We start from the raw sequence: 140958 nt of genomic DNA, 5'->3' as shown, positions 1-140958 counted from the left end.
TTATCTGGCACAGAAACAGGCAACTAAACAACCACATGTACAGGCCCAAGCCCAAACTCCAACAGAAACCGATCAAGAACTTCAATTGAAGGCATCTCGCGACGTAAGGTGGCAACTGTATCTCACTGGTTCATGTGTTAAAGTGCATTGCATGTTTGGGCTGGCCCAATCTGCAGTGCATAGTAGATGCCAATGGATGTTATTCAATCTATAACATTGTTTGCCTAATATACACAAGCGACAAGTTGCACTTGGCACTGTATTATTGTTTATAATGGTGTGCCCCTTTGCATGATAGTCAATGACTTATAGGAATTGAAACTGAAGCCATACAGAGTTTATGCATTAGCTTTAAATATATCTTTTATCAAGCTCTGGCTTCTTTTAGTTAGGATTTAGTTCACATTTTTGTCTTTGCATATCCGCAGTTTTTTGGCTGATCCAATTCTTTGAAAGACCAATTACTTCCAGAGTCCTGCTTTACTTTTTCTTCTGGACTAATTAGGACACAACATGGGCATAAGAACAGCTTATAAATGGATATCAATATCTTTCTAGGAAGTATCATTTGTACCTCGAGTCTCATCAATCACTCCTAGATGGTGCATTATTAACTGTATATGAATTCACGCTTAGGCAGCACATTCAAGTGAGTAGGAACTAGATAATAAAAAATAACATTTTTTTAATGTGAGAGTTGCAGAACTTCATTTAATAATCAAGCATATCCTAAATTAATAAATCAACCCCCATAGTGAGATCCATGATTGTCTGCTTAATTATGTTACAGGTTGCTATGGCAATGGCTGCCAAGGCAAAGCTTCTTCTTCGAGAGTTGAAAACTGTCAAAGCAGATCTGGCTTTTGCTAAAGAGCGATGTGCTCAGCTGGAGGAACAAAATAAAGTTCTTCTGGAGAGTCGTGAAAGGGGAAACAGTTCAGAAGATGATGATTTGGTAATCCTATTCCCTGATTCTCTACTTTATATTTTTCATCATTTCTTGTTGAGATAATCTGGGTTATGATCTGCTTTATTATTTTCTTTTATTCAACAACTGAAAAACTGAAACCAAAGGTTCTGTTGAAAAGATGTATTCCAAGTCCATATATTAACTGTTCTGCATAGCTGTAATTTGTTGTGTATCTGGGTGAGCAGCAATGAGATATTAATGAATTACAGCTAAGAATACTAGTTAAACACTATTGGTGGGATACCTTATTAGTACTATCAGAAAAAGATACAAAAAGAAAGTTTCCACTCTGGCTTGGGAGTGTACAATTTCTGTTTAAATTGTATTTCAAAAAACTCGTTCTACTTGCATGATAAGATTTCTAGAGGATGAAGCCACATCCAAAGTAGATCTGCTTGCACTTTACACTTTTAAGATAATTTAAAGGACATTTAGAGACCAGAATCCAATTTGTAAATCCAAAATTATAAAAAGTACTATTTTTAAGAGCCATGAATAGATATCGTATAAACTTTCTGTTCTGTAGTTGCAGTAACAGAATCCATCTTTTGATTTAACCATGTCTGCGCTGTGTAATTCACAGACCTAGTTTACATTGTATAATGCAAATTTTAATGTAGCCTTACAATTATCTGTTTCAAATTTATGAGTCAGTTAAGATTGAAGGGTCACCAGTTTTCCATGTCCGATGGACTGGAAAATGATTTGTTTTTTTTTTTTAAACTATAAATCAAACTGATACACATAGCTGATGCCAACATTGGCATGTCAGATTCGGCTTCAACTTGAAACACTTTTGGCTGAGAAGGCTCGATTGGCACATGAGAACTCAGTCTATGCACGTGAGAATCGCTTCCTAAGGGAGGTTGTCGAGTATCACCAGCTTACCATGCAGGATGTTGTATACTTGGATGAGGGCACCGAAGAAGTCACTGAAGTTTACCCCATAAAGGTAGTGTCAAATACACATGCTGCGGTGGCCACACCTCTGTTCCCGCCCTCTCCAGTGCCCCCTGAGGGCTCCATTGATACAAGCTTTCCGATGAGTCGGGATGTTTTGCCTTGCCCTCCTCCATTATCAGAGCAAAGAGCTGCTGCACCAAGCTCCTCCTCTCAATGATAGGAAATGTAGGAAGTCACTCTGTTTGAGTGGTATTTACCTTGTACTGCTCTATTTTGAAATTCCATTAGTCTGAAATTATAACTGCATCTTATATTCCTGCTCTTTGATTTTAGTTTTAATTGTTAGAGGTTAATGTTCCCCTTATTGGGCTATATTGATAATTCATCTTTGATTATGTATAAAAACCCTGTTGATTACTTCTTTTTCAAAGCTAATTTTTTTAATTGAAAACATGATCTCTCATGCTAAGCCCTTTTGATATAAACAATTGTTTAATTGGGGTTTGCATTTTAAATAATTTTAATATATGTATATGTTTTTCGTTTTCAGTAATTAAAATAAGGAGTTTAATTTTGTATTTTTAAAATTACTTGAAGTATGTAGACTCTGTCATGCTGTAATTCAACAAGTCAATCAAAAGCTAAGCTTCTATTAATATAATTACTTGGCCCCTTCAGAGGTAGCAAAGTCTCCTACACCTTTTCAAACGTAGTGAAACTTCTCCAGAAAAATCACTTGCCATCGCAGTGCTGTTCCTTCAAATCAACAGAGTCAAAGGAAGATAGGGATTTCGAGTAATTTCTTTAGATAAAATTTGTCAGCCCATAATATTCTATTCAAATGGGTGTGTTTGTTTCGGATAATTTTTTATTATATAAAATTAAATATTATTATAAAGTTAAATTATTTAAAATATTATTATTATTATTATTATGTAAGGTAAAATTGATATGTATTATAGTCTATGTATTCAGTTGGCTGTTAAATGAATAGTAAGAGATTATTTTAATTAAATTCTCTTAAAAATTAATGAGTATAAATTAATATTGTGTTTAGTTAAACTAACATGTCTTTTGTTAAAATGTTTTGTGTATTTTTTAAACTACTCTCCATGTCAATAATATATTAATATTTTTTATATTGTTAATTTATGAAATTAATTAATTAACTCAAATTTTTCAATTTGTTTTTAAATTGAAAATTAGAATATTTTTATTCTAAAAATTAAATAAATGAAAATAAATTTGTAACAAAATTAATATTATTTTAATAATATTTTAATACTTACGTAAATATGGTAATCAGATTATTTTTTTATATTATCTACTATATCATCTTATTAATATAAGATTATCAAAATTTTTTAAAATTTAACAAATTAAGCAAGACAAGTGAATAAAATATGAATTACTAAGGTAATTAAATATTACCCCGAACTAAAAAAACCCTTTAAAAGTGCGTTTAGTTTGGGTAATTTTTTATTACTATAAATAAAATATTACCACAAAGATAAATTATCTGAAAAATTGCAATGATATATTTGTAACCAAATTAACATTAATTTACTAATCTTCTAATATGTAAGATAAATATGATAATCTAATTACTCTTATAATATTTGTCACATCAACCTTAGTATTAACAAATTATTAAAATATTTTATAACTTATAAATCAAATAATGTAATATAATTATTAAAAGATAGTTTATCAGACAAAAATTGACTGGGTTTATTTTAAAATAATCAAAATCCTTGGATCAATTGAAAGAAACAAACAATTTTTTTGGCAAATTTATTCTATTTCTCTTACCCTTTCTAACACTTCTATAAACAAAATAATAATAATAAAGTAATATTATATATATAATTTTATACATAAATATTGATGTGTCATCATGTGATTAGATAATTAAAAATTAAAAATAAAATAATATTCAATTATATAATAATACATTATTATTTATACTTATAATTATGTGTAAAAATCATACTTATAATCTTATTGATAATAATAATCATAATAAAAATGGCACAGTAGAAATCAAACTCCAACTGCAGGAGAAAATAAAACCTTGACAAACCCTCGAAGAACCTCTTTTCACAGTTCAAAAAAAAATTAAAAATTTTGAACAAAATTTACTTATGACTACAAATAATCTCATATTTTAAATTCTGTCTTTATTATATTCGCACAAACAAAGCAATGATGATTTATGAAATAATTGTGGGCCATTAAGTGTTAGTTCAAAAGTGGGGTTCCAATAGATCTACGCAAAGAAAAAACTTTTCGTAATTGAGTGCAGTTATTGTCACCCCCACTCAAGAAGCCCCATTTCTTACAAAATTTCATTAGTGCTCTCTCTCTCTCTCTCTCTAAAAAAATAAAAAGTGTATCTACTTTAGATTCATAAATATATTTATACATAATATTTTATGATTAAATATTATTTTATATTTAATTTAAAATCAATTAATTATATAATAACATATATAAATATATATATTTATATACTTAAGCCTTGTTTCAAAGACAAACTTTTAAACAATCTAATTGAAAGTCATCGAAACAACCCTACAAAAATTCACAACAAATATTCTCAATAACACAATACAGTTGAACAACACAAAAAATAAGGGGATTAAAACAAGAGTAATTAATTAAATTAACAATTTTAGCAAGGGATTATCCAATCTTAATCCATACTTGAAAGGCTATATGGACATAATCCTTAAAAAAGTTTGAACAATTTTACCAGAGATTTTGCAAGGAACATGACTATACTTCAGCTGTGAATGGGACAAAAACTCGAAAATGTATTAACTACTGATCCTAGCTCAAAGTTTCCTACTGAAAAATGGTTTGAATTGTGATACCATGTGTAACCCAATGACAGACAACAAACAGCATTAAAATAATAAAATTATATAGATTTTTTTATATAATTTAGATACATAAATAATAGATAAATTAAATATTTTTAAATTAATAATAAAATAATATTTAATTAAGTAATAATTTAACATTTATGTGTTTAAACTGTAGATACTATAAAAACTATTGGCTGAACAAAGGTTTGTATCGTAAAACCATGTGTACCTTATGACAACAAACAGTATTAAAATAATAAAATTATGGATATACTTTTTTACATAACTTAAATAAATAATATAATTAAATATTTTTAAATTAATAATAAAAAAATATTCAATTCACTAATAATCCAATATTTGTATGTTTAAATTGTGAACGATACAAAATCTATGGACCGAAAAAAATTAGATTCCAGACATTTTTTTATTTCTTTGGTTAACTTTTAAATCCATCTCTACTCTACTCTTATCCATTTCATTTCAGCTGCTGTCATTGTTCCTCTCTCTCCTCTATAGTGTACGCCAAGGTAAATCCATCTCTTTCTCCATCATCATCATCTGCCTTAATATTTGAACACCCTTTATTGATCTTTCTAATTTAATCTTTAAATTTATAATTTTTGATGTTAAAAGAATGCAAGGTGTCATTAAATCGTTTCTGTCCCGCGGGAGTTTCATCAAGACTGCCGTTTTGCAACGCGTCTGTCTGGTGAATCCGGTGCTGAGGCCATTGGTTTTTTCGAGAAATGAGTCGGTTTCATCGGCTCGTATAGAAGAGCAAGGATTTGAGAGCACGACTATATCAGATATCTTAAAAGCTAAAGGTAAAAGTGCTGATGGGTCTTGGCTTTGGTGCACTACTGATGATACTGTTTATGATGCCGTCAAGTCGGTAAGCTTGATAAAGATTACTTGAAATTTTATATTTGACTCTGATTTTTTTTACTATGTTTATTATACTATTTTTACTATTTTTATACTGTTTTTTTACTGATTGATTTAATTGTGTTTGTAGATGACCCAACACAATGTTGGAGCCTTGGTGGTGGTGAAATGTGGGGAGCAAAAATCAATTGCTGGGATTATTACTGAGAGAGGTACTTTATTTTCCTAATTTATTTCATTTGTAAAGGTAGTGGTTTGTTCAAATACTGTATAAGAATTACCCAAAAAATAAACATGATTTTTTATGTTGATGGAGGGTTCGGTTAGGTTGTTGGTTAAAATTTGTGAGTCTGGAGAACCTCAACTCAACCCCTTTCAGCTTTTTGTAGTTTAATTTTGTTTTGCATGATTTTTATCTTGAAAAAATTGGAGGTGGCCCGGTATAGAAAAGGGAGAGAAATCTTAACCAAGCATGTTTAATAATATATGTGTATAGAATGTTTAAAAGTTTCAGAGAGAATCCTTGTTGAAATTGAGTTTTGGTTCAAATGCATTCAGTTTTGTGGGGCTTGGACGCTTAATAGCGTGATCCTGATGGATCATTAATGTTGACGGTAATGAGTCTTGACTTTTTATTCCATGTTATTGGCCATTGTTTCATAGGTTTTGGGAAAGATGGTATGCACCAGACGTAAAATGTGGAATTTACTTGATATATTCTTTGTTTATTTCTGTATTTCTTGTGTTTTCTAGCTCGCAAACATATCTCTTTGTTGATAGCAAATGCATTTGGTTTGCGTATTTCACCTGTGCTAATAATTGAATATCAGATTATCTCCGGAAGATAATAGTGCAGGGAAGATCATCCAAGTCAACCAAGGTCGGGGACATAATGACCGAAGAGGTATTAACTAACTCTAATGTAGGATTTTGTTTGGTTTGACTTGTCAATTTCAAGCTTTTTGCAGATGAACTTGTGAATTTTTGCATATTCCTATTGGTGCATACTTATGTGCATATGTGGGCTATTTATGATCACATCAACTGGTGGTTACAGAACAAGCTTATCACGGTGACACCGAACACCAAAGTTCTGCTAGCAATGCAATTGATGACAGGTTTAAATACTGCTGCCCTTCCGTGAAATATTTACATTCATTTAGTTTGTTTTCTTCATCTCTAGAAGATGTAAGTTTGAACCAATGATTTGGCAGACAACCGCATTCGGCACATTCCAGTAATCGATGACAGGGGAATGATAGGCATGGTATCAATTGGAGATGTTGTTCATGCTGTGCTGACTGAGCATCGTGAACAGCTGGACCGCATGAACGCGTTTATACATGGAGGTTACTAGATATTGAAGACAATGATAGAATGTTGAGATAAGCTCTTTGAACACTAAAAAACCAGGAGCTTGTGAATATGGTGTGTTGTGTGCATCTCAGTTCATGTTGTCTTTTGTTTTTACAGATGTCAATATGCGGTGACATGAAATACTACCGTGTAGGTTTATATCAAGAGCTCTAAATTTGCTTTCCACTTCTGTGTTTATTTCCTCTGCAAATCATGATGAATTATTTCTTCTGGTTATTGATTTAAGGGGCGATGGGTTGGAGTTATTTTTAATTACTTGGTAATTTATTTTTAAAGAGTAATAAAAAATTTGGATAATATTTTATTGTTAATAATAATACGAAAGTTAATATATAAAAATAATTAATAATAAAAAATCTGATTTATTAAAAAAATATATAAATAATTTTAATTTTTGTTAATATTTTATCTTTACTTATTAAATTTTTAAGATGACAATGCCCATAAGTTTTAATTAAAATAATAAATAATATAAAAAATATTTTTATATCTATTAATATTTTATATAATAAATAAAATAATATATTAAATTTTTTTATTATTTTTAATCCAATATTATAATTATTTATATATTATTTTTATTAAATATAATAATAATTTTATATTTAGTAATTTTTTAATAATTTATATTTGTATAATTTTTTATTTTTAATAATAAAAATTACTTAAGTCAATTTCATTATGTTTGAGGAAACGGAAGTGAAAGCGATTATAGCCTACCTTTCTTTGTTGTAATTAAAAAAGACAAAAACATTTTTGGCTCTTTTAAGCTTAAATATTAATTTAATGAAAATAATATTATATATTTATTTTAAATATATAATTTTTATATATTTATATATTTTATTATATAATTAAATCTTATTTTATTATTATTTAAAATTATCTAATCATATTATTTTATATTATTTAATCAATTTAATTATTTGTATACATCTATAATAATTCCTTCCAATTTTTTCTTTGCCATTGTCCCACTTTTTCCACTGCCGCCACCAATTGTTGTCAACCCATTTCCATGTTTTTGAGGGCAACAAACAGTCAGCGTACAAGCCAGTGGGCTCATGAAGAGACATATACAATCAATCAATACATCACAAATCTTGCCTGTTTTGTATTTTTTCTCAAAAAATAATCCCACTCAATGATGTTCCATCAGTCCACTCAAAACAGTTTGCAAACCTAGTTAAGTCGTCAGCAGTGCGTGTTTATCAGCTCATCTCTCAGCAATTTCACCACACAATGTTCACAACAATGATCAACACTGGAACTTGATTGATCGAGTTCTTTCTCATTACCAACAATAATATGAGAAGTTATCAGCCACCAAGGGAGGATGTTCTCTTCGTTTCTCCTCCATTGTTCACTTCTTACGAAAGAATATTCCTTCAGCTTTAGCGGATTCAAACCATCATTACTTTTCAAACTACCTGACGGTTCAATCAAGGACTTAACGTGTTGACGTAATTTTTTATTATCAAATAATATATACAATTTAGAATTTTGTATATGATAAATTAGAATATATAAAAAAAAACTCATGTAAATGTGTTATGGGCATATATGAATATTTAGTTATGAATTGAAATATATTAAAAATATATATTTAATATTAAAATTTTTGTTTTATTTGACTCGTTGATCTAAATATTTATCTCTATAGTGAACATACTTAGATAATATTAGAAAGGTTAAATAGTAGTTATGAAAATTAAAATACAATTCATTAATTTTCACACACGTGCAAGTAATCAAGTTCAAGCAGCACAAGTAATGAACACTAAGCAAAAATAGAGATAGAAATATTCAAGATTTTAGAATAGTTCGGAGTTTTTCTATCCAAGTCTCTTACATCTAATTTTTCAGGGAAGTTATTTGAAGTTTTATTAGTAAGGAAATACGGTTTAATAATTAGTTCAGAGAGTAAAAATACCTCGACAAGGTTAATTTACAAAGTTTGAGTACAAGTGCTCTTTTAAATATGTGATATAACGTTTAGTGATAAAAGATAGAAGACCTTTCTAAAAAAGAAGAGTATGCGCATAATATTATAAGTTCTCTAACCTTTACCAACACAAAATGACTTGTATTTATTGACTTTTAAGTGTTGAAATAGATGAAATAGTCATTGGACCAAAGAAGGTAGTCATTATCATATGAAAATGGCTTCTTTCACTTAAAATGTGAAGATGCATGAATGTTCATTTTTTTGCATGATTGTAACTGACGTTAAAATCTTCTTTTAAAATAAAGTTAATTTCGATCATACCTATAAACAATTGATTTTTAACTAGTGTAATTCAAGTGTATGGTCGTACTTAGCTTTGTAATGAGTAAAAACTCTAACATCTTGAACAATTTTTATATACAAGAGTATGAACACTTGAAATTTGACTTATGTATGAGCATGTATATTTTTAAATACAGTGCAACGCAAACACACATGGCCATATATGAGTAGTGACTTAGGGAATTTTTAAATAAATTAACTAAATGTGACATATTTTTTTTAACCGAGACTAATATAGGACCATAACCTTTTAATGCATGATTTTGCATTCCCTAAAATGAAAAAAAAAATTCAAAATTTTAATTTATGCAATGAATTAAAATACCACAAAATATGAATATTTAGATATTTTGACTCTTTTTAAGAATATTCACTTTTAACCAAGTTTAGATCGATTTTGAATATAAATTTGAATCGATTTAACTCAGATTGGTTTTAAACAAAGTACAAATTATCATAGACTAATCTAAGAGCATTTAAACAAGCTCATACAATCAATCATTTCATGAAATCATGCAATTGAGCGCATATACCATCTCAAAACATACTTTATAGCAAAGAAATAATTATGTACTTGTGATGTGTCAATCACTCTGAACTCTCTTTGGATAAAGAAAAATCCATTTTTATGAAGAGACTTGATCAAAATATCAACAATTTAATTAATAATGTCAATAAATTCAATTGAATATCTCCTTTGTTGATATAATCACATAAAAAATGATACTTTATGTCTATATGCTTAGTTATAGACTGTAGAATTATAATTTTACAAAGTTGAAAATGCTTGTATTATTACAAAAATATTATAATTTTATTCATTTAAAAATTATAAAATTGTCATCCGATTTTGTTTCTTTGAAAACCATAAAACCAATATATTTCTTAAAAATTGTTAAGTGTCACCTCTACTTTTCCCATCAATCCTACGTCATTTGAAATGACATCCAAAATTGATTAAGTTCAAATAATAAACATTTAAAATACATAAATCAATGGTTGAAATCCCCTTAATATATCTTAAAATTATTTTTACAATATTTAAATACAATTTTTTAAAATTATATTGAAATATTATATATATATATATATATATATATATATATATATATATATATAATTTTATCGATAAACCTGTAGTTTAATATAATTAACAAGTATTATGATTTTATATATTTTAGTGTTGATACATTTACCTCCTCCATCGGTTTAACAATTTGAGTGATGGGATGGATTTTTTTTTTTGCAACACTTATAATAAACCATTTGAGAGGATATTTGACATCCTTCCATTGGTTGAACAAGATGTCCTCTTTGAGTTGCTTAATTTATAGTTGAAACTTCAAATAAGTAAGTCAACTCCCCCATCTTCCTCGTTTTTAATTCCCCGTGAATCATCTTACAAAATCCTCAACTCTAAAATCGGTGCAGTGCTCACGGATATTAAATGAAGCTAGTTGGGGAAATCTCTTTTCGTCATAAAGTCAGGGTAACATGTAATTTAGACAAAAACAAAGGTGTACAAAGTAATTTCAACAGAAGAGTTCACGGGTCCACCCATGAAACCTACGTACAATCATCATAATTTGTCCGAATGGAGAAAGAAGATGACGTGGATTCATTATTTTGTAATTTGAAAACCTCAAAAAAAAAAAATCCAACCATCGTGTCCTTTCATCATTCTATTACAAAAATGGAAGGCAAAGGACTTTTTCCCACCCATACTTTAGTGTTTTATCAAGTTTTTATCTACTAATTTTAAAAATTTTAATATTCATTAAGTAATGAAAATTAATAAAACTAATTAAACTTTAAAAATAAAATTATTATTTATTTAATAATATATTAAAAATAATAAAATATTATTTATTTTCTCTCTAAGTTTAAAAAATTAATAATTTTCTTAAATTAAACTTTAAAAAATTATATTTTCTCTCTTAAGATTTCAATTTTATTCTTCCTTCTCTGATAATCGAACCTCGTGTAGACTACTTTCATCCCTTCTTCTCCCTTTGCCACCATTGACAAAGGCTGACGATGAAGAAACACTAGTGCATAATGTGAAACTAACGAAGTAAAAAAAATTAAAGTGTGTCTTCGTCTTTATAGGTGGACGAAAACTCCATAGAGATGAACCATCTAATGAAAACATATGATGTTGCTTGAAGACCACAACAAAGAGATTGAGAGGGAGAACGTTGATAGTTGGGAAGTCATAGTTCACTGGAGAGAGAAAGATCAAAACCCTAAAAAAAAATTTGTTACTTTTCAAACTTTAGTTAGAAAAATTATTAGATTTTTAAACTTAAGAGTAAATTTTTAATTTTTTTAAATATTTTTGTTAAATAATGATTTTAGTTTTGATAATAACTTTAAAAATTAATAGATAAATGGATGTATAAGATTTTTAAAATTAATGAGTAAAAATTTAAAAGAAAAACTAAACTTTGGAGGGGAGCATGTCCTTTGGCCAAAAAATTAAAAAAAAATCGAATTCCATTCCGCAAAAAATTCCTTTATTTTTATTCAGTGATTTATATTGCAATATTATTTTTGAATTTTAAAATTCACCACTTCCAAGTCCAACAATGGCTTCCAGTTTTACCATCAGTCGTCCCAAACAATTCTTGTGGCTTTCTTCTGTGTTTTGCGGCATCATTATCTGCAAAACTGTAATACTAACAGCATTCTTTATTTTTTAAATAAATAATTACGTTCTATTGGTAGTTCTAGATTATAAGATTGTTTCAATTGACAAAAATTTGTTTTTTTTTGGAGATAATTACTGGTAATGGCTGCTTAATTTTCGTGAAGAAACAGCATCTGAAAATTTCTGTTCAACAAGCTTTATACGTGAAATTTTATGTTCGAATCTTTGCATTGTTTGCTGAAGAATTTTACATTTGTCGTGTCTGTCCAATTTTGGTGGCTTTCGTCTGTGTTTTGTGGCATCATTATCTGCGAAACTGTAAGACTAGCAACAATCTTTTTATATTTTTCAAAATATTACTTACGTTCTATTTTTACTTGCAATTGTTAGATTATTTCAAAGGGAAAGAATTTGTATAATTTGGTAGTGATTGAATTCCTGCTGTAAAAGCTCCAGTTTATGTAATTTTCTTTTTGAATTTTTGCATTGTTTGCTAGGGAGTTTTACAATTTGTAGTAACTGTTAAACAGAAATTGTGTTGGTTTGAAGAAACTAATTTCTGTTTAGCAAGCTTCAGTATGTGGAAGTTTATGTTTGAATCTTTGCATTGTTTGCTTTGAGAGTTTGATGTTTTGTAATAACTGTTCAATTTTGTTCTTGAAGGTTTATAAGTTAACTGGAATGGTTAGCCTAATGTGCTTCAAGGGATATGGGAATCTCAGCATTGCAAAAAAAATTGAGTGGAATAACAGGTGAAATTCATTTTTTTTCATTCTTGTTTATGCTTTAAATTTTTCTTTGTCGATATAAAGAAATATCTAAACAAATATTGTTGTCTTTCGTTTGTACAGAGGCTTTTCAACATTTCATGCTGTTATGGTAGCATTTGCTTCTCTTTACTTGGTATTGTTGTCTGATCTTTTCAGTGAAGGTTATAGTGATGAGTTAATCATCAATCGAACGTCTGCTGTTTCAGAAACAGTACTTGGGGTAAGTCTAAACCATGCTTACTATTTATAGATAATGTTAATTTGTTTTACGAACTTTGGTTATAAAGGCATCTCTTGTGCTACACATTTCATGTGCATAACAGGTTTCTTTGTTATTAGCTTTAGAGTTTGTAGCAAACAAAATATACACTTCAGCTTTCTTGTTTTAAAAGTTTGGTTTGTGAACACAAAATACTTTATGTGTTTTTTTGCGAAGACTAGGTTCTGAATTGTTTCCTGTGCTTGCATATTTCACAAATGTCATAGTCTTTTTCATTTCCTCTGTCGAGAAGTCTTCATCTATGTTGGACTTGCTTAAACGAAATTTAAGTTTAGATGATGAAATTTGTGTTTGGAAGTTGATAGTGGATTATGTCAAATGCTGCATAAGCATAAAACTGGTTTTGAAGGATGTTTTTGCCTCATTTTCTGAGCTAACTCAATGATGTGCCAAGCCTCCTTTGTTGTGATGTTATAATCTTTATCATGGTGGTACTTTACTTTTATGTGGATTTTGGAGTGCTCATTGGAAAAGCACTTTTGCCTGGTTATAGGTATGTCAAAGAAGTATGGCCTCAACCATTGGGGTACTTAAATTTTCCATACATGATGGTATGAAACATTAGAGAAGTAAATAGCTTCAAAATATTCGATTATTTTCCTGTTAAAAATTTTGCAAGAGTATATCATGTTCTACAAGGGAAGCTACTCTCCCTGCTGACAAGGAATAGAAGGGAGGTCCACAATTAGAAGAGAAAAGAAACAGGAATAGGGGTATTAGAGAGACATAGAATAGAGGAATAAAGATATAAAAGATAAAAGAGCAGAGGGTAGAAGTCAGAAGAGAGAAATGAACGGAAAAAGAATTAGGAAAAGAAAAAGAGAGAATATTATAAATATGAAACAGAATAGAGAGAAAGGGAGAAAAAGAAGAGAGATCAAGACCAAGGTTGAATTATTATTGTTATTTTTTATTCATATAATCTTTTAAGATGATAAAACTAAAATTATGAAGCCAACTTAGTAATATCTAATTATATATGTCCTAAGATTATAAAGATTAGACTTCTTGGTTCTGCATGACCCTCTTATTGGCTTTAGGTTAAACCCCAAACATTCACCCTCACTGCAAGTAATAAATATTTGGTGTATCCTCTATGGTTCAAGCCTGATTTGCATGAATTTATAGCTCATTTCAAGCTCCCCTTTTATCACGAGGACACTAAAAAGAGCCAAATTTGAGGTTTGAGTCGTAAACTCACAAATTTCAGTGAGAATGTAATATCTTTTTTGCATTTACTCTGGAGTTTTTGTGTAAATCTTTCAAAGTCTTAATTATTTTTTTTCTTTGTACAGATATCTATTGGCTATTTTCTGTCAGACCTGGCAATGATTCTTTGGACTTTCCCAGCTTTAGGTGGTCTGGAATATGTAAGTACACAAAAGTCACAAGCTCAATGTTTGTTAAATTTAAGTATTACATCAACCATTATGTGAGACCTGCTATTAATAATTATACTTTTTTTTTTTAACATTGTTCTCAATTCTGGATGATGCACTTTGGCTTTTCTTTACAATTTAGCTGTGCATGGCAATTTTTTTCTCTACTTTTTCTTTTTTGACCACACTCCCTACTTTAGTGTGAGTGGTTTTTGTCCACGGTCCCAAATGTGGAAGTTTTGGAGTAAAACTGAGTCTTTGACAGTAAGTTAAGTAATGCATCAGATGGGTTTTATGAAATATTTTGTTTGTTTCCCAATCTTACCTTTCAAGTTAAACTAAGTCTGTCAGAAGTGTCGTTTAGAAGCCCACTTGTACTTACTAACTATTCTCCTGTTGTTGTCTCTTCTAATAGGTTCTACATCATGGGCTATCCATGTTTTCAATCTTTCTTGCTCTTGTAAGTGGTCAAGGACAGATATATATACTCATGGTTCTCTTCTCAGAGATTACAACACCATTTGTAAATCTAAGATGGTAATGTTAACATTTGAATGTTACTGTTATGTTTCATTTTTGGTTGCCAATATTGGTTTAACTATAATTATTTATTCAGGTATTTGGATGTTGCTGGTCAGAAAAGTTCCAACATATACATCTGGAACGGTGTGGCATTGTTCCTGGGGTGGTTGGTACTGTCTAGCATAACTTAAAATCTTGATTTTTTTTCTGCTGGTTGTAATGTAGTGTATCCTGTGTGTATGATATCTGTTCGCCTTATAGGTGACATAATCATGACCATTCATCTATACTGAAACATGTTCTGGTTTATCCACTTTTAAGCAAAGTTGTTTGACTAGCCAAATTAGTTTGAAAAAATTGTCAAATAATTTTTGGTAAACATTATATGCATGCTTAAATTGTGGATAGTGTTGCTTTTCTAGTTTTATCTCCTCCAATCTTCTGTTTCTGGTAGGGTTGATGTTTTCCCGATCACTGCTGCATTTTTAAAACAATATAATAAACGATGATTCCAGATATTGCCTTGTGGTAAAAGCTTTCTAGTATACTCCTTGTTTGGTTTGTCTGAGCTGGTGCCACGGTCTTTTACTTATCACTATGGTTTCCGTATTTCAAAGGGCTTCTATTAAGTATGTTCTTGGAACAGTAATTACTTTTTAAACTTAATATCTTTTTTCTTTGGGTTATGATTTTTTACGTAGCCATTCTGTCATTTTTCCATTTGAAAACTGATTTCTATCTTCTGCTTAGTTTGTTTTCGGATCATCATTCTTTAATACAACAATATTAGATATTTATTATAGATCTTTGTAAACTCTGCACTTCATTTTAACACATTGAACTAATAAGGTTAAAATGACACTGACATGGAGTTACTGTGGCCATCAGGTAGCAAGGATTCTTTTATTCATCTATTTTTTCATCCACATGGCTATCCATTTTGATCAGGTGAGTGGATAATAACTTAAGACAACATAAACTAATATATACAAGATTCTGATTATAATTCTTAGTATACGAAGTCTTCTCCCTAGTCTTTGATTTTAAAAAATATCAATAGTCTAGTTCTCTAGTTTATAAATTTGACTTTCACCTATCTTGTATTGTATGCTAAAACCCTTTTTTCGGTAAAATAGGGTTTAGATTGAGTATTTTTAACACAAATTCTAATTTGGATAACGTTTGAATTAACTTGTTTGCAAATCGAATCATGTTTAGGTTAACCCTTTAGAACCTGAACATGACCCAAATGTTTTATTAAAAAAAAAAATTGTAGTGAAACAATCTCAAAATGTTTTAGAAGTGCTTTCTCCCTATAATTAGTTTATTCGTAATTTTTGTTTCTTGTTGAAATTAATTAGGTGAAGGAAATTTTCCCCTTAGGCTTCTACAGCATGCTGACAGTGCCTCCAGTGTTGGCAATTATGAACGTGATATGGTTTTGGAAAATTTTCAAAGGTTTGATCAAAACTCTTTCGAAAGCAAGGCACAGGCAGTGAGTAAAAATTTCTTCTGTGTTTGGCCATAATAGATTTTTATTCAAAAAAATGGAATGACAAAGTGTAAATCAAATTGTAAATTAGTTTCTTCCCCAGCATCATATTGATATTGACATGCTTTATTGCCTTAATTTGTTTTGTCCTGATTTGACCGACATTGGGTTTTCTTTTTCAATTCATCATGAACTGTAATCACATTTCTTTTATCAATTTAATAATAAATTACTTTTTCTAAGAGTTTTATTGTTTTAATTTATAACATCTTTGGCTTCAAGACAATATAAAGTAGTAATAGAATTAGGATGAAAACATTTTTAAAGCAATAAAATTATGTACATAATTTTGTGAATAAATAATATATATTATTATATAATTAAATATTATATTATTTTAAAATTTTAATTATTTGATTATATAATAATATATTATTATTTATATATTATACAAATAATATTATTCTTTTTTAAAACGAGTAGCCCCGAATAAGAGCTACGCGGACGGGGCTGGTTTGTCGGTAGTTTCAAGGAAAAGCCCAAGTAAAATGCGTGTGCGGAGAATAGCGGGTTTGCCTTTTCCCTTGAATTAATGTTAGGTTTTTTTTTTTTTTTTTCCAATAAATGTAGGCCACATTTTTTTACGTCCTCTCAACTTTATTGCTACTCTGGAGGGCCGAAAGACTAATTCCCACCCAAGGCGTAGCCCATATATTCATTGAAATAGACATTACGTCTGTAATTGTATAAATTTCTATCCAACTTGATGTTGTCATCATTTATCATTAGTATTGCACAACAACATTTTTATACACAGACATTTTCTGTCCAAATGATCAAACACTTATAAGAGAGATAAATGAGTAATTTGAAATTTTAGGGGATGGTCACAGATTGAGAGCAAACCCTAGGGGAAGGCAATAACAACCAGTGCAGCGAGTGTCGGATGGTGGTCCCGACAGAGGAGAAAATTCCAAAAACCCTTGAGTTTTGCAAAACATCTATGCATCTCTGAAAATAGCATTTGCTTTGTTGAAAAAGTCCAACTGTAATTTATTTTAGCAACAGGAGTTGGGTTTTCAATTTGTGGATCAAATAATTATCATTCAAGAAGTAGCCAGAAGAAATGTGGAGGATTTTAAGCGTACTGAAGCAGAGTGTATCAGTAATTGGAAGAACTAAGCCGTTAAATCAAGTTCCATTTCCATTTCAATATGGTTCTTCCAATACTAATGTCAAACCTCCCTTGCCTCATTTTCTTCGGTTTTCGTCGGAAACGGAATCTCAATTACAACCTCAATCTCCGCCCTTGAATTCCAAGGAGATATCATATGCAGAGGCCAAGAGGTTGATGCGATTGGTGAATGTGGAGGAGTTGAAGACGAAGCTCCAGATGCAAGGGAAGGAGGTGATTGCTTACAAAGAGTTGCTTGAAACGTGTGAAAGCATGGGAGTCTCCAAGTCTCTAGAAGAGGCCGCGGCTCTTGCACGTGTGCTTGATGATGCAGGTGTTGTTCTTCTCTTTCGTGACAAGGTGTATCTTCATCCCGATAAGGTAATTTTTTTTCTTCAGTTTGCTTTTTACGAACTGCGGAAAGATTTATGCTAATCTTTTAAGAAATTAAAATTTGAATCTGGATACTTTTTATTGTTGGGATATTGAATATTATTCCTAATGCTTTTGCTTTTGGGGTTTCTGGGTGCAAATGAATCTTTTCTATGATGAAATGAAGAAAAGGGAACATTTTATACCAATCTTGTTTGAGGAATCAAAATATAATGTTCTTTGTTTGACTTAGAAGTGATAAATATATGACTTGTATTTGAAGTTTTTGTGAGAGATGTTGATTTTATCTCGATCATTTGTAAAATTTGGTTTGATCACATGTGGGTGGGCGATCCATTGATCCTCCCCTTGTTTCTAAGAAAAATCAATTGTCTCCGGCTCTCTGCTAAACTAATTCTTTTTTACTTGGGAAAGGCACTTTGAATACTTATTCAAATGGATTTTGTTTGAGGTTTTTCTTTTGGGATTCAGATTTGTTGAACAGAATTAACAATATTTGGTCTATTATATTTTATTAAGCAGCAATTGTCCTTTGAATGATATGAAATGGTATAAATCGCTACCTTTTGTGATGCAATATTAGTTTGTGAAATTAAGTCTACCTAAAAAAAATCCTTACCAGGCTACTTTTATTTCTCAAATTATGCTTTGATTGGCTAGACAAAATATTGACCTGGCTATAATATGCAACTTCTGCTTGTTTTCAACCTTGTCAAACACAGAACACCTTAGAACACTGATGATATTTTCAGTGTTACTAATATTACAATATTCATGCATGCATTTGGTGTTTGTGTGACTACATACTAGATAAATTCTGTCAAATGCATCATACATGTCAGACTGACTGTAACACAAATGATCAATATATGGATAAAAATCTTCAGATTTTGTCAAATTAAATATGTTTGTTTGCCATCCATCCCTTTAGTACTGTGCTCAAATCAATAGGCAACAAGACATAGTGCCTCTGCAATGTTGGTGCCTAGTGGAGGGCTGTCTCTGTTTGGGTCTGACATGCAACAATGGAGGAGAAGTTTTTTTCAAATTAGTAATATAGATTTTTCAAATACCAAAACCGTTGTATCCTAATCAAAATAGTTTCTGAAAGATAACAAGACTTACTGGTTTTGGAACAGAGACTTTGATTAGAAAGTTTTGCTCAACTGTAATACACTGTCTACCTGATGGGAAAATAATTGATGAAATTTTGTTTTGTTTACATCTTGCCTCAAGGTTGGCTGGTTCAACCACAACCTATCATCAAGAAAGTGCATGATCTGTAGTTTTTTAGCATTTTCCTTATTTTTCCTTTAGCAGGTCTTAATTGAAGGCATTAAGACACAAGAATTCTTTCGTAAAAGTTTCTTATGCTTTTCATAATACCCTGGATAATTATTCTCCTTGTCTTGATTTTATTATCTGTTATGCTAATCTTGTTGTTCATGTCCAGGTGGTAGATCTTGTTAGAAGAGCAGTCCCCCTTGCTCTAATCCCGGAAGATGACCCCATGAGGAATGAATTAAAAATGCTGCTGCAGAAGAAGGAAGAAATTGACATGTTAGCTCATAGGCAAGTTCGGCGCATCCTCTGGTGTGGGCTGGGTTTCTCTATTTTACTGATTGGTCTTTTCTTCAGATTAACGTTCTGGGAATTCTCATGGGATGTTATGGAACCCATTGCATTTTTCTCCACAACAGCCGGCATAATCTTAGGCTATGCCTACTTCTTGTTCACTGCAAGAGATCCCACTTACCAAGACCTTATGAAGAGACTCTTTCTCTCCAGGCAGAGAAGATTATTGAAGAGGCGCAATTTTGACATTAACAAATTCAAGGAATTACAATTGAAGTGCAAAACTCCTCATGACGTCTGTACTTCTCTGAAAAATCGCACAGGGCTGGAAATGGACCTTGAGGATGCTTTACACAGGGACTAACTTAACTCTCACTCGTTATTCCGCCTAATATGCATCATCATCCAGGTCTGTTCCCTCAGGTTTTCATGTAGGTAGGGCAAATATTTAAACTCTTTTATTTTTAAACAATGCTATACATACTCACTTTTGGGTATACATATAATATGCTATTATGTGGTTATATACTATTTTATTTTTAATTCAAAATTATCCAATTACTTAATAACATATATTAAGTGTATACCATTTGTGTACCTAAAGTGGATATGCATGATTTTATTGTTTTTAAGTAATGTTATATGTACTTACTTTTAGATATACAAATGAATACATATATGATGTGCCATTATTTAATTAAATGTTACTTTATTCTTAATAATTACCAATCAATTTTTTCACATGAATTCAGTTTTATGCTAATAGTTACCTATCTCTCAGCTACACATACTTGTCAACCTGCCAGTGAGTTTTTTTTGGTAGGTTACAGTGCCTGTGTCAAATATATTGTGTTCTCAACACAGATTATGAAACTGTTTGTACTTGGAATTTACCTGTTTCAAAAGTGTAATACATGGAAAGATGGTTTACCATGTGTGGAATACTTTTGTTTTGCTCCGGAAATGACTGCTTAACTTGCAATAAAAAGTTGCTGTCTGTGTGATTTATAATTAATTCAACCTGACTTACTCTTTGATGCATAACTGTGATCACAGATAAATCCTTTCTATTAGATGTGCCAGATTTGTTTATGGAACAGTGGTTTCTTCCACACTTCTTCCATTATACAAGGTGAAATATATACAAATAATTTAGGACCTAAAATAAATCTTTAGAGTATAAAACAGAAGGAAAACCTAATAAAAAGGAAATCGATATAATCCTGAAAAGGACTCTATTTTATGAAAATAAAAATAAAAGAATTCATATACCATTGCTGATTGCACATTTTATAAAAAGAACAAGCCAAAATGGATGAACCAAGCCACCGGAATTCTTACACTAATACTTCTCTTTTCTTTGTTTGCCAACAACAGCAATTTGAAATGAATTCCATTTATGAACAAAAAGGCCATTGTTGAATATCACAAGTTAGTTGCATTTACCTAGGCAATCTATATTCAGCAATCCAATGCAGCTACAGCATTACAATAGCCTATAAAGATCATTCTTCTTAAATATGATGAATTCACCTTCCAGGCTACTCAGCAGATTGATAACAGCTCCCGCTTCAGATCCATTGAAGTATTCCAAAATATCAGACGGTGAAACCTGCAAATAATATTATCCACATTTAGATGTTACCATAAGCAAATGAGAAGAAGGTGCACACTAGCTTCATCTTATCCACAATGAGGGTGTTCTTTTCACTCACCCCATTGTCAAACTCTTGAAGCAAGTTTAATATGGAACTCTCTGTCACTTCAAATGCACTGGATCTTTCAGCTTCATTCTCAACTCTTTGGCGTTTAATAGAACCAGGTTCATCGTTGTCTTCATCATTGTTATCATGAGCTAGCTCTGGTCCCCTGGCACTTGCGGAAGTAAGAGAGGTTCTTTCTTCTTTATTGTAAGATGAACAATTAGCAACCATTTCCTTCGCCTCTTCAACTTCATGGGGTTCTTCAATGTGGCATGCATCAACAGAATGTTGTTGCAGTGCCTTCATCAGAAATTCATCAGCTTTGGTGTGGCTAGCTGGTATCATTTCCTGCAACTTCCCACACTTTTCCATTGCTAGAAAAAGCTTGATATGTAGGTAACTTATCTAGCATCATTGCACAAATATATTCAGTTTTATTTCAAGTATATGACATGAACAAAAATCCCTACACATATCAAAGAATTGACTAAAACATATCAATCTTACATCATCTGGTAGTTCATTCTTGATGGGTTTCAACTTGTCCGTGGAGCCAACCTTTGAGATTGCACCCTGAATGGCTAACAAAATTTCGTTTTTCAGTTCAACCTCAACACAGAGTCTGGTCCAATCCATCTCAAATCCCTCTTGTGCAGCCTCTAAAAGATACTCAACAACAGTTTGTTCTTTTATAGGAGCTGACCTACCAGGGCAGTTCTACAAAGGAAGATACAAGTTATGCACTTCAAATATGACTATGGTGCAAAAAACCTTTGTTATAAACATCAAAGAAATCATACAGCAACTTTCTGAATTGAAAGACCCTCTTCATGCCACATTTTCCAAGCTTCAAACTTTGCAGGAGCCAACTTTCTTTGGTTGTTGGCTACTGGATAAAGTTTTCTTGTTGAAATAGTCTGAACACCTATTTCCGCATCCAGGGAAAGGTTTAGTGCTTGAGATAGATGCCAAACAGTTTGAAGAAGATGATCCCCGTGGGTCATTACAAGGTGCTGCGACATTGATCAACATTAGAGTGATTGACTTGAGAACTTAATCAAAAGGAAATATATTTTATTTTCTTTACAAATAAAAATTACTTTCTGGAATTTATGAATGAAAAATAAACCCATACAATTTTCTAAGCTCGCTGATAATGTAAACCAGTTTACTAGGTGAATCAGATAAACCCTCAGGTTTGTAATTGATATTTTCCCCATTGTTAAGATGTACCTGGTTGACTCCATCGATGTTTGCCAACCTTGCTTTAGTAGATGGCCTTGTTAATGCAATTTTCTTTATAGTTTGGTCACCACATACAGCATATCTGTGATGAGACAATTATATTTAGCGCACACACAAATGACACATTCCATCTAAATAGACATTTGGTTTTGCTTGTAATACAAGCCCACTGCTTTCATGAAAGCTAGCCTTGCAACATGAGAAAAACTTACGGAGCAGTTCCTGAGAATCTTGCAAGTTTCATTCTCTCCTCTACCAGCATGTGATAAAGTTTTGCCTCAGCCTGAAGTAGAAAAGGATACACATACACAGAAAAATATGGAGTCAAAGATCTTGATTTTAGTGGCACAGATACAAAAGCGCCAAGTGAAAAATAATGTGGGACCAACTTTAATTGATGTGCCCAGATCATTTGTTAGGTTTCATTAGGTAAATCATCTCCCACATGCAATTTAGAAATGGAACTGTACAGTAGTAAGTAAACTAGGTAATGTCAACACAACAACGAAATGAATTCTCAAGATCATGTTGAAGGATATTAGTTTTGAGGAAAAATATTTAGCAGTTTCTGTGCTCATCATTAGATGAAAAATCAAATATATAACAAGAGATATAGGAGATGCACATATTATTTTAAGCATTGGCTAAGCAACAAACTGAAAAAGATTTTATTGGAGAAGCTATAAATATGTTTTTGCAGAGATCTAGTGAATATTATCTGGAACTTGGAGTTCATGCTCACTTGCTTGGTTAAAAATTGAAAGAAAATCTTGCCAGTAGCAGCTCAATCAGAAAGTTAAAACGTCTAGTCCCATTCCATCTGAAGTAGTAAAATTGCCCTTCAACAAAATAATATAAAATGCAGGGATGCAGTATCTTTTGACACATGAAAAAGGCTGCATAGGCATTACTCTGTGAATCTAAGTCTATATCGGTCCAAAGACTCTAGACATGGATAAATGCATGACATTATACTAATTACTAGACAATCCAAATCTATATACAGAGAAAACCTCAGCATTAGTTATTGAAATCTTAGTCCAATCAGGTTACAGATGCCAATTGAGTGGGATCTCTAAAGTCTGACCTTATCCAAAACACTCCTAATTCACTCAATGCAACAATACAATGGTAGAAGCAACCCAGATTGAAATAACAATCAAAGAAAAAAATAACACTTAATTACCAACCTCTGAAAATCCCTCGAGTTCTGATGTCACTGAACTCTTCAATTCTCCATTTTTGCTTGATGTGCTTTCATGTTGATCAATCATTTCATCGGTTAGTGGCAAAACTAAAGGTTGTTGATGATCAGGTGTTGCCAAACTAAGATATTGTTTTCCCATCTGACTGACACTGATGCATTATGATATAAATTTGTTAAATCAATTGCTGGTAGAAAACTGACGAGAAAGGAAAACAGTAGTCTTGATTGGGTGCACAGAAAAAGCAGCCATAAAATAAATTGCATAAGCAATGAAAACTATACAAGAAGAGTTTGAAAATGTGCAAATAATAAAATACAAAAACAGAACATGCCTTACAGTTCTGTAAACACCTTTAACAGTCTCCATCAGATAACCTGCATTAAGTTGCAGCTTTTAATTTAAGACCGACTATAGCTAATTTATTATTCAAACTGTAATGCTGAAAGACAGTGCAATGAGTGTCAAGGTTAGACCAAGCAGTCTATGGATAAAACTCACTGAAAATTTATTATGAGCAAAAGACCACATATCCTGATACATATTATTATGCATTTTAGCTTTAGTACTAGGAGGTTTGTATTTGATATCTAAAAGTTAAGAGAGATACAGGAGTTTGTATGTCTATTCTCCTGCAATACAGCATCAGTTTCCTTTCAAAATAAAAATGAAAAAATTTTAAAATATCCACGTTTGAGTCCTAAAATCTGTAAAGCAAATAATTATCTTACAGGAATTTATAATCATATGGAAAACAAAAACCAGCTTGCACATATGATCTGTCAACTTAACCATAGCTATCAGGTTTTACAATATGAATTATTTAAAACTCGAAAGTAAGCTACAAAATCAGGTCAAAATGTTAAAATCCAATTTTCCCTGCATCAAGCTTGACCATAATCCTGAAGGGAACCAATAATGACTATTGTACTAGTACCAGAAGAGATTAACTGGTAAGCCAGACTCTTCCACCAGTTTGATGAATGATCTCTCCCAAGTCCATGAAATGGAAGCTTGTCAAAGTGAGCATCAAGAACCTTTTTTGACTGTAACCATAATTGAAAAGTAATAATATAAGCATTGATCTAAGAAAACAGCAATTAAAAAAAAAAAAACTGAGCAAACAAAAGAAATTTGTGTCATCAAGACTGCTGTAATACAAATAGGAATACAAGATAATGAAGAAATTAAGAGAATCTGAAATTTTACTTAGAGTAAATTTTTAAATATGATTTTCTTTACAATTTCAGGATTTTTTTTTCTTATTATGCAGGATTTTATGATTTCCGTATCTGAGTCAACAAAATTTGTTTATAGTTAGAACCAGCTACGATCTTTCATAATTTACATACTTTCATCTATTTTCTCTTCACTAAATTCAGAACTTGTTTAAGTGGTTATTTCTTGCAGAATCAAGCCTTAACTTCTAGACAATATCTAGCCTATCACCTCCACTACATGAAAACTCTTGAATAACTACTAAGCACTGAGGGTTGGTGAAAACTTAGTTGGCAGGGCTTATATCAAGGGTGGTGCTGCTATAAAGGTTATCACAAGCGTAGTTTTCAGCCAGTATAGGCATTCATGCATCCTTTTTTTCAGACCTCATTGGTTATTCTTGCATTTGACAAGGCTTATATGATTGGTTGAGAGGAAATAGAAGATTATGGACAAAAAAATAAACCATTTCCTACAATAATGAAAAACCTTATGTTTTTCGTTCTGCTTTTTCAATAAATAATAACCAAAAGTATATTTTACATTAGGTAAAGACCTTACTCGAGACCCATGAAGAACATCTATAGGAATATTGAGGCCCCAATTACCCCCACATGCTTGAATGCAAGCCATTAATATATATGATTCCTTAGACATGTCCTGCTCCCTCTTTAAGATTGTGCAGTTATCACAATTTCCTGAAATCAAAAGGTGAATCATTTACACTAAATCTGAAGCCAATTTACAAAAATTTATGATACAAGGCATCTTGATAGATCTATTATAAAGATAAAACTATGATAGAGTTATCATGTAATTTGTGAAAAGCTCTCTCAAAAAAAGAGTATTGTTATTAGAATCAATGGGTGATAAGATGAGATTGGACCAACAATGATGATAATGTCCAAATGACTGTTGAATATTAAATGTAAGGCCATAAACCTAGTTGTCTTGCTATAAAGGTAGATAGTAAAACACCTACTATTGTTAAATATTATATGTTGAGATTAATGATATTTACATTTTCCATTCTACATTTATTTTTCATTCACCATCAGCATGAGCTCGTATGCTCGATGATCTGGTGTGCATTGAGACTTGGTAGAAGTCATTTCTATGCTAATATCCTCATTTTACAGGATATTAAATGTAAGGGCATAAACCAAGTTGTCTTTGTATAAAGGTAGATGTTAAAACGCCTACTATTGTTAACTATTATATGTTGAGATTTATGATCTTCACATCTTCCATTCTACATTTATTTTCATTCACCATCTGCCCGATTTCATAAGTACGTCGTCTATGATCTAGGTGTGGATTGAGACATAGTTGGTCATTCTATGCTAATATTAGGGATGGCAATTTGGACCCGACTTTAGGGGCCCCGACCCTAACGGGGAAGGGATTCCCCGATAAAAACGGGGAAAGGGGACAAAAAAAATCCCCGTAATCGGGGACGGGGATACATGTGTCCCCGCCCCGCCCCCCCGCCCCTCCCCTCCCCTCCCCTCCCCGCCCCATCCCCTCCCCACCCCCTAAATCTAATATATTAATATAATAATTTCTAAACTATTAAGTTTTAGAAATTTTTACATTATGATTTATTAAAACTATAACTTTAATTTTAATAATTTTTGAATTATCAATTATTAGCTTTTACTAATTTCTAAACTATTAATCTAATATATTAAAAAAACCTAGAATTTCATTATCATAAAATGTAAATGCACCAAATTAATTTTATTTCAACTTCAAAATTTAGTTAGTCAATCCACTAGGTTTTACACACAAAAAATAATAAATTATAAACTTAATAAAATCAATTGAAGTGAATGAAAAATGTTAAATTTAATGTTATTATAAAATTACCCTAAATCACATACATGAAGAGTTACTAATGAAGAGATTGATTATTGCATATTGTTAGATTTTATGAAAATTTTATATTTAAACTAAAATAACAAAGAATATTTTATAGCTCTTGTAGCAAGTGATATTTTGGAAAAATATGATTTATTTTATTTATTGAAATATATAAAAGAATTCAAATTTATATTTATGGGTATGGGGAGGGGATTTTTCCCCGCGGGGACGGGGCGGGGATGGGGAGGGGATTTTTCCCCACGGGGACGGGGAGGAGATTTTTCCCCGCGGGGACGGGGAGGGGATGGGGAGGGGATTTTCCTTCGCGGGGAGGGGACGGGGATTATTTTTTATCCCCGCAACGGGGACGGGGCAGGGACGGGGATTGATATCCCCTACGGGGACGGGGACGTGGATTGATATCCCCTCCCCGCCCCTCCCCATTGCCATCCCTAGCTAATATCCTCATTTACAGGATAAAATAGGAACTTTATTGATAAGATGAAGATTGACGCACTTTATTAATAAAATTTAGTTTGACAAAAACCAAAGTGGGAGGGGTTGGTTGCCAAATGTGGATTTCACCTAAAGAAGCAGCCCTGGTCTTGTGCTCCTGAACTCAGTAGGATGACAAATGAATCCATATGATGCTTAATTAAGAACTTCTTAGTCAAATCCTAATCTCAATCTATAGATGGCTTTGCTACATGTTATGTTTTATTGTTCTACTGTTTTGCTTAGAATAAATGTAGATGATTAAGAATCCAAGTCAGTGGGTGTTAGGACTAATTGATACTGATGCACACCATGACAGAAAATGCAAGGCTAATAGTAGCACAAAAGCCAACCAGTTGGTTGCACAAAATGGAATGAGGGGGATGACACAAAAACAAGGCAGGACCACTTGGGAAAAAGAAGACACGTGGCTAATGCAGACTAAGGAATTTTTTAGACAATTAAAGGTGAGGGAAGATAAAAGCAAAAGGGGAGAGACGGCAGAGAAGAAAATTGCAGAAGAAATCAGTGAGGGAGAGTTCCAGCCTCTCGAGTTTTGGAGAGAGTTATGTTCTATTTTAAGTTTTTGCTAAAGTTTGTGTTCTGTGTTGCAAAAACAATATTAGCGAGAAATTATCTCTGTACTTCTGAAAATCAATATCAATACAATCAGTATTTTTTGTACATTACTTTGGAGTGATTTATGCATATTCCATTACACAACAATTTGAATACAACCCACCACAATACTCTTTTTTTAGTAATCACAAATCCCGGAAAGTCTTGATCATTAACTTCCAGCTGCCGCAGAATCTTCATTTTTGCAGAACCAGTTGGCCAAACACTCCAGGTCTGTAACAGTGGGATAGTTGAGTCCAAGTTGCAAAAGTTGAACTGGTATAAAGGGAGGAACTAGCCTTCTCCTAATTAGCTGGGATCTAACATTTTATTTTCATTACATTGATATCGTAACCAAACGACTGGCCTTCTGATTACTCAGGATCTAATATATGAGACTTCAGCATTTCCACTTAGTCCAAAGAGCAACATAACACCTAAACAGTTTTTGGAGACGCATAGAGTTTTCGTTATACTACTTATGAGCTGACGTTATTCTTAAAATTTTCTTTGAGGAATTCTTCTTATAGTTAATCAGAAAAATCACAAATTCACAAACACATAATATTAGTTTTCAAGTGAATTTCTTGAAATGATTCTAAAGCTTTTAGCATAAATCTAATAGTACAGCTTCTTAGCAAGATCCTGTCATAATATGAGTTCATAACTTTGATGCAGTATATGGTCAAAATGATTTTGAACAATGTTTGGAGGTTGAAGGTGTCCACAGACTTGGTACTGGCTATAAATTTAGTGATGCTGGAAGTTTTTTTAGGTATAGTTTTGAAAAATTGAAGACAATGTGAGTACTTCAGTGTCATGGACATGTTTTTTAGACAAGTTAAAGATTGAGTTTTTGCAAGCTTTTGTATATTAAAACAAGCAATACCATGTATGGTTGGGTGGACGTCGGTACGAACTGAGGACATATGTACTAAATATTTTTCTAAAAGATAGAAAGACAAGACATGCATGCAAATACCTAAATGTGATAAAGAGGAAGTTGCAAATCTTGTAGACGTGGAAATAAACAAGGTACAAGAGAACACATTACTGTTCATAGATGAATACCATGAAAACTATCTATTTAAATTAAAGGCATACCACATTTGTCAGCTGAAAATATTTCTCCAAAGTGATTAAGCAACAGCTTTCTTCTGCAAGTTGTTGATAAGCAATAGCGTTGTGCAGCCAACAGTGACTCCATGACAGCTTTTCTTTGGTTTTCCTGGTCAATAACAACCAAAACATTATTTTAAAACTAAGTTAGAATTTTCCAAGTATAGCTAGTTTGAAAGACAAGCAAAAAGTAATCAGACAAAATCTATAAAAATAATGATAAATAATGATAGCTCCCTAAAAAACCAAAGCAAGCACAAGGTAAAACAATTTTACAAAACAAAAGCTTATCAAGTTTCTCAACAAAAGAAAGAACATACTGTTTGGCATTCTCCACAGTAGAATTCAGCCTTTGCAAAGTCACTTCTTGCAAAATAAAGCCAACAAGTGGAAGCTATACCGTCTCTACCGCATCGGCCGCTTTCCTGATAATAGCATTCCAAACTCTTTGGGCAACCATAATGTATTACATGTCTTATGTCAGGCTTATCAATACCCATGCCGAAAGCTATAGTGGCAACCATAACACGAAGTTCATCTGTAATAAATAATCTGAAACAAAAGCAAAGGGTTCAGTTTGGCAGAACAAGGATCATGTCAATTCACATGATAATGCAAGGGAATGGCATATATTAGAGGGCCGAAAATCAATTTACGTCCCTGATCTTTGCCGCCTTATCACTTGAGTATCAACTATTCACAGTTTAATCATAGTTCCTCAAACCCTTTACAGGACTTCATCAATGACCACCCCAAACTTCAATTCCATTGGATTTTTGTTACTTTGACTGGGGAAAGACTGTCATTTTACCCCAGTTGTCTTGAAACAAAACTTAAAGAGGTTTCTCCTACCCTTATATAAGTCAAAACCTAAAATTTTTTTTATGTGACATCTTTATTTTGAGTCAAGCAAATAAATAAATAAACAAGCAGAGTGGGCTTTGTGCCCCACGCCACAGCAGCAGTGTAGCCTTGCAAGGCACACTGCCTCCATGACCACTTCTTCATCATTTTTAAATGTGATTTAATTTGAGTATTTTTGAGTTTCAGCATCCAAAGAAGCAACACCTGAAATGGGTAGATCCAATACAGCTTAATATTGAGTTTAAATGAGAATTAGTTGAGCAATGCTTTGGTTGAGTAATTTTGGAACTAAACTTATAGGCTTTGAATGTTATTTTAAATTTTTGGTTTTTTTAAGATGTTAGTTTGAGAGATTGCATAAAATGGTAGGTAAAATAGACTGTTAACACAATTATCAAAGACAACTTAATGAATTTCTACGAAAATTTGAGGGAGTTTGATTAAAATGTAAGTGCTTGCTTTGAAAAAATCAGGAGTTAACAATTTTTTACCTATAATAAAGCATTTTCATATATATGACAATTAGAATTGACATTGTACACATGGAGTATGGGCACAGACCTATGGTACTCCTTACGAGCTTTACTTTCCATTTGACCATGATACATTCCAGCCTTAATTCCTACCTCCAAAAGTGCCTTGAAAACCTGGTGAATGAAGTAATTAAAAATAGTCACGAAGCCTATCCGGGTACATGCAAGATCCAAACTGAAATAACCAGTGAATTATAGGAAAAATAAGCTGATTTAAGTTGAAAAAAGGATAAACGAAAAATGAAAACAGACCTGCTCAACATCTTTGATTGTCATGCAATAAATAATAGTTGAACCAGAATTAGCTACAAACATTGAAATTTCTTTCACAATCTCATCGACAAATGACTGACCACGATTGATAACTTTCACACCATAGAAGATGTTTTTGCGATCAAATGATCCAATGGCAACATAAGGATCCTTCATTTTTAGGGAACTCATAATGTCAATGCGGACCCTGGAATGCCCAAAAATAATTAAATCATACGTATTTGAAAAGTGTTGAAAGTTCTCTTTCACTGACACAACGCTAAGTACAATGAACACAAAGAGATCTTAAAAAAGCACAAAATAAACAGAAGAACCAGAACAGTTAATGCCAAAAGGAAGACCCAAGATTGTAAGAATGAAGGTCAAGTCAAGGAAAAAGCTGGTAGTAAATGAAGTAGTGTTTTTATTAACCAGCATTAGACACTAGCATGATGTAAAATACAATTTCACTAATTATATTTTTTTAAAACATCAAACAGAATAAAAAGTCACAATTGATTAAGATTACCAGTTTTAAAGAAAAGGATAAAAGATGAGTCCATTCATCATTTCATGGTAAGTTGTAATTTTAAGAGATAATAGAATATATGGAATTAAATATAATCTGAATCATAATATCTGTTTATCCATTAAACCTTAACTGCCATTAAGTACATTATACAAATAGTTTCTAATCATTACGACCGGCTACCAGGATATAATCTATCCAAAAAGGTGCAGTTTGAGTTATGAGCAGACACTCAAATATGAGTGTGAGTTTGTCTGTCTGTGTAAGAGAGAAAAGACTTATCTGAGGCTTCAAATGATGGAATCTACAACCATTCACTTGAAGTGGCAACATAACAGGTCATGGATGAAAGGATTAAGAAAATAATATATATGTAAACACACACAAACTCTAGTATTGGCAAAATTTCGGTATGTGATCACTAGCTTATTCTCTGGGACCAGATAAGGTACATGAAGACTATCAGTAATCAATAATCTAAACTTACCAACAATTAGGATTTCAACCACATAAAACCAACTTTAGATGACATAATGATCCCCTTATGTGCAAGCTCAAGAAAACCATTACAAAGTCAAAGGTAATTAGCGGAAGACTGCAATTAATATATTTTAGCTAAACATTAAATCCAGCCAACTTAAGATATATTACAAATATGTAAGGTACATACTTTTCAGTAGCAGTTGCAGTTAAGCCAACAAATGGAACATCCATCAGAGTATCATGTAACTTATCTAACTGCTTATATTCGACCCTGAAAAGCAAGAAAGAATAAATCTTTAAAAATTCGCGGTAAGGAAAACTATTAGAAATTAAAAGCAATTATACACTAGTCATGCTTGGTCAACTGTAAAGTAAACAAAAAAAATTCCATGAAGTAACCATTAATCAAATGATAAATAAAGAAATCAATGTTAAAATGCTGTTTCCATCAAGTTACTTTTCTTATTATTCTTATTACTTTTCTTCATCACTACTGTTTTTCTATTTTCAGACAGATCTGTTGGTTCTCCATCTTTGTATCTATTCAAAATATTAATTTTAGTTCCATGTTTTTTATCAATATATATATATTGAAGAGCCAGCAGCAGATGACATGGATTATGCTTGATGAGTCAATATAGAATGCCGCTAAGTAAAGGAAGTGTTCAGATGAGTAAGGAATACACAAATATAATGAACATAAAGACCATATAAGATGGGTAAAGAGACACTTGTCTAGGGAAGATAAGAATAAAAGCAACCAAATGATCCAGAAAAATGGCATGATCATTCTTAAATTTAAAACAAACAATATTTCACTTTTAAATTATCACTCAGCCAGAACAAGTTTAAACACAAGAAAACAAAATTTCTAAACTATAAGAACAGGAATCACATTAGGAGAGGAAAAAAGAACAACCTGAAATCATGGCCCCACTCTGATATGCAATGTGCTTCATCAACGGCAAGCAGTGAAATTCCCACTTTCAGCAACTTGGACCAAAAACTGCACAAATAATTGTATAAATAGGGATTAATAGCATTTGAACTCATCAAACATATGTAGATTTTAGAAACAAACTTATCTTGTACCACCAGTAAAAGATTAAAATTTTTAACTGGCTAAGTGAATCAATTTGAACAAAAAAAATAAAAAAAAACAAATGCAGACGGGTGACCTTCTGGGAATTAAGCATGCTTTTTCTGGAGTCATATACAGTAAATGAAAATGACCAGTCTCGGCTTTTGTCTGGACAGTAGGATCAGTCTGCGAGGATCCAAGATACTCAGCTTTGATGCCTCTGTGTTTTAAACTCATCACCTGTTTTTTATGGAACCAATACAATAAATCAGCTAAACAATCAGTGTAACCATATCTAATCAAAAGGAAGGCCTAAAACAAGTGTCATACTGGTCCTGTAACAATATAGGGCCAACTGTTTGCATAAACATAAAGGACCAATCTCTCTATAGCGTTATTGGACCAATATCACAATTAGTAGCCATGCTTCGGTTACACTTAACAATAGAATCAATCAGCGACAAAATATTGTGACCACAACCCATCAAAAGGCAGATCTAAAGTAAGTGTCATACTATGAGACCTACTAATTCCATGACAGACTATACAGGACAGACATCACTATAGAGTTACCGGAGTTTTGGTTACACATAACAATGTTTCCATAATCATTATGTGTAAATATAAGTAACTAAAACATAAAACCAGAAAATTATGCTCCTGGTAACATCGTCAGATATTATCGTTAACTGAAAAAGCCCTAAACCTAGAAGTAAAAACCTGATCTTGCATCAAAGATATAAGAGGGCTAACGACTACGGCCGTCTTTCCAGTGAGCAAAGGAGGAATCTGATAGCTGTTAACAGACAAGCAAACAAATATATGTGCGTAAATAACCAGAATCTGAAACCGGTGATATAAATTAAAGCAAAACAAAACAAACAAAATCTGAGACGAAGCGTTTGATTTTACCATAAAGATTTTCCGCTCCCAGTCGCCATGACAACAAGACAGTCCCTTTTGTCTATAATTTGATGAATGACCTCCTTTTGATAAGGACGGAACTCGGAAAAACCAAAATATTTCTGTAAAATTTGTGTAAAATTGTTATAAAATAAAAAACCATGAATAAGAACAAAATCAAGATGATGAAATGAGTCGGAGGAAGTTGAAGTTGAATTTGACCTTGAGAGTAGACTCCATTTTATTTGCTCCAGCGCTTCGTGTTGGTGAGTGTAGCTGTTTTGTGATTTCTTTGAAGGTTTTCGTTCATCTTAATGCCAGAAACTATGGAAGTCCTTTCCCGCTCTTTTTATTTGGGTTGGCCTTTAAAATGACGCCACGTCCACAGAATTTAGACTGAATGACTATTTTCGACCCGAACTTTAGTGAACTTACGCCTCTATCTTTAAATTTCGAAAAGTCCATGTTCCCATTTGTTTTAATTTTTTATAAAATTAAAACAGTTTTACACAAGGGCTACTCCACCCGCCGAGTCGTCACCTCCACCACCCTTCTCGACCTTACGCCCCCATCCGCTACTCCTGCATCTCCTCCGCCTCCACTGAATCCTTCTGATGGCAACTCACCCTCGCCGCCAAGAAGTTTAGGAGCACTGTCATTGTCAACTACTCGGAGTCCACTGCCACCGCCTGGTTCATCGTCTTCCCGAGGTGGTGGGATATGTACTAGGTTAGTGGTGAGCTTAGCCTTAGAAGGACTGGATATACTTGTGGTGATTAGCTTGTTGTTTCATTGTTGCTGTGAGAAGAAAAAGAGAGATGATAAGGCTCTTTACTATATGCCTCCACCGCCTCCTGGCCCTAAGTTTCGCATTTCTTTTGTTCCATTTGGAGTTTTGAGTCGCCAATGGCTGTTGTTTGATTTTTGAGTTTTGATTGCTATTTTTTCTTATAAAAAAAAGAAAAAAAAAATCGTTTTCGATTGTCTTAATGCATGGATCTATGAAGAAGTTATAAACCTATAATCGTTCCATTTTCTTTAATCAACTCTGAAGAAGATTGGATATATTGGATAAATGATTTCCCGACTTCAATATTTTATACTTCCTTTCTCACATTATCTACTTTAAGCAGTATAAATAATTCTTCTTATTGTTTTTCTTTTGATAATTGCCAGTTGACCCTTATGGTAGTCGGCAGCATCATCAGTAGCAGCATAATGTCCCTCCATCTGCTTCTCATGTTGTCACAACGATGCTAAAACCCTTCCCATCACCTCCAGTGAATCACAACAAGAAGAAGCTGAACTAATTACCCACAAATGTTTACTTCAAGCAGTCTAAGTTTGATAGTAGGTGGTGTTCCCGTTTCCACTCAATATGGAGCTTCACTGAGATCACCCTCATTATCTTTCCCTCCATTCATCCAAACCCACTTAAAGAAATGCCTCACTACAAATTCTCCTTCCTTCAAAGCCGCTGTGGCTTCCATTGACTCTAGCCAACTTAGTTCTTCCTCCAATCCTCTTCCTGAAAAGGTTTTTTTTTTTCCTCTCATTAGTAATTTGATTCAAGAGATGTTTAGATTTTTTTTACAAATTGTACATAAAATTTTGGTTTTGGCTTTTTTTGTTGTTTGAATGTACAGGAGGAGACCAACAAGTATTTTTTTTGTTGTCGCGAATGCGAAATTCATGCTGGATGAAGAGGAGCACTTCAGGGAGCTCATGTTTGAGAGGCTTCGAAACTATGGCGAACGTAATAAAGAGCAGGATTTTTGGCTTGTGATTGAGCCCCAATTCTTGGATAAATTCCCCAACATTACTAAAAGATTACGCAGACCTGCTGTTGCTTTGGTTTCAACTAACGGTCCTTGGATTACGTAAGAATTTATTTAGATTTTATCGTTAATGCTCATATTTTGCCATATTTTAAATCATTGATCGCTTGCTCTGTTATTTAGGCCATTTGAAGTTATCCAACTTAATAGTATGGGAGTAAGAATGCTCTTATAAAGAAGAAGAAGAAAAATAAAAAAAGGACTTAAATCTATGGAACTTGATTTGATGGTTTTATATATCTATTTCATATTTGACATTCTAAATTTGATGCATTATAACTTTGAATCAGTTTTTTATCAAGTCCTACAACCAGAAAACTGCCTTTTTTTTTCCTAGGTGGACTTTTTATCGAATCATTGCAATTAATGTTCAGTGGTCGTTAGAATCGTTCATCACTTCTTTGTTTTATCGTACTGCTAAAAGTTAACTTTGCATTCTGGTGTGACAAATAAAGCAAGGACAAGTACATAGATTTAAACTAAGAAGCATTTTTCTTTTTGAAAAACCAGGCTCAGCGTGTGCCATTCTGCATTTTTTTATTGATTTGTTTCTGTTAACAACACTGTTATTATTGCAAATTGGGGCATAAACTCAGTTAATAACCCTCTTGTTGTCTATGTGATGGTCCTTTTTTTGGCTTGATTACTATTTTTTTTTTTTTTAATCAGAAGATAAAAATTGGCCTAATTTCAAACCAGAAAAATTGTGAAGTAAAATGAAACCAAGCCTTGTTTGATAGCAACTTTGGAAAATCTAGTGCAAAACTACCTTATACCATCAAAATCTGAGTGGGAAAATCCTGTTATTACACAGAGCTACTCCTCTGAAACTAACAATTCTGAACTCAATACCAGATAGAACTTTTAGTGAACTTCTCTTCTGCTCTGTAAATTGGTGTATACAGACTTGAATTCCTATTTGAACTCTCTGCTGCTTTTTTTTTTTTACTTTTGCTCTTGTTTACTGTTTCATTCAAATTCAAAACCCCAATTCCCTTCGCTTCAATGAATATTACAAGTGTCCAGTACCTTCTGAGTATTCATTAAAAAAGGCATCATAAAAGCAATGATCTATGCCCTGTGTGACGTTTATATGAAAAATAGAACAGGCATATTAAGTCTATCCTTTGTAGATGGTCTTTTACAGAACTCCTAGACAAGAAATGAAGTTTTGTTTATGAATAGCAAGCCAGACTAGACCAATAAACAGAAGATGCTTCTCAACAAAACTATGTATCAAACACATAAAGCAGTGTTTTCGAAATTTTTGTTTGTGTAACTGGATCCAATAATCTCACTCATGAAATGGAAATAACCCTGTGCTACCTGTAATCAGCACCATCCCTTGTGATCTTGTTTAATACTAAATGCCAATGACCATGATGATGTTAAAAAAGTAAATTTATCATGTGTTTACTGGCTGCATTATAGATTACCTTCTGATTACTATTCTCCCTCATTTCCATTAGTTTGATGCCAGACATTGGATTGTTCCATCCTGATGGAAACCTCGGTCACCTCTTTAGGTTTAAATAATTACTTTATTCATTTCTTGCACTATACATTTTCCCAATTACATCTATATTGTTCACCATGTGCCTTTGCAGGTTTATGAAATTGAGATTGGACCGTGTTTTATCAGATGTATACAAAGCTCACAGTCTAGAAGAAGCTCTAGCCTCCAACCCTGCTACTTTAGAGTTTGAGAAGCCAGAAAAATGGGTGGCACCTTATCCTAAGTATGAATATGGATGGTGGGAGCCTTTCCTGCCCACTGGATCAAAAGAGTCGAAAGTATAAGGCAGCTATTCCTCCTCTTTTTGCCCATCTTTTTTGGGTTAACATTGAGGAAATTCTCTATGTATTAGTAATTAGAACTGAGAGTTAAATCTGGCGGGGGTTGCATGCAATAGTGATGGCACTTCATTTTCTTTTTTATCAAGGTTATTGCTTGAAGACCTAAATTCCAGTAGTTGGAATTTAAGGCTTGGAAGAAATCAATTATATTCTAGGAGTTCAGAACCAATCCGATCTGTTTAAATTTTGTTTTGGTATTCGAAGAGTCAGTGAAATGAAAGTCAAATCATGCATGGGTCTTCAATATAATTTGTAGCAGTACGTTTGACACAAATGTTTGATATAGAATGACATTGAAAACTTGTTAGAGCCAGTCAGGCTGATGACATAGTAATTTCTCTAAACAATTGAACTTTTAGGGAAGAATGAGTATACTAACAAAGTGGCCTTTAAAACAAGAAACTCCTTGCCTTTAGAATATGTATAAATGAATGATAACTATAGCTAAATCAATTAAGAGTGCAAGTTTGAGCCCAGAGAGTCCACACTTTAACATGCGTTATCTCACCAAAGAGTCCCTCCGTCTTTGTGGGTATGAATGATACTATAAAGGCTGCAAAATACAACCTAAAGACTCTCAGTCACTCCTTTTATGAGCAAAGCCATGAAAGATAATCACAATGTTTTGTGGTGTCAAAGTTGTAAAGAAGGGTAATGATATGCCTATATATCTTTTGTATACAATTTTGATTAATATCTTATTATATAATTAAATATTATTTTATTTTTAATTTAAAATTATCTAATTACGTAATAATATATTATTTATATATCTAAATTGTGCACTAAAAATATGTACATATAATTTTATTGTGTAAAATTTTTGTAATGACTAATTAGTGTATATTAATGTTTTATTTAAAACTTCTAACTCCTGTTTTTGCAACTTATTACAAGTTTATTTATATTTTAAATTTTACAACTTCTAATAATAATTTCATTTTATAATTCCTATAATAATTCCATTTTATAACTCCTATATTAATTCCATTTTATAACTCTTTTATATTAATTTTATGGTTTTCAAATCTTAAAAAATCCCCACTTTTGCCCTCATTTATTAAGGATTATTAATAATAACCTCTTATAAAATTTGTTCTTTCTTTCTTTTGTATTGAAGTGAATTAGTGAAAGTTGAGTGTGCTTACTTAAAGGTTTGAAAGTTATGTTTAATCTTAGTGTTTATGCCAAATGACTATTTTCCACCAAAGTTTGATATGTAAAGACGAAAATTTTAGAGGGTTTTAAAATTCTAAAAAAATTGGAGGTGTTTAAAAAGTTTTTAAATTCAATTCAATATGTCTCCTATTAATTTTTTAGAGTAAAAAAATAAGAATTACCATAGGTGGGTGGGCAGTAATCATTTGGCCTAATGTTTATAGTAGGTTTTAAAAATGTTATAGATCTCCATCCCTTTCAAAATTGTTAATAATTAAACATTGTTCCAGCTTTGAAACTTGAAAGTTTTGTTGACCATGATTGTCAAATAAATCATTGCAAATGAATTGTCTCAAATGAAACATTAATCCATTGTCTACATAAATTTTATAATTAATATGATTGGTAATTACTAAATTAAAAACTTGTGTGTAGTATATGTACTGATTAGTGTTATGTTGCCATGATAATTCTACCATACTTAAATTATTTTTATATCATAAATAATAATTAAAAATTAGAATTTCTCTTTATTATAGGTTTTAATATTGTTATATGAACTCTCAAATTTTAAAAATTTTGTTTTAGATATTTCTTTACCGTACCCTTGTTACATTGTCTTTATCTTGAAATGGTGAAACAAAAATAAATTAAGTCATATTTGCAATGCATTTTTTGGATAAAATGGCAAAAAATGTCATTAGAATGATAAATTTGGAAACCTAAAAAAATATTTAAGATATTCTCCTAAGATATATATTAATTTTATATCATATTGCTATAGTTTTATACGAAATTATTATTCTTGTAGTCACATGTGAGGTGCAGTTGTAACTTGTAATATAGTAAGAAGATAGTCTGGCAATAGGAAGAGAGACGAATGGTCAAAGAAAACCCCACCACCTGCTCGGCTGCTCCATTTTACTGTAACTTGGTCGGGTATACATGGTTTAGTTTATAACCCTTGTATTTATCAGCAAGCTTATAATATATAATATGTATTTTATAATATAATATTATATAAATTAAAAATAATACATATTTTAAAATATCTTAAATTAATAATATAATATATATTATCAAATATTTTAAAATATATATATAACAAACGCACGCGCGCGCACACACATATATACACACACACACGCACACACACACATATATATATATATATATATATATATATAAAAGAAAATACACTATTTTAATACATATTTTCTCTCTCTCTCTCTTCGTTTTACTAGCCATATGAATGCTCATTCTCTTTCCTTCCCGCTCACTACAGTTGAGGGAAGAAAAAAGAGCTAGACTTTAATTTCCAAATATGTAGATAATATTCAATCTCTGACTCTCATGGGGATAGCGACATTTCCACTCGCTCTGCCTCCTTTATTGCAGCTTCTCTTCCGCAATTTGTGCATTCCTTTTTCTATTACTTTTCCTTTTTATGATATTTTCATTTTTCTATATATTTTGCCTCTCCTAGCATCTACTGTGCATCAGATTTAGGGTTTGCGAAGATTAACAGCTACTGGATTTTTGTTCATTACAATAATGGGGGACAACAGTGAACCCTCTGGAAAATAGGTAAATGAACTCGTAGTTTCTTGGGGTTTTTTTTGTCATAATTCGCTTTCGCCATGAAAGTGAACGGTAGGTTTATATTGCTTACTCTGTTTTGTTAGAAACATAAAACTGCTTCTCTTCTTTCGAATTTTAAGGTACACTGCGGCTTCTCATTTAAGTTTTTTCTTTTTACCACTTAATCGCCAATAAATGTTAAAAGATCGACATATATAGAATGATGCATGATTTTAAGGTGGATTTTGCTTGTTTCTCTATGATTTGATATAATGCTTAGAGGTTTGTAGCAATTTACGAGCTGTTTAATTAACATGATCAGTTTATAAAGTTCTTTTCTAGGGTTAGGGTTTGATGTAACCATTTTTTTCCCTCTCAGTAAAATTCTCTGGAGCTATATAATTTTTTCTAGAAAGTTTATAAGCTTTTACTATATATATTCAACTCAGGCCGCAGGACATCTTTCTCCACCCATATTCAAAACTTAAACTGTCCTACTTTATATTTTGATTCCTATTATTATTGATAATCTTATGTTTTTACAGGGTTAATACCATGTTATAATGTTATTATGGTAGTTAATTTTTTTGTGATTTGTTTTGGGACTGAGAAGCAGCTCCATGTAATTTCCATTATTTTTACATTAAATTGAATGTTGTGCTTCTTTTTTCTTTGTAGTAATACGTGAGTATTAACTTATGAACTTTCATTATTTTATGTTATACATTGCAGAAGTAGGCATTAGAGTTGAAATTGAAAATAATTTGGTGAAACATTTCTTCTTTTCCTTGGCTCAAATAAGAATAATAGAATAGGCATATGTTTGATTCCCAAATTGATATCCCAACATTTCTTCAATTATATACCATTTGATATGTCGAATTTAAACTTAATGGAGCTAGCATGTCTTAATTTAGAGTAATAATATTCTGGTTAGAAATATGGGTTAAGAGAGCTTCCTTCAGTCCACTCATGGAAAGGGGTAAGGGTTTGAATTAGCTGCCGACTCATTCATTCAAACACAGTAGAAAAAGCTAGTAATTGATCCTACTGTGAATGTGTGAATGATGCGGGAGATAAAATTCATCCTTTCTTCTCCATGCTTGGACTGAAGGGAGCTCCCTTTCTTCACTTTTAATTTTTAGCCCCTTTTTCTCGTATTTTTCTTATGCTTGCATACAAGATCTGTGTAAGCTTGTAAATAAAATGGAGATGAATTATTATTAACTCTTGAATTACATGTTTTCGGTTAAGCTTAAACTTTAGCTGCTATGGATGCTTATCTATTCATTTTTAACGTTGCTGAAATTTTTACTTTTTCTGGGATGTAAAATTGTATTTGCTTTTAACGTAACATTTTATTATATATAGAACATAAATGTGCTACAAAACAATGGTGAACTTTAATTTTTATGTTCCTTTTAAGCCATGACAACAGGAAGCGCAGGCCAATCCGCTGAGTTTTGATTTAGAGGCTTCTACATTTTTACAGGATTGGGTAACACTACAGATAAAAAATTTCTTCGCTTATCATTACAACTTCCTACATACAGGTGAAAAAGTGTTTTAGCTGAAATTGGGCAATTGTTTCTTTTACTCTCTAGCAAGGACCAATGTACTTCTTTACCATATTGTTTAAGGATTTATAATTTCCATAAGAACAAATAACACTGTATCTCCGAAATGCGACTTTATAATATGATTGGAGAGTAATTTTTTGTTTTTATACTGGACGGCATTCTGTGAGCAATTTTCATTTTCAGATAAAATAATGTAATTTAGAATATAAGTGGACATATTTCTTTGTTAAATTTGCAATTATCATTAAAGAAATCAATGAGATTACTGGGAAAAACGGAAATCAATTAAGGCAGGCAGGTTTTAACAAAGTAACCAGAGAGGGGAGTAAAGACTGAATACATTATATGATCTTTTGATCTGTTGCTAAGTTTAGATTCTTGACCAACTTCGAAAAAGCATTTTACGCAGAAATGAGTTAATATCAGTTAACATTTTATGCAGAACGTGTATGGCAGGATAACATTTTCTCATCTATTTTTGGTTTCCAATTATCAAAACAATATTTCTCTACCTTTTATCTTATTTTTTCTAACTTTAAATGTAAAAACCCATCGAAGTAATGTATCTATCTGTTATTAAATCTTAATAATAGTTATATTTTTTTATTAGTTTTACTCTTAATTGATATTTATTCTTCGGCAGAACCACTTTTTTTCAGTCTCCCCACCAACAACATATCAACTTTCACCGCCGTCAGTGACTTTGCCACTGTTGCTCCCTCACTGCTGAGGTTAAGATTAGGGTTTCGGTGTGTTTGTTTCGTGGGTTTTTGTTGTTTTGGTGAAATTGGTATTGAGGGAGTGTTTGGTTGCTATGACAGTGTGGGAATTGAAAAAAAGAAAAATTTCTTCCGTTTGAATGTTGAGAGGTTTTTTCATGGTGTGGGCTAAATTTAGCTTTGATGTGCATGTTTTTAGTTTTGGTTTTGTTGAGTTTGAAGAAGCAAACCCTAAAATATGGGTCTCGGTGTTTTCTGGCAGCTTGTGTAACTTTTTTTGCATGGGTTTCAATTTTTTGGCTTTGCCTGTTTGAGAGCTTATTGAAGTTTTTGTAGATCTTGTTTGGCTGTTTTGGGTTGTTTTATCTGCATTGTCCTGCTGTGAATTTAACGGAGAGTTTACTTTTTTGTGCAGTTCTTTGTGGTAAACAACTTATCAAATTTGATAGGGTAGGCGTAAAAAAGGGAGAAAAAAAAAAGTATATTCTTTTGCCATTCAAACACCAATACATTGCAGAATTTGAATAATGGGAAAATCTAAATCTTTGGGGGAGCAAATCAATTATCTCCTGTAGAGTGGACCACAAAAGGGGGGGCAACATTTTTGCTCACCGATTGACAGAGGTGGTTGTCTTTTTTCTTTTGGTCAGGTATCTCATGCGTTTACCAGTAAATAAATAATATGTAGTTGTCTAAACACATGATATGATTTAGTTTAGTCATTGGAACTTGAAGCTATTTTTATTTAGTCATTCTTTTGAAGCTAAGAATATTAAAATACAAATGGTCGAACTAGGGTGGCTGGGTGGCTGAGCTCTACTCTCCTCGCTTTATGAGTAAATATGAAGGAAGGAATTTCATTGCTTCATTTCTTTCATTGATGGGCTCAACTCTCAGACATATCACAGACAAAATACTGACGTGATGACATCTCTTTAATTTATATACTTAAAATAAACCAGTTCCTCGCTGCGCTTTTCCAGAATGGAAGTACACTTGAACTTCATTTTTAATAGTTTTACACAGCAATGGGGCATGTGTTTTCTTTTCTGTTGTCGTCCTTGCATGATTCTTAATGTTTATTTAATTAATTATTATCATTTATTATATTTTCTATTTAAATCTATTTCTTATGTCATCGCAATGGATGAATCGTGCTGCCCTAGTTTTTTCTTGTTTTTCATCGAACAAAACATTGTCTATTGATGGATGCCATGCCTTTCGGCTTTAAACATGAAATGGAAAAGGATTATTGTTTCGACCATAGTCCGAATGACTATATTATCCACTTAATTTGGGGGTGGATTATGAACTTATGGTCAACTTTTTTTGGTTAAGATTAAAGTTCTAAATCGTAAATAAAAAGGGTTATTTTACTGGTAAATAGGATTAAACGTTAATTACTATAATATTTGTAATTCTATAAATAATTTCAAAAGATAAATTACCATAAAAATCTTAATAAAAATATATTAAAGAAAGGGTAAGTTAAAATTTGTTCTGAGGTTATTTATCAGTCTTTGTCTCATCTATTTACACCACTCATCTGAAATCTGAAAGAGTTTTGATCTAATCAAGCATAGTATATCTGATCTCAAGCCTAACTAGCTCCATGAAAATATTTTGCTATAGCTCTCTATGAATTGAAATTTGAGTTAAGAAGACTTTCCTACCAAGTTCATCAGTTAATACATTCACTTCTCTGAGTGGTATATTATTTCACAGTTATAATTTTTTACCAACTCTAACCAGCATCTCTACCTAATGTTCAACTCTGTCTAAATGAATAAGTATTTTACGCTTTTATAATTGGTGTAAACATTACACTTCACCCTCTACATATAATACTTAAGGGTTACAAGCTCATGGCGGTCACTAGAGCACCAGTAGCACTGTCAAACCCCGCCATCAATAATAGTCAATTATACAATAAAACTGTATAGAAAACAAAAATAATAAATAATTAAAATTATATGTATTTATTTTAGGTATATAAAATAATATATATTTATATATGTTATCACATGAAAAAATAATTTTGAATTAAAAGTAAAATAATATCTAATTATATGATCACACGTATAAGTATATACATAATTATATATTTAAAATAAATATATATAATATTAATCATAATAAAATTTCGGAGGATTAATTGTTAATCAACTTTACAAAGAAAATAAAAGATATTTTTTTAGTTTTTTTTACTGAATCTATTATAAAACCTAGCCGGCTTCATTATTGGAATAGGATGACGTGGGGATAAATTGTATTTTTAATTTAGATGGCGAACAAATATAGTAGAAGTAAATCTTAGGGGGGAAACATAATCCGGCCTTTGACAGGCGGTAAAACTACATCGCATTCAAATTACTTCATCTTTAACGTTTTTTTTTTTTTTTTTTTAACTAATCTCATAAATATATTATTTTTCGAGCTCATTGAGGTCTATCATGCGTAATGTAACAATACCTTCAGCGCCGGAAGATCTGGAATATATCTCAAGGAACGCTTTTTTGAATGACTAATCATGCAAAACATATAAAGGATACTAAAGATGAACCATTTCATAAAAAGAGAAGAAAAAGAACAGAGGATTTATTTTGACAGATCCATAAGATATTTTATCAGAATTCATATTTAGACAGCGAATACTTATGTACACAAATAATAAAAAGAGAGAAATATATGAAAAAGTAGCCAATTGAGACAAACCTAATGGAAAGATAAACTAACCACACATTGAGGAAGAAGAACAATATAAAACCATAGTTATTCCACTTTAATGGAGGCCTTTGAGTTTAGGAATTATCATATAGAAACGCACTCTTGGAATTAAATTTAAAAAATGATTGTAAAAATTTAATATGTACTTAATAACACGATAGAATTATTAAAAGAAAAGATGGGACTAACTTCATTTCTCTGAAAGCCAAAGTCTAAAAATTGTCAAAAAGAGACAACAAAATGAATCTAAAATATTATTCAATTGCCCTTTTGCACTTCCATATTTTCTCTAAGTTTGTCCAAAATCATGGAACTTGCAATAAATCGTGCCACAAATTCACCTAAACATCAGGATTTAAATCTCATCCGATATATGCGATGAAGCTACAAGAATTGGGGAAAGCTTACATCTACAGATTTTTACAAAAATTATAATGTAAATATTTAAACAAGATTATTTATATTTATGCGTATAATTTTAGTTTCATGGCGATTTATCGGCTGTATCAAGGGCATCCACGTTATTGTTTTGTTGTCCCCATAGCTGAGCATATCTCCCTGCTTTTGTCAATAAAACTTCATGGGGTCCCTGTTCGATTACCTTCCCGTTCTCCAAAACCATTATCTGAAAACACAATAGATTTCAGATGAACATGAGAGACAATAGGAGAATAATAATGGTTGAGAAGGTTACCCACTTGAGCAAGAACTAGAAGCTTCCAAAAGAACTCATTCACATTGCAAAAATGGTAACTTTACTAGAGCAGTATCTTCTCATTGGATCGTAATCTTGGCTAGTATGCAGTGATTCAAGATTTTAACCCAACAATAATAAGAGTAATACTACCATTCATAAACAATTATCCAACATTTTTATATCTCAAATGATGTGTACCCATATAAGAACTCACTATTTTTCTCTTAATAGGAATTATCATATTATTCATTGCATCATTATTTCATATACCAATCAATGCCATGCGATAACACATCATTTAGAATATTAAATTTGTATAAATGTTTGGGAATAGTTACATTATTGCAACTAATGATTACCTCATCACATTGCATTGCCGTTGTGAGCCTGTGAGCTATAAAGACTGAGGTTCTATTACTTGCTAGTGATTTTAATGCATTTAATATCTCTGCTTCGGTTGTACTGTCAAGTGCACTAGTAGCTTCATCACATAACCTGAGAAAGTCACATGAAAAAAAGTCACATTGCATGAGACAAAAAGAATATCATGGACTTAACACACTATTACGTTATCAACTTGACGCTCATTGTAAAAACCCCATCTATTGGACAATTAATCAGTGTAGTATTCCAAAATTGTATCCTCACTACAAAACTTATACCAAACAATAACAAATATGTTGTGGTCTTTAGATTTATGTAAAAGCTCCAACCTTGTCATCAGCTCTATAGATATAAAAATGGTAACAAAAGAAATTCCAAAAATACAACCACAGACTAGAAACTGTAACCTAACAAATTTGGACAAAATATACTTCTGTCATTCTGTTAATAATTTCCTACATATGCTGGAACATGGAATATGCATATGCGTATAGAGATTCATTAAAAAAAAAAATGCATGTCAAATTAAGAAGAATGAATGCTTACATAACATTGAATAAGCATATCTATATAGAGATTTGTATATACAAAATATGTCACACTAAGAATAGTGAATGCTTACAGAATAGCAGGTGCTTTCAAGAATGCACGAGCTAAGGCAACACGCTGCTTCTCACCACCACTTAACTGAACAGAACATTTAACTAATCACATAATCAAATTCAAATTTAACAAAATATAATCTATAGCAAGTTCATTTTCTTTTGCATTAGATATTCATTCAACAAAACAATGGTTGTGGTTTACAAATTACAACGGATTAGATTAGCTAGCAATGAGCTGACAGTAGAAAACTGTTAAACCACCTGACTGAACTACTTAATTTGACAGTAAGTATCATAGTATTTAAGCTCTAAAACACTACCTGACTTGCACTTGATTATACACTGAACATGACATATTGATTTATGTAATCAAAATTGATTGTTGTCCCCAAAGTGCATCCGACAACTTTGATTACAGAGCAATGTTTGAGGACTATCTATCCAAGCATGTTTTTTTTGGGGTAAAAAGGGGTGTTTGGTTGCAAAATGTGAAAAAAAAAAAAATCAACGATTAGTCTCCATCCCCATTTTACAGCCAAAATCCTCCTCCTTATCGTGAAACTTTCATTATATGAATAACCACAAGTCACAGATTATTTTAGTACTAGTATCAACAGAAACAATTTGTGCTATTGTCAGTGACCAGCAAACGATGATGGTCAATCTGAAGATGGTACCAGGAACTTAAACTTTAAGGATATAAAAGATAAAGGGTACTTGTGATAATTATAACAAATGTGTTTAATCAAAATTTTCTTAGTCTAATAAAAACTAAAATATTTTTACTTCTTTAATTCTAATATCTCTATCTGATTTTTTCAAAGGCTAATAAAAAAAGGACCAAAATAAATTATAAAGTCTTATCCCTTAATCTATTAAGATTAAGGTGTAAGCGAAGAAAACAGCCACCCTACGTTTTTAGTTGTAAGACTCACCTTGAGCCCTCGTTCCCCTACCACAGTAGAATATTTATCAGGGAAGTTCATGATCGTTTCATGAATTGCTGCACGGCGGGCAGCATCATAGACCTGAATGGAAAAAATATTTCAGGCTAAAAATATAAAAGATATTGGTGCATATTTTTCAGAGGAAAAAAAAAGAAAACGTAATTAACTACAGAAGATCATCACACACCTCTGCTTCTGTTGCTGAAAGACGTCCATATCGGATGTTGTGAAATATTGTATCATTGAAAAGAACCTGTCATAACACAAAAATTGGTCAGAGAGCGAATGAAAGGGAGAGATTAGTAATAAACTGTAAATAAACTTACTGTATCCTGTGGTACAACACCAACAGATTTCCGTAAGCTTTCCAATGTTACCTCTCGTATGTCCTGACCATCAATCCTTATCTGTTGAGAAAATTGCTACAAAGTCAGATACTGAAAAGACTCACCACAGAATAAAGGTAGAAACATTTCTATATGGCATACTATCTGAAGAACATAATTGTATCACTTTTCTACTATGGTTGGTAGCATATTAGAGAGAGAGAAAGGGCAAGAGTAAGAGAATAGTGTTAAGCTGCCAGCTGACCGAAGAGCTCAAACTAATAGATCAGACCCAATAATAGGATATAAAATTATAATGTAAGTTCTCAAGTGTAACGCATGTATATCAAAACAAACCACAACAACCAAGACAACCCTATAATGACTGTGATTTAACATTCAATGATATTATTCAAACACAAGACAAATCTAGTCCACTTGACTCTTAATACTATTTTAAAATATCACTATCCATAAAAAGGTGTAGAAGATTTTAGATTCTTTACTTAGAACTATTGTAAAGATGTAAATCAAAATAATCTTTAGTGATCTGATTTGTTTAGTAGACTAGGATAGAATCACTAATTTATGGGCATTATACGATGATGTTAATCTCTGCAGACTTTCCTAGAAGACAGTAGCCAAACCTAGATGATATGAGTTCTACAGTTTTGTGGGAAAACAATTCAGAATTTTCACAAACTCAAAAAGACCTTATAATTCTATCTAAACTCTAACAAACATGAGAACTGAAGCAATAAAAAATAAAAGAATTCAAACCACAGAGTAGATAAGAATTGCTCTTCGATACTTTAATATTCTGAGCCTAAAATAGGGTAGTTTCTTTCTTTCTTTCTTTTTCTTACAAAGCTCATAAATACTTTGGATAGATTCAGTTATTTAAAGGCATTTTTAAAATCCTTTTCTGTTTACAGGAGGATCATACTTTTACACATCAATCGTTACACATATTTAGACATATCCAACAAAAAGACAAGTGCCAGGTCTTACACTTCCAGAATGGGCATCAAAAAACCTGAAGAGCAATCTAAGAATGGTGGACTTGCCTGCAAGGTTTAGCAATTCAGATAAATCAGTTTTTTGAAAAAATTTGACCAAAAGTATCTTATGATCCAAGTGATGTTTATTACAACTTACGAAGTACATAAATATAAACTTCATTTTATTAATCTATGAGAAAAATAACTATATTTCACAAAGAATGAGCTAAGGTTTGCTCTACAGAAAGTTCATTTACTAGCAGACAGAATGTATCCTTTTTAAAACTAGATTGTCCACAACCTCTCATAGATCACATGCCAAGATTTAAGAACTGGAAAAGGAGGGTAATTGTTGGAAATAAGAACATTCAATAAAATTGAAGTCGACTAACTAATATGTACTATAGTTACACAAAGAAATACAAAACGAGATTCATTTGCTCACACTAATAATAGCTACAAAAAATAAAGATAGATATTAAGAATGATATTCTATTTGAGTGAAAATACAAAAGGACAGTAGCTATGTCAAGGAAACAGAAAAATGGTATACAAACCACTGAACTCATTGTTCATAAGATTAGTTAAGCATCTAAAGAGCAAGTAATTAGATTCTAACGCTGACAGCCTGTAAGAGTACATACTGAAGCCTTACCACTGCCACTGGTTCCAACAATAGCCACACTTTTTCCAGCCGGGACTACAAAAGATACCCCATCAAGAATCTTTCTTTCTGTCAGGTAACTATTAAATTATAAAAACTATAATGTATTAGGTATCGATTATCACATAAAGAAGGGACAGGGGAAAATGAAAGCCAAGAAAATAAAGGTGCTGCAGCCACTAGATTAAATAATTCCAATTTCAATGTAAAGAAACTTGAACTGTTTTGACACAGCAACAAAAAATCACAGATCATTGTTCAAGATATAGATGAAACAATCAGTGAATAGTCATCATAACTATAATATTAACAACAAAACTATGTGCACAACCCATGTGCACGACTTTGTGTACATCCAATGACATGTCGCCATGTGATTTGAGTATTATTTTATTTTTAATTTTAAACTATCCAATCACATGATGCCATGTCATTGGTTGTGCACAAAATTGTGTACATTGTTTGTGCACATAGAATTATCTAACTGAATCACAACCTAACCTTCGAAATAAAGCAAAAGTGCAATTGAATTCCAAAGAAAAAGTATCCCAGATTGAAGTTAAAAAAATAATAATAATAATGGAGTAAGAAAATACAATATGAAAAATAAAGCTTGAAAATGACAGCTTTACAATAGTAAAAATGTATTTTGACAGCTTCAATAGGGGGAGCCTGAGACTAAGTAATTGTCAAAAGAAAATTTTAAAAGAAGGTAGTCAGCATATAACACGACAGTATTATTGTAATCTATATAATTGACCTCAATTACATTGCTCATATAGAAACAGTAAAAAATAGAACTAAGGAAATAATTGCACAAACTATTATCCAAAGAAAACAATGGTACTGGATAAGAATGTGTTAGGCTACCTATTACTAAGGTGTACCAAAAAAGGAATAAGAGCAAGGGTAGAGGACAATTGCTTTGTGGTGGAGTGGAATCATCTTAAAAGGAAACCAAAAAGATGGCAGTGGAGGGCACAAGAAGGATGATAGAAGGTGGAGACAAAAGGCCATATAAAGGGAAACAGGAAAGGGAAATGCGGCAAGAATGAATTAGGAAGAAGCTTGGGAAAAGGGGGCATCAGCCTGGAAGGATCTGGCACCCCTTGTTGCCAGAAAATTTTCTTGTTACTGCTATTCATCTACTGTTTTTCTTATATTGCTAATAACTGAAGTGAAGTTGGATTGTGGATATATAAAAAATTTCTGTTGTGGTTGTTTCAGAGTCATCCTGCTGGGTTGTGTGGCATATGGCCAACCATTAACTAATGGCAACTATGGGTATGCATATGTATGATAAGATCCTAATACTTAACAGATAAAAAAAAGGGTTCCCAGAAGGCCGTGATGTTCTAATAAATATAGAATGTTCCAAGTTACCCCTTAATCAGATAGAAATTGTATAAAGCAAGAAAAAAGGAAGGTTTCAAATATTGCCTTAACAATCTGCGGAGCATGACTTCCAAAGTAAATGCGCAACCATTAACTGATGGCAACTATGGTCAATTCTAGCACTTAGTGGTTGTGGCATTCACTAGATAATGCATCAACACCAATTTAAGAACAAATAGACCAGATGCTAGATGCTACCTCCACATAATATGAAATTAACATGGAAAAGAAAGAGAACAGTGACCTGAAGTGCACATTTTCAAACTGGATGCTACCCCCATTCAACTTCAGAGGTTTTGCATTATCTTTATCTTGAATCTCAGCCTTTACCTGCAGCAGCCATAGGAACAAAAATCACGTCACAAAGAAATAGCAAGTGAGATGCAAAACTTACATTCACTCGCAGATCACTACTACAGTTAACAACAGACATTTACCAACCAACAAAATTAGCCTAATCCTTTAGAAAGAACGGAACATATCATCAGAAACAAGTAACAGTGAAGGACATATATTCATTCATTTTCTTTGTTTTGCTCATTCATCACGTTTTTCAAGAAAAAATCCACACATCTAAGGTTACTTAATACACATTGAAGGAATGAAAAGTATCATCCAGGACAGAGATAAGTAATATTAGTGGAAGTCTATTCATTCATTTCATTGTTTTGCTGATTCATTGTATTACTCCACAAAACAATCTGCACAAATTTACCTATTACAAGGGTTAATACTATTTGGCCCCTGTTTTATTATATACTGGTGGACAAAGGTTACATGAAAATGTCACATATATCTTAACATTAGTATTTGTCAGTCTTACAAACAAAGTTGACTAAGGTTGACCCATGCAATGACAGGTTTGCCACCAAAGAGTCCTAAAAGTGATTGATAGATTGTTACAGGACTCAAAAAGTTTTGGAATCACAAATTAAACAGTTATGGAAAAGAACTAAAGACCTACAAATAAAAGAATTTAGCAAAACATAGAAAAACCATCTTGTTTGAAGAATCTTGATAAAAAAAGTCGTACTTGCAAGCTTCATTATCATCAAAAATAAAAGAATCACTTTCACATAATCTACCAGAGTCTCCTTAATTCTGTTTCTTGCTGATCTTTTATATATGTGTATGTGTGTGTGTGTGTGTGTGTGAATACCCAATGCTGACAGATTCCCTTCTATCCAACCCAGCCTCTCTTTCCTGCCTTCTTTTTTGAACTTTTATATAGTTGAATTAATAACTTCCATAGGACCTCATAGTTTCAGACGAGTTTTTTTTTTTTTTTTTGGTCCACCTTGCTAAATTTCCATCCTCCTGCATCCATTAATATAATATGTAGTGGGTATAATATTCAACATCATGGACCTTACCATAATTAGATAACTCCCAAGATCAAGCATGAGCTTGAAAAGGGCTATTAACCTAGAATACCACAGTGGAGGTATTGAATCTGGGAGAAGTAGCTGGTAAGGCTTGCAACTGAGACACTAGCCTTCATCATAAAGTGTTAAGAGAAAAAATAAAGTATTACTATTTTCCTAGTATGGTATTGGCATTTGGAACCTAGCAAGTGCCTGTGGTTTCTTTTCCCTCTAATAAAAGCCAGAAAGATAAAGGATTCCCTGGACTACCCTTTTCACGGAAAACAGAGAGAAATCAGGATAGAAATTCTTGGGGTATATCCATGAACCGTAAATGTATAGGATTCACATATAATGTGCCTCTCATGAATCAAAAGAATTTTATTATTTTGGGATAAATAGCATTGACCTTCCTCAAAGCTTATAGGAATTATATGGGATACCGACAATTATATTCTTTAGTCAATGACCTTCAACTAGGTGAACTTTTCCAACAATCTTAACATAGAGGTTTCCCATGAGTGTCATGAGAAATTTCTAACCAATTTCAGAAACTTTGAGGACAGCTTTTAATGAACTTTAAAATTTGTCTAGTCCACCCATATTTCAGAAAAGAGATTATGATCAATGAAATTAACCATTTTTCCGTAAATTGTGTAACATGAACCGACCATTGTGACCCTTCACAGATAAATTTGATAGACTCAAAGTCTCCTATCTGCAAGGAAGGAGTTAACAAAATTATTTCTTAGATTTGCCTATAGTAATGCATGACATATGGGAGTTCAATTAGCGTTGGCACCAACAAAATAAAGGGTAAAAGAAAATGTTGGGAAGTAAATGCAGTTAAAACAAGCTATTTACTTTACTAGACATTATCCATATCTCAAGATCATAGTTTATCGTGGAGAAATAACTAAAGACATGCAGATATGCACTAGACCAGACAAGGTCCAATATAAACAATAAAATTTTATAAGAAAAGACAATCAATAAAGACCGAACCCTCAGAAAACATAGTAAATTCCTCAGAAAGTACCTCCAGTAACTGAAACATTGACTTCATGTCCACAAGACTTTGTATGGTCTCACGATAAACACTACCAAGAAAATTGAGCGGAAGCGACAGCTGGAATAGAAGTCCATTCACCATAACCTGTGTTTCAGATTTTCACTTAGTGTATGAAACCATTAGTCATTCTCAAACCAAGTATATTAAGAAGAGATTTTACCAAATCACCAACTGTCATCTCTCCATTCATAATCCCTTGTGAACACAGCACCATAGCTGCAGAGAGAGCTGTGCTAAATATCACATTTTGACCAAAATTCAGAAAAGCAAGACTTCTCTGTGTTTTCAAGGCGGCATCTTCATACCCTAGAAGGCCGAACCACAAGAGTTGGATTAGCATCCAAAATTCAAAAAACAGCAAAAAGAATAGGAGTAAACTCTTTCCCTTTATATTTCACTCTCCCTCTATTTTTCTTATGCTTTCTTTCTTTCTTTTTTTTTTTTTTCCTTTTTACTTTTTCCAAAGTGGTAGACTGAACTGTAGAAAACCATTACTGTATTCAGCAGTACATGATATGATGGTAAATCCTATTAATATGTTAATTGAATTATTTACTTTTCAAAATCTAACTTGCCTGTGCCATATGGAAATTTGTACTTAAACAGCAAGCATACTAAAAAATTCAAAAGGTTGGTTGCAATAATTATATAGACACATAACAGTGCAGGAGCATCACATAAAGGAGATATGTGTCTACACCAAGTGTTAAGATTCAAACAATAAAATAACATCATATAGATGCGCAGGATTGATTTTATCCAAGCCACTTAAAGTGGCATCTAAAGATATCTCACCAGAGATATCAGACTCTACAACTTATGTGGATCACAAATGAATCAGCATGGCTACTAACAATGAGAAAAGGTCACTGAGGTTTTTTTGGAAGTAAAGTAGATTCTAAAATGGGCCAGATTTATTAGCTTTACATTATATTTTTTGTTAGACTTATGATTAGGGTATAGGGTTTAATCATATGACCCGTTATTTAAGCATAAAAAATATATCATGATTCTTGTAATTGTCTTCCCATGGTTGCAATTCTTTGATTTCATTCTTTTCTATTTGTAGCAACATAAAATCATTATACATACACTATCACTAAGGCTAATTATTATTAAGTTGAAAGAATTTATTATAGTTTCCATATAGTATTGAGCCTATAAAACAGTTTCCACAATTTTTTTCTTGCTTTTCTACCTTCCTTAAAGCACAAAAATCCTCAATAAGCAATGAAGCATAAAGTTTTGGGATCACACAAAATAAATTAGAGACCCAAAAAATAATTGAACAAAGAAGAAACAAACAAGTGATCTATATGGTCCATCCAGCTTTTAAAATTCACAAACCAAGGGATGACAAACAAATGCTAGGTCTTGTCTGTTGAATTAAATAAGAGGTCTTCATTTTTACCATGAGCTATTGTCTAAGTTAGAGGCTACAGTTGGCTTCTACACTATTCAGATCCTTAAAATGGGTCATGTTAGAAGGACACTGGTCCATTATAATCGAATGACTTTTAAGGGAAGAGTTAAAAAGCAGGTACTTTTATGGTCAACTGAACAGCCTTCAAACATTGGATTGATGTGATTAAGCAACTTACTCTGTAAGAACTCATCATATTTTTCTTCTTCAAAAGATTCATTGTTGAAATATTTAACAGTCTGCAGTAAAAGAAGGAAATTGCATTAAAATTACGAGACCACAAAAACAATTCACAGCATATACACCTCAGTCTTACCTCATAATTGATTAATGAATCAATTGCCCTCGTACTTGCATCATTATCAGCTTTATTCATGACCTTCCTAAACTTTGTCCGCCACTGTAAAGGATGAAGATAAGCTTACTTGAAGGTAATGAATAGAGAAATAAGGTACACCATTTAATTCCTAAGGAACTGTCTACTACGATATTGACTAAGAATTACAGGAGACAGAACACCTGTGTCACTGACAATGTGAAGACAACATAGGCAGCAACAGAAAGTGAAGTGATCCATGCAAAAGGTGCTCCAAATTTGTATGCCAGTATGCCTGACACCATTGATATCTGGAAGGATACATATTATCTATAATTAAATGTGAAGCAGAAAACATAGACGGACAAACAATTTAAGCATATGATAACCATAAACTGAAGAATCCACCATATACTTGATGCCATTTATAATGGGCAGCAGCATGCCAATAAAAGGGACCAATACCAGCAGCAACGGTCATAAAATTAAATTGCTCAACAGTAACCAAAGAAACTGTCATACCTCTAAAATGGTGGGTACAACATTGAAAACCATAGAAGAGAGAATGAAATTTATTCCTCGGCTACCACGGTCAATTATTCTATTTAAAGCACCTGTTTCTCGGCTGAAATAAAATCATGAATTAAGAAACATAATTAAATGTGCATAATTGAATGGCCCAAAGTAATTTAAATTAGCAAAGGGCAGTTATGTGAATTATAGCATCACAATCACAAAATGTTTCAGCATGATAAAGGTTGATGTGTCACAATTACATCACATGTCAATAAGAAATAAAAGTATTCCCTCGTGAAAGTAAATATATCAAGCCTTCCAGTATCATTCACTCCAAGATTGTTGGTAGATGTTTAAAATAAAACTGATCATGTGTGGATTGCAACATTGAATCCACCTCTGGCGTGGTACAAATCTATAAAAAAAGCAAGAATCAAGCTCCAATACCATTCTAGTTTTCCTATGATATACAATCCATAAAACAAAGAAAAAAAAAATGTAATGCATCAACATATACAAACTTAGCACCATACCGGCTAAGTGAAACAACATATATACTATTTAAATTAGGATGTAGGCAACTTACACTTCTTCATAAACGAAATATAATTTAAATGAAAATCGATCATTACATTTTGAGAACAATCCAATTTTAGTTCAGTAATATGCAGTAGAACCTTGACTAACAGAGTTTTGCAAGAAATAATGTCTTGCATACTAATTTTTTATTTGCTACATGTTTTCCTAAAAAAATCCCTTGAATTAAGTAAAACTTGGATTCCAAATGAGTGCAGATTGACGGTCACATACTTGAAAATCGTTTGCCAAACTCCTCAAGTTGACAAACATTTGTCCTCCATCAATATGAAGTTTTCAGCAGAGTTGGGAGACAAGATTAGAATGTTTATATTAACAACAACTCCTACTTTTCAGGCTACTTGTCCCCATAAAGGTTTTCACCAATGAATTTGAGTACTTTGAATGAACCATAGGAAACACCGTACTTTTTTGGCTGAAAATCATATAAACCATAGAAGATAACATATCTATTATTTTTCCAAAAAAACTGTCATAATTAATATAATTATGTGTTTCTTTGACAATTACAACTGTTTCTTTTGTAAAAAGAAGTTTAAAAAAAAGTGTGATTTGGTGTTGAAATTTCTAGGGATAAAAAATGAAACACAATACTGATTTGAATTTTTACCTAAGCACATTTCTCCAACAACACAATCCAATAAGGCTCGTGATGCAACTTAATGGAGATTTTGATATTTAATAACTGGTGTTTACACAACTTCCACCATCTATAGCAATCCAATAACAGCTCCAATCATGCCATTGAATATTGACACTTGGGCATCAAAATACATGGGCTCAATTTATAGCCATATAGGAGATACATTCCTATAATAAAACCCTACTAATCAAGTTTGCACTAGAATCAAATTCAAAGGTGTTTTTAAGATAAAAAATGGTGCCAATTTGGTAGAACTGTGATGCAAAAAGATATAAACCATTTGAAAGCTAAGTCAATCAACATTTGAAAAGATTTTATGATGCTGTATTTGAATTTCTATGGAGGAAATTATCGAAAATTCTTTTAAAGCAAGTTCAATTTCTATCTATAAACATGCTACACAAGAATTGAAGCATGTAAGTTTGCTTCCCTTTTGTTATACTAATGAGCACAGTTATATTTAGCCCACAAGTCAAGTATCCCAAGAGTTCTTATTTATTATTAGTCAAGTAGTTAAAATTTTCACTTGAAAATCTACTTCAACAACTTGCTAGTCTGAAACTTAGGAATCATAATTCTTTAACACCTATAACATATATAACAAAGATTTTCAAGCATGAAACAGACGGTAACTTTCTAGAGACTAAACATTACCTAAGATGATATCGAAGGTCAAGGTCATGCAAATGTGAGAACACCTGCATATTTAAACACTTAAGTAAGGAACAACGTTTCATAGCATCACATGGCCATACAAGCTTCTGAACAAACAAAACGAGAAACCAACGTGCAAATCTTTGAGAGTTGATTAAACAAATACAACAAACAAGAAAACATATATACCTTCCTAGATACAGAACGGATTGTCCGCAGCGCAACCTTGGAAAACACAGCAGTCCTTAGCTCTGGTAAAGTTGCATTTAGTTAACAAACGATTCATAAATTTGAAAAACAAAGTGAACTGAAAGAATTAGTATCGGTAAAATTACATTATATACCGTTGAAAGCAGAAGCCCCTGAGCGGGCAATCCCATAACCGATTAAAACCGCAGCTGGGGTAGCAAAAAGAGCTAATAGAATAGAATTAGCATTAGCATTATCATTATTTAGCCAATCAACAGCAAGCTTGAAAAGAAAAGGAACTTGAACATTCAAAACTTTAGCTCCAACCAAAAACCCCAAAGCAGTAATTACTCTTAAACGAAACTCAACATTGTCTTTCATCCACAAGTAACTCGCAAGAGTCCGCAGAATCTTCATGTCCGCAACTTGATTGTTACTAGGGGCGGAAACTGCCGGTTTGTTCTTGTTCGGAACCGGTTCCGATGTTGAAGCTGTAGAAAACAACACTGCACCGTGTTGAATTTTATAGTAATGATTAGAGTCCGAAAGGAAAGCGTTGATTGGGGGAAAACGATTCCATGTTCTTGTTCTTGCAGCATTGTTTATTAATAAGAAAGATTTACTCATCTCAGAAATTGAAGTTGAGCTTGAGCTTGAAGTGAAGCTGCTGCCAAGAAGAGAACGGCCATGGATGAATTGACGAAAACAGAAACATCTAGGACTGCGAAACATTTTTGTTTCTATCGATTCACTTCAGTCTCTAATTATTCATGGAAAAAAAAAAATCAAATATTGAGTCTCCACTTTCGATTGATTCATGAACCTAGCAACCCTAAACTTTCAAACAAAAGCCCTCCCTGTCAATCAGATTTTCGTGGGAAAATTACACAGCCCACCTTGTAGTTTGTAGTACTAACGATAGTTCCATAACATTCAGAAGCACCCTGATATTTGACCGACATTAACCTTAACAATTGTACTGTTTTTTTTCGGAAGTACCATTTTACCCTCACGTATTATTAAAAAAAAAAAAAAACTTAGTTTAATCAAATATAATATTAATACTAAGTAAAAGAAAACTAATAAATAAAAGTTAATATGGTCATTACCTACACAATGACAATGTTCTGTTTTACTCAAAAACCTGACACCTTTCTTCAAACGTAAAGCTTCCTCAAACACTTGGCTTGGCATGGTTTATCTACGTTATAAATTGTTTTAATGTTGATCGCTTTTAGCATTTGTCAGCTTTTGGTAGTGTTTGTTAATTTTTTAATCTTTCGAGAAGTTTATTTTTCCCAAACCTTGAGGGGGCTATGATATTCTCCAAGCTTTGAAATATCCTGTAATCGTGTCTATGTTCCGACCATGGGATAGTTTCTAAAACCCCCAAAGTTTTGTCCAAAGATCCCTTGGTTATAAGTAGAAATAAAACCCCCTCGCCCAACCCGATTCGGATTGGGGTATCCCAAATATTTTTTTAATAATGTTGTTATCAAATAAATTGCCAAATTAATTTGCATGGATCCAAATTTTCCAGACGCTAAAATCAGACAGTGTGTGGTCAGTACAACCATATGTAGCTTCAGTTTCTTATCTTGTTTCTCCGCCACACGACAAAAATTATTATACTAAAAGACAAAATGTGGGTTCTGGTTTGGTTTGAAGACAATTGCAAGTCCGGCAGCTGCTACAACTTAAACCATGGAGCCCCCTCCATCAATATCCAACTCATTAAAACACCTAAATTGTGGAAAATGAGTCGAGTTGCAACAGTGAAATGCAGCGGCAGTAGAGGAATAGGAGATTTAATGGGGATGATCTGATAAAACCTGATATCAGCCGGTGGCTCTCAGATGTGGAGGAGCACAAAGCCCTTGCTATATATACTCCACAAGGAGGCTACAAGGGTCGTTACCTTTATCGCCTTGGTTACCAGGGCTACTACTTCCTTGACCTTACCCAGATGCCGAAGGACTTGTGGATAATTGAAGCCTGGGTAAAATCACCTCGATTCATCTATTTTCTGCATAATGACTCAAAGCAGACAATCCATCACTTCAACAATGTTGTGATATGAAAGCGATATTTTAATCCTATGTAACCTTATTGATATTAGACATACCTTTGCATAGGTTCTGTCTAAGTCGGAATTGCAGTTTCTAGCTTTGCTTCCAACACAACGTCCAAAAGTGAGGGTGGAAATGGTATCAAAGCCAAAGCAATTCGTAAATGTTAGTCAATAAATTTGATGCAGTGCACAGTAGAAAGTTCACGTGGAGACTACTTAAAGAAATTGCTGGGCCGACTAAGGAAGAGAGATTATGAGGTTTCCAGCCAAAACAACCTGCAGATTCTCAAAGGCCTACAATCTGTTCCTGCTATGAAGAAAACGATATCCACACGTAAATTTTCAAGTGATATAGTACAGGTTTGATCAAGGCAAAAAGTGTTTTTTTTTTTTTCTTTTTTACCTTCTCCAGATTAGCTAGCTGCACACATTTTAGACCCGGTAACCAGGGAGCAATATACATTCAACAATTAACATGATCAGATGACCAAAGTATGATAAATACAAAGATGGCTCATCACCAGCCTTATCAAAATGGAAGTAAGAGGAAAGTAATGTCACGAGATTAATAATGCTACATAATAACAGAAGCAAGCATGCAAGAAAATTTAGAACGTGGAAAAATCACTATAATTAAATACTATACAACAATAAGTATGTGAAGGATGCAATATTCAGCTAACATGAAATATGCTCTATAATCTATTAACTGAAGTTCTATGAAACTAATTTTCTCTTTTCTAACAAACACGCCCCACCCCAAACTTGATTTGCATCCAAAGTTGGCATAAACAATATTGATCTCCAGATGCTCTGCGTCAAATCTAAATGACAAGGTTATCCCCGTTAACTAAGCTTAATTAAGCTCAATTTCAAAACCGCAGAATTTACAAAACCCCAACAAAATAATAATATTTAGAAAAGAGTAAAGATGGAATTAGATTTTTCTCTTCCCACGTTTCCCAGTGTCCAAATCAACTAGCTTTGATGATGAATGCATTGGTAGTGGTGTTGATAGACCAACAGACTCTGGAATATCAAGATTGACTCTCATGGATTGGCCTTCCATTGCACGCTTAGTGTCAAGTTCATTAAATTGCTGAACTTCAAGTTTTACTTTGTCAGTCTGCTCAGAGAAACACACGAGAGGAACAACTGTTAGCACTAATCAAAAACTTTGCCTAGTCATATCCAGCTGTTTCTGACAACGAGACCAAAAATATAAGAACCCTAACCAATTCAATGTGATGAATGGATGAATATGCATCAGCAAGTCTCTTTTGCAGATCATCTAACTTCTTCATTCGGTATTCATCATTCTCTATTTCATTCCCTCTCTCACCCAACTGCTGATACAAAGCTACAAGCAGAATCATTGAATAAAATGTATGAGATAAGCATACCAATAGTGATTCTAAAAGTACTCAATCAGAGTAGCAAAGAATGCAAACTACTTTCACAACTAGGGGGTAAAATTGATAGGACTTTTCATCTAGTGATTTACACAAAAGGTTATTGCATTAAATCAACAGAAAAATGAAATATGGTAGAATTTTCATTTTTCTTCTTTGACCTCGTGAAACAATGTGTTATACACATAACAAGACATTTTTCCTATTGAATAGAAGCTGACAGTATTTGAGCAAAATGATATTTGAACCGATAATTCATTTTCATCATCTGCAGAAGTAAGAAACCTAGAGAAGACTATGCCAATGAATACAAGTTGGTCTAAAAGCATGCATGGCTACATCAACTAGTTGAAAACAATTATGTGACATCATACTGCATTCTCTAAATAAAGAATAAACTGGTCCTCAGACTCAGAGTAATAATAGTAATTTAAAATATCTTTTTCTTATTTGGGTTCAACAATTAGTTATTGTTCCCGATCCCCTGTCCTGTCATAACTGTGCACACCATGAAGCAAGGATGGCTACGGGATACCTTCTGATGGGCAGAACATAAAAACAGAAAAATGCCACAAATCCACATTGCAAAACTCTGAAACCAACACAATTTCTAGTCACAATAAAAGTTAAAGGCTAGAGGGACAACTATACCTGTCAAAACAGATAGCACCCAGATCTGAGTTGGAATATCAGAAAGCTTCTTTGCCAATGTAAGAGAGGATCTCAAGATCTCTCTGGCTTGTACCGTGTCATGCAGTGCGAGTGCCAAACTCCCAAGGATTGTCAAATACTGAGAAACAAGTTGAAGGTTCCCCATATGATTATGAGCAATCTGCAAACCTTTGGCTAGGCGATTTCTGCATCAGAATTGTTTCTGGATAAGGAGTGAGAAAAAAGAGAGAGAGATTCATGCGTATGGGTTTTCTTTCTTTCTTCATTTTTCCTCACAGATGGCATCTAACCTCAGATTTTGAAAGAAAACAAGTATCAATTTCTTGTTCACTTGGAAATTGGAGGTCATAATATGATGAAACCTTCCGATTTGGTATTCCATGGCATTTATAGAAGAAATGTGCCAGAGGTGACCATGGCGAAAACTTTACCAAGAAAAACAGAGAAACCATGTCTATGAACCATAAATCATATTACTTAATAGAGTAGCTTCCAAGTTTTCACTAAAATGACTTAATTGCTGTAGAAGTTAAAAGCACTCAAGCAGATACCTTGCTTCTTGGAAATTTTGTTGCCTCATCAATAAAAGGCCATAAGCAAAATGATGACTTGCTTCTTCTCGAACTCCTAAAAAAGAATCCTTCATTTGGTAATCGGGTCCTATCAAATCAATTGCCTGCATACAAACTACTAGTCACCAATACAATCTAACTACCATAAAAAATTACTCTACTATGTACTAATTTACTATTGCAAACAAAATGTAATGACCCACTAACTATAGGAAAATATAACCTGTGAAGATGATTCAGCATCACCAATGCAGAAGTAAGAGACAGCTGCATAAGCGTGACACATAGCTTGCATCGATTTGCTCTCTGTTAGCTGCAAATTCAACACAACTGAATTACACACATATTAAAATTCATTTCTGAAACAAAATGAAAACTGATTTAAACATGCATATAACTTGTAGTCATTTGGAATTAGCTAAATCAAATATAAACACTAAAAGAAACAAGTGTGCTTATAAGCATATTGTCTCCTAAAAGATTATTAAAAGTGCTTCTTCTAAGCACATTGTCTCCTCAAGGACTATTAAAATACTGAAATTGCAGAGTCAATGGTAATGCAAAACATTTTCCAGGTCTAAGCTAAGAGTAGGAACTTAAACAACACCTTTGCTGCTTCAACATAATGAAAAGCTGCTTCACTATAACAACCAACAGAATGAGCATATTGTCCCCTGAGCATCTCAATGATGCTCTCACAAGCCTGTAAAATGGTTGGAAACCTAATGAACCAATTCTTCATTTGCATCAGTGCCTGCAAACACAGACACAGTATTTTTTTCTTCACTTTTGAATTGCAAACAAGCACAAAGGAAAGGCTAAAAGAGGAGAGATAGAAACAAAATTAAACATATGACACACAAAAGTTAAATTTCAACCAAAAGAAAGAAAAGTCAAACTGCATCCAATATTTTCAAAGACTGTTTTCTAATTGAGCAACTTCAAATTGCAGCTATCATTTCAGGTATCCCTTAAATTTGGTATAGAAAATGACAAAAGACAATGAATGAGAAAAAATACAGCAAGGTCAGCTTAAGATCAATTGATGGCGAATCTACTTGAGCAATAACATAGGTAATATTATGGAAAAAATATCAACTGTTCGACAGAGGCAAAACTCCAGAACACAGAACCTAAGATGTGACAAAGTTTCATCAAAATAAACTTAATCACCCAACTCAATCAGAGCATCTACCTGATTTCAAACACAAACCATATCTAATATTGACAAGTATCTTCAATATTGAAGATAGAATCAATAATTAATTAGTCCAGGTAAGAACCTTCACACAGAAATAATTACATTAGGCAGGGAGAGAGGGGAAGAATTCTGTTCCTAAAATGAAGTGAAACAAAGGCAAAAGCTGAGCATGGCAATATCTGAGGCATACCACCTACCTCCTGTGCTTCAATAAATTCAGACCGAGTAAGTTCCACAGCCACTTTGTTTTCAAGGAACTGCATTAGTAGCATTAAATACACACCAGCCATCCAGATGGTTGAGTGTTGCAAATCCACTTCTGCTCAAATTAAAATTTAAGAAAACTGATTAACAGACCTTAAAAGCACAAAAGGGCTGAAAGTATATAATTAATTCATCATATGAATTTGAAATTCATACCTCTTACGCCATCATTTATTCCAAGTTTCACTAGGGCATCTGCAAAAAACATAATTACTCAGGCTCCTTGGCAGTGCATGTAACAATTAAAATAAAGGAAGGATTCTGATCTGCTATGAAACCAAAAAAATTTAATAATAAAAGCCAAGACCACATTCAATGATATCACAGGCAACTGTTCATGTTTCTCATACAGAAGATTGCAACAAAATTATTGATTGTCTTTAAAAGTCAAATTAAGTAATGTATCAAACATCAGCCTACGGTAACCACAAGCGGAGAAAAATGGAAAATAACTAACCTTGGATAGTATGAATTCCAGATTGAATCCGCTTAGCACATTCCTTAAAATTTCCTTTTGGACGCCCAAGTATGACTACCATAAGGTCAACCAATGCATAAACAGCACTTTTTGGAAGCCATTCCCCATTAATTGGAGCTGGTGCAAGCGTGAGCTTATCTCCCGGTGCCTGTCTTGCATTTCCAAAATATGCAGGTTCAAGAGTGTCTTTGCCAGTTACAAAGCTTGATTCCGTAATACTTCTGAGATGCATTTGAAGCTGTGCTTGCCTTCCAGAAAGAGCTAACCTTTCCCTCAATGGTAAGTCAGGGCGTGAAAGACTTTGATTCAAGGCATCAAGTTCACCCACCAGCTGCTCGACTGCTTGCATTTTCTGCATGTCAGCCTTCATAGCTGCATCCAATTTGTCGACGTGCTGTGAAGCATTCTTGTAATCACAGATTCGAAGCCGGTAGAAGATGTGCAGCAGCTCATTGTAAAAGAGCAAACCAAGACATTGTTCTCTCTTTAAATTATGAAAAGCAAGAAAAAAATACATTCAAATTCAATTTTAAAAAAAAAAAAAAAATCTCAACCAACTTCTATAACAAAAGAAGCTAAAGTAGCCAAGAATAGCAACACTTACCCTATTTGGATCAATAGATTCCCAAACCTCATCACACTTTTTCATAGCTCTCTGAACAGAAATATCATCATCCCATTGCATAAGGTGCACGTGTAAAATTGAAGTAGCAAAAAACATCTAACAAACAAATGGAAAAAGAAATCAATCAATTATTGTAGACATTTAAAGACTTCTTTTAAAAATAAAATCACTTATTTATTTTCTCCTAATTTTAGGGGTATGTAGTTAGAGTGGTGCTACGTATACAAATTAAATATACAAAATAATGCATACAAATACTAAATATACAAACTTATGCGCACCACTCTTTCATTTGTACCTCATTCATCTACATTTATTAAGTATTTATTCAGTTGACTTTTTACATGCATTCATTCATTCATTTTGTCACACAACAGTTTGTATGAAAGATACCTGTAAATCGGGATACGAAATTTCAGTAGCACAAACAAACCCAGATTGTAATGCAGACATAGAAGTCTGAAAGTCTCCTTCAATAATCAAAGCATTTGCAAGCTGGGAATTGAAATTACAACACCACAACTTTACTGCAAGCCTTCAAAAACAAAATTAAATAAAAGTAAAAATTAAATAAATATAAAGATTAATTAACATAAATATATATAATTAAAATTCAAAGTGAGCACATACTCATGTGGAGCAGAAGAAGTAAGGTCAAGAGCCTTGAACAAAATGTGCTTTTGAGGAGCGATGGCGCCAACAAGATGATAACACTGACTCAGCATACTGAACGTTCTACACTTCAATTCAAAGCAAGATGGGATTGATTTGAGAAGCAATTGGGAACGTTCAAGATGGGATTTTGCGTGATTGACGTTGTGGGTGTGTTTAAGAAGAAGAGTGGCTATACGAAGACGGGTCTTCACCTCAATTATGGGTAAGAACGAAACATGGCTTTGACAAATAGCTTCAAGGCATTTCACCGCCTTTCCAATTTCTGATTGGTTTTCATGGTAATCGGCCAGACCCCATAGCCCTTCCGCCACTGCCTCCATGGTTTCCGATTTGGGTCAAACTTCACTCTACGCTGCCGTTCCCAATTTCAAACTAGGACGACTACGTCAACTGGGCTGCCACTGTGACTTGGCCCATTGGATCAAGGCTAAATTGAATTTTAAGAGTGGGAAGTGGTTTTTGGGTTAGCGTATTAAGTTAACCAAATTTAACCTTGATGAAAAATATTAATTATAATATAATAATTTTTAAATATAATCATATTCTATTTTTCTTTATTTCCATCCTTTAATTTTTACAATTTAATTCTAATTTTTAATTATTAAAATATTTTCATTTTAAATATTTCTCTATCAAATTCAAATATATATACTGTTGGAATAGATTTTAAAAAGTAAATTTCAATTTTGAAACAGAAAGAATGGAGTATAAACAAAAACTAAGTAAAAATTGAAGAAAAGTAATATAAACAAAAGCCTTAATTAAATTTAAAATTAAGGAAAAAATACGAAAAAAAAGTTGTTAATAGAAACTTTATTTAAACATGATTATTTTTTATATTAAATATGATTTAAAAGATTTATATATATGTGATGTAAATATCATTTTAATTTGAGCTTAGTTTGAATGGCAAAAGATGACACTTCATGCATAAAAGAACATAAATTCAAGTCTAAGGGGTAGCTTGTCCTAGTCATTCACTGAATTTGGAGTTTATCATATTTAATGTAGTTGGTTTTAATCTAATGTGATGATTTAATTCAGATGAAATTTCTTGTTGCCAAAAAAAAAATATCATTTTAATTTGATTAGTGAATCAAATGATATTCAAGCATGATGATGATACATTTATGTTAGGACAGAAGTTTTGACTAAATAATTGATATTATATATTTAGTAATTCTTTAATTAAAACATTCTACTATTAATTTTGTTAGGATCGTGCATGTATTTTATTGAATGTGAATTATAAAATATCATTATAATAAAATAAGATAAATCTAACAATATATAAGTATAGTCCTATAAAAATTAAAAATTAAGAGTAGTGTTATGTATATAAATAATAACATATCATTATATAATTGAGTAGTTTTAAATTAGAAATAAAATAATACATAATTATATAATGATATATCACTATTTATATATAAAATTATATATATTATTTATATATATAATTTTAATGAAAAATTAATATCAAAATATCGTAGCCACGAGTGTCCGAAGTTCGGAGGTCAGAAACAAAAAGGAGAAAGAATGAATTAATGGAGGAAAATTTGCAAGTTGAGTCTAGTGAAAGCAGATAAGGAATCGACAGTTCTCAAGTGAAGCATTAATAATTTTTTTTTTTTTTTAATTTTTGTTTTTGAAGATATCCATGGACTTGCTTAGACTTTACTTTTCCTTTTCAAAAGCCACAGACAGCAAATAAAGAAGAGTGAAACATTGATGATTAAACGAACAATTGGTTGTCCCCTCCATCGCTGTCATCTGGGGCAATTCGAATAAGGGAATGTGCCCTCTTAGCCTGTCATTCTCTTTCCTTCTGTCCTCCTCTCTCCCCAATTCTTATGCATGCCTCCTTAAACTTTCCACTGCATGACAAATTGAAGTGCATCTGTACCATTCTACGAAGCGCAGCATACTGCAAAGTACATACGTCTAAATACAATGGATGATATTATATATGTGTACACCAATCATTAGTAAATATTGGCTGTTTTGGGAGAGTTTCCATAAATTCCAAACGCACGTTGTACGATCAACTTTTAATACCCGTAAATCTTATACTACTTGTTTGCTTTATAACATACACATGAAACCATTTGAGTAATATTATAGGTATGTATTTTAAATATATAAATAGATAAATATTTTTATATGTTTTTATATAATTGAGTGATCTCATTTATGTATTTAAAATGGATATGTATAATTTTATTAAAAAATGCATTATTGAAGATGATACATAATTTATACTCCAAAATTGTTATTATACCGAAACCAAATATTGTAGTCAAACTGGAAATTAAATTAATTTGTAACTTTCTTTCACAGATCATGGAAGCCTTTATTTCATCGTAGCATTGTAATTAGCGAGGCAGGTTTTGTATACATATATAGAATTACAAGCTGTGAGAGGGCATGGACATAATGTAATCAGTATAAAATTAATGGATTAAACAGCAAGTCCAAGAATCAAGGGATAATGGAGGATTGGCATTTGGGGAACTAGGGAAGCACATTAATAATTAATGTTGCCTCACATATTTTTTTGACATGTCAACGGTATTATCTTACTTAGTCTGCAAACAACATTTTTATGAACAGAAATTATGCTTTCACATACACTGCATCGATTAATGCGCATGGCGGTGTGGGTTTTTGGGTTGCGGGAATACTCACTCCTACCTTTCTTTTATCACAAGTGACGCAAGGGAAAAGCTGAGAGAATAATGTCATCAGTGAAAGCCAAATGAAAAAGAGTATGCCAGCACGTCAAGCATAGACAGAGACAATCACTTCTCTTAGGCTTTTTCGCCTATTCTATCCAATTAGGAATATGTCTCTTTCCCATGCCTTACTCTTTCTTGTGTGTGGAGAGTTCCATGCATAATGAGTTGGTGAAATCACGCCCGATTATTATGTCTCTACAAAAATGTCATTGCTTTTGTGCTAATTGACCTCATCCACCCTATTCAAAGGATGCTCTCCAGCCATAAGGCATATATTGCTTGTTAGGTTTTATTATCCATCATTGGTTTCTCAAAGTTTGCTTCTCTTTCTCTTGGTATTTAAACCCCGAGAATTTTTAAGAACTTAATCCACGCAGTCGATGCCACACAGCCACACACCATCTTCCCTTTCCTCGTACCTCTGGAAACCAACCTTCTTATCCGAGGTGGGTTACAGTAGTACTTCAAGCTTGATACTACATCTTCTTCTGTATTTATAGTCTTTTGATTTGACGGTTGAACTTAAGGCAACGACTTGAAGGCTAGCTATTGATGGTAAGAACCAGAGGGGAATGATATTTACTTCTTCAATATATACGATTCTTTCAGTACGCCATTTGAATCCATCTTCTTTCGCAGGTATGTATAAAAACTGCATGCAGACGTTAAATGCCATGGTACTTCTAATTAGTGTTCGTTAGTTGCTCTACTTTGTTTTACATATGTCGTTATTTATAAGTTTCTTAATTAACTTAAAACCTTTATATGTTTTAGTAGCTATAATTTTTTGGAGTTTCAATGCCATATGACAATACAAAACGTTGCTATATAAAATTCATCAAATGGGAAGTATGAGTATGGCATTTATTAAGAAAGGCTGACAATAAATATGTAGTTTGCTAATTTTTCAAACAATAACTAAATAAATATAGAGAACTAAACTTGAGGTTTTGTATGTCGGCAGCTAAAATTAAAATAGGAACTACTGCTTTGTTGTACGGACTAGTTTCTGTTCACCAGAGGTATTCGAAGCTTAAAAAAGGAAAATCTCGAATTCAAAAACTTATTTAGGGTCTTAAGAAGACCATGTGAAACTTCTTCCCGAGACAACATATAAGAAAACCTGAACAAAATAAAGTAAAGAACTCCTTGTCTAATCTTAATGCTATTTATGGTCTATGATCAAATTAAACACAAGAAGGTTACAATATCATAATGCAAATTATATAATTTGGAATAAGGCAAAATACATTTAAAATTCAACATCTGCCGAGTCTGTCCCAACAGCACTATCTCGGCCATCGTCCTCATGAAACCAGTAATTTATTTGTACTTGGTATTTGTGAAGTCTAACCATAGTTTTTATAGTAATATTCATCAATATGAAGGACACCACAAGCATCCCAAATAATAGCTAAAGCAATACCATCATAGTTTTATTATTTACAGCAACCACAGTAGATAAGTTTCTCTTCTTGTAGAACTGTACTTCCTAGAATTAGTATATATCTTCTGATTACTATGTTTTGCATTCACTTCCACAGATCAATTTGGCAGCTGTAGGTCGACGTCGAAGCATATTCATGAGTAATCTCAGGCCTTTTGGATCCATGGGCAAGGAAATTCATTTGTTCAGCAACATGAAATTCAGCTGCACTGGAATAATTGGTTTCCTTTGAAGCATCCTCATGGCTCAACTGAGATGCGACAAATTTGTCAAGTACTCGCCAGTCTGTCACTTGATCCACCGCTTGTTCATTGTTGTTGCTATAAAGTGAGTTAAAATCTTGTTGATGACATTGTTGCATCTGCTCTTCTTGAGTGAGAGTAGCGGACTGCAAAGTGCTTCCGTTGTTTCTATCATAACCATATGGAACTACTGAATTGCAACTCACACTTGCTGCTGATTGTAGAACTTTAGGGCTTTCTAACTGGGGAAGTTGGAGGAAAGCGTTCTGATGAGACATATTATACTGCACCTCAAGTTCTTGTTTGCATGGATAGTGGAGATGATATGATGAATAAGGCGGAGGAATACGCCTTGGAGAATCGATTTCTGGGATGAATGAGAGTTGATCGTCGTACCAACATGAAGACTCGTATTCTCCCATTTTCCGCACTGTGGTCATTCGCTTCTTGAACACCCTACATACCACCCATCCTTCTTCCTGGTGCGTTCATAACAGTTTGATATTAGATATATCATAATAAATTCACTCTGAAACTATGTGCAACAAAGAATGCATTTACTGTATGATCAAAGTTAGGATAAAGATACAAATATAAAATAAAAAATAGAAGGAAAATGCTGGACAAGAAGGGACGTAAAATTCACTCAGAAAAATGCTTGGTGACGGTGAAAGTTAGGTTCCTCTTTCTCAAGGGATAACGCAGATATGCATGTAAAATTAAAGAAGCCTACGAGCCTAATGAGCCTTAATGTTTTACTAGCATTGCATACATATGTGTGCCTAATTTGGAACTAACCGAAGTGACTTATGGAATATACGTAAATTTCCCTGTATTGGAGGATTAACTCATTGCCGAAATGGTTTCTATATTTAGATTAGATAGAACTCACAACTAATGTAAATGAAATCAACGAAAAGAGGAAAAAAATTAATGCGTGCCTGAGGAGCTCCATTTTCATTAGTTTCAAGTCGATATTCATGCATGATCCAGTCCGATTTTTGGCCATTTGGAGCTCGACCTTTGTAAAACACTAAGGTTTTTCTCATGCCGATCAAGCTATGCCTGGAGTATATAGCCTTGTCCCTTCCTGTGGCTTTCCAAAATCCAGCTTTTGTAGCTCTATTAGTGCGAGTTCCAGTTGGATACTTCTTGTCTTTATGGCTAAAGAAATACCATTCATTCTGCTCTTCGGTTCCTATTTTGCACAATTCTAGAAAATACACATGTCAATGTTAACTAAATATAAATATTGTCCATATTTAATTTTGCTCGAAATTCTAACGTGATTTTCTCTAGGGAAAGAAGGAATATGGCTACCTTGAAGATCCCATGGCTCAATTTTGTAAAGATCAACATCTTTGATAACATCTAGATCGATCCTTTTAGAAGCAACTTTTTTTCTGAGGTAGTAATCAACGAGTTCTTCATCTGTGGGATAGAATCTGAAGCCTGGAGGAACATGTGAAAATGAATTCATATTTTTCACAAGGACTAAAAACCTGCATTAACACAGAATACTTGTCATCAATGTAGAAATCATTAATATAAAAGAGATATATATATATTTTATATATATATATATATATATATATATATATATATATATATATATATATATATATATATATATATATATATATATATATATATATATATATATATATATCCCTGGGTAACTATATTAATTGGCAACTCTTGGCCTTAGCTAAGTTCTTCCAGAAACTAGGAAGTATACGTAAAGGATGCAGGCATGCATATTATTTCAGAATTGGAATTCTCATAGAATATGATATTATATTTGTTCATCACTTATATAGATTAGGATATCTTATACAAGATATGTCTCAAATAATTTATGTTGATAACATAATTAAATCTTATGTTTTACCACTCACCCAACAAAATGGAGCAAATTTATTCTTGGCCAAACATATATACATATAGATAAACGGAACAATTGATCAGCATTATCTTTTGAACGTACTCTTCCAGCATTATTATCCTCTAAATTTCATAATTCATCATATAATCTCACTACAGGTTATACAAATTAAGTGCATATAGCATATGTTTCAGCTGAATGAGAAATAATATGCAATCAGTTCAAGTGTGTCAAAGTACATATATGACTGCATGTTTTCTATATACTAGTCAAAATCGAAATATTTTTCTTAATCCATTCTATAAGTTAATGCCACAATCTACGATTCTTATGTTTGACCTAGCAGATGTTAGAGGGAGAATATGCAGATGTTTGACCTAGAAGATGTTAGAGGAAGAACATGTACATACTTAATACAATTCAAAGACCAAAAATAGTTAAAGAATTACCTATGTGATATTCTCTTTTGTAGGCTCTGAAATGCAAAACAATTGAAGAACAGTAGTGGCTAAAAATCTAAATTGATCAAGTAGGGTTGAGGATGCAGAAAATGTATGTTGGCCATGATATATTTTTGTACAGGTAAATGTTAAAATCGGTCATTTATTGAAAATGATGGGTAAAGATAGCTGAAAAGAAGAAAATTTAATAATACACAGTAAAAAGATAAATTAGGAAAAATTAAAAAAAAAATGTCTTCAACTCAAATGAAACTATGACTTTAAATGCTTCGGTATCTATTTATGATTGCCCTACATGCACGGAATAGAATGTCTTGAAATGATTTAATAAACAAGACAAAACCAAGATTTATTTTCAGTTAATTTCAACAGACATAATTAGGATGGAACAAGATTAACTAGTAAACAAAAAAGGTTTTTCTCCACTCATAAAAGTGTGTGTTGGGTAGGTGTAAGGAATTAGATTCAATAGCTTTGCTTTGTGAAACATGCATAAAGTGGACAAGTAAGAATTCAGAAAATATAATACTGCAGTGTACCATATATAAGATGACCTTACAATTTCTCATTGTTGATTCAACTCTCTAATATTATATAGAACTTTCCTAAACTGATTGAAAAACAATTAAAAAAAGGATAATGTACATCATGAAAGCATAGACAATGAATGAATATTCTTGTGATGTGTAATCCTTTCAATGGATTTGCAGATCTTCTAAAATTACTTGGAGCACACTAACTTATTCAAATCCTTCATACCATCATTAATTATCATATATTTCTTATAGCAGTAAGTTCATATAAAGTGAGAGAGATCTGTGTAACAATTGCAAAAAGAATAGCGTGTGATAGAGAAACATATCCCTTGTATTGTCATTATTCAGAAATCCAACAACGGTACACAGAAGAATCAGAATTGTAGAGATGTAACCGGGAAAAGAAAAGATAAAAAATGAAAAAAGAGATGCATATCATGTAATGTTAGTAGTTGCCATTATGTACATGAAATAAGCTTCAGAAAATGCATGGAATGATTCATGGGGGAAAAAAAAAGTTCAGATCAAACTCAATACACCAGTAATCTTTAAAACTCTAGTAGTGATAAATTTCAAATAAATGTTCCTTTTTTGGTTTACTCTAATTATATTTGCTTAGCTTCTAACAAAAGCAGCCTCTGTCTCAAATGCTTTACCCTAATGGCTATTCGTTCAAAAGAAAAGGATTTAAAAAATACAAAATGAAGACATGTGGATCAAAAAAAGCAGATCATTAGAAAGAAGAGAAGAAGAAGAAGAAGAAGATGATGATGATTTTAAGAAGGAGAAGCTCACGATAACACAACCTTGAAAATCGTCCAGAGAACAACCCACTCGGATCTGATTAAACCCAGGCCTTAATCTGCAAGCTATATGTGAACTTATTGATAAGAAACTTAAAAGTATGCTTTTGGCCTCTCTCTTTTTACTTTTATATATTATAAGCACAGTGAATGTAGACAAAAAAGCTCGAGGATGGAAGATTGAGAGATAAAACAACACTGGGTACGAAAAGTTATCCTCGGGAATGGAAGTGGTGCTCTCTGAAGAAGTGTCTAGTACTTGTCTTGTCGAGAGAAAGAGATGAGATCCCGAGGATGGAAAAGAAAAGTAAGGTTAGATTTAGAAATGGGAAAAGGGAGAGTTAAATAAGAAGAATGAATATGAATACAGTAGATATAAGAGAACACACATGCCCTAATAATCTACCCTACTCTTCTCTCTCAATGTTCTCTTTATCCTTTTTATCTTAATTTTCAGTGGAAGCTTGATTGCTGCAAAAGCTTTGCGCGAATAAAGGACGGATATAATGCCTCAAGCAAGATTGATATTGACAGTGATAACAAGCAAATGTTTTAGAGGCTGCAACCTCTTCTATCTCTCGCTTCCAACCACCAGCTACTGATTGAGACCGCATGAAAGAGAATGTTTTTAGACTGAGATTTGATGATGCAAGAGATCGGACGGTTGGTATCATTTGGGCGTCTTAAAAAGGGTTTAAAAAGTGAAAAAAAAAAAAAGGGAATTACACCAATTTTTTTATAATAAAGATGAAAATTTTTATGATTAAAGGATGATACAAAACTTCAAATCAATAAAATTGCATATATATATTTTTAAGTATATAAATAATACATATTTAATTATATAATAATATATTATTTATGCAACTAATTATATATTTAAAAGTGTGTAAATATATTACTATTCAAGATTCTTTATATCTAATTTTGATGGATTATTTGGTGACAATCAGTGCATAAGGATGAGTTTAATCAAAGCCTGTCCTCTTATTTTAACTTGTATAAAAGATCAAAGTATTTGTATTTAGCCAAGTTTGTATATAAATTTATTTAGCATACATGAAACTATTATAATTTATTAAATAATGTAAGTACTCTCAGTGTCATTACGGGATCCATAACAAGAGGGCAAGAGGCTAAATGTAAAGAGACCCACGAGCAACAAAGCTGGAGCCCAATTAAAAATAACAATTTGTTCTAAAAGTGCAAATATTTTAACGAAGAAAAAGGTTAAGGTTTGGTGGCATTTAAGGTAATAAATACACTCAAAGTCCCCACCAGCAATTGCACGCGGGCTCTGGTTGGTCAGTCTGCAATTTTGTATTTTATTTTTATAAATTATTTATTGTCCTTAGAAGAGCCTAACCCCACAAGCCGACTCAAGTACGAGAAGCTGAGCCGCCGACAGTTTAGAAGTCTATTTGGACTGCGGTGGTGGGGAGTGGGCTCCACAGAAACGGAATGATTTTTCAGAATGGAACTGAGTACGTGGCGGCCAACGGTCTGGCGTGGGCTAGCCCATGATCATTAGGCTCACAAATTTGATTGCAGGCCGGTCGTCTAAATCGGGCCCCACCCCGTCCCGTTTGGACCCCACAAGTAATTCATGGGCCCATTTTTTAAACTTTCTTTCTTAATTTAATATATATTTTATTTGTTCTCTGAAGGGCAGATTTACAAAATTGTTTAGTGACAGGCGGTGCATGCCGATGAGTGAAGATAACTTTATTCCCTCTGTAAAGAGCCGGTTCGTCGCCTAGGGTTTGGGCAAGATAACATATTTAAATTGGTTTCGCTTTATAGTTTGGTTGAAATTACAATTACAGAAAGAAGTGAAGCAAAAGTCTCAAACGTTATCCAAGTGTCATATTGTCCCACCATACTTATTTGGCATTCTATTACGTACAGGCCATGGTGGTGTTCGTTAATTCCAATTATGTTTTATTATTACACATCAATTTGAGTTTACAAATTGAATAACATCTCTAACTTTAATTAATACTTAGTTGAATGTACTTTTAAGCGCAAAAAAAATACAAAAGTTATAAGTAAAAATGTAGATGTAGTATGGAGAGAAGCAAGTGCGTGAGGTGAATCCCAGCAAATGGTGGTGGGGCTGTGGTGGCTGTGGTGGGTTGATGATTGCTGATATAGATTCATAATTGTCTCGGTTCCCCACGTTTAACCGAGAACGGGCAACTCCTCACAAAGGCCTTGTTTGGTAAAAGTTCTCGCATTCTCTTTTACATCATCTGTAAATTTATCTCTCTACTGTGGTGAGATCTTATTGGTTCTAACTCCAAAATTTAATTATATATTTTCTACCGTAAAAGTCTCATGTCATTTTAAATAATAAACTTATTTTTAATTTAATTATATATGCATTATGTGCATCTTAATGAGATTAAATTTGAATTGAATTAAACTCAAATCCATTTAATTTTGAACTCACTTGATTTATATAAAACTAAATTCAAATTCGTTTTAAATTTATTCAAATTTGACTTTAATTGAATTCAAATTCCAATTTAAGCTTGAATTAAGTTTTACGTTAGGTTTGATATTAAACTAATATTATTTTAATACATATTGATCAAAATAATATTATTTTGTATCTAATTTTTTAAATTTATAAGCTTAATTTATCTAATATATCTAAAACTCAAATTAAAAATATTAAATTTTTATATTTAAACTGAGATTATTTTAAATTTGTTTAAACTCAATTTAAATGTAACCTACTCCTATTATTAGTTGCAAGTCCATATATGGATTAATTATTAGCAAACGAAGAAAATTGGGTCACAGTAAGCATGCGTAAAAATCTCTGGTTATTGACATAAACAGTAGATGAAAAGTAAAAAACACCAAAATGCAATTGACCAATATATACTCCTTCTCTAATCTCTCTCTCTCTCTCTGCCTTTTTGTTACATAGAATAATTATGCGCCCTATGAGTATGCCTTTTTTGGTTTTTTGGGAATTAATCTTGGGTCTTCTATATTTTCTGGAGATTTTATATATATACCCAGAAGGTTTGGAGTAAAGTTTAGGCAATATCTGTATGAATACAAGTAGATGAGCATATGTTTGATAAGGACTGCCCATCAGCTTTATATACTTAAAATGTGATTATATTTGCAACACTGATTAACAAAGCAACGCCTGTAAGTGTGAATACCTACTGTATATGCAAAGTGTAACACCATAGGATAATTTCATATAATATAAGATGGATTAATTTGAAATGGTAATTGTTTATGAGTAATTAAGTTGGATTAATTTAGAAAGAGTGCAGTAAGCGTGATGATGGTTGCAGAATTAAGTCTGTCCTAATAGTTTATGTTATCCAATATATGAATGATAATTATTCACATTAGACTGCACTTTTTTCACTTTCAATGAACAGACAAAGGAGATGGTAGAGTGTTTGAATCAGTTTAATTGTAAGTACATGCGCATTGCCAGGCCGCAGATTAGATGCATACTTGTTCACAGTAAATTATTATTTTCTACTTTACATAGTCTCACTTTTTTAAATTCTTGATTCCATTGAACAGAATATCAAGCCTGCTTATCTTAATGGCAATTTTAGTGAGACATTCTCTCCTGTTCAAGAACTCTTTCAGAGTTATAATGATTTTGATAACTCAATTTGATCTAGAGTTTCATCAAATAGATATCAAGACTTCTAATCTAAATGGAAATTTTATTAAAGAGATCTATATAAACCAATTAAATGATTTTGTGTTGAAAGAAAATAATATATGATGTGCAGATTAAACAAGTTTATATAAAATTTAAAGTAAGTTTCTCGAGAATGATATCTTAAGTTTGATGAGGTTGTATCTCGTATTATTTTACTGTGAACAAATTTGATCAATGTGTATATACAAAGATAAATGAGAACAGATTCATTTTTTTGGTACTCTATTTAAGTGATTATCCTACTAAAAGTAGTGATAGTAATCTACTTTTATGAAACTAAATAATTTTTATCTAAAACCTTTTATATGAAATATCTTGTAGGAGAAACGGTTTTTTTTTTCTACATATTGAGATCCATTGAGATAGCATTCATGGATTGCTTTGCTTATGTTAATGAGTATGTTTTTAAGAGATTCAACATAGAAAATTATAAAATTGGAGATGTACATGTTGTGAAAGAAAATAAATTCAACAACAAACAGTATCCTTAAAGTGATGTTGAAAAGGGATCTATCTAGGATGTTCCTTATACTAGTGCTATTAGGAGCTTCATGTATTTGCAAATATATAAGAGGCCTAACATAATTTTTGTTGTGAATTCTCTTGGTTGATATCTTGCTTATCCATGTTTTGATCATTGGGTAATGACTATAAAAGTTATATGAAGAGGACTAAAAATTTCATGTTTGTATACAAAAGAATGAAAACCCTTAAGGTAATGAGATATTTCAATTCAAACTTTAGTAAATGTCTTGATCATGACTTAAAATCTACTTTATGGTATATTTTTATACTCACAGGTGGGGTCACATTATGTTCGACCATGTATACAAAGTTTAATGCGTGTTACATAGCAACCACTCAGACAATATGGCTGAAGATTTACATTTCTAAGTTTTAAGTGGTTGATCATATCACCAAATCACTTGTGATCTATTGTGAAAATAATACAATTGTGTTTTTTTTTTTTGTAAGAATAATGAGATTAGTAATAAGTAGTTTATACACATAAAGTGTTTTACAGTTACGAATCTCGTGAAGAAATTAGACATTAGCATATAATATATTTACTAATGCTATGTTAGTTGATCCCTCTATCAAAGGACTTAGACCTTTTAAAGGTTGTGTGACAAATACGGGTGTGTTAGAATGCTTCAATGCCTTAGGTTAGTGAGACTTTTAAGTAATTTCTACTTGACTTTATAACCTTCTATTAGCTTAGACCATTTGAAGGTCATGATCATGAATTTTTCTATTCTTGTTAGGAATATATGCATATATATGGTGAAAGTACCATCTATGTCTTAAGACTCATGTTTCTCTTGAGTCTGTTTCGTAATATCTCAAGTAATGTTGAAACATATAAATTTCATTGGAAGAAAATATTTTTTTTTTAAACTTTAGAAACATATAAGTTAAAGAGATGAAGATTAGTCACTACATATAAATCCCCTCTTTGAAACCCTCGTACAACAACTTTTCCCATTAAATTTGTTATTCAAGAGATGATGATTAGTTGATGCATATAGGCAATTTTCAATGACTCTACGAATCTAGAAGCATTACTCATTCATGTTTTTTCTATAACCCTATTTTAATTTATATTAAAATCAATCTGTAATTTGGTATTCTATATTTTATGTGTGATTACACTTGAATCTAGTTTAGGTATTATAATATAATCTAAAATATATAGGTTGATATAATCACCCAATTTGCGCAGTTAGTAGTAATTCTCTTACCTGGTGGCTTTGATCATTAACATAGGGACTGCTTCCACAACATAACCACACAACCCACTCAGATGATCCGTCTATATCATACATTAGCAATTAAACTTATCCAATTAGAGTCTATACTTCTTGTAAAAGACTTGTTAGCCATAATAATTTACAATAATCATCAGACTGCATGAAATGGAATTAATAGCCATAATTACTTTAAAATTTATTATCATCCAACATATATAAATGCAGTTTTTGCAAGATTATGATATGAAATCATTTAATTTACTCCAATAGTTCTAATTCCACTAACTTAGTAAATAATTAATGCTATTTCCACATTACCATGGTGCTAGAAAAACTGCACCATTTTTTCACTAAAGAAACTAGTTTAATTTCATATTTCTTTAGTCAGATTATGTATGCAAATTAAATGAAACCAAATATCACCACTTTTATTTGTTGATTATGAATTAAAAGTAACAATATCGATTGATGATTCAAAGTTTAAAAGTAGGTAACTTCACCATCTTAAATAACAATTAATTGATTTTTTGTCAACTATATATAAAAATGAAAAAAACAATACTTGATTCATATATTTAGAATAAGGTATAGAGGTGATGACTATTGACTTGAAAGTCAACTGTTTCTCCAAAAGAAATTTTATAAAAATATATATTTGTTTATTTATTTATTTATACACACAAAGACAATGCCATGATATAGTATTGTTGGCGAAGGTGTGATGACTAATGATGTCGATTTTAATGTCACTTTCTATGATTGTGAGCTTATGGCTCTTTTCTGCCCTATTAATCGTCAAGTTGGGAATGAGAAAAAAAAATGAAATGTAACATACACATAAAAATACTAATAGCAAATTAAACAAAGAGTATATGATTACATTTTGGTTTATGTCTTATTCAAAATTATAATACCAATTATGACATTAATAATAAGATTAATAAGTAAGAACAAACAAAGGGAAAGGCAGTGGAATTTGGAATGATTACCATCATATTCAATTTAATCTGACCAATTTTTACAATAATAATGTGGCACAATCTAGAGCATACAGTAAAAAAGTTTAAAATATGCACTTAATTTTGCTTCATGGTGATCACATATGACCTGGCTAACACACACAACTATTTAGTGAATGTTTAGAGAGACTGAATAGTTGATAAATGCTGACATAGATTTTCACCAAGTCTGAAGATCATAAACTGAAGAAGAAAGACAAATCTCAGTTGTATTAAGAACTTAAATAAAGCTTGTGTATTAATATGAGATCGATTATATGTTTCTAAAAACGGAGTTACATGGGAGATGGGGAACATGGACTGAATTTGGGTGTTGATTGTCCCCGTAAAATTACAAGAGATGTTGGAAGTGAAGCATGCATTAATCTGCAGCCATGGCCACAATGAAGTTGGTGGGGTGGCACACCTCACAGAAATTCAGTAGTCAACACAGATGTTCTTCTTATAATAACAGCCGGACCTACAACTTTTCATTGATTTTAAGTGTTAGTAGTTAATGTGTCATATATGATAAAGCTTTTAAACGCATATCAAGTCCCATCTAATCAATTACAACTATCAACCTTACCAAGTAAAATTTATCGCATAATATTTTAATATTTTATATATAATATTCTCTAATCTGCACCTTGAGATATAAATTTAGTTAAGGACGATGCTGCTGTATTTGCATATGGTAAATCAAAGAACAATTTACATACTGTTATTTGTCAAACAACAATGAGCACCTGGGAAGCAACAAGATTGGAATACGTAGAGAAGAAAGGCTAGCCCCTTTAACTCTTCGAAGAATGTTTAAGGGAAGCAATTCTCACCACTGATTTATCTAGAAGAAAAATGAGAGAACAAAATGAAGGTGGTCCATCAACCATAAATTGATGAATTACTCTTTTCGCTCTCTCGAAGAAGCCAGGTTGCCTTGTCTGTTGCTTTTCCTTAAGGGACACTCTTGGCCACAACTTTTTTTTTTTTTATTGGTGAATATGAAATGTTTAGCTTCTTCTCAATCCTCAATAAATTAAAGCAAAAAAAATTTGGTGGTTATCCCACAAAGAAGTAACAGAAGATGAAAAGGTAATCCTCCTAAAGATCAAAATGGGGCATATAAAAGATCAGGTCATGAACAAAAAATCCTTATGTTGGCGATGTCTGCTTTGTCACTACTGCGTTCACATTTAGATCAAGATGTTCGCTGTCCCACGTCATGGAAGTTCCTTGCTGTATATTATTACCCTTGATCTTTATTACTAAACTGAGATAGAAGATAGGTAGTATAAATGTTAATTTCATTACCACCCCAATTAACGAGACAATTTTAATTTTGTTATAATTTTACCTTTGTTTATTATATTTAAAAAAAAAAAGTATTATTTATTGTAGCTATTTTACCCTCAACCATATAATTTTTAAAGCAAAAATATTTATATTTTCAATAAAATTACCAACCACACAAACCCACACCACCATTGGCCACCACCCTTCCACCCCTGTCGCCTCCATGAAATCGTTTTTTCATCCCAACCTACACATCTTATGATTGTTAAAATAAGATCGAGAAAAGATAAAAAGTAACTAAAATCGAAGAAAATGAAAGTCAACAAAGCAAGACTAAAAGAAGATAAAAATTGACGGGTGAGAATGAGAGAACATGAAAATCGAAGGAGTGAGACAAAGAGATGAAAGTATTTTTTTCTACGGTTTCATCCATACAATTTCACCTTTGTTTTAATTTAATAATATTATCTTTTAATACTATTTTATTATTGTTAACCAAATATAGTTATTTATATATCTAAATTTTATCAAATATACAAATAATTGATATCTTTTAACCATACATAAAATCTATTTTTATAGAAATATTTCTTTTTTCCTTTTTATAATAAAAGTTACTCAACCTAACCATATATATTAAAAATACTATTTTTAATTGTTTAATAGCAAAAAGATAAATTCCTGCTAATATATATCATTTCTTTATGATTGAAGTGCCACATATTGTGTTTCCGTCTGTACTTTTTTTTTTAAGATAATGAAAGACACTTCAGTTTTCTCTTTCGATTTTTTAAAAGCACCATTCGCAAGGAAAACTCCTGTAGAGAGACCCTTGGATTTTCAAATAAAATAGATATGTTAAAAAATTGTTAAATTTTCAAAAACTTTGTGCTTGTCAAATATTTGCTAAAATTAAAACTATTTGAAAAGTTATGTTACACATACAAAATTAGTTGTTATTAATATATCAAGATTATTAATTGTAGATTTTGTAGAGTGTTTGTTACAGCTTATTTTATAAACATGTCCTTGGTTAAATCAGTCGTTATGTGTTTACCAAGAGTCTATTCTGAATCTCTGAGTAAGTCTATCTAGTTGATTTGTCGAGAAATCATAAGACTAAAACTCTATTAGTTGCCCTCTTTTTATGAGATAAGGCTATAACAGTACTTTGTTGCTTTATATAGATTATGGCCGTGGAATAAGTAATAGGGCAGTGAGTGAATGATTTTGTTTCTTAGTTACGTAGTGCTTTGGAGGGTTGGTCTCTTGAAGAACCAAATTTTGCTTTAATCAACTGTTAGTGTATGACTACTGTAACATCATTTGGTATTAGAGTTGGCTATGGAGCCACTTGAGAACTGAGTACAGCATTGGAGTTGATTTGGAGAAGACATTATGTTTCTTAGGATGAGTTCAAAGAAGGCTTGTATTCCAGGTATGGTCCTAATCAATTTCTTGATTATTTAACGGGGAACTAACAAAATTTTAGCAAATGGTTACTATTCAATTATATCACACAAAGTGAGAAATTGCTCGTGGGAACAGAATCTCTCCCTCAACAATGAGATGTAAGTTGCTTTCCGAAGTGGGCTAAATAAAACATACAAACAGAAGGGCAAGCTAAACACAGCGGCAGAGCGGGCCCAAATGCAGAGCCGAAGGGCAGGGAACCCGTCCAAGAGAAGATTCAAGAAGGCCCGGATAGACAACTGCATTTAGGCCGAAACAACAGCTGGGGATTATTAACAGTATGATAATCGTGGTGGGGTGAATATTGGACTGAATATCTATCACGGAGGCAGATGGAAAAAGCCGTTAGTGAGCTTCTGGGATTGGTTCCGCATTCTGATTTCTGAGCATGATATTTCGCTCTTGGAGCATACTTCCAAAATGGAATTAATTCTTGAAAGCTTTTTAAAATGTATGGGTAATAAAAAGACGATAAAAGATACAAATTTTACTCCAACGAATCACGAACGAGTTTATTTAACACCTTTAACTCTCAACTCAGTCTATCCTGTTCTTTGTCTTTATCCCCAGTCATAAAAGGCTAAGAAAAATAAATATGATTGATTAAAGCAAGGCAAAAGATCTCTGCTTCCTCAAAGCACATCTCTTTAGTGGGGCATCCGAGTTTTGTTTCTGTGGTTCAAAAAGAAAACAGCAAATCCCTTTTGCCCTTTTGCAATAAATATAAAAAGAGCATGGGGGTTTTCAATATTGCTAATCTAAATCCATCGTTAGGCTAAACTTTACAATATATCATGAATTTATTTATTTATTTTTTCGTTTTAATATATAATTGAAAGCATTACAAACAATTTTATAACTATAAAAAAAACTCTTAAAAATATTAAAAACCATCTTAAGAATATTAAATACTCTCTAATAAAATTATAAAAAAGAAAAACCCTCAAAAGGATATTTTGTGATAAAATGAATGAGTTTAATAATAAACGAGGGGACATATTAATTTAAACTCGTACATATATAAATCACAGAGCATTTGATTGAGAGGCAAAACCCAAGCCATGTCTCACTAACAAAAAATCAGAACTTTATCGGTTTCTACCCAACCCCACAACCACCATGACCGAGAGAGATCTCTCATATCCCCACAAACAGCAATACAAATAGCTCCTAGCAGGCTTTTTACAGTGATAGCTTTACCTCATTCATTCCTACTACATGTATCCCTGCATGCATGTTCACATCTATATGCATCATACCATCAATTACATATCCATGCGTACATCCATCAAGGCACTGCAGAAGAATATTTTATACAGAACATGACCAAGGCAATGTTTTACCCTTTTTCAATTTTAATCTTTTTTCTGCTTTAACTGTCTATTTTCAGTAAACATAAGCATAAGCATCTGAAGAACAAGTATTTTTTAAAATCTCTTAGAAGTCACAACATTGCAAATATAATGGTTTCTAATGTGAGAAAGTCCTTGGCTAAATGGAGAATAAACTACTGCAAAAGCTTGCTCAGTGAAGATGGTTGGGTAAGAAGAAGATAAAAGATTTAATTCAATTCCTTTTGGAATATTTGATATTTAATTAAAAAGCGCAAAAAAATTCCCAGACAATGTTTGAATAAAAAAGAAAAAGAACACAACCCTCTTTTTTTTCATGTGTTTGTTGTATAGATCAATCTTGAGGGGCAAGCTTGCGGTGTTTTCTGTGTTTTTTCCGTATAGGTATTATTCTCCTCTTGAAGTCTATCTTTGGAACTTCTTACATAGTAGATTAAGAGATGATTTTTTTTCTTCTTCTGGCTATACCCTGTAAATTGTGCTACCCTCCTTTTATGTTAGGGTGAGCTTAGGTTGTTTTCCCCCTTCTCAGGGTGTGGTTTTTCGTTTATTAATTCTTTTGCTTACAAGGAAAAAATTGAGAATGAGGAATGTGATGAGATTCTATCAAAATTTTGATTAAGATTTTAAAAAATGAATTATTAAGTCAATTTTTTTATGATACTCTTATAATTTTTCATGACCGTTAAATTAAACAATAAAAGACTTTCATTTTATATGGGCTTTTAAAGCATACATATTAATATAAACTAAAAGTATGTAAAGAAATTTTAATGTTTTAACTATAATAATTCTTTAGTTTGAGACGTTGCGTTAATTTGTGAAGATCATTTTTAAATGTCATTAAATTCCTTTACAAAATATTATTTCACTCTAATGAGATGTATCTAAGCATGAATATGACAAATTTTTATATAAGAAAATTTTGATTAAAAGCTCTATTGTTTTAAACAAAAAATTGACTATATTATATCATTACTAACATTAACATTAATGTTAGACAAGCGATTCATAAATTTTATTCTTGTAATATATACGTAAAATAATAATTTTATATTTTAAATTAGAGCTGATAATTTTTAATACAGTTTGTTAACTTAATATAATACAATATAAAAAATCAAATTATGGTTAAATTTTTTTAAACATAAAATTTAGTTGAGTCAACCTGCATAATTTAAAACTAAATCATATTAGATTTGGGTTGACACAAAAATAATTTGAACTAACCTGAATATTTAGAAAAATTGTATTGTAGTAAAAATTGTCAAAGGCTAATTGAAGGAATGTTGAAGCACAAGTTTAAGAAATAGTTGAAATCTTTATATATTGCATAGAGTTGTAACTAATCTGATTTTTTTGATTTTATTTAAACATTTATTTTATTTTTTGGAAGTGAAATTAAGTTTTTATTACTAATATTATTGGCCTTTTTAAAGGGTCTTAATATATAATTTTTTTAATTATCTCGAATATAGTTTAAGTGATTGAAATTTTTTTTAAAAATCCTAATTTAGATTAGGTTAAAGTTAAAAATCTCTAATCAAAAATTAAAACTAACACGACACGAACACTACCTGATAATGTAAACTACTAGATCTACCAAATAAGTACAATAGATCCAAACACTTTTTTTTAGATAATTAAAGAGTAACAGTGATCGTGCATTAATAATAAATACAAACATAGGTTCAAATGTTAATGTCTTTGCATGACATATCGGTATTTATACATGTGGTTGCATCCTTGTTAATTCATGCAGCATTACTGATAAAGGGATGAGGTTGGCAGAAAATATTAGATCTTTCTTATCACTGGCCAGAAATTAATACACCAAAACAAAGAGCAAAAACTAACAAGCGGCAATGTCTCTCGTGACTCTTTTTCAGTTGCGTTACAGAAGTAGGATTAGGCTCAAACCTTTTCTTAAGTACGCAGAGGACTCGAGCCCTGTGCATAAGCTAGCAGCAGTCGAGCTCAATTGGTCATCGAGGCAGGTATTGCGTTAAAATTCGAATCTACCACTGCCCTAATCCAACAAAAAATTGCTCATATCCAAGGATTAAATTTGACGCAAGTCAGCCCTAGACTGATCACTCTGAAGCCTAAGTCAACTAGCTTGGAGAGAACTTTAAGACCCTAGCTAATCTAAGGCTCCAAAGAACTCGTTGCATAGTTTCAATTATATTTGTGGAAGATAATGAACTGGCAAAGAGCTGTAATGACAGTATCTTTTCTTATATATTCACTAAGAATATTCTTTATCTCGTAATGGGTACTTCCTTATCTTCACTCAATTTGTAAAACCTGCCTATTTATATTAAGAGTAATATTATATATATAAATAAATTATACACACTTTTGTACACAATTTAATATAGTAGTATCTAATTAGATAATTTTGAAATAGGAGAAAAAAGTAAACAATCATATACTGTTACATTAATTTTATACAATTTGTTTATTAACATAGTTTTATTCTTATTTTAAATAATGCAATCTCTAGTTATTACTAGGCTGTCACACAGCAACGGAGGTTTTCATTAGGGTTTACATGCAAACCCGCTTGTTTTGTTGTGCCAAAGGAAGCATCTTATTTTTTATCTATGTGTTATATCAGTTCTGGATAATCTCCCATATTAGGCAGCAGGCGGTCTGGGTTTTGGGTTAAAAAAACTTCCCTTGTTAATTTTCTAATGACAGACTTTCACTGGTTTCAAGTGTTAATTCTGTCAAATGTGGTAGAACATAAAAATTCAACAGGAAAAAAAAAGTGGTAGATCCATATTATTAATCGAATTATGAGATTCATTCTGGCCATTCTGAATCATGTAAGATGTCACTGAAAAGCAACATGACCGGAAGATGGTGTGCAAGTTCTTAAACAGGAATTAGTTTTTTAAATCCTGCAAAAGAACAAGTATATTAATCCCACAGTTCCCTCTCAAGTTTCATAATATAGAAATAGAATCATTTAAATGAAAAATACAATAAACATCCAAAATCTCCTTTTTTCTTTTTTAACTTAATCATGATACGACACATGAAAATTATCTCAAATATGTCAATAATAGTTACATGTTATAATAGCTATTAACATGTAACTATCATTGGCATACTCAATATTTTTAATTAGAAAAGTTATAACGATAGATAATAATAAAAACTTTTTTATCGTTAAAATTTTTATTTTTAACAATCATTTTTCTTGTTGCTAAAATTATAAATTTATTTAGTTTTAACATAAATAATTTGTTATTAAAATTATAAAAATAGTATTTAAGCAGCTTGTTATTTTACAGTCACTAAAATAATGAAGAATTTAGACTTTGGTTAGAATAAGAGTTCAGATGAAATTCAATATTATTCACAAAAACTGAACTCTTCTTTGTTAAATTTACTTTTCTTTACCGTCAAAGTTAAAAAAAGAAAAAAATGAAATAAACGGCATTTGGAGGAAGATCCAATGCGAAGTAATTAACATAATGCTACATGATAGTGTCAAAAAATTCCCTTAACTAATTAAAGCTTCCAAAAGGCAATCAAACAACAATGTGGGACTTGTAAATTAGTCATATTTAATTACATATCTTACTTATTTCTTCTGTGGCTCGCTGGACATCAGGCACTGTCCCTGACAATGTCAAAACCTTAGAATGGCCGAAGTTGGCAGGCTTCCAAGCAATTTAATTCCAATTAATGAGTTTCCATTTAACAGATATTAAATATTGCACAAGATTTATATTAGTTTTAAGATTTTGTTAAACAAATCAAAAAGCATTATATCTCTCTACCTTAATGTAACACAGAAGCTTACACATAACTAAAAAAGAAAACTTCTAAAATATTAATGCATTAAAGCGCAAATATGACTTTTTGCATGTGTCTTATCAATCCAAATATGACTTTTTAGCAAGTCTCATTCAAGCATGTGTCTAATATTCTCAGTCTCACTTCCCTTTCAACATGTTAATGAGTTTGGTTTCAAATTGAAGGTCTGAGAACGCGCAACGAACTTTGCAACTATTTCCATTTGTTTTCTTATAAGTTGATTACAGGAACAATAAAATATTTGCGAGGGTTAAGCAGAATTCATTCCCACAAGTGAATTAATGAATGCTAGCTAACATTTACCTTTAAGGCACAGCTTTTTGGGGAAGAGGAAAGCCATAGGCTTAAATGAGTGTAGGTGGTGATGGTCGTGAAACTGAAAAAAAAATTGAAATTTAACAAAAACCCTAGAGATACTCTGGGAAAGAAGAAGGGGAGAATAAATATTCTAACCAAATGAGCTGCCTGAAGCAAAAAAGAATTTTAAATTAGGAAAGGACAAAGGTGGAAACAGGTGCAAGTCTGCGCGCTGAGAAAGTGTCAACTGACTTAAATACGCATCTGTCTCTACTTAAGACGAGGGAGAATGAGTGGTCACGTCACCGAAGTAACCTCTCATTTTCACTGATAAAAAAAAATCATAGATTCAAAATGATAATTTAAATGATACTGTCATGATTATGTTATGATATTACTATATGTCATGACTCATGATTCACAAAGTTTATGTAAGGAGGCAGAAGGAGGAGGTGAAATGTTGGGAGTTTTAAAAGAAACGTTAGGGTTTTGGTTCGGAAATTTAGGCAAAATGAAAAAAGGAAAAGTGAATACAGCACAGCCTCTTAACTACTGAAAATAACAGGTGAGTAAGTGAAAGCTCCATCACCCCATGCACACGTCCCTTTCTGGCTCCTCTCCCCCACATCTGCCGCCTCTCTCTCTTTCTCTTCAAATGCATTGGGAATGCCAACCACACATATTATCTTACATTTAACACCATGCGTTCGTGACAGCAGTCTACCTCTATGTATGGCTTATATTGTCATACATTCATGTATCATATTCATATCCATGCATTAATTAATCATTTAGCTTATCATGTAAGTGTATACATCCATATGAACTAGCAAACAACACCCATCAACAGAGGGGAAAGAATATTTCTCTTCCTTCTTATATCTACTAGACCAAATATCACTCTCTCTTTCATACACTCAACAAAACACCTTTAATTTTCTTCTTTCTTTCACAACTCAAAATCAAGAAAGCAAATACAAGGTGGTTGTTAAGCTGTCAATCTATCAATCAATCAATCAATCGCTAAGACCAATCATCAATCAAGTTATAAAAGAAAGAAAAACAAAGAATCGAAGAAGATGTCCTCTTCTACATTATCTTTGGATCACCTTCCTCCCTCGGAGCAGCTCTGCTATGTGCATTGCACCGTTTGCGACACTGTGCTCGCGGTATCATTCTCATTTTACGACTTGATTTTCCTTTATTCACCCATTCACCTCTCTTAGGGTTATGGCTTTCTTTTCTTTTCTCAAAAATATATATTTCTCTCACAAGTGTATACGTTTTTAGGTGAGTGTTCCTTGCACAAGTTTATTCAAGACTGTAACCGTTCGATGTGGACACTGCACAAACCTTCTTCCTGTGAACATGCGTGGCTTACTTCTGCCTTCAGCTAATCAGTTTCACTCGGGTCACAACTTTTTCTCCCCTTCCCATAATCTTCGGGTATATGATTATGAACTGCTATTTCCTCTCAAATTTTCCCTAGAAATATTTGTTTATGTACTTGATTTGTATGAATTTATGTTATTTTTTACTGATTACGGTTTTGCAGGAGGAGATCCCAAATCCACCTCCAAACTTTCTAATCAGTCAAACCAACACCCATGATTTCTCCATACCGTCTCGAGAAGTAGTTGATGAGCTTCCACGGCCCCAAGTTCTCAACAGACGTGAGATTCGTTATATCTTTTATAGTTTTCTTCTTGTTTCTTTCAAATTTTTTTTATATATTTTTCAGTTTTTGTCGACTTTATAAATTCATAGGTCCGTGAGAATAGTTGTCTTCAATCTGTTTTTGCAATGAGCCCCACACAAGAAGTACTTTGGTCAATCAGCTTATGCCCTTCCTGTTTGTCCACCCTATTTGATAGATTGATCATTTTGCACTTTCTCTATGTTCAATATACCACACTGTGTTAGAGAATCAAGAAAAGAAATCGGAAAAGGAATCATACATCTGCTTTTTTGGCTCACTACAAACAGTGCAAAGGTCCTATGGCCCTGTGGTACCGTATAAGTATATGTGACCTTTAGGCATGTTAATATTATGCCTGCAACCTTGTTCTTTGTTTCCATGACCATAACAGGAGTCCCGCGTGTAGATATAATTTTGACGCGTGCTTTCTAATTCACTCTAGCTCACAGAGAAAAAAAAAAAGCTTCACTTGCCCACTTTGCCCTTTTGTGAGGAAATTAGAGCCCCCTTCTAGCCCAGAAAAGCAGTTACTTAAGAATGATATATAGGGTATTTTCTTCTTTCTTCTGCTGGAAATGTAGTTGGTGAAGATTCTATGAACAGAGAGATGAAAATGATGATAAAATGACACTAGATAACTGATAAGAAAACAAGCAGAAAATTCCACTGAAAGTTAACGGTGTGATTTTAATGTGTCCGTATGTCTTCACACGTTCAGCTCCGGAAAAGAGACAAAGAGTCCCATCGGCGTACAACCGATTCATCAAGTGAGTGATGATTTCTAGATCTCTCTCTTTTGTTATACATACACAAAATGCATATATTATTATTTATAAATATATTTATATAACTTGCCAAATTTGAACCAAATATGAATGCCCCATCAATCCGCAGGGACGAGATCCAACGCATTAAGGCTGTAAATCCTGATATAACCCACAGAGAAGCCTTCAGTGCAGCGGCTAAGAATGTAAGATCCAAGACAAATCTTAGGGTTTCTTCTTTACCAAATTAGGGTTTAGTTTTATTTAGATTTATAATAGATAGTCTCTGACAAGAGGTCATATGACTGAACAATGTTTTATTTTGCTTATGTCAGTGGGCCCACTTTCCACACATTCACTTTGGTCTGATGCCTGATCAGGCAGTGAAGAAGGCTAACGTGCTCCAGCAGGTGATCCATGCACTCAACTCTTAATGAATTTGCAAAATGTACATCCTATATGACATGTATATATAGAATGAAAAGTTGGGTTTTTGATTAAGTGCAGGAAGGAGAAGATGTTCTTATGAAAGATGGTTTTCTAGCTTCAACAAATGTAAATGTTGGTGTTTCTCCTTTCTAAGAAGGGAAGGTGGGAAGTGGTGGTGTTTCTAGGGCTCAGATCTTGGTTGCTTTAATTTGCTTGTTGTCTTGTTGTTTAACATGTGTACGCAGTTGATTCACTACTTCATAACCCATTATTATCTTCCTCTTAAACTCCTTTTAATGTTTATATTTTGCCTATTACCTGCTTAAGTTTCTGTATGTCGTATGTCTGTTTTGTTTGAGAAACACCTTCTTCTATGTTTCAACATTTATTTCTCATCAATATTTTAGCTTTAGCTAGTCTTGGATATTACTTTTCTTTTTCATTAATATTCCTAATTAGTCATTTACTTATCCTAATATATAATAATATGTATTTCTCAATGCTCATTTTGATACTAATCCAGGTCTCTGGCTCTGTGAAAGTATAGGCTAATGCAAAAACTTTCTTTAGGCCTCTTTATGATAAAAATTCCTATATCACAATAAACTTTTTATTATAATTAAAAAAACAATATAACTAGATAGAAGTAATACAAAATATAATAAAACTATACGTACCCATTTTTACTTTTTTTATACACAATTTTAATACATAGATAATATATCATTAAATGATCAGATGATTTTGAATTAAAAATAAAATAATATTCAATCACATAATAACATTTTATCTATATATCTAAATTATATATCAAAAGTATGTACACATAACACTATTCTATAAAATATATAATCTGTATTATTTTGTCATGACTCCCCAAATTTCTTAGGTTTTAAAATTACTGTGCTTCTTTTCTCTGTTTAAATCATACATTCTGTATAGAAAAGAAAAATTATGATGCAAAAAGTAATTGGTGAAAAAGAAGATCCTTGTAAACTAATATTTAATTTGAAGTTTAGATCTCACTTCTACTTAACTTTATATATAGATGATTATTTTGTCGTTTTACTGCTTTCGCTTAATACTCTGTTGAACACTAAAACATCGAATTAATAAATTCATAACATCGGAGGGTACAAATAATCAAGTTAATAATTAATAATTTTTTCTTTCAAAAAAAAAATCTCAATTAAAGGATGGATTCGGTGCTTTCAATGATTGGGTTTAGAACGAATCCTATGAGGTATAAAATATTGTGGACCACTCTAATGTGAACAGTTGTCATTTTGCTAAAAGGTTTATTTAATTTCAATCAATAAAAATTACTATCTTTTATTATTTATATTACTTTATTTAGTTTGTCAATAATAATCTTCTATTATCAATAGTGATATGACAAATAATATAAATGATAATCTGATTATCACATTCATCTTAAGTATTAAAATATTACTAATATAATCTTGATTTTATTATAATTATATTCTTATTTATTAATTTTTTAGGATAAAAATAACCGTATTTTCAATTAATATAACAAGTAATATAAAACATATTTTAAAATAATTATATTTAAGGGTATTTAAGTAAATTAATTTACTAATATTTTTTATTATCTCTAATCAAACATAATAATTATTTATACCTAATAATTTTTTAAGTATTATATCTTTGAGATAATCTTTTAATTTTAGTAATAAAATATTACCTATAACAAACACACCCAAAAAGTTGCCTAAAAGGTGAAAGTTTAATAATATATTATTAATTTTATATGTCTTTAACACGAAACTAAACTTAATGAGATTTTTTTATTTTCAATTAACAATAGCCAGTAGATTAATTTGTATTTATGATGTTTATTTGTTTTTACACTATAGTGCATTGCCATTGTTCTTATTAAGACATAAGAACTGTTTATCTGTAAATTCCTAAAATTAAATCAATGAAGCATGACTTAATTGCAAGCATGTTTATTTTAACTTTACTGTTTAGATGCCCGCAGATGAAGAAGTAAACACTTCCTTTATTACTGTTTTCAACAATTCTCTGTATATATGCCAATCACAAATTCCTGAATGATTGTGATGTGATGTGATGTGATGTGATGCATGGCATATACATATAATGACAAAATGAAACATCATATTTGTTTGCTTGTTAACAACTTCGCCCATAAGTGGGTATAAAAAGAGCAGCATCGTGCTTTTGAAGATGCTGTGAGAAAGAACAGCATCAAGTAGGGTTGCCCTCGTTATTAATGTGAAACTTTAGGGAAAGGGTAATAACCTATTTGAGCTAAGTTAATACTTTTCAGTTGACTTTTATCTTCCATTGGCTTGAATTCATTAAACCAAAAATTTGCTTACTATTTTAAAATAGTAATACTATGTATATCCATTTTGAATACACAAATAAGTATACATTTATATGTATCATCACGTGATTAGGTGCTGTTTTATCTTTAATTCAAAATCATTCAATTATGCGATGACATATATAAGTATGTATTTATTTATATACTTAAAATGGTACACATAGTTTTATTGGTATTAAAAATAACCAAGGATAATAATGCAGTTGTTGAATTTTATGCTTATAAATGTGTTATCGAGGACGAAATCACTTAAGCAATTCTTCTTCAAGGACAACTTAAAAAATGGACTATCCACTCACAATTCCTACTTCCAACTTTTTAATACTCAATGTCAAGCCAAGTTCACCAATCAGGTCAAATTGATCAGGTTTGATAGAAAGTAACTTCTGCCCAACATCCTCGAAGTTCAAATGTTTGTACCAGCTTTTCTGGTTTTTCCGGTTTAGATTCTTGTAATAAGTCTACAAACTACAAGAGAGTAATTCGATGACAATGGATTTTGGTGGTGAAATGGGTAAACTTGAAGACTAAGTTTCATAAAGTTTTTCATGGTTTTCGTGGTGAAATTGCCAAACTGGATTTTGGATTGCCAATATCAACCCTTAAGGAAATACACGTGAATGAAGGTAAAGAGTTACAACATGGGCCAAAGTTTCCCTGCCGGAATTCTAAAAGGGAAACTGCGCAATAGTGATCCAGCTGGCCCAACTATCACAGATGGATTGAAAATGTAGGATTTGCAGATAATTCTCTTTTATTTAATCGTTGCGCAAATGAAAAACCATATGAAGGTATGTACAAGTTGGCCGTGGGAAAATTTGTATTGAGCATTTGATGGAATGTCATCGGTACAATAAGGTATGTAATTAAAGAATGACAGATCCCAATAAATCAAACATGAAACCTTTTGGACATAAAAATAAAATAAAAATACATGTCAAAGTCACTGAAGAATAGTAGAATTACACACCTAAACACTCACACAACCACAAAACTAAGATGCCTATGACAAACGCAAGCACACATCCTAAAGGAAAAATGCTTAGCAGAAAGGGGAAACCATAGCAGTTATGATCATCAGCAGTGCAAATAGCAGCTTTGATCCATTGCCCGTAATTATCCTGGCAGCAGAGATATCTTGTGGCCTGAAAAACAAGCAAGGTATACTCAAAAATGATTCCTACCACACAAACATATTTCAAGAAAGCAATGTTTGAGATAAATGATTATGATCCCATACTTTTGCATATGACTTAGAGCACCACAAAAGAGCGCATTGTCTGGGATGGGCAGCTCAGTCTTGTTTGTAGCCTCCGGATTGATAATTCTGACATAAGTTTCCTGGCCAAGATACCATGAGTCAAGGTTTTCTGTTCTCAGATTCCAGACTCCAACGTTGTCGAGTGATACCAAGACTGCAGTCCATGCTCCAGGATAAACCTAAACAGCAGGAAAAATATATATTATACTCGTTATTCACTCTTCCACCACTATTATTCCAGTTCTAACACAAATGTCACCAGAATTTCATCATCATACATATTGCCAAATTAGATCAACTACCCTATTTCACAAGATTCTACAGAACATAATCATTATTTATGGTGTACAATTAATCAGGACATTGAATAAGAATTTGGAGCATCTACTTTGTGCTTGAGAATGTTTGATCTGTCTTTTATTGTTTGCAGTTGCTTTAAACTGCAAGTTCTTTAGGCAAGAAAAGGAAAATCTAAATAGCATATTGCAGGTAAGAACTTGTTTTAAAACCACAAGGACAACAAAACTGCATTCCTTTGGTAAATGTTTAATTCAAATACTCTGAAAAGACAAGACAGGCAACTTTATCAATATCTGTGACACTTCAGTAGAAACAATTCAAATGGAGATATTGGGTAGAAATTACATGTCTAAATGATCAAGGCTTTGAAAGAAACCAAACAAGATTAAGAGTAGAATTCTCCATTTAACAAACCTGTGTTGTGGTGCGGGCAATACCATCCCACTTGTTATATGTGCCCCTACTATTCTCTGTCCAGTCACCATAATCCATCCTGAAGAAATGATTAAAAGAAAGGTGTTAAAAGCATATCATTAAATTTGTATACAAGACAACTAGAGTAAAAGGTAGGTAAAGGACTTCAACAAATTCCCTACCCAACTACAAAAAATGCATATCCATTAAGGTGATAGGTATGCATCTTCGTGTCATTGTTCTGTAGGATGACTTCCATAAATCCTCGATATGTACCATTGATTACTGATGTTTCCATTCGAGGTGCTTCTGTAAGTGGCGTAGTGGGGAAATTAAGCTTATACACTCCCTTCAGTCTGAACTGGTCAGCAAGCCTGATTGGTGTGGAAGGGTTGACATATGATATTCCACTGAGAGTTGCCCGCCGTTTCCCACCAATCATTTCTGGTGGCTTGTTTTTCAACACATAAACTTCAGTCACATTGATTGAACCATATCTAAAAGAACCCTGAGGGTTGGGGCGGGCACCACTGGCAGATACATTCCATCTGCTCAATTCAATCAAAGAAGCCAAGGCCAAGTAAGAATGTATAGCCAATTCTTAGAACCGACAACAAAAAAAGTTTATACAATGAAGAGCATCAGACAAAGCCAAAACTCTAGTTCTTATCTAAACCAATCAATACAAGTATTATGACATAATTAATATATTCAAAGTAAGAATTCTGGCCCTCCATATCAGATTGTATAGCCAACCTGCACCGCCAAATCAGAAGCAGCACCTGCTGTGCCAGTATCAGAGTTCCTTTTGCAGGGATGAGTGAAAACAAGTCATCGAACAAAGAATTGAATATACAGTGCATGAAAAATTAGCAAACACTTTATAGTTAACAAAAAGAAAAAAAAAATCATAGAAATGCTTTGGTTTCTAATGATGTGCTATCACATAATGAAGACCAACCTTATAGATCTTGCTTGGTTCATGGAGAAGGTTTTGTCAAACTCATCATTTGGTGCATCAGGAAGGGGACCATGTGCCTTTCCTTTAGAATTCGTATAACGCAAGATGGCAACACCAGTAACTCTTTTCCATTGTGACTCATTCACAAATCTGGCACTTGCTACGATGTAGTAATCAGAACTTGCATTCTGATCCATGGTAACTAAGAAAGAATAAGATTGTCCTACATGTATGTCTAAGCTAGTGTAATTCTGTTGCACTGTATATGATCCCTCAGTCTCTGCTAGAAGAAGATTGTGGTTTTGGATCCTGAAATTCAGAGATGTTGATATTCCAACGTTGTGTACACGAAGGCGATAAGTTTTTCCTGTGCAACATGACAGAATTGTCATTAATGAGGCTTGAGCAGTGCAACAGAAGCAACAAGATAATAACAGTATGAAGAGTTTCAGATTGATCTAAAGTCACCAAACTATAACACTTGAGCATAAGTTTCTTCCTGGAAAGCAGGATATGATAGCAAGCTGCCATTATGCTTGTCTAAATTTTGCATATCAGGTGCCAAAACGTGTAGTGTGAGCATATTTTCATGTCAGTAGTGTTATATCTAAAAGAATTGTGAAGCATTTTCTGAATATTCATATCTTAAATAAACAAACAGCTTATTTCTTTCACAAATGAGGAGTTTTACTGCAATATCAATCTCCAATTGCATAAAACCAAACAAAGATACTGTAGGTCCAAAACTAGTATTTGTGCTGATATGAGCTAACCGATATCTCCATTATATGTCAACAGCCCAATTATATAATGACAAATTAATTTTAAGTTGTGAATCACTAAATTTTTAAAGTTACCCTACAAGACCAATATACCAACATGACTAAGTATATTAAGAACTTTGAAAGATTCTTCAGTTGAAATATGTTATGTACAACACTCACCTGGGTGGACTTCAATTGTCTCATAATCAATGCCATCAGGAACAAGGGTAGTGTTATATTGGTAAGGGCCTTTTCCATTAATTACAACTCCATCAGGCATTCCCAGATCTTTCCCTGCATCAAGTGCCTTCCTCAAAGCCTATACTCCACAAAAGAACCAAGCACATTACCAACTATACTTTCAAATAAAATAAAGAATCTCATCATTTTGTGAACACTAACCGTGTGGTTGCGTGTGTACCAATCACCAATCAAAATGGTAATATCCCCATCTGGAGTTGCAAAAGGAATTGGAATAATAGCACGGTTATTTATTATAAAGCTGCCATAGCCACCTGAAGCTCTCTGAAAATGGAGAGATGGGAAGTAGAAGAAACTCCCAATTTGGTCCTTGACCTGAAACTGGTAAGTCCAGTTCCACTTAGGAGGAATGGGACAATTTGTGCCCAAAACTCCATCTTGCCAGGAACTGCGCCTCTGTTGAACACCAGACCTGCGACATAATCAAAGTTTAGATGGTGAATCATTATGTAATGACACTTCTCTGTGGATTCACTATCAAATTAAAGTATATTTTACCAGTGCATAAGTAGACTCTCATCTAGTTTGTTTCTGACATTGACAACAACATTGTTATTAGTAGTCACATTTATAGTCGGACCAGGAAACTTTCCATTAACAGCAATAACCTGCAAAAGAAATGCAAAAAAGGAAACATTTAGTAGATTGGCGATAGCTCTTCAACGTAATCTCAGAGCTCTCTATACTGCAAACAGTAAATATGAAACACTAAGCTCAAACAATGAAAAAAAGCACAACATTTTGTAGATCTGAAGCTAAAAGTTGAAACTTTAAGAAATCTAAAGCCAACCCAGTGGTCACAGGTAAAAGAACAAAGAAAGCCGCTTGAAAAAATCCACTCAAAGTGGAGATACAAAGCAGCTGCTCAAATATGAGATACACACAAAGAGATTTAAAAAAAAACAAACAAACCTGTTGAGGAACACCAAGAGGAGAAGCCGTGATGTAAGAAACCTCAAAGTTATAGAAAGCAGACGGATCTTCAGCAAAACAGAACTCAAGAAGCAAGACAACGTCGACAACAAAGAGAACTAAGGCCCTGTAAAAAGCCATTTGTGAACGGTGTTGAAGCTGGACAGTTGAGCAAATTGAGAGCTTTTTTCGGGTTTTACATTATCAGATAATACTAAAGGGCAAAAAAAGGAAGAAACCAGAACCTCTGAATAGTAGAAAAGAGAGTGAACTGCCAAAGTGAGTGTCCTTAGAGAGAGAGAGAGAGAGAGAGAGAGAGAGAGGGGCTAATTTTTCATTTGATTTGCTGAGCTGTTCTGTTTTTCAGTAATGTTGGTGCAGTTATTTTTTCTGATTTAGTCAAGTGAAAAAACAACCACGGGAATTAATTTCGGCGGTTAATAACCAAAAATCCCAATATTTTTTTTTAAATGAAAATAAAAGTTATATAATTGCACTTTTCAGAGACGGAGCGCTCACAATCATGATCACGATCACGATCACGATCACAATCACAGTTCACAGATCAGGTGAATGAAATTAGTGAAATTGCAGAGAAAGATTATAAATTCATTAAAATTTGACTTGTGTCTGTGGGCAACGGTCGGATGTTCTGAAAGTCCCACATGATTGCCAGCTCGTGAAACCCTTGTGGACCCCTACCATTTCATAAATAAATTTGAATTATGGGCTTTGGTTGGGTGGTCTGTTTCTTTTACCTTTTTGTCTACGAGAATGATTGTTTCCTCCTATGTTAACCACATTTTCCCACCTTCTAAATTTGAAATTACATTTATACACCCAGTTGAGGATCCCTGGAGATGGAAAAGATAAAATAAGGGTTGTGGGTGGTGAATGGAAAGAGAGACTGAAAGCTATTGCCCATTGAGGCCTTTTAGTTGGCAATACATGAGAAAGAATTTGGGTTGTTGGCAGGGGGGTAGACAGTTGAGGCTCTTGCCATCTGTTTACCACTCAAGCCCTAAACTTTTCTAAATATTAAGTTACGGCCTATAGGAGATATTTCGATAAAGGTAAGATTTTTTTTTTCTTTTAAACCTTTATAAATTCATTTAATTTAATAAAGAATAATTTTTAAAAAATATCTTAAATTTTTATCAAACTTAGTTTTATCGATTTTAATTGATTCATCTAGTTTGATCAAGTTAATAAATAATTTTTTTTATTTTAATTAAACTAGATTTGAAACTGATTTCTAATTCAACTGATTAATCTAATTTAATTTTAAAAACATTGAGGATAAATGATTTTTTATGTTGTACGAGTTGTCAATAGATCATTTTGGCTGTAACAAACTCTGGTATAAGGGGCATAGTTCACAATTTTGCTAGTCATGTCAAAATTCGTGGGGAGAGGCCGTTCGATAATTAATTAATTATTTATTTATTAAAAAAAGTATGGATAAATTTATTATTTCTTGTGAGTTTTATGTTTTTTCATCAATATTTGTATACATTTGGGCATTGTTAGTAAGAATCTTCGCAATCACACGCTGCCAAGACAAGTATGATGGTCCATACATATATTAAATAATTTGACCGTTATACGCTGTTTACTGTAGATGAAGCTTTTGTAGTAGAGACGAAGAGTAAAAAAATACATGCCCAAATGTAGCTTAGCCTTAGACTGGCGGATTAAATTGGAGCAGATGGACTTTAAGGAAGCAAATTAAAACCTTACAAGTCCAACCACCACCTAAATAAATTGAAAGCTGCCGCATGCACATCCATCTCATCAATTAAAAACTCCACCTACATTGTCACTCAATACGTAATTCAACACGTTTTTAATGATATTTCTAATATACAAATAACGTATTATTATGTGATTAGAAATTAATTTATATTTAATTTAAAATAATTTAATTATATAATAATATATTATTTATAAATTTAAATTGTGCATCAAAATTGTTTATACAAATTTGTTAAAAATATTTCTTTGATACTTTTGCACAAGTACAGCAATTAATAAGGTTCATCATCCATCAATACAAGATGCTCCACGAAATCCATGCAACATCATATTCTATGGGACACTTTGTCCATTCTGCTTGTAATTAACTGGTTTTATGGGTTATAATTATATAAGATTCCCCAATTACCAGATAGTCATTATTCTTCAAAATTAGCTGAAAGGGTGGTTATAATTGACCAATATATACATATATATATATATATATATATATATATATATATATATCAATGAATAAAATATAAAGTGGATAAAATGGAAGGAAAGGTTCATTTATTCATATGGGCAGGTTTCAACGATTATTTCCTCTTAACTACTAAGTGTAAATCATTTCACTTCACATGGGAAAAAATAAACAAATAGTCATTATTTTAAAGGTGAGGCTTGCGAGATTTTTAAACTAATCACACATTAGTAAAATATAAGAGAAATATTGTATATAAATATATATCTTCTATCGCTTAAAATGTTAAAAAGATACTTAGTTAAATAATCTACGAGTTCTTTAAGTTATCAATATATAATTTTGGGTTATAAACCTTAAAAATAAAATTATAATAGATTGTATATCCAAAATAAATAATATTTTGATAATTAATCAAACTATATTACAAGGATAAAAGAAAAAACATGTCAACTCTGACATAACCAAACCCACCTAAATTAATAGTACTAGATTGAAAGAAAAAAGCTAACTCTATAGAAATGGCACATGGGAGTCTACCCTTACACCCTTGGAATGAAATATTAAGTAATTCAAAAAGGTTATATCTTTAGAAAGATTGAAACAAACCAGAAAACTTTCCTTTTCATGATTGTCAAATTTTGCATAAAGAATGTTGTCGATTATTTATACAATTTTCTTGGACTTTTCTACTATTAATTTATGGTGGGTAATTTATATTTTCCTACTTAAGTTTGGCCGAAAACACTATTCCATCTTTCGATAACATTAATCACATTTTGATCCATGAATGAACACAAACACTTGGTCCCCTACAACTACTTCATTGATTTTGGTGAGTGTCGATAGGATTTTTCTATCATTAGTGAAGTCTTACGCATAAATGTTGTAGATCATTTACAAAGTTCAAGAAATAATAGATGAATTACAATTATTTAGAATGTCGATTATATTAGGGTTTCCAAAATTATAGGAGATAATTAATGATATTTAAACTTATAAAATATTTATTCTGTAATGTTTAAAATATTAAGGTGACAGATGTAATAAGTTATTTTTTATTGTTTGTTCAAAATTTTTTAGAGTAAATCATGTTTGATATGGAATGAAAAAGTTTAATTAATATGATTATGAGTGTAAAAATGTTTTTAGGCTAATCTTTATACGGGACAATGTGTAAATCACACATTTCAAAAATACCCACCTACCTGAAAAGGGCATGGACATTAAATCACTTGCTTGGTGCAACAGCGCCAAGCCAATCCAATTGGATAGGGTTAAGTTACCTGCCGCAAATTATGGAGCAAATGGCTCCGATGACTTTATCAATTTCTTAAAACCACTGCATCAATTATTCAGGTAACCGATCGTCAGAAGAAGTGCCTTTTTTTTTTTTTAATCATTATGACGATACTCCAATCCACAGACAACTTTTTGTTAAAGGTCAAAAGATTTGCTCTCGCCAAAAGTATAGTGAAATCTCAAAGTGTTACATTTCAATTTCAAAAACTTAAACACTTAATTATAAGTCAAATTTTGTTAAAAATCTAAATTAGTATTGAGAGTAAAATTATTATTTTAATAATATTATTATATATATATATATAATTTATTAATTTCTCTTCTCATGTTTTAAAAACTCACAAGTTCACCTCTTTTAACAATGTTTTCAGGTTTAAAAAATCACATTCCCCCCTCCCAAACTTTAATTTTTTTTTCTTCACCTCCAGTCACCATCTCTAGCACTAACGACATCTTGTTTTTGCTCTAAACAATTGTCGACACCAGTTGTCATATTCCCTACCCTAAATCGTTGTCCAAACAATTGTTTGGACGTGTTGTCTAAACAAATAGTCTGAATGACAAGTCTCTAACTATGAGATGATTCTTCTAACATCGATCTTCAGTCAAATGATAATTAACTCTTCGTTAGATGAAGATGATTCGTCTTCGTCCAACGAAAATAACCACTAAATAAAGAAGATTGACCGACCTTGAAGAAGGTGGGAAGTCGGTTGACGGTCAAAGCAAAGATGTCACTAGAGGAGGAGCAAAATAAACCCTTGGGGTGAAAAAGGTTAGTTTTCAAACTTTGGATAAAAGAAAAATTATTAGTTTTTAATACTTGGAAAGAAAGTGATAAATTTTTAGTTTTTTTTTTATTTTTATTAAATAATAATTTTATCTCTAATCTTAACAGAGATTTTTAACCGAATTTGATTTATGAGTAGGTGTTTAAGTTTTTAAAAGTTAGAGAGTGACACTTTAGGATTTCATTATACCTTAGGTGGGAGCATGTATTTTGGCCTTTATTGAATAACAAATTAATTAATGTGTTTGTTATGTTTAAGCACTCTCACCAGGTTCTAGTACTCATGTATAGTATTACTCAAATTTATTATGAGTTTTATTACATTTATATCTTATTTTTCTTGCATGTTTACTTTTGTATAAGTCTCACTTGAAATTTTTATATAAATTTATATTAAATAAACTATATTTTTAGACTTGGTTAAAACATAACATATATTTATTTACGAAGAAATAGTCCAATTCTAAAATTTCAACACTTGTTATATCAAAATTTTAGTTCTTACTTTTTCTCAAATGTTTACTTTTGATAATCTAATAGGTTTTTATCTTTTAGTATCAATCACTTTGAGTTTTTAGTTATGAAAATATAGTTTGTTCTAATGGCACAAATAGATAATTTCTTAACTCAAATGAAAAGATTATTCAATAGTAGCTTCTTAATGCGATATCTTAATTTTATTAAAGAACCTTAATATATGCATCCCTTTACGTGATGCCATTTTAGCTTGCTGAGGAGATGTTTATGTAATCAATAAAACTATGTGTACTTATTTTTGGTACATAATTTGTATACACAGATGAGGTGTTATAATGTGATTGGATACTTCTTTATCAAATGATGACACATGTTTTAAAATCACTTAATTACATTATGACATATCATTGTGTACCAAAAATAGGTACACATAGCATTGCTCGCAATGCAACCCGTTAGCTGACTTTCGCTATAGCGTGAATTCCTTGTCAGCCCTAATTACTCTTTTCTATCCCCATAGTGCCCTAGTTGTCAATTTTGCATGCCCTTGGATTGGAAGTTGTTCTTTCCCTTTGAGTCATTGGACCTATTTCGGGCCTTTGGCTCCAACCCAATTTACTCCAGGCCTCCCATTATTCATATTTTAGGCCCGCATTCCTAGTTAGCCCTCGTTTTGCAATTTGAGCTAATTAAGTTTGGATTTATCGTCATAATTCATGTTGTTAAACCCCTTTGTTTAAGGCTTATATGCTAAAAAGGGGAACATATGTATTCATATGTTCAGGGCTGCATATGAAAACAAGTGACTAATAGGCCAAGTGCGATAGTTTTAATAGATTTCTATTTTGTTCTTGGAGATATATAGATTTTGTTCTTGGGAAACTTAATATCCATGTCAAGTGGAGGCATAATTTCTTTTTATTTCGGCAAAAATTGATTCTAATAGATGTTCATAGTGGTTGATAATTGTTGCATGCAAAAATGAAACTAAATGAGAAAGAAATTAGGTACAAAGATTGTAAATGGTTAGATATCATTGGAAGAGAAAGGGCGGATGAATGCAGAATTCATTTGCCAAATCTTAAGTGATGTAGCAGTAATACTTGTCTCTGTTGCATTGTTGAATAAAAACACCCTTGCATCTCCATATATTGCCTTTGTTGGATATACTCTTGATGTTATAGTTGATCTTCCTCCTTGAGCAAACCCTTCTATGATTGAATGATCCACCTGTAACATTTACATTCATTCTCAGAATTCATTAATTTCCTCAAATTTCTCAGTTCAAGAAACAAAACTATAAAGCAAACTTACCAATACTCTCACTGCCAATTTTTCTCCTTGTAGTACTGGAACATAGCTACCATAGATATTTTTGTTAACATCAGTTGCCTCAGAAGACCTACAAGCAAGTTTGTGTTTTTTGACGAGTTAAATGGTTGTACATTCCAGGTAAGATAATGCAATATCAAAGCAGGATGAGGTTTTATACCTTGATTGATCGGTACAGAAGAAAGTTTTGACATTTCCATCTTCCCCTTTTGCAACATAGAAATATACAGGAGTCTGTTCAGAGAGGTCCTCATAGGCCAGAACTAGAAGGCCAAAGGGTCCTAATGCGCCGCGTTCAGCAGCACCCCCACTGCTGCTGCAGCTGAACTCTACTTCTGAAGCAGCTGTTCTGTTCAAAGCCTCCATGTCTAACTCAAATTCAGCTATAATATCTAACTGTTACATTGCCAAACATTTCCTTGTAAGATCAAAATTTCTAACTTCAATATATATATATATATATATATATACACAGAGAGAGAGAGAGAGATTATATACCTGAGTGGCTGGTCCAACTTCAAGTGGTACCACTGAACCTGGCTGCAGCTCCACATTGTTAAATTCCCTGCTGGTCAATCTCAAACTATTTACCTCCTTCACTGGCCACTGGAGTAGATTGATACCAGTTTTCTGGTCAAATGTCACTGTCCTCGGAATGCCCTGTACATTAAACACAGTTATGATATGAACACCAGGCATATCATATACATATAATGGGTAAAGATTTTCCAACAAGGAAACTATGGTACCTGAAGTGATGCCCATCCTTTCTTGACATCAGCAATTTCACTATCAGATTCTCCAATCCAACCCCACAAAATTCTCCTCCCAGTGTGTTGATCATAAAAGGTCTTGGATGCATAGAATATTCCATAATCATATCTGATTCCAATGCCAACATCAATCTCAGGATTGTCTGGAAACCATGTACCATTCGTCTCATAATAAGTACCAAGTGCATAGTAGTCATGTCTATCATCATCCAGGCTTGTTTTCATAACATGCTTCACCCCAGGGCCATTAACAGAGGTGTCCAACCCATTTTCAATCGTAGTTGACACAGGATAAAAGTCCACACACTCCCACATCCCTGTGCCTGGGACACCATGTAATTCTTCATCCAACAACTCAAAATTAATAAAATCTTCAGTGTCATATACCAAAGATATGCCAGTTCTATTGATTTTGGAGCCAATAGTAATACGCCATTTCCCTTCAGGAGTTTTCCAAGCTGTTGTTGGATCACGGAAATCCTTGGGACCAACCCCTGGTGGGGGGAATAGGACCGGGTTTCCGGAGTATTTGACCCAATCGATGAGCAGAGGATCAGCTGGGTTTGCAGGATATGCAAGATTTTGAACCTGGACTGATTCATTGGTAGATCCAGTGTAGAGCATAATAAGTTTACCATCAGGAAGGATTGTCGCTGAGCCAGTCCAGACACCATTGATATCATACCATTGATCAGCAACCATGGCCTCAGGGAGATGAAGCCAATGGATCATGTCCCTCGATACAGCATGACCCCAAATAATGTCACCCCACACTGCAGCATTTGGGTTGTACTGATAAAACAAGTGATACCATCCCTTGTAGAAAACAGGACCTGTAATATGTTGCAGGTAATTAATAAATTATTCAACAACTCATTTCAAATTGTAATTATATAAACATCTTCTCAGGAGTTTGTTTATTAGTATGGAGCAGTGTCAGTTACACAACTACATGTTGGCCGGTTGTTTGGAGGATCTACACAGTATCTTCAATTTACCAGTCTCTTTTAAAACGGTTGTGGCTCTCAAAAAAATACATTTTGTTTCTAATAAACTGATGGCCAAATTCAAACCAGAATTTTGTAAAAGTTGAATATACTGTATAACAAGATTGTGAATAAAATTTAATTAGGTAAGCATGTCTAATCAAGGAATTAAATTATAAAAATAAAAAGCAACTGTAACAGGGAAAAGGGAAAGACGTGTGGCAGAGGCAGACAAAAGGGAAAAAGAAAGAGGTCTCACCATTAGGATCTGAAGCACCAAAAGCCAAAATTCCACATCAGCGCAACGTATTCAACCAAAACAATTAAACAGAAATCAGCATCAATTACAACAATTAATTCTGAAATATTTTTTCTTTTGAAAATTATGATTTTGACTCATCCTTGCGAAAGGTCTTGAAAATTGTTTTCAAAATTCCCAAAAGCAATGAACTGTTTTTTGAGAGAAAAAAAAAAAAGAAAGAAAGAAAGAATGTACCATTCATCCAGTTCTTTCGAGGCTGAAAATGAAAGGCCGTTCTTTGCCACGACAACATGGTGTTATTCCATGGGAAAGACCGGACATTGGCACCAAAATACCGGTTCGACTTATCGGAGACGCCGGCCGACACCCCACGGGACAATGGCCGTACTATCTCGGGTTCGAATGATGGATTATTATCATCATTATTTTCATTTTTTGAAAGGGCATTATGTAATGATCCCTGGTCGTTAAAAAATGCAACAAAAAAACAGACCATCAACAACCCAGAAAAGGCGACGAGGAGCACCTTGGTGGGGGTGCGGTGGCTGAACGGACGTTCTTCAGGAATGGGGTGGCTAGAACTTGAAATCGGCAACAATGGATTCGGATCCGCCATGAAGAAAACAAAGCTTAAACAACAAGGGGTAAAAGAAGGAAGAGACAGTGAGATTGGTGTGTCTAAAATGTTGCAGCCTTTATCTATATATACAAAAAATATTTTACGGACAGGCGAGAGTGGGGGAGAAGTAATTTAGAAACTGTCAAATTATTACCAAACTGCAAAGGACAAGTGGAAGTTGAGTGCATGATTGATGATCTATTCCGGATTATAAAGCTGATCTGTAATAATTGGCTTTTTTCTACTTGTATTTTTCTGAATATCCAGAATTAATTTATCAGGGTTATATTATTATAAGTTACTAAATATGTTGCAGATTTTTGTTACCAAGACTGCCAAAATTATAACGAAGATTACATATAAGAAGATTACATATAAAATTAATAAGTATAAATTAAAATAAACTGACATAAATAAATAATTTCTCAGATTGGTTAGTAAATATGTTAAACTAAATCAGATATATAAGAATAAATGAAAAATGTTAGAAAAAATGACATGAAAAAATTGTAATAAATCAAAAGCTAAAGATTGGGTCGAAAACTATTTATCATCATTCAAGGACCACATAAATTATCTATTGTCGATTGAAAATTGTAAGAATATTGTCTAGACTACAAACGATAACATAAGAATAACACTATAAGGATTGATCATTTTTTAAACAAACGATGATACATGAGTAGACAATTATTCTAACCCTCATTAGCATGATAATGAAATTTAGATGTTTTTGTTTTCTTCATACGATAGTAGTTAATCATAGCCAATAAGTGGTGATTGATCATAATAGATGGTAGTGTGAAAATTTTTAATTTAAATAAAAAATATTTTTATTTTAATATATATTTGAATAAAAATAAAATAGTTATAATAAAGTTTAGAGTTACGGGTAGTTTTAATGGAATATGAAAGCATTTTAAATTTTAAATTTTATTAAGGAAAATGTGATGGTAACCAAACCAATGTTGCTTTGAAGAGAATGTGATTTTGGTAATAAAAATAATAATAATAATATTATAGTAACTGCGGAACCGTCTAAATAATAAAATATAAATAGTGTTAATAATATTTTATTATTCCAACCAATTATACAGTAGATCTAGATTAGGTTAGGAGTTAAACATTGAACATTTTATTTATTTTAATGAAATAATTGAGGTATACGTGGCTGGCGATAATTATTTCGACCAGTCGCTGACTCAGATTGAAAGGCGATTGGCTACGTGGCTGGCTATCAGTAATCCTACTGATTGCTGACTCAGATTGAAAGCTGATGGGTGATCAAATTTTGGCCATTAATTATTAAAATAAAATTTTCATTTATACTAAAAGGCAATCAGTGAGCCACCTGTTGGCTGCCAACATTCATTTGTCATAATTACGAAAACAACAAAAAGTATTGATTCAAACCAAGACAAAACAAAATGTTCATGTTTCCCACATGCATGGTTTGACGTGTCTCACATGCATTTGGTCCAATTAAACTTGAAACAGATAAGAGAGAGATTAAGGTTAAATTAAAGGCCAAAGAACTTATTCCCTCACAAAGGATCTTATTATATCAAATTTATATTATTTAATTTTAAAAATTTTAAATATTTATCTATAAATAATTAAAATTAACGATTTTAAAAATAAAATTATTATTTTATTTATAATATTAAAAATAAACTAAAATTTAATCTTTTTTTTTCTCTCCTAAACTTTAAAAACTAAAAGTTTTCATTTAAACTAAGTTTTAAAAAATGATAATTTCCTCTAAGGTTTAATTTTCAAATCTTTGACATCAAATCCGACCAATCATCGATCACGAATATCTTCTGATACCTCTTTTCCCTCCGACAGTCAAACTTCTCTCATTTGAAAGTTTGAATAACTTGATTGACATCGAAAATAACTTAGTTTCATCAAAAAGACGAAGCTGATTTTATCTTCCTCAACGAAGATAAGAAATCTCATCTTTATCGGGGAAGACGAGATCTCTCATTTTCGTTGAGGAGAAAATGTTTTGTCTTTCTTAATAAAACATCGTCTCCTACTAGGTTTAGGATAGTTGGCCAGAAAGAAAAATGGTGAGAGGGCAACGTCAAGGAAGCACCAAAGATAGTGTCACATTTTGAAAACCAAACTCTAGGGGGAAATGTTTCTTTTAAAACTTGACCTATTAAAAAAATTATTAATTTTTAGTGTTTAGGAACAGAAAAATAAATAAAATTTTATAGGATTAGAGTTTTATTAACTCTAACTGTTGATGAATAGATAAATGAGATTTTCAAAGTTAAAGAATAAAAATTTAAGATTAGAGAATACTTTGGTGGGAAATAGTCCTTTGCCCTAAATTAAATTGAGTGGATCACCGATTTTCTCAAGGATAACTTTTTAAATCATGCTTGGTCCAAATAGACATGCCATTGTCTATTATTATGTCTTTATCTTCTTTAATCAATGAAATGGATAAACAGTGAGACGATGAGATTCAGAACTCTCTGGAACCTAATACACCTGGGATCAAATGTATAATCTCTCTTCTATGAGTTATACGTTGATGATTACCTTTATAATTATAATTACGTGAAGGTTTGTATTTGGTGAGCTTACGGATAACCATAAGTTGGAAGTGGATTTTGGTAATACGGCACCAATTCACCTCAAATTTAAAGATTACAACAAAATGGGTCAAGATTAATGTCTTGATCTTTTTTTTTAATATTTTAATCTTTGTCTAAGAAAAACCCTTTTTTCTCTCCATCCCATTCTCAACTGAAGGATAACAAAGAAATTTTACTCCTTTCGTATCAAAAAAATTTTGTCTTCTTTTTCTCTATTTAAAAAAAAAAAAATCCCTTATAAATTCTCTTCTCAAGCCCTCTATTTTGGATAATTTGATATATAAGAATTTAATTATCAATATTCTTATCCCTGTTTTTATTAAGATCCCTTTTTATTCAAAAGGAACTGGTCAAAAATCCAATTTGGCAAACTGAATTATCAAATCTATTTAAAATATGCTTTCCTACTGTTCAAACTATTTCATTAACAATATTTTAATAAATGAAAAAACAGTTAACCTTCAGATATACTACGGAAAAGTAAAGTGTCAATTCACTACGTGTTTATAGTTTTTATTTTTTTTTTAATTTCAAATATGAAATCGAAGGTTTTTAAATTATAAAAACCCAAATGATTTCGTGTCCAAGAAATGTAATGAAACTAGAAATGACCTCACACACTCACAAAAGTTTGGAATGAAACAGTAGTGAATTATTGGAAGTGATGAGGTGGAAAGGTCTCACCAAATTTCAAAAGTAATGGCAGAGAATTCAGGGGATTGGGTTTGAATGACACGAAAACACAAATACTATGAATGATTAAGACAGGATGCGTAATCAGTCCAAACTCTTTTCCTTCAGTCGAAGCACATTCCTCTGAACGCTTTTCACACATTTGGTGGTGGCCAAATCTTTCCGAATAACTCTTCTACTCGTTTTGCTTGATTTACATACCCATCTAGTCCACCTCCCAGAAGCTCCACAGCAGCAGGTCCCATAGCTGATGCCAGGCTCAATTGATCCCACTTGGTCAGCTGATCATCAATAACGCATCAATTAATTAGCCGAAATTCTAATAACCAATCAATCAAATATACCAAAGCATAACAATTAATATAATTTTTCTCACCATTCCTATCATCTAACAAGTTAACACACTTCCTTAAACAAGCACAATTCCTACTTTTAATTCGCGTTTACCACTATTCATAAGTTCTCTCTCTCTCTTAGGTTAAAAAACACATTTTAGATGCTAGAACAAGGAATAAGGATCCCTTCACAAGGAAAATTAACAACCTCAAGACATCCCCACACTTTTCAACCGCTACCTAGGAAATGCCTAACGAGTGAATTTTGAAGCTTTAGCCGTGACCACAAAAGGAATTTCAAAAACCTTGGTCAAAAAATAGTCTGCTGGAACTTGGAAGTAGAACACTACAACTAAAGCAATTCTGAAAACCTTGATGGAAAAATAGTCTATTGGAACTTGGAAGTAGAAGACTATAACATATTGGTCTGATATTTAAGCAAAAGAAAAGAAAAAGAGGTAAATCAATGAAGACTTGGATATCGTTGTTTAGATTGCCTTCCAACTAATGCGCATGAGGAAAACCAGTGATAAACACTGTTGGAACAGGTTTTAGATTCTTTATGTAGCAATATAAGAAAATGACACTCCTATTTGTAAGTTCAATTGCAAAATTACTAAAGCTTTAGGGAAAATATAAAATGCAAATTTGAGTAGAATGCGAACCTCTTCTTCACTAAAATTGTAATTGGCAGCGGACTCTGGGGTTAGCCTCCTAACAAAATTATATTTCTCACTAGGAGAAGTGACAGATTCTTTGAGAGATTGCAGTACTTTTAATGGAGCAATGATATAGTCAACCCTGAACAGAAGAAGTAAGACACAACATGAACAGAAAAGATCATTCCTGAAGTCAACATTACCAAAAAGATCCAGTTAAATAGGATCAAAGGTGATTTATGACATTACCCCAGAAGACTGAATAAATCTTGCTTGTTTCGAACTGCTGCTGCCATCAACTTAGATTTATGTCCATATTTGTGTATATAATTAAATGCCTTTGTCACCTGCAATGAAGGATAATATAAACCAACTAGCAACCTGGACAATTCAATACGATAAGACAAGCAAATATTGCAAATTTCAGTCCTATGATGAGATGCCCATTCATAAATATATAATTTATAAGGTTACAGGATTGTAACTGGTGAAATATATCTCTACTTTTATGTCATGAAACCGTAGCTGATGAAATACAAAGATATCTAAGCACAATATATATTCCACAAATTTGTGATTGGAGGGGAAAGCTTCCCTATTTTATGTAAGGCCAAAAGACATTCCCACCCAAGTTTTAGTGCATGTCCAAACACCCACCCATGGAGTTTAAAAAGCCCACCCATCATCCAACTTCCTTTAAATTTTTTAGTTAGTTATAAGGGTAAAACCATCATTTTACCATTAATATTAAAATTAATAAAACTACATCTTATTTCCTCCTTAGTTTAAAAACTAATAATTTTTCTCTACCCAAAAGTTTGAAAACTTGCAATTTTCCCAAATCCAGTGATCACTTCAGGAAGGTCGTCGGGCAACCTTCCCACCACCTTCCTTCCTGATGGTTTCCTAACGTGGAAACCACCGAAATGGTTGGCGAGATCGCACCGATCTGTGCAACCTCGCTAGCCATTTCGGTCGGCTTTTCAGTGGTTTCAACACTGGGAAACCATCGGGGAGGAAAGTGGTGGGAAGGCCAGCCGACGAACTTCCCGGAGTGATCGTAGGATTTGGAAAAATCAATCCCTAGGGATAAAATTACAACTTTTTAAACTTTTGGAATAGAAAAAACTATTAGTTTTTAAAACTAAAGAGAAAAATGAAATGTAATTTTATTAATTTTAATATTAATGGTGAAATAACAGTTTTACCCTTATGGCTAACTAAAAAATTTAATAGAAGTTGGATGATGGATGGGTATTTGGGTTTTTAAAACCTTGTGGGTGGGTGTTTGAAAACGCACTAAGCTTGGGTGGGAATAAGTCCTTTGGTCTTTATATAATCATTTTCCCTTCCACTGCTAAAATTTGCAAGACTGAGCTAAAAAGATAGATCTAAGGTAATCAACCACTTAAGAGCTACGGTATCAGCAAAAAAAATTTGAGGAAAATCAACCTAAAATGTAAGATTTACATGATACCCAGGAATTATTGCACCTTATCAGCAAAACGGAAAGTACATTGCTCAACATATAGAGAAAAGCACATAGATAATTGGCTTTAACAAAAATTATTTCGCATCGCTTGTAGAAAACCTTGAACAAATGAAAACAAACATAAAGTAAACAAGATTTTCTATAGTAGAAAAAAAAGGGGAAAAGAAGAGGATAAAGCATTTGATCCCAAAATACCATGGAAATCAGATTTTTAAATTATCTTAGGAACAAGTTTAAATTCACTTATTTATCAACTAAATGATTATTCTTTCAGCAAACATATTGTGCCACTTAAATAAAAGCCTTCTTGAACATTAATAGGAATTACAAAATCAACTAATAGATATTATTCAACTAACCAATGCTAACCCCGGATCCTCCCCCCTATTAAGAGCAGCTTCTAACTCAGGGTCACCTGAATGATTGCGTGCCCAATCCTGAAAGAAAACAAATGAAATTCAAATGGTCAACATTGAACATATTTGTTATTACTCCAAAGGAATATGCTTACCCTAAGGCGCCCAACAAAAATCTGAATAACAGAGGCACCAGCTTGTGCAGCAGCTGCAGCTTGAGCAAAGCTGAAGACATGACCAACCCAATAGTTAAAAAAAATGTTGATTTAGATAAGAAATAAGACCAAAGTATAATGAAAATGTAGAAGAAAAAATTAAAGCACAAGTATAAAAGCCACAGGGATATGGAGAGCATGTATCAGAATAAGGACAAGCATAATGGCAAAGCTACATAACACAAACGGGAGGGTTTAATTTCTTTTTCAGAACAGATTCATATGTTAGTTTCTATCGGTCTGTTTCATTCAAAGACACAGCTTTGCATTACAATCAAATGTTCTGTGAACTAGAACATACCAAAAATGATTTTACAATTTGCACAGACTATTCAAGTAACTGACATAGATGTTATTTATGTGAGACATCTGCAACATAAATAAATGCTACATTACACAGAAGGATACTATGTACTTAGGGTCCATTTGATTGTCGGCATGATTTTGATTAATTTTATTTGAATTGTCAACTTAACATTTAAAATAATAAAATATCACTGGATTATAATTGAAATTAACTATTAAGTATAAGTCTGCCTGTTTATTTGAGTTGAAATTTTTTCATATGAATCTTTATTATTTTAATTTTATAGTTGTAGCTAGATTAAGTAACAGACTTATGTTACAGCTTTTATAGATAATGCAAAATTTTAAGAGTTTTTTAAGAATATATGGATAATAAATGATCATTTATGCACCCAATTCTCTATTTTTATTTTCTGGTCCTAGAAAAATGTGAAATACTTGTTCATTTATGTTTTTCTTTTTATTCGCATGCAACAAATAAAACTAATCAAATATTTTTGTTGAAAAGAAAAAAATGTCCTTTATAAACATTTTCACTCTCCCAAACAAAACTTACATGTAACTTAAATCTTAATTACTCTCTCACACATGATTTTTTTTTCATTTGACTACACCATACTCTATTTCATCTCTTTATGTGGATCAAAATAAGATTCATTTTGACTGTGTTTTGTATCCAAATATGATCTCAAGTTATGTTGTTATATATCTTATGATATCATTGTCAAAAAAAGGTGTCAAATGAGTGTTCATTTGCACGTTTTCATAGTACTCTTTTCAGAACATGTCAAACATGAAAATGGGATTACATGAGCAAGATGTAGACAATTATTCAGTCAAGTATTTCCCATAGTCTCTGAGGTATGATATAAGGGAACAAACTAAATTCATTCGTAGGACTCCAGGATCCATGTCCTTGATGGGGTATGAGAGAGGCCCAAGGAACTACCAAGCTTTTCCTTATATTTGGCATATATTGCAAAATGACAAGCAAGATATTTTGGAAGCCCTTATGACTGAATTATAAAAGCTTCTGCCCATGCTAGAATTAATGATCTATAATGGCATTCCACAAAAGGCTCAACTTAGAAATTGGAAGTGCAATTTCTTTTAATTGTGTAGCGGACTTTTTCTTTAGAAAAATACATTAGTTTGTGAATCTTGTTGAATAAGACCACAGATATTTCAGTTTTGATGTGTTTAAGATTAATTGTTATAAGTCATATCTAACTCTTTAAGGGCAGGGCAAGACATGCTGGAATAATTTTGTTAACTTGAAATGACCTTTCAACAATTAAATCATGCAGAAAGGTTGCAAGTCAGCATGGTAGAGAATAAGAACAGATGAAATCAGATGATACTCTGAACTGATTTTCAACATAAAGTTTTAAATGTACCAGTAAACAAAGGTCAAATGGGTCTGTATGCCCTCAGATTCCAGCAATCTTGAGGCCTCTATCCCCTGGCCAAGAGGCTCAATTAGTGACAAGCCAAAAAGAGATGAAAACAAAAATTGGCTTCCAAAATGGAATCACTTAAAAAGGATTAAGGTCTCCAACATTAATCAATTCCACTAAGATACTTACTTGCCAAGTTGCAGGAATTTTAAACAACAAACGCTCAGGAGGAGTATCAATTTCATTGTACAACTTCAGTAGGTCATGAACCTGCATATTTGATAAGCTACGGGCATCAAATCACATGACAAGACAATGCCAAGCCTTGGAAGTCAAACTGCAATTGGTGTAGGTTAATGAACCAAATACATAACTTATGATACAAAGTACATGAACTGAAGAAGATCAAATTAAGGTATAATGAAACCAAAAGGGAGAAGAAGCAAGAAGCCTCTCTCCCTCTCACCCCACTCTCCACCCCTCTCCAAAACATATAATCTATAAATCTTAATAAGAAAAAACAACCTCAAGAATCAAAAACATTTTCATAGGAGATGAAAATGTCAATAACCTACTATAAGAACAATATTAATAAAATATAAACACAAAAATTGGGCAATAAAACATTACATAAGCAAGATGAAAAATAATAATTATCCTCAATAGATGGACGGTTACAACTATTGCAAATATAATCCTACTATAAACTGATCCCTGATTGAGACATAAGCAACAACAAAAATATTATTTGTAGGTCCTCAGACATCAACAACTATTACAGATTTAATCCCAAAATAAAACTCGATCAAATGTTTCATTATTGCTTTAGTAGAAGAGTAAAACTATGAAGCCGAAAGGCAATCAAATACCTTCCTAATAATTCCATGAGTGTCATAAGCAAGTCGTGCATCAACCTCTGTCGAAACCCGACCGGGAACCATTTTTGCCAAATCACCACCAACATTTACCAAAGCCTACACATCCATCACCGAGTGTGAACCTTATCAATAGTCCAAACAAAAAACCACATGCATTTCCTAACAAGTAAGATATAGCAAAACCAACCTTGTTGAAGAAACAGGACATCCTCAACTCAGCGTTTTCAAGCTTACAACAACTAGAATCCGCCAAGGCCATGTCCACAGCATTCTATTCAGAAAATAAAATTCAATTTAAAGAAGGACTTTGAATATGACTACCTGTCAAGACCAAATTGCAATAGCTAAATATATATACAGAGATGCTTACTCTAAATATGGTATCAGGAAGGCCACAAATTCCCAAAAGGAGGGATGAGCTAACAGTGGCAGCAGTTGGAGGGAACCTAGATAACAAATTATAAGAAATCAATTACCAGCAACACGATTAAAAGATAAATAAAACTTACCGAAAAAAAAAATTATGTTGATTTAAAAAAAAAAACAAAATCAAAAGCAAAGATGGAGATAATATAAGGAATTTTAATGAGAACCAAAGAGAAATTGAACACCTCTCGAAATCATCGAAAATGACAGTGTCAGGGACGATTTCGCTAAAGCTAGACACATCATCCAACTCCGTACTCGATCCTTTAAAACAAAAGAAAAAGAATTGAAATACAAACAAGTTGATATAAAAGAGGGAGAGATAAAGGAAGAGAGAAAATTGACCAGCATCAAGCGAAGAAGAAGAAGAAGCGCGAATAAGAGGAAAAGATGTTCTCAAGTTGAAGTACACAGTAGAAGACGCGGTTGAAAATAGCCTCGCATTTCCTCCCTGCAATAAATTGAATTGGTTTAAACAAGTTCAATAAAATTAATAATTACATAATAAACTGACATTTAAATTAACACCTGGAGAGAGGAGGAAGAAGAAGAGAGAGCTGAAGAGGGCGGAGATCGCAAGGAAACTGACATTTCGTTTGAGTGATTAAAGTAAGAATGCACGAAAATTTTTATTCCAGATAAGCCGTCTCAGATATTTGCAAATGTCACTTCGTGAGCCAAATACAACATTTACTTAATTACTTACAATTCACCACTCAATATTTTACCGTCTTCTCGTAGTCTTCTCGTTATTAAAATTTAATAAAATGTATATTAAAATATTACATTGTTTTTATCAGTATTTTTTATCATTATTTAACATATCTTCCACTTAAACGTCGCCGTTGGACTCTGAACATGCAATGGCGATAACATCTAAAAACACATCACCGTCCCCTCGTACACTTCGTCTGCCATTTCATTTTACCTAACCCAACCCAGGCATGAAAAAATACACAATTTTTAATTTATTTAGAGGGTGGAAAATATTAAAATAATTAAATAATAATGAGAAGACAAATTAAACAACAGCAATAACAATGATAGTAATTACTTCATAAGCCAATTAAAATCATCAAATAATTGAATGGGCTTTGGCTTTGATTCGAATAAATTAGCCGCTCCAACTCAAACGTGGTTGAATTATTAAGAAATAAAATATATATATATATATATATATATATATATATATAAACTAATTGTTAAGGTTGCACTTGCGCCGCTCTTCTATCAATTCATTGAAACAGCTTCTGTTTTACCTCTTCACCCACCTTCTTCCATCTCACCAAGCGCGACAGAAATTCCTGGACCTGCATATTAACAAGGCTTTCTAAGGACTCATTTATAACAACAAATTAAGTAAGGTAAAGCATGGGGGGAGGGGCAAAATTTGCACCTCTGAAGTGTTCCTCAGTGAGTAAAACGCATTGCTTTCTTTGGAGACTGAAGATACCAGGATCCCATAACCTTGATTCCTCTTTCTTAACACCTAATTAAATTAAAACAAAATTTCATGTTTATGTTAATCAATCTTTTAATCACTACCCAATTGTTGAAACTCCATTGGTAATACCTTAAATGCATCTTCATCTGTCCTATCATCTCCAATATAGATGGGGAGCACATCATCACTATCACTTAGTCCTGCACCAACATGAAATAACAGTTGACACAACAAGTTTTAATGACCAGAATTCTGCAAAGTCTAAAAGGAGATGATGTATGTACCAAGAGATTCAAGTAGAAATTCAACCGCTTTTCCCTTGTTCCAGTCAATCACAGGACGGACCTCTAAAACCTGAAATAAAATGATGAAAATATAAATTTGAATAATAAAAACAGTAGGCTCAAAGAAATCCAAATGGAATATTCACCTTCCGCCCATGGGTTAATCTCAAACGAGGGTAGTCTTTAAGAATGTCATGGACACACTGCGCGATTGTAGGCCAATTCTGAAGTCAAACAAGCAGAAAACATCTCAACTTATTTATTTGGTGATATGCTAATTCTTCTTCAGAAAACATAGTAATTTTTACCTTCTCATCTACATTACGGTAATGTATAGAAGCACAAAACTTATGGTTCTCAACTTTTGCGCCTTGGATTTTTTTAGTGTTCTCAACGAGGGTTCTAAAAACCTGCACAAACATACAGTAATACAAAATATTTTTCAGGGTATCAAAAAATATCTAATATTGAACAGAAAAAATTGTGTACCTCATTGATCATAGGTATGAATTCTCTAGCAGGTTGGAACAGATTCACTTCCTTACCCTATCACACATGGATCAACAGGTGAAATTAACTTTCAAGAAAATGAAATCGAGAGAAATCCATTCTGGAGCTAATAAAAAGGTAGTTGCAATGGTAACATGGTGTGGCCTACCAGTTGGTCAGTTGATTTAATACAGTTTGGCTGGTCATCAGAGAAAGTGTTATTCATAGGGCCCATAATGTCCATCCCGTGACTACCAGCATAGTAGAGTTCACTAAGTCCTACCAACTCATAAACCTGATAAAATGGCATTTCATCAAATCCTATATAAAAGTAATCATATGACTATCACAGATTAAGCCAAATGAAAAGAAATTTCTACCTTGTCCCGGCTTCTTCCGCTAATAATTGCTGTTGGGAAATACTTTGCTATATTTCTTACAGAAGAGCGCATCTACCAAACAGTGTCTAACTTCAGTAGAAACTCAAGCTGGAAAACGATTGCTTTTTAAGAAAAATGTTGTACATACAGCAGATTAAGTGCATATGTTCTTACACAATCGGACATAATTGCACGATCTGGGTCATCGACTATTGGCGAAAGAGTCCCATCGTAATCTAAAAACATTGCAATTTTTTTGCTCTTTGAAAAATTTGTGATCTGCTCAAAATAGTTAAGCGCCGATGGATACTTAAGCTGCAAAATTAAAATATAGTGTGATGGATTAATATTATTAGTATTATTATTATTATTATTATTATTATCAACACCAATGATATTTGTTTACCATCCAGGAACGGTAAGCAGTCTCAGAATCTTCCGATGAAACCTCAGAAATGAAATCCTTAAGTAGCTTCTTCCGAGGAGGTGATGAAGATTTCATGGCATCGAGCCAGCCATTGGATCTAACATCTTCGAGCTTTCCAGGCTTTTTCCTAGGAATTGCGGCATACTTGCCGGAATATGACGGTGCTGCCGAGGGATAAGGCAACAAACTAGAATGTATCCCCAGTGACGACTTGTTTAACGGTGCAGGATCGGTGAGAACAGGAGATGCAAGATTTGACTTCCGCTCCATATTATCCTGATTACTTGCGAGTTACTCAAAATCTATTAACTAAATGTTTAATATTAACTGCAACTTGGTCAAGCAGAGATTTGGCCCTAAATTTAATTTGATTTGATTATTTTTCACCCAACTCGTTTGTCTATGAAAAACCACCTCTTCAACGTTTTCTTGTTACCGCTGGTCGGTGAGCAGTCCATCAAGTGCAGGCTTCCTGAAACTAAAGATAAAACAGTGCAAGAATTTTTAATCTCATAAGGGTTTCCAAAAAAAAAAAAACAGAACCTATTCATTTATATATACCTCCATACCTTTTCATCTCCAAAGCTACACCACATTTATAGCAAGTGACAGAACATATTTCTGAGGGAATTCTTGATCCAACCGATTGAAATTCACCTAACTTCAGTCTGAATTATACAATATATGTTAAAGTAAGATTCCAGTAATAATTTATTCATACAAGTCAATTAAGATCAGCACAGCAGTACAACTAAATGAAACTAAGCAACAAGTACACAATGCAAGTCTTTTGTAATCATGAGATTATGTTTACCAAAAACTTGAGGACTAATAGCAGAACTTGGCAACCATGGCAAATTGAAAAGAAAGATCCAATCAACAATGCACACATAAGCTTACTTTTATTTATATATATAAAAAAAAACTTACACCATATGAAAAGAAATGTAGCCCACGAAATTTGAGATCAAAGAAGAAAATTATAAATATAAAAGTCCATCGCCATTTATCTTTCTACCATCAGAGTCAGATCACCAGTTTCCCAATATCTATAGATTTTGTAGATGCGTTATGTGTGAACCTTAGATTTAAGAAGACTGTAAATTTCATTCTGTAGATCAACCGCATAGCTTTCAAAGTTCCATGAATAAAAAACAAAGAAAAGATAAAACAAATAAGAATTATTTAAGTAAAACTTAAAAAATACTTTCTGAAAACTATATATATAAATTGCACAATCAATCATCAGCGACTGGAATGCCAAGTCAAATATCGATGAAGGTTCTGGGGATGATGAGAAGCCAAAATTATTGAGGAAAACAACATCTTTTTCAAAAGAAAGGTCATAAGCATTTGTTTTTCAAAGAAAAGATTAGGAAACCTTTTCGATATTTCAACATCTTTGCCTAGTTCACGGCAACCGACAAAACAGAGACTTTTTTAAAAAAGGAGAAAATGAACAACAATTGCGCCATCAAAATCATATCTTTTTTAATATTCATATTGGATCCTCCACGGTTAAAAAAATAATCAATAAATCAATTTCCCAAAAACTATAGGAGACAAATGTAACTATTGCTGAATCGGACCCACAACCAAAAACAAATGTGAAACCCATTATTTAGAAAAATATTAATCATTTTTTGCCATTTCATAGCGTAAAAACCAAAATTTTTTTGTCCTTAATCCTTCCCAAAACATGGCCACTTTTTTGCATGCCGCAACATTAAAACGTAAAAGCTGAATAAATGGATGTTCCGAAACCGAAGAATCAAAGATCTCAGGGAAGAAATTAACATACAAAAAAGTAAATAAGGATTGTAAAAGAATTGCAGGTGATAAAGAGAGGAGAATTCAGATTCAGCTATAGGAAATATGAAAACGTACCGGCAGATTCAGAAATGAGAACAATGCAAAAGGCTTCTTTTTCTCACCAACCAAAAACACAAAGTGTTGAAACCAAAGAGACCAATTAATAAAAAATAGGGGTAGTGAGGTATATGAAAGAGAAAGGATGATCCGAGAAACCCTAAAAACGGAAAGAAAAGAAAAAGAAGGAAGAAAATGAATGTGAAAATATTTGGCATTTATAGAGTTTGATGCTCTTTCCCTCAAATCCAACTTGGTTGTTCAATAACAAAAACTTCACCAAATTTCCACCAAATCTCTATTTTCTCTTTTTTATTAGTTTCATTATGAAAATAATTACTTTACTATATATGGGGGCTAACGGGTTTCACTTCAATAGCTGTATTTCAGCCGACACGTGTGGGTGAAACATGAAAATGTTAAACCATTACACGTGTGGACGTATGGAGATGACGTGCCACCTCAGATATCCACACTTCACTGACGCCCTCTCAATTAGCAGCGGTCGGTGACGGAAAATTTACCATCAACAATTCACGTGTTGAGAGATAAAAAGACTTGAGGTGTCACGTGCAAAATTTTACAAAGCAAATGTAGTGAAAATGGCTTTGGTTTCTACGGCGCAAGTTGCAGCGCAAGTAATGTCAAGAGGGATGTGACGTGGGCTGCGATCTGAGCTGGCAAAGGCAGTTTGGGAATTTTAACTTTGCAAGAAAACGTTCAAATTTCAACTGTAATTGAAAAGTAAGGTTGTTGAGCATGTGTGGCATGCATATGACCTTAATATATTTAATGACTAAAAATAGTGCTGATGTTTTGTCTACATTAACCAAATTAGACGTCTGATTGGCCATCAAAACTTCCAACGTACGACATTTGACTTGGACAAGCCTCTTCCCATTACTTAATTTATTTTTGCAACATCTTATTATTGCTGCATTTAAGAAATTACTTGTTTTAGCCATGAACTTGCGCGAATTTTTATATTTACAAGATTGTGACAAGTTCTAATAGAAATAATAATATATATGAATATGTAAATAATGAATTTAAAATATGAATACGTAAAACTTTATTAGGTAAGGAGTAAGTGTGATAGTGAAATAGTGGGTGAGGTTAAGGATTGGGAATTTCGCACGTGTGAAGTAGATTAGGGTTAATTCGTTTTTTTAGTTAATTATTTATTTAATATAAAATTGGTGATATAAATAAAGAAAAAAACACCACTTACTTGTAAATTTATTAAACTATGTTGTTAATTAGTAGACAATACAAACACAAAGAAGAAACAAGAAATATTTGAACATGAATAATAAAACCAGAGACATAAATAGATAGAAAAGGAAACTACAGGGAAGAAAGGCAAGAGTGGTTGATGAAGCCACCTTGGATACACGAGGTAATACTTTGTCTACATAAAAACGACAAGTCGTACTGGAGCCTGCCATCTCCAATTATTGACGTTAAGCAGCTGACGTGGACATTACTTTTAGATGGGGACTAACTGGGTTCCAATTTATTATGGGCCCCATCTCTACACTTGTTACGAGGAAAGTTGGCGGATGAGGTGGCGCTGAAACGGGAGACTGAGTCTGTGCTGAGTAGGCAGAAAGTGGTTGGAGAAGCTGAAATTACCGCAGAAGAAACATTGCGAATCTTCTTTCTCTGTATATCCACGCGCGTGAATGAAGTTTTTATTATTTTATACTTAAAGATCATTATTTAATTTAAATAATTGTCTAATTTAATAATTAAACTTCGCCTACTTAATTATAGATTCATATTTCTATATTAACTAATTTTGAAAATTTTCTTTCATTTTCTGAGAAATTAAAAATAATATATATGCACTTTCTTGATCCAGTTTTTATTAGCTAATAATTTAATTATTGAAAAAATATTTTTATAAATATACAAGATTATAATAAAATGTGGAGACACTACTAGTGTTATTTTTCTTATTTGCTTTTTATATCAATGGTTTCATAAAAGGTGGTTTGAGCAAGCTATCCAGTGGGCATATATGCCTGATTATCATCATTAATGACATCATTTTGATAAATGCATTAAGTTTTTTAATTCTTGACTATACAGTATTTCGATTTTGTGGTCTAAAAAAGTTTATAATATATTCATAAAAAAATGTAGGAATATCAGGGGCGGTGCCGAACAATTGGGTTGGTTTGAAGCCATCAGAATTAATAGCTTTTAATTATTACTACATGATTACCTCACGCCCTAGTTCTTTGACAAATCTGGATACTAAATTTTACATATAATTTAGTGTAGGCGAATTAAAATGTGGGGTTTTCATATATAATGTAATATTTAAGAATAAGGATAAATTAAATAAATATGATTTATATTTTTACGTGCATGCATCGGTGAAGCTAATGAAATTATAAACTGATATATTTATGCTGACCAAGGCTATAGAGTACAAAGATAATCTGCACATCAAGCGAAATTCCACAGGTTGTGTTAGGGGGTAATGACAAAGTTAATGAATTATTTAAACACATAGTTGTCGGCCACTTTGTGTGAATTGTCATATGTTCATGTGTGACAAAATATTATCATGTTTAGTATTCAATCTCAATGAAATGATTTAATTAAAGATGTCGTGAAACATGTTATGACCGGAGTTGTTTTGTGTAAGAGAAATGGTTGTCGAAAATATATTCGATAAGATTGAAACCTATATTATATATAATTAATTGGTCAATCTTTTACATTTATATATCACTTATCGCTCATTTTTATTGTATTTATTAAATATAAAATTTTATTATTAGGTTTACTGTTTGAGTCCATTTTGGATAGGCGTATTGTCACTTGTAACAAAAAATAAGTTAGATTTTTAGATCCGTCATTTGGCTCATGTTTAATATCGTGTTAAAAATATATTTAGATTTATAAATATGAAAATTAAAACTCATATTATATAAAACTAATTTGTTTATGTTAATATCTAATTTTTTATATTTATATATCACTTATTTATATTATATTGATTAGATATACGATTTTAATTTTCAACAAATTTCAATAGGGTTGAAGATGATAGATAAATAACCCTATTGGTTTCATGTGGGAGTTGAAACATTAACGCGTGGCAGAGCCACCTAGGCATTAATTTTTTATATATGATTTCAATAAAATATTGACAACCACCACATTCAGCAAGGGGTGTGTGTATATTTATTATGCCAATGTTGTCAGCTTGTCATATACGTATAAAATGAAGAATAAAATGACGAAAACTGAGCATTAATAATTTACATCCCAGAAATTCTACATAGATGCCCTCGAGGAACAGCGCCAGTAACCTAAGAAGAGATGATGAAGGCTGAAATAGCCCATATTAGCACCCACTGACACTGCTTTTCAATATGCCATGTGTAGCCTCTGTACATTATCAATGGGCTGATATATATATATATATATATATATATATATATATGCAATGTGTAATTGTAATCCCAGGTTTATTAGATCGGGAATAATTACAACAAAAGAAATCGTAACAGTAAAAGACAAGTACCAGTTGTTCAGGTGAGGTAATAAGTAGCATTTAATCTGCAGACAACGCATCATTGATGCGTTCACATGGCCATGGCATCAACATGTGTATCTTTCTTGTCTCTGTTCTTCCAAAATACAAACTAAAGCCAATGGGCGAAGCTATTCTTCGGCCTGAGGTGGCCATCGCCACCCCATGCCAAACAATAATTCCTTCTAAATCAATTTATATATCATCAAATATGGTTACATTTTTTCAATGTTTATTAATTTAATTTTTGAACTTTTTAAAGAATATGACGAAATAACTATGTCATATCCAAGATTTGATGAAATAATAATTTTTTAATCTTTAAGTTTTAAAAATCAAATTATCCATTCTTCTTAATGAATCCTATATGGTTTTCTTAAAATTAATTGTTTTGCCCTTTTTTGATATTATAAAACTAACATTAACACTTAATATAAATATTAAATTATTGATTAAAAATTTCACTTAATTTACAAAAATATTCATAACACTTATAATTATTTACCACAATATCATTATTATGATAGTAATTAAGTGAAAATGACGAATACAAGGAGAGAATTATTGTATGTGGATAGAGGTTAGGGAGGGGATGAGGATGTGTGGCATTATGCAAGGAGGAGAATGACCATCCCTGCTCCTCCCTCCCCATCACCATCTCTAACTTTCTTTAGCACATGGTGGTTTTTATAAAAATCTTTAGCACATCATTGACATTAAATTTAAGTAAATGACACTCTTTTTCCGAAGACACATTCTTGAGGGGTTAATAGTTTGAAGAAAGGTGTTACAAGATACTTTTGGGTTTCAAGCTGGAAAATCCTTAGCTAGAGCCCGAGTTCAAAATATACTTTGAACAAAACCCTTGTCCAAGCTTACCCAAGGCTCGAATTTTGGTCACTTGTTTTCGAGCTAAACATTTGAGCTTCAAACCTGCCCAATTCAAGCTTTGTCCAAGCTTAATTCTGTAGGGGTTTAGTTGGCAAGGACGCTTGTGAGAGAGGGAAACCTCTCAATGGGACCTAGTATGGGCATATTGGGCCTTAAATGGGCTTTTCTAAAAGAGCCCACAAGTAATGTGAAACTGAAGCAGTTAAAAAGGCGGTAAAAAGGGAAAAGAGTGGATTCTTTAGCACAGTGCACCGCATCATCAGGAAAACAAACAATATTTAGAAATCGCCGACACGACACGCCCCTGGAATTTAACACTATGTCTATCCTCCGTAAATTCCGCCCTCTCAAACACCACACTCCAATCCACTCGACTGCAAATCCCCTTCTTCAATTTTAAAACAAAACCCATTCTATAGTAACCAAATATTCCCACTCTCCATGTCTTCCAAATCCATCAACATCTTCTTTCTCTTCCTTTTCCTCTTATCTCTAATCAAATTAGCATCTTCTGATCGAATCCCAGACTGCTCCAACCGTTGGATCTACATTCGACGCTTACCATCGCGTTTCAATTTTGATCTCCTCTCAAACTGCTCTGCTTACCCTCTCTTTGATGATTTCTGTTCTTATTTACCCAATCACGGCCTCGGACCCAAAACCCATAACCGTTCTCTCAGCTGGTACCGCACTGACCCAATCTTACTGGAACAATTCTTTCATCGGAGAATTCTTGAATACCCTTGTTTAACTCAAGATCCCACTCTCGCTAACGCTATTTTCCTCCCTTATTACACCGCCCTTGACGCCTTGAAGTACTTGTACGGTCCCGAAGTTAACTCCAGCAACCAACACGGTCTTGAATTATACAGTTTCTTACGCCAAGATTCCCCTCATATATGGGATCGCCACGCCGGCCACGATCATTTTTTGGTTATATCAAGACCCGCCTGGGATTTTTCACAAGCTATTCCTAATGATCCTCCCATTTGGGGAACTTCTTTTCTTGAACTCCCTGAGTTTCATAATGTAACGGCTTTGATTCCTGAGGGAAGATTTTGGAGTTGGCAAGAACAAGCGGTGCCTTATCCCACCAGTTATCATCCATCAAACTCGGTCGTTTTGAGATCCTGGTTGAAACGCGTGAGAAATTCAAGAAGAAATATTTTAACGTTGTTCGCCGGAGGAGGAGGCGTCGGTGCGAATCCAAATATTAGGAGAAGTATAAGAAATGAATGTGAAGATAATAGTACTGAGATTTCTGGAAGGCATTTTAGCAAAGTTTGTGAGATTGTTGATTGTTCAAATGGGATATGCGAACACGATCCGATTAGGTATATTAAGCCAATGTTACAAGCCAATTTCTGTTTGCAGCCTCCGGGAGATACACCTACAAGGCGATCAACATTTGATGGGTTTCTTGCTGGCTGCATACCCGTTTTCTTTGAAGAACAGTCTGCCAAATCACAGTATGCCTGGCATTTGCCTCAACATATGTATAAAGAATTTTCAGTTTTTATTCCAAAGGAAGATGTTGTGTTTAAAGGGTTGAAGATTGTTGATGTGTTGATGAGTATACCAAAAGACAAGGTTAGGAGAATGAGGGAGAAAGTTATTGAATTGATGCCGAGAGTTATTTATAGAAGGCATGATAGTACTCTTCCTTTGAAGAACATCGAGGATGCTTTTGATATTGCAATTGAGGGTACTTTACAGAGGGTTAAATCTAGGCTCAAATCAATGTAGAGATTTTTCATTAGTCTTCTACTTTGTACTTTATATATATTGTTTCCCGCAAACAGGTCTGAGAAAACAGTCATTGTATTGTATCTTTTAAGTTATGACAATTAATAAATTATTATTCAATTTTGTGAAATGTATAACTATCCATATATGAAAGAAGATAATAGATGTTTTATGACTTTGAAGATAAGGAACTAGATTGAAGTAAAAAAATCCAACAAACAAAAAAATCTCATGAAGATTATGCGTTGGCAACCTCAGTTATCTGCAGAACATATCTAATGAGAAACAAGAATCGAAGAACCTGTCTGCAGGACAACTTATCTTTTGTCTTCTGTAATTTTCATATTCAAGTAACTTTTCATCCCCATCTTAGAATAACAGAGCCCCAAGTTAGACCGGCACCAAAACCTGCTGCTGCGATAGTGTGGCCTGACTTCACCTTTCCACTTCGTACAGCTTCATCCAATGCCAATGGTATTGATGCTGCACTTGTATTACCGTAATTCGCCAAATTTGATATAACTTGTTCTGGTGGGACTTCTAAACGTGTTGCAACAGCATCTATGATCCTCTGGTTCGCCTGCATTTTATCGAAATCTCTTATCAGTATTTGAGTATCTTTCATCCACAAAATCTGTTTGTAATTTAACAACAGTGATATATGTATAAAATGTTTGGATAACATCTCACATGTCGACAGATATTAAGGGTGTGTTTTGAAAGTCCATTCAACATCTTACATCTCTGCATTATTTCGCAGACCTTTCCTATGTACTAATCTGATAACTAAGCAGGTGTGACCTGCCAAGTTTTGTTTTTGAAGAAAAGAATATATTTATGATGCTGAATTAATCAAACAAGACATGCTTTGCCCATATTTTTTTACTGATTCTGACATTATATATCAGATTATAATAACTCATTAAAGTTTCATCCTTCTTCTCTGTTACTTGGAAGAACCTCTAATTCCTAATATTAATATGAAGGAGAAAGTTTAGATCCTATTTTGTCAATTTCACCATATGAATTTTGCCTAAAGCCAGAGCTTCCTTGATCTGGACCTTTTCAATGGGTTTTTTCTCTAATATGCCAAGATAATGCATGGGAACATAATAGACAGCAAAAAGGTCTCATCTGACTGACCAAACTCATACAACTCTGGGTGTAATTTGAATATAAATTAAACCAAACAAAATACATAGTGTATAGACTCCATATCTCATACCTGATGAAGCAGTAACCAATCAATGCTGGACATATTTAGACCAGCCTTTTGAAGAGAAGACTCAATTGTCTGTGGCACAACTCGGACAGCAAAGCGAAAGACTTCTTTGCCATTCATATGAATGCATGAATAAGATGAATGCTTTGGGGGGAAGCCTAAAACAGATCCATTAGATCCCAATACATCATCTGTGTCATTTCTTTGGATGCCAGCATTTAGATGTCTGCAATAATGAACATTAAAGCTCAGTTCCTCTTAGTGAGAAAAAAAAAAAAAAGTTGTTTACAGAAGAATGTTGAGCAGTTACCTTTGGCCGCCACCGTCACTATGCAAGTCAAAACTAAATAAACCATCCTCCTCAATGTCACAGGCCTGCAAAATCATTAAATTGCGATTGACAAGAAGTTTTATCAAGAAATAAAATCAGTTTCCTATTAATGATTTCTTAGGCAATACTCATATAAGGTGATCCAAACAAGACAGCAGTTAATAGCTTTATTAATTTTACTGACAGATTAAGAATTTAAAAAATAAAGCGTTGAAGAAAATATAATAAATTTCCTGCTTGACTTCCATCAGAATTTGGTTCAAACTACTAAATGTAGCAGAACGAAAATTATCTAAGCAGGGTCTAAGCAGATTCAGTCATACAGCTGACTGCCCACTTAGTTTGCCAGCAGGTAATACAACCCCAGTTTTATGACTTTGGTGATGAGTCTTGCTGTAATCCTCCAGGAATTACATTAATCTGATCCCAAATTTCTGCATGCAGGACATGGCTAAGTTGAAATGACAGTTTTTCATATGATATAGCATATTGCAGCTACTTCTGCTCCATTTACGACGCCAAAATTGAAAAAATAAAAAAACTTCCAACATTTTAAATATCTTCATCCAATAATTTTCAGTCTCCCAATAGCATAACAATCAAACAACTGAAGAACTGTTTCTGTGTCACCTGGTATAGAGGAAAGTGAAGATTATTACCTGCAACAATACAGCACCAGCAGCATCTCCAAAAAGAATGCAGGTTCCTCTATCCGTCCAATCAGTAAATCTAGAGAGAGAATCAGCCCCAACAACTAAAACATTACGAAACCCACCTCCTGTAATTTATATAGCAGAGATTTGATTGTATTAGTCTTCAGTCCATCGTTGGGGACCTCTTCTAGAGCACAGTAAACAAGTTTGTTACCCCTAATGTGACAAGAAGCTGATACAAGGCCCAATACAAATCCACTACATGCAGCTGTGATATCATAAGCCAAAGGGCTGTTTTTGCAGCCAAGTGCCTTTGGGATCTGACGGGTACAATAAAACACAGAAAAAAGAGAATACATTAATCTTAGAGTGTTTCTAATTCCAAGCCAACACACAAAGCAAATTCACAGAAAAATTTGAGCTAGACAGTAGAAATCACTGTTGTTACTTTACAGTCAACTATAAAGTTCCACAGAATTCTATATTCATTTCAGCTCAGGAGATTATTGAATAAAGCACAGCTGAAGAAAAATCAGAACCTAATGAATAGGTTATACTAACTTGCTTACAATATTCCAGATTGATTAGGCAGCATTCCATTCTACACCAACACAGGTGCAATAATAAGTGGAAGAATCACTTTTCTTCCCTTCTGTTATTACTCTAACATGTCCATAAACATTTGGCCAGTTTTCAAGACAATGGTGTCTGTGAATTCTGTATGTTATCACAAAACTGTCCTGAAGAATTTACAGTGACGAAACTCTGTTTGCATTAGTTCTATAGCTGTGGAAGTGAATTCTGAAATAGGCAGTGTCAAGTATGCTTGACAGGATGAAGTTTGATACAACCTTGACAAAGAAAGGTGAACAGGACTATTTGAAACAAATGAAGCCCTGACATTAACCCAAAAGTCAACCAACCAGGCCTATATAACCAAATAGTTGGCTCTGGTAGTCCGACCCCTGTTCCAAAAGTACATCAGATGAATTGTTTTAAGAGAACATCTTTGTCATCACATGTTTCGTATATATCAACAAATTCTTCATGACACCTCTGAACATTCTCAATTTGGAGAAAACAAAACTCACTGAGTGTAAAATGGAACTATCCTAAAGAAAAATGTTTCTGGATGCAGTGCATACATTTTAGACAATTAACTTTCATGAACTATAGAAATGGATAAAAGGGATATTTCCTCCATGATGCACCACATAGATAAGTTGAGAATTTTCCCAATTTTTTTTTTTTTTTCAAAAGTATCAGGAAAAGACAGTGACATATGATCCCAAACTCTGTAAAATGAAGCCTATGATATGTAACATGAATTCATTTACTTCTGGATATAGACCATCCCATAGACCTATACCTGAGGAGCACCACCAAAAAGATCCTCTGGAGTGGATGTGCACATCAAGACTAGGTCAACATCATCAGGATCAACCTCTGCCATCTGAAGAGCTCTGCTTGCTGCCTCAGCAGCAAGATTTGTTAAGCTTTCTTTGCCTGTAAAAGCCATGGTAAAATAATGCGCTTCAACCACTTTAGAGATTATATGCAAATGAATAGAGATATAATTTTTCTATTCTTATTTGTTTATTTATTTTTTGCCATCATTCAATTAATAAGAAGACAATAAACTAGCAGATGGTAAACTGTCGGTTATGCATTTGCAACAAAGCTACAACTATTAGATTTCTAGCACAACAATAAGATGGATTGCACTTAAAAGTCAGCAGGGATCAGATTCAGCCATATTTGAGTACTAAATAAGAAAAAGGTAATTGTACAGTTGGAAACATTTTAAATAAATCAAATTCTGACTAGCTTGGCTCAGATTTGTGAACCTGAACAGCCTAACTCAAGGCTTAAGCTCAGCCTATTATACGTATCAAAATTACCTTATACATGACACTAGCATGCGTTACAAGCTTCAACTAACCTGAGAGAACCCGTCGATTGCGTATCCCAGTTCGAGCAGAAATCCATTCATCAGATGTTTCAACTATTTTTGCAAGATCATCATTGGAAACCTGAAGACTGGGCACTGCAGAGCCACAACCAACTAACTTGCAGCCTTTACTGACAAGCCTGTTTTATGGCATGGAAGCAGGAAGGAGATGAAGAGAGGTTAGATTTTTTTTTTTTGTGTGTGTTCTTTTACAAGAAACCATATACTTTGTATTTAACTAGTAAAAGGTGAGAAGATACACGGGGTGGATCAGGTGTTTGCAAAGAGTTGGATTTTCAGTTTGTAAAGAAGTTTCATTTGCTTGAATAAAATCAGACATTGATATTATGACATGTCAAGGCCAGGCTGGACTTATCATACAGAACACACATCCCATAAGCAGGGGGCAGTTTATTGTAGTTAGCTAGGTAAAACATTGAATGAACAGAGCATGCCCCTTTTAATGGTAACAAAGTTTTGTACAAATCTAGGTGACACTAACTTATGATCACCAATATCATGGAGGAAATGTAGCCAACAGATTGGTTATTCAACAAAGGAAACAAAGCTGAAAGTGTACAAATATAGTCTATATATGGCAGCGAATGCATTTGAGATACATAGACAAAAAAGTTTCCTACTTATAGCTTTGAGAAGAATATCAAACGTGCTCTGGAACCAAAGAAAAAGGAAACCAGGCTCATGATATTAATCCATTCACAACAGAATTATAATGATTACAAGGAGAACATATTCATTTGTTCAAAAATTTTGCTAAACAGTATATTTAGACCCCCTTTCTTAAACTTCCTTTCAATGATAAAATTTCGAACTTCAATATAAAATGTTTTGAGAATATGAATCAACTCTATAGTTGCACATAATCCACATCCAAACTGCCCAAATAACTCCGAAAGGTTAAGTTCTAACATTTTGCCAATCAAATAAGCAACCATTAGCACTATCAAAACTTGAAGTAGATACTTAAAACTACATCAGAAGAACCATGGCTAATATGACATCCCTGTTTTTCTTCATTAGTGCACTACTACTTATAGATCACAAAAAAGTTACATCCATTCAATATTCTGATTGAATCAAAGTGTCTTCTAGGATCATCTTAAACAACAAAATCGGTTATATCAAGGATGTCCACTTCTTGTAATTGGGAAAATGAATTAGAAGTTGAGCTTTTAACCATTTCAAAATGGGCTTGGAACTTCACTATAAGCTTCATGAAGCATAAACCTAATTTATTTTTGCCACTTGATGTTGTAAACAATAATGTAAAAACCAGAAATCCCATCTCATGAAACTTAAATAGTTATTTGAGGGCAACATACACCACAGAAAAATGTTAGTCCAACTATTTGGGGCACTTAACTTAGTTCTCCTAAAGACTAACCATAGAACACAAAAAATAATAAACTCTAAGGCATTTAGCTACACCTAATTTTTCATTGTTTAATACGACCGAGTAGAACTAGAAACTGATAGCTCAGATTTTTTTTTTCCCACAAATAAAGACGATTCAGTGCAATAATCTTTCAAACAACTGGCATGCGTTGTGAAGACTAAGAACTTGTGCTTTAAACGCATCATTTATTTCTCAAATTCAACAGTCCATCTAATATATCTGCCATATAAAAGATCAAATCGTTGCCATTATCAAACTCTTCTGAAGAGGTATTCATAGATGGCATTAGAGCCGTCATTTGAAACCGAAAACTTAGTATACCAGATAATCAACTGCCTTATAAAGATTCATCTAGTGCATGAATCACTTATATCAGTTCATCTAATAAAGAATCACCACTTTACAAGATACAAGTGCTCTTACATAGAGCAATTCACCAATGAACTAAAAAACAATCATCATACATAAACTACATAAATTTCAAGAAAACAACTGAAATTCACATTCCATTTGACCAAGTAAAACATCGATATAAACGATGAAATCCGAAGATTAAAAGCAAATTAAAGTTTGTGAAGCCAGTGAATACCATTTTCACCAACTAAGCGTCTAACGCCAAAACAAAAAAAAAATTAATCACTCAAAAACTCACCTGGGTAGTCTAGATTCTGAAAGATAGACAGTGTTCTCAGAACCTTGAATGGTGGTGGAGCACAGTATCCTTCTAGAGAAAGAAAAGCCAGATCGATATACCCTTGTTGAACGTTGAAGCCCGCTTCTGAAACCGGGAACAGAAGGTGTAAACAACCCAGATGCATTCGCCATTTTGGACTCACCAAACCACTCAGGAGGACAACAAATTTAAAGTTAGTGTATTTAAAGAAAAAGAGTAAGAAAAACAAGATCTTTTTAATTTTAGCAGATGGTGGAGGCAAGAAAATATAAGCAGCTATGATTTATAAAAAGACTAGAGAATCAGAAGCATACAGAAAATAAAATTAAAGGCAGAGGTAAAACTTTGCTTATAAAGGAAAGAAAAAAGAAAGTCAAGAAGAAAGAATGAGGGCGATTATGACAACTCAAATTGAGGAAACTGCAAAGTTCTCTGTAAATGTGATCAAAATTGTAATTTTTTGGCTGCGTAAGCTACTCAGTCTCTCATGCAACGCATTGCTAAAATGCTTTATCTATTTCCAAGAATTTATCTTGGTCATCAACCTAAATTATTGCTTCTTCTCCGTGTTACCCCTCCACTTGTTTTTAGGCCTAAGGACTTATTTCCTCCCACTCCCCCAACCAAGTTGTTTTGATTAGAGATCACCTTCCTTCTCTGACAATAACGATGTCGCACAATATCATAAAGAATATGTGTTAAAAGAAAGATGTATTAAAAATAAAGAGATATTATTTAGAGATCGTTAGAGAAGTCTCTTCATCATCGAAAAAATTAAATCTAACAAACTGAAAACTCTAAAAAAAAAGTGTTATTTTTAAAAACTTAGATTAAAAGAAAATTTTTAATTTTTAATATTTATGAGAAAAAATAAAAATTAAATTAAATTTATTTTTAATATTAAATATAAAATAATTATTTTATTCTTAAAATTAATTGATTTAATTATTTATAAATGAATAAATAAAATTTTTAAAATTTAAGAAAACAATATAATTTAGGTGGGGAGTAAGTCCTTTGACCTTTTCTTTACTAAGGCTTGGATTAGTCTGCAATCTTTTCTTTGGGTTTCTCCAATTATCTTTTTCTTTAGTTAGTTTAGCTACTTTTTTAAGTCAGCCACCCCATTTCTAAATCATCTTAATGGTGCTCAACTTCTTACCTAATTATGCTGTATTACCTAATTATGGTGCATGATCTATTTTTTCATTCTCTTAGGGGATGTTTAATTTAGATAATGTTTTATTATCAAAATAAAAAAATTATTTTAAAGATAAATTACTTAAAAGATTATTGAGTATAACTATATTCGATAAAATTTAATAAGTACAAATAATTATTATATTTGATTAAATATAATAAAAATACTAGTAAATTATTTTATTTAAATAGCCGTAAATATAATTATTTTTAAATATATTTTATATTATTTGTTATATTAATTAAAAATAAATTTATTTTTCTCTCTAAAAATTAATAAATTAAAATTATCTTAGTAATATTTTAATATCTAAAGTAAAAATGATAATCAGATTATCACCTATATTATCTACTACGTCAACATTGATAATAGAAGATTATTGTAATATTTTATTACTAACAAATCAAACAAGATAATAAAAGATAAATTATTAAAATAACATTTAAATACTAGAACCAAACGATCCCTCAATATATCATCTATCACTAACTTTATCAATTGATTTACGAGAAATTTTCAAACTCTAATTTTAAAAGTTTATTAATGTTATATTAAAGGTAAATTATAATTTGAGATATTCACGAAATTAAATAATAATATGTTTGGGTTTAACTAATTAATGATATAATTGAACTTGATTTGATACAAGTCAAACCATGAATAATTTATGCGTGATGTAGTTGTTTGCAACTTTGACAATAGAAACTAGTAGTTTTAATGATTAAGCCAATCACCCCATTTCTAAATCATGTCAATGATACTCAACTTCTTACGTAATTCCGTTATTTAATCTATTTCTTTTGTTTACTCAATTCCATTACCTATTATTAATCCTATTAGTTGATTTACGTATAATTTTCAAACTCTAATTTTTAAAGGTTTATTGATATTATATTTAAAATAAATTATAATTTGACATACTCACGAAACTAAACAATAATGAGCTTAAGTTTAACTAGACAATAATACAATTAAACCCAATTCGATATGAGTCAAACTTTGAGTAATTTACGAGTGATGTAATTCGTTTGCAGCTTTGTTAATAAAAGCTAACAATGTTAGTGATGAGAGGTATTTTGTGTGGATTTATGATATAGTTACCATAAATGAGTAGTAACAAAACTTGGGTATATTTAAAAAGCATTATTATATTTTTGAATACACAAATATATATATTATATTTGTTATCATATGATTAGATATTATTTTATTATTAATTTAAAATTATTTAATTATACGATAATATATATAAATATTTATATATTTATATATTCAAAATACATACATAATTTTATTGATATTTAAACTTTTCCACTGATTACTTCATTTTTTTACTAAACAATCCTCATCAATAACTATTATTCATATTTGAAATTCCAAAAATGCCGTACATCATAAAATCGTGCATAGATAATATCTATCGTGGGTAGACAGGAAACTCCCATCCATCTGCCAACTTATTCGGTTTCTTAATTCATGTGCATTAATCACAATTCAACTACCTATCTTTTGCTAAATGTTCTTGTAAAAAGTTCATCAGTTTCAAAGCTGTCAAGTCAGGACCCTTTTTGGTCTGTGCCTTGAAACTGCAAGGCAAGTTAAAGAGAGTTAAAACTTGGACTGCCCGTTATTGCCTAATTGACTTTTCTTTATTAAAACACTGTTGCAAAATCATGTATAAATCTACACCAGTTATACGCATTTTTGTTGTGAGTGTAATAGAAAATTTAGGTAAATCTTTTATGGGTGTTTGGAAAATAATATAAAAATAACTGAATGAAGATAGAGTTGGAAAAAAAAAAGAATGGGACAAAGTTTTTTTTTTTTTTTTACGTAATTTGATTTGATGATTGAAATGTTTGTATTTCTTATGTCTCGTTAATACGTAATATAGTTAAAGATGATACAATAATCTTCAGTGTTCTTTTTGTTTTATCCTCCCATTTTTGTTATCATTCTCATTGTATTGTACCCCTTTTTGTGAGGAATTTAGGGAAGGAAATTTGTAAAGCTCAGCAGATTGTGACAAAGGGTGCTTTCAAAGGCCACTGAGAGTCATACACAAAACTTTATAGGTATGCACAAAGTATCCAAAAGGCAAACCGTGGTGTATACACGTAAGTACAAGTAGAAGACAAGCTATTCAAGAGAATTTTTATTAACTTGCCAACCCGGTGAGAAGGTTTTACAGGGTGCAAAGCCTTTAATTGGCCTTGATGGATGCCACTTGAAAACTGTTGTGTTTCAAAACATAATTTGGTATAAAATTCTTTGATGGATTTTTCATTATTGATTTAAGTTTTGCCAAATGTAGATACTAAAATGCAAAAATGATATTTGTTTATGTATAAATGTTATTTGTTCATTATTGTGTTTCAAATATAGATTTTCACTTCTTTATATTAATATATTTATTTTAAATATTAACATATTTTTATAATTTTAAATTATTTATGTTTTTCAAATTTATTTATATTTTTATTATGTATATTAAGATAATTAATATTCAATATTTATAACATTTAAAATAGTAAATTAATTTTAATTTTAATTAATTTTATTATTTAATATATTTATATTGTGTTTATAAAGTATAAGTTAAGAATTTTTTTTCCACTTGAGATAGAGATTTTTTTTTATAAAGAAGAAATAGATAATCTTTGTTATCCCCATAATAGGAATAGATATTAATATCTCCTACAGGAATGGGAACAAGGATTGCGATCCCCTCTCCATTGCCATCCCTAAAGTGCATTAGTCAAAATTTCAAAAATTAGGGTGACACACCCGAAATATATTTAAAACCTGAAAAATATTAACAAACCATACCAAAAGAAGAAACTTGAGGCCTGAATGTGCAGACTTGAAATCCAAGCCCAAAAAAAATTTGAGTATAAACGTAACCAAGCAACATCCGGATTAATAGGTCCGATTGATAGATCTACCCACAATGCTTGGGTCGGGTTTTGCTAAACAAGCAATATGCGTTACAAATTATAGAAAAAACAAAAAACGATAACAAGGTTTTTTTTTTTCTTTATTGTTGACAAATACATAGAACACCGCCTATTTGAGTGTGGCCACTCTAGTTTAAATCTTACTACATATTTTGAGTGAGGTGTACTTCCTGAAATCTTGCTGGGCTTGCAAAATTAGGTGGTGGTCATCCCATTCATCACGGTATGTCTCAACTCTAGAGAGTTTGCTTTCGGCAGCAGCAAGGAACATTTGTATTCTCCATTCCTCAACCCCTTCACATCCAGATTGCACAGCAAGCCAATCATCATATTCAAACTGCAACATCGTTCAATTATACTCTAAGCAAACCATTGCCAAAAAATTATTTTGCAATAAAATTAACATTACAACATACAAAAAAAATGCCACTCTGCCAGGCTAATGTGTGCCCATACAATACAAATTCAAGTATACAAAATTCTGTAGTTCAACAAAATTCAAGTATACATATAAGACCAAACTTACCTGATAACCAGACAAATTATGTGTATATCGCTTAGGTATTCCAGAAGCTTCAAGTGTCAAATAAAAGGATTTAGTGTCTTCCATCATCTCCTCCTGAGAAGGAAGTGTGATACGACCTGACAAAGCACCAGCTATCCACTTGCTTTGCAATTCAAACATGATAAAGGGGAGAACCTGGTGCCAATTAACATGTAAATATTCACTTTCAGCAGAAATTAAGCATCAATAAAAAATGAGGGCATATCATGTTAAGCAGAGAAGAACCTTCCATGGTAAACCAACAAAAGAAAGCCATGGAGCCAAGCCTGGTGGAAAGACATGCTTGTATAGTGGTCCCACACGGTTATCATCCACAGTCACATAGCCATTGGTATCAAGAAATGGGAACTGATACTTGTAACTGAACAATGAAGAATGCTGTATCAATATTTATCCCTGAATTATGTGAACTACTTACTAATGCATCATCAAAACATAAATTTTAGTATAAATGATTTAGAAACACCAAATCAAAAAGATACCCAGTGCAGTGTAAAATTACATCGGCAAGGACCATATTGCCATTTCGGAAGACCACAGTTCCATCTTCATGGGCACTTTCTATCTGCATTATTTTACAAAATATTATAATTTTTTAACCATCCATCTCCCAGTACCAAGATCTTGTAATAGCAATTCCAAATATTTTTACCGTGGAATGAAGCCACATGTTATCATATCCAGGCTGCTTTTCATATGTTTCATCCGCAACTGATCTGGAAGCAACATGAACTTCTTTGGCCACTCCAGCAATGTCCCTGCATATATCAACAGCACTTGCAGAACTCCCTATTAACACTATGACCTGCCCATGACAGAGCATTGTTCAAATAGGATACATATTAGATGTTAAAGAGCAACCAATAATGGCAAGAAGTCACTATAAGGGACTATGAAAGCAGTTCACAAAGAACCAAGAGCAGAAAAATGGTTAAAATGCAACTTATGAGAAAAAAAGAGAGAGTTTTAAATAGTAGATCACATAAAGAACCTGCCTCATCAGTCAAAACGTTATAAGGTACAAGATTGCAACTTTAGCCCCACCTTTAGCTTATAAATTATTTGCTTGATAAATCTTTTGCTTCATTATAAAGCTACTGAGGCAGTATACAAATAAATGAGGCAAACCTCTGAACCACCTTTTCTTTTAAGAATGACACACTTTCCTCATTCCATATAAAAAGCGATTTACACGGGAGCTTTCTTTAATCATACACAATCTTCAATAACAAGAAGTACAGGATAATTTTCATATTTATGACATAATAAGATGCATAAAACCTGACACATACTTGATCTAGAAAGGGTTCTGGAGTACGATAATTGTGGCTGTGAATTTGCTTCCCCGGCCATGATTCGATGCCTGAGGAAAGTACAAGGAAAATAAGACTTAACGACATCGTTAAAAAATTACATCTCACAGGCATTATATTGGCGCTTTAGAAATCAAACTCATATTTCATAATTCATTACAATAACCGATGAATCGAATAGTTTATAAGCTTTACACAAAACACAACAATTCTTGAAAAGTAATATAACAAGGAAAGATTCCCTTTAAAAGAACACATACCCGGAATTTCAGCAATACGAGGTTGAGTGTGGTGCCCATTACAAACAACTACAGCATCATATATTTCATCTAAATAATCATTGTTATACGCTTTTTTAGACCTTACTTTCCATTTATTATTATCCAACAAACCAACATTCACCACCTCAGTTTCAAACCTCACCATTTCTTCAATCCCGAACTCCCTTGCAAACTCCTTCAAATACTTCAAAACCTCCGTATGACCGGGATACCTTCTCGGGTCTACGGACCCGTCGTTTCGGCTTACGAATGGAAAATCTTTAAAACCCATTACCTCTCGTGGTAAGTTGGTCCGAAGCGAACTGTACATACTGGAATGGATGACGGGTCGTTTCGGGTCTATACCAATCGGGTC

At 32.5% G+C, this 140958-nt stretch overlaps 16 protein-coding genes and 1 long non-coding RNA gene across 33 annotated transcripts in view; 7 read left to right on the top strand and 10 right to left on the bottom strand.

Annotated features, from left to right (window-relative positions):
* The window catches only part of LOC123212597, a 3894-nt gene extending 1591 nt beyond the window's left edge, over positions 1-2303 (top strand). For both annotated transcript variants that reach the window (XM_044631777.1, XM_044631776.1), the window contains 3 exons: positions 1-103; positions 791-955; positions 1743-2303. The exon at positions 1-103 is cut by the window's left edge and continues 80 nt beyond it. In XM_044631777.1, the coding sequence (XP_044487712.1) occupies positions 1-103; positions 791-955; positions 1743-2090 (616 nt within the window). In that variant the 3' untranslated portion in view covers positions 2091-2303. The remainder of the gene's footprint in view (positions 104-790; positions 956-1742) is intronic.
* A 2833-nt stretch (positions 2304-5136) lies between these two features.
* LOC123210532 (CBS domain-containing protein CBSX3, mitochondrial-like) lies at positions 5137-7173 on the top strand. Its single transcript, XM_044628939.1, has 6 exons — positions 5137-5273; positions 5380-5638; positions 5762-5843; positions 6462-6535; positions 6689-6749; positions 6846-7173. Exons 2-6 carry the CDS (start codon positions 5381-5383, stop codon positions 6986-6988), a joined length of 618 nt encoding a protein of 205 aa, XP_044484874.1. The 5' UTR covers positions 5137-5273; position 5380; the 3' UTR covers positions 6989-7173.
* A 4660-nt stretch (positions 7174-11833) lies between these two features.
* LOC123210798 (TLC domain-containing protein 4) lies at positions 11834-16633 on the top strand. 4 transcript variants are annotated; one of them, XM_044629281.1, is made up of 8 exons: positions 11834-11970; positions 12612-12700; positions 12875-12938; positions 14294-14368; positions 14793-14914; positions 14994-15069; positions 15788-15847; positions 16261-16633. In XM_044629281.1, exons 1-8 carry the CDS (start codon positions 11887-11889, stop codon positions 16396-16398), a joined length of 708 nt encoding a protein of 235 aa, XP_044485216.1. In that variant the 5' UTR covers positions 11834-11886; the 3' UTR covers positions 16399-16633. The 4 variants fall into 4 exon arrangements, with proteins under 4 accessions (XP_044485216.1, XP_044485214.1, XP_044485215.1 ...); XM_044629279.1 differs by having other exon boundaries at positions 12800-12938; XM_044629280.1 differs by lacking the exon at positions 11834-11970 and adding an exon at positions 12008-12266.
* Positions 16634-17084: 451 nt separating this feature from the next.
* Positions 17085-20117, top strand: LOC123210789 (calcium uniporter protein 6, mitochondrial-like). Its single transcript, XM_044629270.1, has 2 exons — positions 17085-17946; positions 19412-20117. Exons 1-2 carry the CDS (start codon positions 17518-17520, stop codon positions 19895-19897), a joined length of 915 nt encoding a protein of 304 aa, XP_044485205.1. The 5' UTR covers positions 17085-17517; the 3' UTR covers positions 19898-20117.
* A 732-nt stretch (positions 20118-20849) lies between these two features.
* LOC123210788 (ATP-dependent DNA helicase RecQ-like) lies at positions 20850-33985 on the bottom strand. Its single transcript, XM_044629269.1, has 20 exons — positions 33867-33985; positions 33654-33766; positions 33462-33537; positions 32839-32981; positions 32580-32666; positions 31848-31931; positions 30649-30856; positions 30425-30510; positions 29320-29551; positions 28985-29108; positions 25466-25602; positions 24624-24732; positions 24021-24063; positions 23672-23837; positions 22694-22764; positions 22470-22563; positions 22037-22249; positions 21744-21953; positions 21249-21641; positions 20850-21145 (listed from the first exon to the last, which is right to left on the bottom strand). Exons 1-20 carry the CDS (start codon positions 33882-33884, stop codon positions 21020-21022), a joined length of 2733 nt encoding a protein of 910 aa, XP_044485204.1. The 5' UTR covers positions 33885-33985; the 3' UTR covers positions 20850-21019.
* Positions 25597-27946, top strand: LOC123210790. The gene is made up of 2 exons (XR_006501291.1): positions 25597-26087; positions 27582-27946. It is a non-coding gene; the product is annotated as an uncharacterized LOC123210790 (long non-coding RNA).
* An 11360-nt stretch (positions 33986-45345) lies between the features above and the next one.
* LOC123210132 (ABC transporter B family member 25, mitochondrial) lies at positions 45346-58813 on the bottom strand. Of its 2 annotated transcripts, XM_044628355.1 has the most exons (19): positions 58525-58813; positions 58053-58410; positions 57898-57959; positions 57709-57752; positions 55821-55923; positions 55502-55609; positions 55299-55382; positions 55161-55221; positions 53720-53865; positions 53527-53643; positions 51368-51453; positions 49720-49808; positions 49075-49130; positions 48064-48144; positions 47925-47990; positions 47726-47818; positions 46808-46872; positions 46161-46296; positions 45346-45729 (listed from the first exon to the last, which is right to left on the bottom strand). In XM_044628355.1, the coding sequence occupies exons 1-19, from the start codon at positions 58627-58629 to the stop codon at positions 45589-45591; spliced, it is 2001 nt and encodes a 666-aa protein (XP_044484290.1). In that variant the 5' UTR covers positions 58630-58813; the 3' UTR covers positions 45346-45588. The 2 variants fall into 2 exon arrangements, with proteins under 2 accessions (XP_044484290.1, XP_044484289.1); XM_044628354.1 differs by having other exon boundaries at positions 58053-58813.
* Positions 58814-60575: 1762 nt separating this feature from the next.
* On the bottom strand, positions 60576-66247 carry LOC123210131 (sister chromatid cohesion protein SCC4). 2 transcript variants are annotated; one of them, XM_044628353.1, is made up of 12 exons: positions 65823-66247; positions 65586-65727; positions 65172-65288; positions 64547-65051; positions 64246-64284; positions 64023-64141; positions 63232-63378; positions 62848-62937; positions 62604-62728; positions 62032-62237; positions 61204-61328; positions 60576-61094 (listed from the first exon to the last, which is right to left on the bottom strand). In XM_044628353.1, the coding sequence occupies exons 1-12, from the start codon at positions 66185-66187 to the stop codon at positions 60906-60908; spliced, it is 2169 nt and encodes a 722-aa protein (XP_044484288.1). In that variant the 5' UTR covers positions 66188-66247; the 3' UTR covers positions 60576-60905. The 2 variants fall into 2 exon arrangements, with proteins under 2 accessions (XP_044484288.1, XP_044484286.1); XM_044628351.1 differs by having other exon boundaries at positions 64023-64144; positions 65823-66245.
* A 3560-nt stretch (positions 66248-69807) lies between these two features.
* Positions 69808-74358, bottom strand: LOC123210882 (NAC domain-containing protein 7). Its single transcript, XM_044629371.1, has 4 exons — positions 73983-74358; positions 71615-71796; positions 71236-71507; positions 69808-70773 (listed from the first exon to the last, which is right to left on the bottom strand). Exons 2-4 carry the CDS (start codon positions 71772-71774, stop codon positions 70138-70140), a joined length of 1068 nt encoding a protein of 355 aa, XP_044485306.1. The 5' UTR covers positions 71775-71796; positions 73983-74358; the 3' UTR covers positions 69808-70137.
* Positions 74359-89571: 15213 nt separating this feature from the next.
* On the top strand, positions 89572-92007 carry LOC123210245 (axial regulator YABBY 1-like). Its single transcript, XM_044628494.1, has 7 exons — positions 89572-89855; positions 89977-90132; positions 90242-90359; positions 91104-91152; positions 91280-91355; positions 91485-91559; positions 91657-92007. The coding sequence occupies exons 1-7, from the start codon at positions 89766-89768 to the stop codon at positions 91729-91731; spliced, it is 639 nt and encodes a 212-aa protein (XP_044484429.1). The 5' UTR covers positions 89572-89765; the 3' UTR covers positions 91732-92007.
* A 2757-nt stretch (positions 92008-94764) lies between these two features.
* LOC123210076 (monocopper oxidase-like protein SKU5) lies at positions 94765-99141 on the bottom strand. The gene is made up of 9 exons (XM_044628267.1): positions 98829-99141; positions 98415-98524; positions 98058-98328; positions 97836-97974; positions 96892-97258; positions 96113-96478; positions 95931-96009; positions 95196-95395; positions 94765-95100 (listed from the first exon to the last, which is right to left on the bottom strand). The coding sequence occupies exons 1-9, from the start codon at positions 98967-98969 to the stop codon at positions 94998-95000; spliced, it is 1776 nt and encodes a 591-aa protein (XP_044484202.1). The 5' UTR covers positions 98970-99141; the 3' UTR covers positions 94765-94997.
* Positions 99142-104515: 5374 nt separating this feature from the next.
* Positions 104516-107649, bottom strand: LOC123210010 (acid beta-fructofuranosidase). The gene is made up of 7 exons (XM_044628158.1): positions 107203-107649; positions 106966-106974; positions 105697-106553; positions 105446-105607; positions 105108-105343; positions 104930-105017; positions 104516-104845 (listed from the first exon to the last, which is right to left on the bottom strand). The coding sequence occupies exons 1-7, from the start codon at positions 107582-107584 to the stop codon at positions 104642-104644; spliced, it is 1938 nt and encodes a 645-aa protein (XP_044484093.1). The 5' UTR covers positions 107585-107649; the 3' UTR covers positions 104516-104641.
* A 3031-nt stretch (positions 107650-110680) lies between these two features.
* On the bottom strand, positions 110681-117641 carry LOC123211445 (transaldolase). Its single transcript, XM_044630174.1, has 13 exons — positions 117485-117641; positions 117302-117407; positions 117142-117220; positions 116901-116976; positions 116718-116801; positions 116522-116626; positions 115842-115922; positions 115653-115717; positions 113890-113959; positions 113738-113815; positions 112136-112233; positions 111893-112028; positions 110681-111173 (listed from the first exon to the last, which is right to left on the bottom strand). The coding sequence occupies exons 1-13, from the start codon at positions 117545-117547 to the stop codon at positions 111027-111029; spliced, it is 1188 nt and encodes a 395-aa protein (XP_044486109.1). The 5' UTR covers positions 117548-117641; the 3' UTR covers positions 110681-111026.
* Positions 117642-117993: 352 nt separating this feature from the next.
* Positions 117994-122024, bottom strand: LOC123211446 (probable trehalose-phosphate phosphatase F). Of its 11 annotated transcripts, XM_044630176.1 has the most exons (14): positions 121868-122022; positions 120911-121110; positions 120550-120648; positions 119960-120458; positions 119728-119868; positions 119554-119625; positions 119343-119468; positions 119174-119230; positions 118993-119094; positions 118831-118908; positions 118685-118754; positions 118530-118600; positions 118353-118445; positions 117994-118266 (listed from the first exon to the last, which is right to left on the bottom strand). In XM_044630176.1, the coding sequence occupies exons 4-14, from the start codon at positions 120248-120250 to the stop codon at positions 118192-118194; spliced, it is 1176 nt and encodes a 391-aa protein (XP_044486111.1). In that variant the 5' UTR covers positions 120251-120458; positions 120550-120648; positions 120911-121110; positions 121868-122022; the 3' UTR covers positions 117994-118191. The 11 variants fall into 11 exon arrangements, with proteins under 11 accessions (XP_044486111.1, XP_044486117.1, XP_044486110.1 ...); XM_044630182.1 differs by lacking the exon at positions 120911-121110 and having other exon boundaries at positions 120542-120648; positions 121868-122024; XM_044630175.1 differs by lacking the exon at positions 120911-121110 and having other exon boundaries at positions 121868-122024.
* Positions 122025-126544: 4520 nt separating this feature from the next.
* Positions 126545-128169, top strand: LOC123210246 (probable xyloglucan galactosyltransferase GT19). Its single transcript, XM_044628495.1, has one exon. It carries the CDS (start codon positions 126735-126737, stop codon positions 128037-128039), a length of 1305 nt encoding a protein of 434 aa, XP_044484430.1. The 5' UTR covers positions 126545-126734; the 3' UTR covers positions 128040-128169.
* Positions 128170-128211: 42 nt separating this feature from the next.
* Positions 128212-134607, bottom strand: LOC123210248 (3-oxoacyl-[acyl-carrier-protein] synthase 3 A, chloroplastic-like). Its single transcript, XM_044628496.1, has 8 exons — positions 134266-134607; positions 132188-132336; positions 131615-131751; positions 130460-130565; positions 130252-130370; positions 129572-129636; positions 129265-129487; positions 128212-128619 (listed from the first exon to the last, which is right to left on the bottom strand). Exons 1-8 carry the CDS (start codon positions 134436-134438, stop codon positions 128398-128400), a joined length of 1194 nt encoding a protein of 397 aa, XP_044484431.1. The 5' UTR covers positions 134439-134607; the 3' UTR covers positions 128212-128397.
* A 3793-nt stretch (positions 134608-138400) lies between these two features.
* Positions 138401-140958, bottom strand: part of LOC123212266 (flavin-containing monooxygenase FMO GS-OX-like 4) — a 2880-nt gene continuing 322 nt past the window's right edge. Inside the window, exons 1-7 of the mRNA XM_044631357.1 lie at positions 140583-140958; positions 140302-140372; positions 139662-139814; positions 139492-139574; positions 139235-139370; positions 138971-139144; positions 138401-138781 (exon numbers count right to left, since the gene is read on the bottom strand). The exon at positions 140583-140958 is cut by the window's right edge and continues 322 nt beyond it. Coding sequence (XP_044487292.1) covers positions 138578-138781; positions 138971-139144; positions 139235-139370; positions 139492-139574; positions 139662-139814; positions 140302-140372; positions 140583-140958 — 1197 coding nt within the window. The 3' untranslated portion in view covers positions 138401-138577. The remainder of the gene's footprint in view (positions 138782-138970; positions 139145-139234; positions 139371-139491; positions 139575-139661; positions 139815-140301; positions 140373-140582) is intronic.

Source organism: Mangifera indica, chromosome 3, assembly GCF_011075055.1.
Source record: "Mangifera indica cultivar Alphonso chromosome 3, CATAS_Mindica_2.1, whole genome shotgun sequence".
In the NCBI taxonomy this organism is placed as follows: domain Eukaryota; kingdom Viridiplantae; phylum Streptophyta; class Magnoliopsida; order Sapindales; family Anacardiaceae; genus Mangifera; species Mangifera indica.
The sequence above is the reverse complement of the archived record's forward strand: the minus strand, read 5'-3'. Positions and strand labels throughout refer to the sequence as shown.

Excerpts from the sequence above, each read along its gene's own strand:
- LOC123210532 (XM_044628939.1), top strand. The coding sequence starts at position 5,381 with ATGCAAGGTGTCATTAAATCGTTTCTGTCCCGCGGGAGTTTCATCAAG. Across the intron at positions 6,536-6,688 it reads GGGACATAATGACCGAAGAG|AACAAGCTTATCACGGTGAC; the intron begins GTATTAACTAAC and ends TGGTGGTTACAG. Across the intron at positions 6,750-6,845 it reads AGCAATGCAATTGATGACAG|ACAACCGCATTCGGCACATT; the intron begins GTTTAAATACTG and ends ATGATTTGGCAG.
- LOC123210798 (XM_044629277.1), top strand. The coding sequence starts at position 12,162 with ATGTTCGAATCTTTGCATTGTTTGCTGAAGAATTTTACATTTGTCGTG. Across the intron at positions 12,939-14,293 it reads TTTCAGAAACAGTACTTGGG|ATATCTATTGGCTATTTTCT; the intron begins GTAAGTCTAAAC and ends TTCTTTGTACAG. Across the intron at positions 14,369-14,792 it reads CTTTAGGTGGTCTGGAATAT|GTTCTACATCATGGGCTATC; the intron begins GTAAGTACACAA and ends CTCTTCTAATAG.
- LOC123210789 (XM_044629270.1), top strand. The coding sequence starts at position 17,518 with ATGTGGAGGATTTTAAGCGTACTGAAGCAGAGTGTATCAGTAATTGGA. Across the intron at positions 17,947-19,411 it reads TGTATCTTCATCCCGATAAG|GTGGTAGATCTTGTTAGAAG; the intron begins GTAATTTTTTTT and ends GTTCATGTCCAG.
- LOC123210788 (XM_044629269.1), bottom strand. Across the intron at positions 23,838-24,020 it reads GGTGTTTACAGAACTGTAAG|TGTCAGTCAGATGGGAAAAC; the intron begins GCATGTTCTGTT and ends ATAATGCATCAG. Across the intron at positions 21,146-21,248 it reads TTCAAGAGTTTGACAATGGG|GTTTCACCGTCTGATATTTT; the intron begins GTGAGTGAAAAG and ends TATTATTTGCAG.
- LOC123210132 (XM_044628354.1), bottom strand. The coding sequence starts at position 58,629 with ATGTTTCGCAGTCCTAGATGTTTCTGTTTTCGTCAATTCATCCATGGC. Across the intron at positions 55,610-55,820 it reads TTGTACCCACCATTTTAGAG|ATATCAATGGTGTCAGGCAT; the intron begins GTATGACAGTTT and ends GTATCCTTCCAG. Across the intron at positions 47,991-48,063 it reads GTGTTGTACCACAGGATACA|GTTCTTTTCAATGATACAAT; the intron begins GTAAGTTTATTT and ends GTGTTATGACAG.
- LOC123210131 (XM_044628351.1), bottom strand. The coding sequence starts at position 66,187 with ATGGAGGCAGTGGCGGAAGGGCTATGGGGTCTGGCCGATTACCATGAA. Across the intron at positions 65,728-65,822 it reads ACTTCTTCTGCTCCACATGA|GCTTGCAGTAAAGTTGTGGT; the intron begins GTATGTGCTCAC and ends TTGTTTTTGAAG. Across the intron at positions 65,289-65,585 it reads TTTCGTATCCCGATTTACAG|ATGTTTTTTGCTACTTCAAT; the intron begins GTATCTTTCATA and ends TTTGTTTGTTAG.
- LOC123210882 (XM_044629371.1), bottom strand. The coding sequence starts at position 71,774 with ATGAATTCATTTTCACATGTTCCTCCAGGCTTCAGATTCTATCCCACA. Across the intron at positions 71,508-71,614 it reads TGAGCCATGGGATCTTCAAG|AATTGTGCAAAATAGGAACC; the intron begins GTAGCCATATTC and ends TGTATTTTCTAG. Across the intron at positions 70,774-71,235 it reads ATGAAAATGGAGCTCCTCAG|GAAGAAGGATGGGTGGTATG; the intron begins GCACGCATTAAT and ends TGAACGCACCAG.
- LOC123210245 (XM_044628494.1), top strand. The coding sequence starts at position 89,766 with ATGTCCTCTTCTACATTATCTTTGGATCACCTTCCTCCCTCGGAGCAG. Across the intron at positions 90,133-90,241 it reads CCCCTTCCCATAATCTTCGG|GAGGAGATCCCAAATCCACC; the intron begins GTATATGATTAT and ends ACGGTTTTGCAG. Across the intron at positions 91,356-91,484 it reads TCAGTGCAGCGGCTAAGAAT|TGGGCCCACTTTCCACACAT; the intron begins GTAAGATCCAAG and ends TGCTTATGTCAG.
- LOC123210076 (XM_044628267.1), bottom strand. The coding sequence starts at position 98,969 with ATGGCTTTTTACAGGGCCTTAGTTCTCTTTGTTGTCGACGTTGTCTTG. Across the intron at positions 98,329-98,414 it reads GAGAGTCTACTTATGCACTG|GTCTGGTGTTCAACAGAGGC; the intron begins GTAAAATATACT and ends ATTATGTCGCAG. Across the intron at positions 95,396-95,930 it reads TTGCCCGCACCACAACACAG|GTTTATCCTGGAGCATGGAC; the intron begins GTTTGTTAAATG and ends CCTGCTGTTTAG.
- LOC123210010 (XM_044628158.1), bottom strand. The coding sequence starts at position 107,584 with ATGGCGGATCCGAATCCATTGTTGCCGATTTCAAGTTCTAGCCACCCC. Across the intron at positions 105,608-105,696 it reads AAGGATGGGCATCACTTCAG|GGCATTCCGAGGACAGTGAC; the intron begins GTACCATAGTTT and ends TTTAATGTACAG. Across the intron at positions 105,344-105,445 it reads AAGTTGGACCAGCCACTCAG|TTAGATATTATAGCTGAATT; the intron begins GTATATAATCTC and ends GCAATGTAACAG.
- LOC123211445 (XM_044630174.1), bottom strand. The coding sequence starts at position 117,547 with ATGTCAGTTTCCTTGCGATCTCCGCCCTCTTCAGCTCTCTCTTCTTCT. Across the intron at positions 115,923-116,521 it reads CTCATGGAATTATTAGGAAG|GTTCATGACCTACTGAAGTT; the intron begins GTATTTGATTGC and ends TCAAATATGCAG. Across the intron at positions 113,960-115,652 it reads CATTTGACCTTTGTTTACTG|CTTTGCTCAAGCTGCAGCTG; the intron begins GTACATTTAAAA and ends TCATGTCTTCAG.
- LOC123211446 (XM_044630182.1), bottom strand. The coding sequence starts at position 120,250 with ATGGAGCGGAAGTCAAATCTTGCATCTCCTGTTCTCACCGATCCTGCA. Across the intron at positions 118,755-118,830 it reads GATTAACCCATGGGCGGAAG|GTTTTAGAGGTCCGTCCTGT; the intron begins GTGAATATTCCA and ends ATTTTATTTCAG. Across the intron at positions 118,267-118,352 it reads CACTGAGGAACACTTCAGAG|GTCCAGGAATTTCTGTCGCG; the intron begins GTGCAAATTTTG and ends GTTAATATGCAG.
- LOC123210246 (XM_044628495.1), top strand. The coding sequence starts at position 126,735 with ATGTCTTCCAAATCCATCAACATCTTCTTTCTCTTCCTTTTCCTCTTA.
- LOC123210248 (XM_044628496.1), bottom strand. The coding sequence starts at position 134,438 with ATGGCGAATGCATCTGGGTTGTTTACACCTTCTGTTCCCGGTTTCAGA. Across the intron at positions 130,371-130,459 it reads AGCTTCTTGTCACATTAGGG|GAGGTGGGTTTCGTAATGTT; the intron begins GTAACAAACTTG and ends TATAAATTACAG. Across the intron at positions 129,637-130,251 it reads CTGGTGCTGTATTGTTGCAG|GCCTGTGACATTGAGGAGGA; the intron begins GTAATAATCTTC and ends ATGATTTTGCAG.